Here is a 144,179-nt window from a genome sequence, read left to right on the forward strand (position 1 = left end):
CAGTGACCAAAAACCATAGATTTGAAATAGTTCTTGCTTTCTTCCGGATTGAGTTTATCCCACAATTCCATTCAAATGCCATTATACATATTCAGCTTGAGGAACTTAACTGGAATTTCTTAATAGATGTATGGTTGAGTTAACATATGGAAAATATAGAGAGTGCTGTGGAGTTCTGAAATTTTCTAGGTGACTCTGGGGTGTAATAACTGTTTAAAGGAGAGCAGGAAGCCCAAAACCTGTGTGCAATGGGATCCCAAAGGCAAATGGCAAGCTGTGGGGTCGGTGTGAAAAAAGGATAAGGAAAGTCAATACTGAAGAGAAGATAGTATATGAGAAATATATCTGCTCTTAAAACCTGTATAGTTTGGAGAAGACACAAGGTGGAATAAGTAGAAACAGTTGGGAAGGTTTGTCCCTCAGTGGCATTTAAGGAATCATTCTTGCACACTGCATACTTTTCATGTGCAGTGGTACCAGGAAAAATGCTTTCTTTTTTATATATTTTTATTTTTTATTGGTGTTCAATTTGCCAACATATAGAATAACACCCAGTGCTCATCCCATCAAGTGCCCCCCTCAGTGCCCATCACCCAGTCACCCCCACCCCCGCCCACCTCCCCTTCCACCCCCCCCCAGTTCATTTCCCAGAGTTACAAGTCTCTCATGTTCTGTCTCCCTTTCTGATATTTCCCACTCATTTTTAATCCTTTCCCCTTTATTCCCTTTCACTATCTTATATTCCCCAAATGAATGAGAACATATAATGTTTGTCCTTCTCCGATTGACTTATTTCACTCAGCATAATACCTTCCAGTTCCATCCATGTCAAAGCAAATGGTGGGTATTTGTCGTTTCTAAAGGCTGAGGAATATTCCATTGTATACATAGACCACATCTTCTTTATCCATTCATCTTTCGATGGACACCGAGGCTCCTTCCACAGTTTGGCTATTGTGGCCATTGCTGCTATAAACATCGGGGTGTAGGTGTCCCGGCGTTTCACTGGATCTGCATCTTTGGGGTAAATCCCCAGCAGTGCAATTGCTGGGTCGTAGGGCACATCTATTTTTAACTCTTTGAGGAACCTCCACACAGTTTTCCAGAGTGGCTGCACCAGTTCACATTCCCACCAAAAGTGCAAGAGGGTTCCCCTTTCTCCACATCCTCTCCAACACTTGTTTCCTGTCTTGTGAATTTTCACCATTCTCACTGGTGTGAGGTGGTATCTCATTGTGGTTTTGATTTGTATCTCCTTGATGGCAAGTGATGCAGAGTATTTCCTCATGTGCTTGGTGGCCATGTCTATGTCTTCCTCTGTGAGATTTCTGTTCATGTCTTTTGCCCATTTCATGATTGGATTGTCTGTTTCTTTGGTGTTGAGTTTAATAAGTTCTTTCTAGATCTTGGATACTAGTGCTTTATCTGATAGATCATTTGCAAATATCTTCTCCCACTCTGTAGGTTGTCCTTTAGTTATGTTGACTGTTTCTTTTGCTATGCAGAAGCTTTTTATCTTGATGAAGTCCCAATAGTTCCTTTTTGCTTTTGTTTCTCTTGCCTTCATGGATGTATCTCGCAAGAAGTTGCTGTGGCCAAGTTCAAAAAGGGTGTTGCCTGTGTTCTCCTCTAGGATTTTGATGGAATCTTGTCTCACATTTAGATCTTTCATCCATTTTGAGTTTATCTTTGTGTATGGTGAAAGAGAGTGGTCTAGTTTCATTCCTTTGCATGTGGATGTACAATTTTCCCAGCACCATTCATTGAAGAGACTTTTTTCCAGTGGATAGTCTTTCCTCCTTTGTCGAATATTAGTTGACCATAAAGTTCAGGGTCCACTTCTGGATTCTGTATTTTGTTCCATTATCTATGTGTCTGTTTTTGTGCCAGTACCACACTATCTTGATGACCACAGCTTTGTAGTACAACCTGAAATCTGGCATTGTGATGCCCGAGCTATGGTCTTCTTTTTTAAAATTCCCCTGGCTATTCGGGGTCTTTTCTGATTCCACACAAATCGTAAAATAATTTGTTCCAACTCTCTGAAGAAAGTCTATAGTATTTTTTTATTTATAAATTAATTTTTATTGGTGTTCAATTTACCAACATACAGAATAACACCCAGTGCTCATCCCGTCAAGTGTACCCCTCAGTGCCCGTCACCCATTCACCCCCACCCCCCACCCTCCTCCCCCTCCACCACCCCTAGTTCATTTCCCAGAGTTAGAAGTCTTTATGTTCTGTCTCCCTTTCTGATATTTCTCACACATTTCTTCTCCCTTCCCTTATATTCCCTTTCGCTATTATTCATATTCCCCAAATGAATGAGAACATACACTGTTTGTCCTTCTCCGGTTACTATGGCCAAGTTCAAAAAGGGTGTTGCCTGAGTTCTTCTCTGGGATTTTGATGGAATCTTGTCTCACATTTAGATCTTTCATCTATTTTGAGTTTATCTTTGTGTATGGTGCAAGAGAGTGGTCCAGTTTCATTCTTCTGCATGTGGAAGTCTATAGTATTTTGATAGGGATTTCTTTAAGCGTGTAAATTGCCCTGGGTAACATTGACATTTTCACAATATGAATTTTCCAATCCATGAGCATGGAATATTTTTCCATATTTGTGTCTTCCTCAATTTCTTTCAGAAGTGTTCTGTAGTTTTTAGGGTATAGATCCTTTACCTCTTTGGTTAGGTTTATTCCTAGGTATCTTATGCTTTTGGGTGCAATTGTAAATGGGATTGACTCCTTAATTTCTTTCTTCAGGCTCATTGTTAGTGTAGAGAAATGCCACTGATTTCTGGCCATTGATTTTGTATCCTGCCACACTGCCAAATTGCTGTATGAGTTCTAGCAATCTTGGGGTGGAGTCTTTTGGGTTTTCTGTGTACAGTATCACGTCATCTGCGAAGAGTGAGAGTGGGACTTCTTCTTTGCCAATTTGAATGCCTTTTATTTCTTTTTGTTGTCTGGTTGTTGAGGCTAGGACTTCTATATGTTGGCAAATTGAACACCAATAAAATATAAATTTAAAAAAGAAACAGTTCCACAAACTTTTTTACAACTTGATACTTTATATGCTAAATTAAGGTAAATAATGAATATTCATTGAACATCTTAATCATTCCCAAATAGGATAAATTTTGAAATACTAATTGATGAACAAAATTTTTATCTAATTTTGTCATTTTTAAAAAGATTGTGTTTATTTATTCCTAAGAGATACAGAGAGAGAGATAGAGAGAGAGAGAGAGAGGCAGAGACAGGGGCAGAGGAAGAAGCAGACCCCTGGGATGACGATCTGAGCTAAAGCCAGACACTCAACCACTGAGCCACCCAAGCATCCCTAATTTTGCCATTTTTAAAATACAGTTTAGGAACATATACTGGGCTTTTAATAAACATGACAAACTATACAATGAAAATGGATATAAATCTAGAAAATATGAAATGATTTATCCATAAGTTTGCTACAGATGATTTTATGTGACAGTTAAAAATTATTTACATCCTGGTTTTCTCTGGACACTAAACATGACAAATCATTATAAATTCTAATCAGTATATGTGAATGACAGTACTCTGATTTATAAGGTTAAAATAAAAACTTATATATGTAGGGACAAAAAGATGTGGTTTTATAAGTAAAGAAATGAAGGATGTGTTTCTGGTAGTGACAATATAAGGATAACTTTGATTTAAATTAGTGTGACTGTGTGTTCCAAATTGAGAAAAATAAATAGGAAGATGAAAACAATGGACATAAAAAAATCATAGAAGTTTTATGGAGAAAAGATTTTGAAAAAAGAATTTTGTCTTGTGTAGTCAAAGCTGGCTAAAATTGGATAGATTTATTTATAACAATTCAAATGTAGGGGAGACCAGTCTCCTTGAGAGAGGACAATATTACATTACTGTTAAAATATTTCCCAGCTTTTCTCAAAGGGGCATACAGCCTTTGATAGGAAATCTGTGCATTGGGGGAACTGATACAATCAGACCTTTTGGGGACTGCTTAGACACTCGCTCTGAACTGACATTGTTTCCAGGAGACAAAAAAATCATAATAACCTTATATTAAGAGGAAGTCCTTATGGAGGTCAGATGATGGATTTTAACTGAGTACTGTTTCACAGTTGGTCCAGAAGTTTCTTGAACCCATCCTGTGGTTATTTCCCATATGCAAAATGTATAGTTGGAATAGAAATATTTAACAGCTGTCAGAATCCCCTCCTTGGTTTCCTAAAGTGTCAAGTGAGGACTGTTATGGAGAAAAGGCCATAAGAAAGTCATTTGTACTGCCTCTGCCTGGTAAAATAGTAAATCAAAACTAATATTGAATTCCTAGAATTGCAGAATTTCATGCCACTATCAAGAACTTAAAAGATGAAGTACTGGTGATTCCCACACATCCCTCAAAACTCTTCTATTTGGCCTGGGCAGAGGCTAGATGGCTCTTGGAGAATAACAACAGGTTAGGGAAATTTGGACCAATGACGATGCTAATTGTAGTTGCTGTAACACTTGTATTATTGAACTTGTACAACTATCTGCATGTCTCTGGTAATCTTTCTCAGTGTCTATACAGCAACAGGCATGAACAGGCATGGGTTGTTTTGGTGATTTTTCTTTGAAGATTACCTCAAGTTTTGTAGCTTCAACTTTCAGGGAAAGAGAGCAGTTTTAGTTGTCAATGATCCCAAGCCAAGAGAATGGGAGAAAATTGGAAACAACTTGGCCTAGTTATTTACAAAAGCATAGCAAGAATAGTGATTAACCGTATAGTGTTAGTTTTTATTGTTGTTGTTTTTAGACTGCTTTACTGGAACATTCCATAAGGAATTTCAAATTTAACTTTTAACAGCCTTTTACAGCTAATAAGACAAGCCAAATACTTGTCATCAGACTTTGCCTGCAATACCTATAGATTTGAGTGAGGTCTTCTCGAGGGCCCCAAAATAATCTTGAGGTTTCTGCACCTGCCAGGAATTGACCTTCTTTACTCACTATACAAGGCTTCTGGGAACTCTGTAAGCAAAGTGCCAATTTTTCCAAGGGGCTTCATTGCCTCTGTAAAGGCAAACTTAATTCCTCAAATCTGATTGTCATACTTGAGTCTCTACCTAGCTCCCTCAAATATGACATTCCATTGATATATATAATCAATTTTTTCTATTGTATTCTGTCATAAGTCCAGATTCTTATTGAAATAATGCAAATAAATACATTGCTATGAAAACATAATAATCTTAAAGTTATCTGAGACTTGTACTTGTCATTAGAATGCAATTGACAAGGAAATTTGGTGACACGCACTTCAATAATTAAAATTATAAGTGATGACATTAGACAAGGACATATCAAAACCTTAGAAATGTTATATAGCAATTAACCATATAATAAGCTAAGAAGGTTTGTCATTTTTTTTAAAGATTTTATTTATTCTTGGGAGACACAGAGAGAGAGGCAGAGGAAGAAGCAGGCTCCCTGTGGGGACCCTGATGTGGGACTATATCCCAGGACCCCAGGATAATGACCTGAGCCAAAGGCAGATGCTCAACCACTGAGCCACTCAGTCATCCCAGGTTTATCATCATTTATTTGACAATACTTCCAAAATGATTTGACATACCAAATAAACAAGCCTAATTAGTCAAGAAGACTTCATTTAGAAGTTCTATTTTGTAACATTTGACATATCAGAAGGCTTTAAAGCACATGTTTAAATAATATTAAAGATTATTACAAAAATTATTATCTAGCCAAGGTGACAATTAGACATTCTAAAAGCAAATACAGAGGATTATACAATTAACGAAACTTAGCTCTTTTAATATTGAGAAGATTCAACTCTAAGTAATTAAAGACTTATTAAAGACAAAACATAGGATCCATGTTTTTCTAGGCAGATTAAAGATAAGGAAAAATCTTTATTTACAATTTAAACCAATAATATGAGAAAACTGTTGTTATAATGAAGAAAACACAAATTCCAATCTTAAGCAAGTGTACTCCTGATATTAAAACCCCTTCATTCCAACAAGATAATTTTTTTATGTAGTCCCCCTTTTCCCTTCCTGTTATCTCTCATGTTGATATATACTTACTGAAAGGAGCACCGGGCATTATATGGAAGTGTGGAATCACTAATATTACACTGTATGTTAACTAACTGTAATTTAAATAAAAACTTTTTAAAAAACACTGCGTCAAGGGGATGCCTGGGTGGCTCAGTGGTTGAGCATCTGCCTTTGGCTCAGGGCATGATCCCAGGATCTGGGATCAAGTCCCATGTTGGGGTCCCGTCAGGGAGCCTGCTTCTCCCTCTGCCTGTGTTTCTGCTTCTTTCTATGTCTCTGATTAATAAATAAATAAATCTTAAAAATATATTGAATTAAGGATATCCAGGGCACTGCATGGATAGTAATTCCTATGGTGGATGACACAATGTGCTGATCATAATTTCCATCAGGAGTGAAAGACTCTCAGATGTAGGAATGCTACCAACAGTTCTCAGCTGTCAAATACCATCAGGGATTATCTTGATTGAACACAGCTGCTTTGCCACTGTCATGCCCTCTTCTCAGATGGTCCCATTGAGGGACCGTTGTAGAAGTCCAGCCATTTGCTTCAATTTAAAATGGTTCCAAAGGGTAATCCATTTTTGTATCTCTTCAGAGAATCAATTAAGGTTTCTGTTGATATTGTATCATTGATCAATTTCTGCCTAGTTTTCCTCTCTTATTCTCCCTTCTCCACCCCAGATGTTGATCACCCCCTAACTTTACACACTGATCTCCATACTTTTAGTCACAGCCATGTACAAAAATTCCTTTTCAAAGATTCCTTTCTTACAGGACTTCTACAACTTTCCTTTCAACATTCATTTAGATTTTTTCCTATATTTTTCCTCTTTATTTATTTTTTTTAGATTTATATATTCAAGAGACAGAGCACACAGTAGGAGGCAAGGATAGAGGGAGACAGAGAGAATCTCAAACAGTTTTCTTGCTGAGTACAGAGCTAACCTGGGGCTCAATCTCACAACTCTAACATTGCAACATGAACAGAAAGGAAGAGATGGACTCAATCGACTGCACTATCCAGTGAACCCATTTTCCTTTTTTAAATAACTGGTCTCAATTCCCTTGCATGCAGAGATGTTTCCCTTATAATTTACAGTAGTCTTAATTACAGTTATTAAAATTTAAATTTGAGGGGCACCTGGGTAGCTCAATCAGTTAAGCATCTGCCTTCAGCTCAGGTCTCAATCTCAGCTTCCTAGGATAGATCCCCACAGGATGAGCAAGGAGCTTGCTTTTCTCTTTCCTGCTCCCCCTCTTGTGTGCTCTCATTATCAAATAAATAATATATTTTTAAAAAATTAAAATAAAATAAAATTTAAATTTGTGTATTCTTAGATTACCATTAACACTTCATGAGGCCTTAGATAAAATTCTAATGTCTTTTTATTCTGATAAATTTTTGTTTAACTTTTCTTATTTGAGTTCATTTTGCGAACATATAGCATAACACCCAGTGCTCATCCCGCCAAGTGCCCTCCTCAGTACCCATCACCTAGTCACCCCAACCCCCCACCCACCTCCCCGTCGACTACCCCTGGTTGCTTCCCAGAGTTAGGTGTCCCCCATGTTTTGTCACCCTCACTGATATTTCCACTCATATTCTCTCCTTTCCCCTTTATTCCCTTTCACGAATTTTTATATTCCCCAAATGAATGAAACCATATAATTTTGTCCTTCTCTAATTGACTTATTTCACTCAGCATAATACTCACCAGCTTCATCCACATTGAAGCAAATGGTAGGTATTTGTCATTTCTAATGGCTGAGTAATATTCCATTGTATACATAGACCACATCTTCTTTATCCATTCATCTCTCTGTGGACACCGAGGCTCCTTCCACATTTCGGCTAATGTAGACATTGCTGCTATAAACATTGGTGTGTAGGTCTCCCAGCATTTCACTGCATCTGTATCTTTGGGGTAAATCCCCAGCAGTGCAATTGCTGGGTCGTAGGGCACATCTTTTTTTAACTCTTTGAAAGAACCTCCACACAGTTTTCCAGAAGGCTACATCAGTTCATATTGCCACCAACAATGCAAGAGGGTTCCCCTTTCTCCACATCCTCTCCAACATTTGTTGTTTCCTGCCTTGTGAATTTTCACCATTCTCAAATGGTGTGCGGTGGTATCTCATTGTGGTTTTGATTTGTATTTCCCTGATGGCCAGTGATGTGGAGCATTTTCTCATGTGCTTGTTGGCCATGTCTATGTCTTCCTCTGTGAGATTTCTGTTCATGTCTTTTGCCCATTTCATGATTGGATTTTTTGTTTCTTTGCTGTTGAGTTTATTAAGTTCCTTATAGATCTTGGATACTAGTGCTTTATCTGATAGGTCATTTGCAAATATCTTCTCCCATTCTGTTGGTTGTCTTTTGGTTTTCTTGACTGTTTCTTTTGATATACAGAAGCTTTTTATCTTGATAAAGACCCAATATTCATTTTTGCTTTTGATTACCTTGCCTTCATGGATGTATCTTGCAAGAAGTTGCAGTGACCAAGTTCAAAAAGGATTTTGCCTATGGTCTCCTCTAGGATTTTGATGGAATCTTGTCTCACATTAAGATCATTTATCCATTTTGAGTTTATCTATGTGTGTGGTGTAAGGGAATAATCTAGTTTCATTTTTCTGCATGTGGATGTCCAATTTTCCCAGCACCACTGATTGAAGAGACTGTCTTTTTTCCAGTAGATAGTCTTTCTGAGACTTTGATTTGTCGAATATTAGTTGACCATACTGGCACAAAAACAGACATATAGATCAATGGAACAGAATAGAGAATCCAGAAGTGGACCCTCAACTTTATGGTCAACTAATATTCAACAAAGCTGGAAAGACTATCCACTAGAAAAAGGCAGTCTAGTCTATTCAATAAATTTGTTCCAACTCTCTGAAGAAAGTCCATGGTATTTTGATAAGGATTGCATTAAATGTGTCAGTTGCCCTGGGTAACACTGACATTTTTCACAATATTAATTCTTCTAATCCATGAGCATGGGATATTTTTCCATCTCTTTGTGTCTTCCTCAAATTATTTCAGAAGTGTTCTGCAATTTTTAGGGTATAGGTCCTTTACCTCTTTGGTTAGGTTTATTCCTAGGTATCTGAAGCTATTGGGTGCAATTGTAAATGGGATGGACTCCTTAATATCTCTGTCTTCAGTCTCATTGTTAGTGTATAGAAATGCCACTGATTTCTGGGCACTGATTTTGTATCCTACCACACTGCCGAATTGCTATATGAGTTCTAGCAATCTTGGGGTGGAGTCTTTTGGGTTTTCTATGTACGGTATCATGTCATCTGCAAAGAGGGAGAGTTTGACTTCTTCTTTGCCAATTTTAATGCCTTTTATTTCTTTTTGTTGCCTGAATCCTGAAGCTATGACTTTTAGTACAATGTTGAATAGCGGTGGTGAGAGTGGACATTCCTGTCATGTTCCTGATTTTAGGGGAAGGCTTCTAGTGTTTCCCCATTGAGAATTATATTTGCTGTGGGCTTTTCATAGATGGCTTTTAAGATGCTGACGAAAGTTCCCTCTATCTCTATACCCTGAAAAGTTTTGATCAGGAATGGATGCTGTATTTTGCCAAATGCTTTCTCTGCACCTAATTAGAGGATCAAAGAGTTCTTGTTTTTCCTCTTGTTGATATGATCTATCATGTTGATTGCTTTATGAGTGTTGAACCAGACTTGAATTCTGGGGATAAATCCTGTTGGTCATGATGAATAATCTTCTTAATGTACTGTTGGATCCTATTGGCTAGTATCTTGTTGAGAATTTTTGCATCTGTGATATTGGTCTATAATTCTTTTTGGTGAGGTCTTTGTCTGGTTTTGGAATTAAGGTGATGCTGGCCTCATAGAACAAGTTTAGAAGCATTCTATCTCTTTCTATCTTTCAGAACAGCTTTAGTAGATAAGAATTGTTTCTTCTTTAAATGTTTGATAGAATTCCCCTGGGAAGCCATCTGGCCCTGGATTTTGTATCTTGGGAGATTTTTGATGACTTCTTCATTTCCTCCCTGGTTATCAGCCTGTTCAGGTTTTCTATTTCTTCTTGATCCAGTTTTGGTAGTTTGTGGTTTTCCAGAAATGCATCCATTTCTTTAGATGCCTAATTTATTATAAGCATATAGCTGCTCATAATAAGTTTTTAAAATTGTCTGTATTTCCTTGGTATTTTTGGTGATCTCTCCTTTTGTATTCATGATTTTATTAATTTGAGTCTTTTCTCTCTTCTTTTTAATAAGGCTGGCTAATGGTTTTTCTATCTTATTAATTCTTTCAAAGAACCAACTCCTGGTTTTGTTGATCTGTCCCACAGTTCCTCTGATCTCTATTTCATTGAGTTCTGCTTGAATCTTTTTTAACTCTCTTCTTCTGCTGGGTGAAGGTTTTATTTGCTTTTCCTTCTCCAGCTCCTTTACGTGCATGGTTAGCTTGTGTATTTGAGTTATTCCAGTTTTTTTATGGATGCTTGTATTGTGGTGTATTTCCCCCTCAGGTCTGCTTTTGCTGTATCCCAAAGAATTTGAACAGTTGTGCCTCCATTCTCATTAGTTTCCAGGAATCTCTTTAATTCTTCTCTGATTTCCTGGTTGACACTTCATCTTTTAGCAGGATGGTCTTTAACCTCCATGTGTTTGAGATCCTTACAAATTTCTTCTTGTGACTGAGTTCTAGTTTCAAAGTGTTCTGGTCTGAAAATATGCAGGGGACAACCCCAATTTTGGTATCAGTTAAGACCTGATTTGTGACCCAATATGTGGTCTATTCTGGAGAAAGTACCATGTACACTTAAGAAGAATGTGTATTCAATTGCGTTTGGATGTAAAGTTCTGTAAATATCTGTGAAATCCATCTGGTCCAGTATCATTTAAAGCTCTTGTGTCTTTGGAGATGTTGTGCTTTGAATATCTATCAGTTGCAGAAAGCGCCATGTTCAGGAAACAACAAATGTTGGAGAGGATGCGGGGAAAAGGGAATCCTCTTACACTGTTGGTGGGAATGTGAACTGGTGCAGCCACTCTGGAAAATCTGTGGAGGTTCCTCAAAGAGTTTTTATTTTTTTTTCCATCTTCCTACCTTGATAAAAGCACTAACTCTTCTCACTGTAGCCTTCTAGCTGTTCTCTCTTTAAATCTCAGGCCAGGGGATCCCTGGGTGGCGCAGCGGTTTAGCGCCTGCATTTGGCCCAGGGCGCGATCCTGGAGACCCAGGATCGAGTCCCACGTCGGGCTCCCGGTGCATGGGGCCTGCTTCTCCCTCTGCCTGTGTCTCTGCCTCTCTCTCTCTCTCTGTGTGACTATCATAAATAAATTTAAAAAAATTAAATCTCAGGCCAAATTTGTAGGTTTTCAAGATGATTTGAAAGTTATCTTGGTAAGTTGGTGGGGACAGGTGACTTGGGGACCCTACTCTTCCACCATCTTGCCCTGCCTACTCTATTCTGACAAATTTTACAATAAGCACAACATGAACTTTTTGCCTTTTGGTAAACACAGGCAGAATAAAAATTTTCCAATTAATGCTGATAATTCTAAAGACATGTCTACTTAATTAAAACAATCTTAAATTAGCTTTAATATTGAATATTTTCTAAGATCACATAAACTTGTAAAATATTTGGATTTCTATTTGAGTCTCAGAGTGCCCAGTTCTTATAAGACCTTACCTTTAAACCAACTAAATAGAACTCTTTTATAAGTCAATTTTAGCCATACCATCTGGAGTTGGAGAAAATATATATACATTTACAGCTTACATGGACACACATTCAAATACACAAAAAAGATGCAAATAAAATCTTAAAGACTCAATTTCCAAATATCTCCATTTCACAAAACAAATCTAATTGCAAGATGGTATTATAATTATTGATTAATTGGTCAGATTTCGCAGGAGTCTAATGAATTTTCTGTAGTTTTGCAGATAAAGATTGCCCACCCAAAGTCCTGCATGCAGAGATAAATTGTCATTTCTGATTTTCAGTTATAACACTGCTAGTTTTATTCAGGTATACCAAACGCTACAACAATAAATAAACTAAATGAATGCCAGAGGACATCTGTGAGCATTGGTTTCTCCCCAAAAGTTGAGGCTTCATCAACTGAAACAAATGGCTTCCTGGTAAGCCTTTTCTTAAGCAAGAAAAAAGAACCAAAGCCCCTTATTTAGACAACCAAATGTGAGGAAGAAATCTAAGAGTTAAACCAAATGAGAGAAAAATATAAGCTCCTCTGCCATCACACATGAAATACTGAGACATCTGTCTAAACTGAAACAAAAAAATTTATTTGCTGTATGAGTTAAGCAGCAAAGACCAGAAACGCATTCAACTATGAAAAAATAAAACCTTTTTATTCTAAAACATGATGAAAATGAAATATTGCCCTTTGCAACATGTGGATAGAGGTAGAGAGTATATGCTAAGCGAAATAAGTCAGTCAGAAAAAGACAAATTTCATTCATACGTGGAATTTAAGAAACAGAACAAGGGAAACCTGACTGGCTCAGTCAGTTAAGCATTTGACTTCAGATCTTAATCTGAAGGAGTCCTGGGATCGAACCCCAAGTGGAGCTCCATGTTTAGCGGAGAGTCTGCTTGTTCCTCTCGCTTTGCCCCTCCCCAATTCTCTCTCTCTCTTCTCTCAAATAAATAAATAACATTTTTTAAAAAGAAAAAAAAACAAACAGGTATGGGGGGGGGTAAGGAGAGAGGCAAACCAAGAAACAGATTCTTAACCGTAGAGAACTGATGGCTACCAGAGGGGAGGTGGATGAGTGGATGGGTTAAGTAGGTGATGAGGATGAAGGAATGTAATTGTTGTGATGAGCAGCACCTGGTGTTGTATATAAGTGTTGAATCACTAAACTGTACACCTGAAAGTAATATTACACTGTTATCTAACAGGAACTTAAGTTTTTAAAAAATGATAATCTAATCTTTATCAGGACAATATGAAATCTTTAGCTAGGCAGACAAGAGCTGGGATGGTAGATGGACCATGCCAACAAGGAGCGAGTCTCCTTCTAGGTTCCATTTTCTCCAAACTTAATGTGTAGCCCTTCATCCTCATGTTGTTGTTTCATTGGTAGTAAGTTGGATCTGATTTTCATGCTGTCAGGGATAAATACAATGTATGAAGAGGATAAAGCAAATGACATCTTATTCAGCTTTGCCATTTTCTATGAAAAAACTTCCTACGTAATGTCTGCTTTCTTTTTCACATTTACACTACTGGAATGTATTCTTCATTTATGAAGGGACTGGGTATTTTCTGAGCACATCATTCAGGGAAATAAACTTTATTTCACTTTTTTCAATTATGCTTTTCTGTGAGAAACAACACCTATCTGATTTATCTTAACAGGGAGTGGACTCAGTCACACGCAACAAGCAATCCTAGGAGAAACAGGAAAGGACTGAAAAGATGGCTCAGCAATACTATCAAGGACACATTCTATTTTTAGATTATATTCCTTCAGTCTCAATGTCTAGTTCCTCATCCTTGTCCTTCTATAGTCACATTGTAAGATGGTAGTGGTAAATAGAGACCTTTGTTCTCTTGTAGTCTGGAATAAAATGACAGTGTGAAGAACAAACATCAAAAACTTTCTCTCTATGCAATTTTGCCTTCTTCTGGAAGGAAAACCCTCCTAAGAGACTTCCACCTATTTCCAACATCTCATTGGAACAATTGTCTTACTGTTGTCTTATTGTACTCCTGCCCACCAGGGAGGTGGTATTACTAGCATTTTCCTTTCCTAACACTATCTTTGGACTAAGGCTTCCCATAGGTCAACTAACTTCTTCTGCAAAGAGAGGCAGGCAATGCCTTAACTCCAGTGCTGCTTTAGTTGTAGTTATATTATAGCCATTGTTGAAACTATGGAGGTAAATACACCCAATTAGTTCATTCTATAATCTTCCTGGCCCACACTTACTAGACCTAAGAATTTGGGGTACCTCTTTAACTCCATCTCACTACTGATGCTTCATTTCCTCATCTGTTGCATGTCAATAATAAAAATGATCACTTCATTGAATCTTTTGGGAATCAAATATATTAAGAAATCTAAAACATGAACATTTTCTGGAGCATTATATAGTAAGAACACTATGGAAATAGTTGCTTTGGGATGCCTGGGTGGCTCAACAGTTGAGCATCTGCCTTAGTCTCAGGTCAGGATCCCAGGGTCCAGGGATTGAGTCCCCCATTGGTCTCCCAGAGAGGATCCTGCTTCTCCTTCTGCCTATGTCTCTGCCTCTTTCTCTGTGTCTTTCATGAATAAATAAATAAAATCTTTTCAAAAAAGAAAATATTTGCCTTTACAAATGTACTCTCTCTGTATTACTCTTTGCATCATCTTCCTGTCCTATAGCAATTTATCCTTTGGAACACAACATTGAAGCAATTCACATAACTATTGGCCCCACCTGAATATACCCTGCTCCAATACAGCCATAAGACAAGACGAGGCATAGCAAAAGACAAATTCTATATTTGAAGAATTCCCATCTAGTCACTGAGATGCCAGTGGAAAGGAAAATATGAGCACCAGGTTTTCCAAAGCCAAAGATGTAAAATGTTGGTATTACAGTCTTTTGGTGGGAAGGGGGGGGCACCTGGGTGGCTCAGTGGTTGAGATTCTGCCTTTGGCTCAGGTCATGATCTCAGGGTCCTGGGATCAAATCTCTCATTGGTCTCCCCGCAGGGAGCCTCCTTTTCCCTCTGCCTCTCTGTGTGTCTCTCATGAATAAATAAATAAAATCTTTAAAAAATATTTTTCTCATATAAGACTTCAATAATTAATTATGATGGTCATAATAATAATGAATTCAACTATAAATTGTTTATGTTCAATTCTACTTACATGGAAGCTAAGTACATAATAAACGCACACAGAATACACGAGTTCTTTCTAGGTATATCCTTAGCAGAACAGCACCATAACCATGTAAATTGACCTAGGTAACATTGACATTTTCACAATATTAATTCTTCCAATCCATGAGCATGGGAATATTTTTCCATCTCTTTGTGTCTTCCTCATTTTCTTTCAGAAGTGTTCTGTAGTTTTTAGGGTATAGATCCTTTACCTCTTTGGTTAGGTTTATTCCTAGGTATCTTATACTTTTGGGTGGAATTCTAAATGGGATTGACTCCTTAATATCTCTTTCTCCAGTCTCATTGTTAGTGTATAGAAATGCCACTGACTTCTGGGCATTGATTTTGTATACTGCCACACTGCCAAATTGCTGTATGAGTTGTAGCAATCTTGGACAGAAATCTCACAGAGGAAGACATAGACATGGCTAACAAGCACATGAGAAAATGCTCTGCATCAATTGCCATCAGGGAAATACAAATCAAAACTACAATGAGATACCACCTCACACCAGTGAGAATGAGGAAAATTATCAAGGCAGGAAACCACAAATGTTGGAGAGAATGTGGAGAAAGGGGAACCCTCCTGCACTGTTGGTGGGAATGTGAACTGGTGCAGCCACTCTGGAAAATCTGTGGAGGTTCCTCAAAGAGTTAAAAATAGATGTGCCCTACGACCCAGCAATTGCACTCCTGGGGATTTACCCCAAAGATACAGATGCAATGAAATGCCAGGACACCTGCACCCTGATGTTTATAGCAGCAATGTCCACAATAGCTGAAATGTGGAAGGAGCTTCGGTGTCCATCGAAAGATGAATGGATAAAGAGGATGTGGTTTGTGTATACAATGGAATATTACTCAGGCATTAGAAATGACAAATACCCACCATTTGCTTCAACGAGGATGGAACTGGAGGGTATTATGCTGAGTGAAGTAAGTCAATCGGAGAAGGACAAACATATGGTCTCATTCATTTGGGAAATATAAAAAATAGTGACAGGGAATAAAGGGGAAAGGAGAAAAAATGAGTGGGAAATATCAGAAAGGGAGACAGAACATGAGAGACTCGTAACTCTGGGAAACAAACTAGGGGTGGTGGAAGAGGAGGTGGGCGGGGGTGGGGGTGACTGGGTGACAGGCACTGAGTGGGGCACTTGAAGGGGTGAGCACTGGGTGTTATTCTCTATGTTGGCAAATTGAACACCAATAAAAAATAAATTAAAAAAGAAAAGAGCCATAACCTATGTTGGAAAAGGGAAAACCAGACAGAGCATGAAATCACCAGCTGGTCTGATGAGAGAATGCGTGTGCTCGCAATGAAGCAGTTGGTACCTGAAGTGTGGTGCCTATGGGCAAAACATTTTAAAGTGACCCATAATTAATCACACCTTTATGCAATTTCATCCCCTTGAGTGTGGGTGGAACCTGCCAACGGAATATGGTAAGGGATATCACTACTGTGATTATGTTATGTTAGAGGACAAAAGCGAAGAACTACTGCAGACATAATCATAATTTGATCATGTTCCCTTATATTAGGGAACATGATCAAAAAAGACATGACCACTGATTGACCTATGATTTGCACCCACTCAGTCTCCTCCCCATCACCCTCCTCCATCATTGAATGTGATTTCCACTTGCCTTTCACACTCCCAGTGGTTTCTCCAAGACATAGTGTTAAGATTGATGTGATGTTGAATTATCTGCACATTTTATGTGATTGAGACTAGATAAGGCCTCTTTAAAAACTTTTAAGATTTGGTGAGTCAGTGCAGGGATCCATTCATCTTGCTGTCACCTAAGAAAAGCCTTATATGTAGGTTTCCTTTGAGATTATTAAAATTTTCATTTACCAGTGTGCTCCTGGATGGCTCAGTCAGTTAAGTGTCGGCTTTGGCTCAGGTCATAATCCCAGGGTCCTGGGATGGAGCCCCACATTGGGGTCCCTGCTCAGCGGAGAGTCTTCTTCTTCTTTTCCCTCTCCCTCTGTCTCTCCCCCGCTTGTGTGCTCTCTATCATTCTTTTTCAGATAAGTGAATAAAATCTTTAAAAATAAAATAATAAAATAAAATAAATTTGCTACTTACCAACCTAGAGTGACCTGCCTCTTTCTTCAGTCTCACTGCCCTCTGTATGGGGTCCAGTTTTAGATTAGACCAGAAATGCTCCTGAGGGACTTGTGAGCCTATAATTGCTGAGCCCATAGAAATAGGAGACCAAAGAAATAGGCCTTGGGAATGAGGTATCCATGGGAGAAATCTGAGTTGGCCATAGATCTCTGTTTGGGAAGAAGAGGCCCCTATGTCAGATGCTTGAAGACTGCTGCATAAGTACAGGGACACCTGGGCAATGTGAGACAGTCTAATGTGCTAGTTGGAGGAACTGTAAATTGCACACTGCAGCAAAGAAGGAAAACATGGTATTGCAGTGGGCTGGCCACTACCAAGGGCAGTTCAGCTGACCACCAATATCAGGCTGGAGGTTGAAGCTCATGTCTAGATGTTAAAAAATGAGCTAATGTTAGAAAAAGGACATGAGAGTGCCCACTAGCCTGATGCTTAGGGGCTGGCAGACAAGATAGCAGAGTAGGATAAAAATTTAAAGATCCTAGTGTGCTATTTTGCAAAGCTAGGAAGGCACAAGATGCCATGCATTAAGATCTGGCCAGTTGTTGGCCATGTGTAGTTCTTCTTTGGTGAAATTTCTGTTCATGTCTTTTGCCCATTTTATGATTCGATTGTTTCTGTGCTGTTGCATTTAATAAGTCCTTTATAGATCTTGGATACAAGCCCTTTATCTGATACGTCATTTGCAAATATATTCTCCCATTCTGTAGGTTGTCTTTTAGTTTTCTTCACTATTTCTTTTGATGTTCAGAAGCTTATAGTCTTGATTAATTCCCAATAGTTCATTTTTTCTTCTGTTTCCCTTGCATAGATATATCTTACAAGAAGTTGCTGTGGCCAAGTTCAAAAAAGAGTGTTGCCTGTGTTCTCCTCTAGGATTTTGATGGAATCTTGTCTCACATTTAGATCTTTCATCCATTTTGAGTTTATCTTTGTATATGGTGAAGAGAGTGGTCTAGTTTCATTCTTTTGCATGTGGATGTCCAATTTTCCCAGCACCATTTGTTGAAGAGACTGTCCTTTTCCAGTGGATAGTCTTTCCTCCTTTGTCGAATATTAGTTGACCATAGAGTTGAGGGTCCACTTCTGGATTCTCTATTCTGTTCCATTGATCTATGTGTCTGTTTTTGTGCCAGTACCACAGTGTCTTGATGATCACAGTTTTCTAGTACAACTTGAAACCAGGCATTGTGATGTGCCCAGCTCTGGTTTTCTTTTTCAATACTCCCCTGGCTATTCGGGGTCTTTTCTGATTCCACACAAATCTTAAGGAGATTTGTTCCAACTCTCTGAAGAAAGTCCATGGTATTTTGATAGGGATTGCATTAAACGTGTAAATTGCCCTGGGTAGCATAGACATTTTCACAACATTAATTCTTCCAGTCCATGAGCATGGAATATTTTTCCTTCTCTTTGTGTCTTCTTCGATTTCTTTCAGAAGTGTTCTGTAGTTTTTAGGGTATAGATCCTTTACCTCTTTGGTTAGGTTTATTCCTAGGTATCCTATGCTTTTGGGTGGAATTCTAAATGGGATTGACTCCTTAATTTCTCTGTCTTCAGTCTCATTGTTAGTGTAGAGAAATGCCACTGATTTCTGGGCATTGATTTTGTATCCTGCCACACTGCCAAATTGCTATATGAGTTCTAGCAATCTTGGGGTGGAGACTTTTTGATATTCTATGTACAGTATCATGTCATATGTAAAGAGAGAGAGTTTTACTTCTTCTTTGTCAATTAGAAAGTTTTTTTATTTCTTTTTTGTTGCCTGATTGCTGAGGCTAGGACTTCTAGTACAATGTTGAATAGCAGTGGTGAGAGTGGACATCCCTGTCATGTTCCTGATCTTAGGGTAAAGGCTCCCAGTGTTTCCCCATTGAGAATGATATTTGCTGTGGGCTTTTTGTAGGTGGCTTTTAAGATGCTGAGAATGTTCCCTCTATTCCTACAATGAGATACCACATGACACCAGTGAGAATGGTGAAAATTAACAAGACAGGAAACAACAAATGTTGGAGAAGATGTGAAGAAAAGGGAACCCTCTTGCACTGGTTGGTGGAAATGTGAACTGGTACTGCCACTCCAGAAAACTGTGTAGAGGTTCCTCAAAGATTTTAAAATAGAGCTATCCTACGACCCAGCAATTGCACTGCTGGGGATTTACCCCAAAGATACAGATGCACTGAAAAGCCGAGACATCTGCACCCCAATGTTTATAAGCCACAATGTCCATAATAGCCAAACTGTGGAAGGAGTCTCGGTGTCCATTGAAATATGAATGGATAAAGAAGATGTGGTCTATATATACAATGGGATTTTACTCAACCATTAGAAACGACGAATACTCATCCTTTGCTTCAACGTGGATAGAACTGGAGGGTATTATGCTGAGAGAAGTAAGTCAATCTGAGAAGGACAAACATTATATGGTATCATTCATATGGGGAATATAAAAAAATAGTGAAAGGGATTATAGGGGAAAGGAGAGAAAATGAGTGGGAATAATCAGAGAGGGTGACAGAACATGAGAGACTCCTAACTCTGGGAAACTAACAAGGGGTAGTGGAAGGGGAGGGGGTGGATGGGGTGACTGGGTGACGGGCACTAGGGGGGCACTTGATGGCATGAGCACTGGGTGATATAGTATATGGTGGCAAATTGAACTCCAATAAAAAAATATACCAAAAAATGTTCAATCTAGGGTTGCCTGGGTGGCTCAGTGGTTGAGAGTCTGCCTTTGGCTCAGGTTGTGATCCTGGGGTCCTGGGATCAAGTTCTGCATCAGGCTCTGCTTATGTGTTTGCCTCTCTCTGTTTCTCATGAATAAATAAATAAGATCTTAGAAAAATAGTTCTATCTAGAAATTCCTTATGAAAAGATCCAGCAATGTTTAAAGAGGCTATGTAGAGTCAGTATTCTCTCTCTGCTTATTTAAATAATCAGGTCAAGTTATTTATTTTTTTGAAATCATACCTATTTTATAAAAGAAATTAGAATTATGTTGGCTATCTTTGGTAAAAATTAGGGTGATTATAGAGAGAAAATATGTTTCAGTAACATATTTTTAGATATTAGATTTTAACACTATTCATTATAAACTGGACTAGTTCCTAGGTTCTTTTAATGTTCTCCAATACCTGGCTACAAATGTCCAGTCTAACATTTTGATTTTGTTCCCACCTTTCTGACTTGAAATCATTTGAGAATTTAAACTGCCCTTATTCCTGAAGCCTTGCAAATTAAATACAAATGACTTTCTGTAAAGAAATTGCTATAATAGCTCATGCATAGACAATCTTTGAACCTTTTCTATGGTCCACTCAAAAGATCATCAGAGACATTTGAGAACACTTGGCAAAAAAAAAAAAAAAAAAAAAAACAGGAAAATCTGTCAGATTCCCATTACTTGCCATCATACTATCTGAAGATGCTACAAGACTGACATCCTTAAGTCTTTGTAACCAGCAGCATTAGGACCCAGAAACTGGCTTAACATTTGACCCAATCATTAACCACCAGTTTTTTTTTGTTCGTTTGTTTCCATAGAAATTCCTCCTTAATACCTGATTTCTTTTTTTTTATTAAATTAATTTTTATTGGTGTTCAATTTACCAACATACAGAATAACACCCAGTGCTCATTCAGTCAAGTGTCCCCCTCCGTGCCCGTCACCCATTCACCCCCACCCCCCGCCCTCCTCCCCTTCCACCACCCCTAGTTCATTTCCCAGAGTTAGGAGTCTTTATGTTCTGTCTCCCTTTCTGATATTTCTTACCCATTTCTTCTCCCTTCCCTTATATTCCCCTTCACTATTATTCATATTCCCCAAATGAATGAGAACATACACTGTTTGTCCTCCGATTGACTTACTTCACTCAGCATAATACCCTCCAGTTCCATCCACGTTGAAGCAAATGGTGGGTAGTTGTCGTTTCTAATGGCTGAGTAATATTCCATTGTATACACAAACCACATCTTCTTTATCCATTCATCTTTCGATGGGCACCGAGGCTCCTTCCAGAGTTTGGCTATTGTGGACATGGCTGCTAGAAACATCGGGGTGCAGGTGTCCCGGCGTTTCATTGCATCTGAATCTTTGGGGTAAATCCCTAACAGTGCAATTGCTGGGTCGTAGGGCAGGTCTATTTTTAACTCTTTGAGGAACCTCCACACAGTTTTCCAGAGTGGCTGCACCAGTTCACATTCCCACCAACAGTGTAAGAGGGTTCCCTTTTCTCCGCATCCTCTCCAACATTTGTGGTTTCCTGCCTTGTTAATTTTCCCCATTCTCACTGGTGTGAGGTGGTATCTCATTGTGGTTTTGATTTGTATTTCCCTGATGGCAAGTGATGCAGAGCATTTTCTCATGTGTATGTTGGCCATGTCTATGTCTTCCTCTGTGAGATTTCTCTTCATGTCTTTTGCCCATTTCATGATTGGATTGTTTGTTTCTTTGCTGTTGAGTTTAATAAGTTCTTTATAGATCTTGGAAACTAGCCCTTTATCTGATATGTTATTTGCAAATAATCTCTTACACCATACACAAAGATAAACTCAAAATGGATGAAAGATTTAAATGTGAGACAAGACTCCATCAAAATCCTAGAGGAGAACACAGGCAACACCCTTTTTGAACTTGGCCACAGTAACTTCTTGCAAGATACATCCATGAAAGCAAAAGAAACAAAAGCAAAAATGAACTATTGGGACTTCATCAAGATAAGAAGCTTTTGCACAGCAAAGGATACAGTCAACAAAACTCAAAGACAACCTACAGAATGGGAGAAGATATTTGCAAATACCTGATTTCTTGAATCACAGGCCTGACTTTGGAAATATGCCTACATCACTGCCTCCTGAAGTGACTTCGACTAAACTGATCTATTGTATTGTCAGGACTAAGAAACTGGATTGATGAGATAAAAGAACCTACCAGCTCATCTACTAATATGTGAAATTCTCAAAGAAGTTTCCGGCAGTGAAACTGAAGGGGGATCAGGATAGGACCCTTCCCCAGAATGTGTCTCTTTGGCATGTGGATTATCTTGAACTGAAGGCACTTGAGATCCTGTGGGCTCAAGAGAAACTTTTGTCTCTCCCTTAATCACACCGTGGAATCTAAACTGAGGGTCTTTCCCAGAATAGGGTTCTTAACAGATAAATTTTATCTGAATGACCCATCTGTATGTTAGAGCAAACATATGATTACCAAAACATCTGTTCCATAATGCATTCCTTTCCTCTGAAATACCAGACCCCAACTCTCATCTCCTTAGGTCAGAAAGACATATATACATCAGTTTGCCTGACTGTCTTTGGAATTTCCATGTCTATGTGGATTCTCCATATGCCTCTTAAATTTTATTTTCTCCTCTTAATCTATCTCCTATAAATTTGATTCTTAGTCCAGTCCCTTGAAAGGAGAGAAATTTCTTGCTCTCTAACAAGGACGTATATGGGACTGGGGATCAGAGAAGCAAGCCATCTTTGAAAAGGCAAAAATACTAGTGAAGCAGATGAAAGGTCTGGATATCTCACAAGTATCTAACAATTTAGTTAATTTAGTTAAAGAGGTCTTTGACTAAAAATTATGAATAGGCACTATAGCAGAAACAGCAGAAGAATGCCCTTAGCATTCTAGTCCCAGTTCTGAAAGGGGACAGATTTTGTCCCCTTAGAGCAACAGCTCCTAGCAGTGGACACAACTCTCCTCCAGGTAGGGCCTCTCACATGTCAGATAATGCAGCAGCCAATGAGCTGAGCTCAGAGCAGTCTGTCTGGTGATTACTCATGAGCACTTTGCAATCACAGTCATGCTCCAAAGGGATTAATCTTACAGCTCAGACAATAGAAGGCCAAGGGGTGGATGATTATGAATAAGCCCATGTGAGGTCAAGACATGTAGAGAGACATTTGGGTCCATATGCAAGAGTCTATGGCAGCCCTCACTGTTTTCCATGTCACAGCTAACAAGGGACTATCACCACCTGTCTATGAGGAAACTGATGCCTTAGCTTGGGTAAAAGCCTTAGCTACTGACCCATCAGTAGATAGAGCAGATTGAGTACAGAGAAAGAATGGCTATCGAAACACCCTGGTGAGGGGATCCCTGGGTGGCGCAGCGGTTTAGCGCCTGCCTTTGGCCCAGGGCCCGATCCTGGAGACCCGGGATCAAATCCCACATCGGGCTCCCGGTGCATGGAGCCTGCTTCTCCCTCTGCCTGTGTCTCTGCCTCTCTCTCTGTCTCTCTCTCTGTGTGATTATCATAAATAAATAAAAATTAAAAAAAGAAAGAAATACCCTGGTGAAGTGACATATTGCCAAGGATGTCAGATTTCCTTTAAAATACAGTGACTTAGTGCAGTAATAGCCTGTCATGTCTGTTCTAAAAAAAGACCTACAGCAACTGCCAAAAGAATTTGGGGCCATTCATCAGACTTCTCAACCAGTGAGGAATTAGAAAATTTATTATATTGGCCCCCTCCCCTGAGAGATGGTTCTAAATATGCTTTGGTTTGTATGGGAACCATATCTAGCCTAACACAAGCTTTCCCCTGCTGTCATGCAAACCAGGCTGCCACCATTAGGGGATTGGAGAAATTTAAGTACTATGAATGGATACTCCCATTGAATAGATAGTAATTGGGGTGGTCACATTTCAAAGGTCAATCTCTGTAATACCGAGAAAAAAACAAACACAGAAACTTGATATTAAATAGAGGATTCATCTTCCCTATAACCTACAAGTGACAAGGTTAATAAAAATAAAAATAAAATGATAAAACAGCAGAACAGATTGTTCACAGATAAAACCACTTTGGTCACAGGGGAGAAGTTAAGATGGCAGAAGAGTAGGGGGACAAACTCCAAGTTTGTTTCATCCCTTGAATACAACTAGATAACTATCAAATAATTCTGAACACCTGAGAAATCAATCAGAGAACTGAGAAAACCAAAGCTGCAAGCCTACAAGTAGAGAAGCATGACCGTTTGGAAGGTTGAAGGTGTGGAGACTTGAAACCAGTGTGATATAGCTGAGGATATGGTGGAGAAAAGGGAGCCTTCTTAAGGAGGTTTCTGCAAAGTATTACAAACAGAGGAGTGCAAAATCAGAACTTTGGAAGTTGGCTACAGTGGGGGACATCCCTAGCTTATAAGTAGGTGCTCAGGTGCTGAAGCAGGGTGGAAATGCCAGCTATGACAGTGTGGTCTCAGGATCCTTGGGGTAACAAGAAGAACCACTGGTGCCTGAGTATGGCAGAATTCCTAGGCATAGCAGCAGTGAAGCCAGCTGAAAACAGGGAGTCTAGGTGCTAGCTTTCTGTTCTGCGTTGCCATAAACTGCAAACCACTGCACAGTTGGGTGACCACTTTCCTGGGAGGGGTCTGGAAAAAGCAGAAGTGTGGCAAGACCTCCCCTTCACCCCAAAGCAGAACAGCATAGGTCTGTGCCACAGGAGTCCATAAAATTTGGAGTTTTGGAACTCAGTAATGTGCCTGAAATAAAAACACTCAGTCACAGGGTGGGTGAACACAGAGTTTGTATGGAAACCAGGGAGACGAGTGATTGATTGCTTTTCTGTGATGGCTCACTAAAGAGTGGGGGACACGAATTCTCAGCTCCAGGGATAGAGAGTCGGGTATAGTCATATTCACCCCACTCATCAGTGTTGAAAGCCTTCAAGGAGCAAAACGGAGCCACATAGTGGAATCCAGAGCCCCTTATTCTGAGCCTTGTCTCTGGGCATGAAAGGCACATTTATACTAGGGCAAGTGTACCTGAGGATCAGTGCAAGAGGCTCCTCCCCCAGAGGACCAGCACAAACAACTCACTGGACCAAGTTTACTGATCATAGAGAGCTGCAAAATTTCAGCTCTTGGGGAAAACAGTATATAGCATTCATTGTATTTTTATTCTTTATTCTTTTTGTATTATTTTTTGTTTTCTTTCTTATTTTTTACTTCTTTTTAATTGTTTTTTAATTTTAATTTTGTTATATATATTATTTTGTTTCCTTTCATTGTATTTTACTTTCTTAGTATTTTATTTAAATTCAATTTAATTAACATATAACATATTATTAGTTTCAGAGGTAGAATCTAGTGATCCCTCAGTTGCATCATTACATCAAATATGTTCCTTAATGCCCATCACCTAGTTATCCCATCGCCCCACCAGCAACTCTGTTTATTTCCTGTAGTTAAGACACTTTATTCTATTTTTATACATATAAGTTTTCCTTTCTAATTTTGTGATCTAACTTCCTTTAACAAGCAGACCAAAACACACCCAGGATATATATAGATTTTTGTTGGGTTTTTATTTTCTGTTGTCATTGTTTATTCTCTTTTTTTCTTCTTTTCTCTTCTGGACAAAATGACAAGACAAAGAAGTTCAAACCAAAAGAAGGAACAGGAGGTAGTACTAATTGCCAGGGATTTAATTAATACAGTTATAAGTAAGATGTCTGAACTAGAATTTAAAAAACAATGATTATAAATATACTAGCTAGGTTTGCAAAATCATAGAAGACACTAGAGAAGCCCTTACTGTAGAGCTAAAAGAACTAAAATCTAGTCATACCAAAATTTAAAAAGCTATCTGTTATGCAGTCCCAGGTGGAGGCCATAAAATGAAAATGAACATGAACAAAGTAGAAATGTGAATCAGTAACATGAAAGATGATGGAAAATAAGGAAGATGAAAAGAAGAGAGAATGAAAACTATTAGATCATGAAGGAAGATTTAGATAAATTAGCAATTCCATAAAGCAAAATAATATCTGTATTATAGGGATCCTAGAATATGAGGAGTGGGATATAGAGGCAGAATGTTTATTTGAACAAATTATAGCTGAGAACTTCCCTGATCTGGGGAAGGAAACAGGCATTCAAGTCCAAGAGGAACAGAGAACCTCCCTAAAAACCAATGAAAACAGGTCACCTCAACATATTATAGCAAAACTTGCAAATTTCCAAGATAAAGAGAAAATCCTGAAAGTAGCTTGGGACAAGAAGTCCTTAACTTATAAGGGTAGGCATAAGGCTATCAGCAGACCTATCCACAGAAATGGAACATCCACCTTGAGAGAAGAGAGAAGTTGGGGGTTCTGCTCTGGTATATCCCATCCCTATTTCATCTTCTCATGTTTGATAATGCTTCTTCCCCTGGCCAATATGTATGGCATTTATAACCAAGGCAAGTTCCTAAAGCTGCCTACCTCCCTCTCCTCACAGCCATTTAGACATTGTTTTTCACAGGTATGATCATTTGGTCACTGCCTTTGTTCCCCCCATAGGCCAAGAAGATGTTGTAGCACAAACAGGATACCTTACTAAATTCACCCAGCAAGCCCTGCATGATAACCAACAAAGCCTGGTCCTACTCAACCCTGAAATGACTCTTATGTCCTCCTAAGTAGGATGGTATTAGACATTATTATGCATCACAAGAAGGCACCTGTACTATTATCCATACAGAATGATGTATGCTCATACCTGATGAGTCTGTTAATATAGCATCTTTATTAAATGACAGGAGGACACAAGTAAATGTCCTGAGTGACCCAAAACCCACAGCAAGATTTAAAAAGTTAATGGTTGGATCCTATCTCTTGGTAGAAAAAGTTTTCACTAATTTTAAAAATCATTGTTTTGGGGCACCTGGGTTACTCAGTGGGTTGGGTGTCAGCCTTCAGCTCAGGTCATGATTCCGAGGTGTTGGGATCAAGCCCTAAGACAGGATCCCTGCTTGGCAGGGAACCTGCTTCTCCCTCTCTCTCTGCTCCTCCCCTGCTTGTGCTCTCTCCCTCTCTCTGTGTCAAATAAATAAATAATTTAAAAGAATATATTGCCTTAATTTGAATTTTCTCTTGCATGTGCCTATATTACTGTTGTGACATCTGTCTCTAATGTGGCCAGATAGCCAACACAAGAGCCACCTCCATGCTATGAAACCCTTTGCTGACCACTCAGGCCCATTGCAGAAAAGAGGGGCATATGATATTGTAAGAGCCAGTCACAAAGGGTGGAATGTTGGGGAATGTGATCAAAAAAGATATGACAACTGATTGTCCCATAAGCTGGACCCACTAATCTCCCCCTGGGTGCAGGTTCCACTTGCCCTTTTTGCTCCAAGGACATGAGCCTTGAGTTGATGCTATAATACTGAAAATGTCTTCATCTTAACAGTGACTGACCCCAAACACATGCAAAAGATGCTCAACATCACTCGTCATCAGGGAAATACAAATCAAAACCATACGTCATTTGCAAATATCTTCTCCCATTCTGTAGGTTGCCTATTAGTTTTGTTGACTGTATCTTTTGCTGTGCAAAAGCTTCTTATCTTGATGAAGTCCCAATAGTTCGTTTTTGCTTTTGTTTCTCTTGCCTTCATGGATGTATCTTCCAAGAAGTTACTGTGGCCAAGTTCAAAAAGGGTGTTGCCTGTGTTCTCCTCTAGGATTTTGATGGATTCTTGTCTCACATTTAGATCTTTCATCCATTTTGAGTTTAGCTTTGTGCATGGTGAAAGAGAGTGGTCTAGTTTCATTCTTTTGCATGTGGATGTCCAATCTTCCCAGCACCATTTATTGAAGAGACTGTCTTTTTTTCCAGTGGATAGTCTTTCCTCCTTTGTCAAATTTTAGTTGACCATAAAGTTGAGGGTCCACTTCTGGGTTCTCATTTCTGTTCCATGATCGATGTGTCTGTTTTTGTGCCAGTACCACACTGTCTTGATGACCACAGCTTTGTAGTACAACCTGAAATCTGGCATTGTGATGCCCCCAGCTATGGTTTTCTTTTTTAAAATTCCCCTGGCTATTCGGGGTCTTTTCTGATTCCACACAAATCTTAAAAAAATTTGTTCCAAGTCTGAAGAAAGTCCATGGTATTTTGATAGGGATTGCATTGAATGTGTAAATTGCCCTGGGTAACATTGACATTTTCACTATATTAATTCTTCCGATCCATGAGCATGGAATATTTTTCCATCTCTTTGTGTCTTCCTCAATTTATTTCAGAAGTGCCCTGTAGTTTTTAGGATATAGATCCTTTACCTCTTTGGTTAGGTTTATTCCTAGGTATCTTATGCTTTTGGGTGCAATTGTAAATGGGATTGACTCCTTCATTTCTCTTTCTTCAGTCTCATTCTTAGTGTATAGAAATGCCATTGACTTCTGGGCATTGATTTTGTATCCTGCCACACTGGCAAATTTCTGTATGAGTTCTAGCAATCTTGGGGTGGAGTCTTTTGGGTTTTCTATGTAGAGTATCATGTCATAGGCGAAGAGGGAAAGTTTGACTTCTTCTTTGCCAATTTGAATGCCTTTTATTTCTTTTTTATCAGATAAAGGGCTAGTATCCAAGATCTATAAAGAACTTATTAAACTCAACAGCAAAGAAACAATCCAATCATGAAATGGGCAAAAACATGAACAGAAATCTCACAGAGGAAGACATAGACATGGCTAACATGCACATGAGAAAATGCTCTGCATCACTTGCCATCAGGGAAATACAAATCAAAACCACAATGAGATACCACCTCACACCAGTGAGAATGGGGAAAATTAACAAGGCAGGAAACCACAAATGTTGGAGAGGATGTAGAGAAAGGGGACCCCTCCTGCACTGTTGGTGGGAATGTGAACTGATGCAGCCACCCTGGAAAACTGTGTGGAGGTTCCACAAAGAGAAAAATAGATCTGCCCTACCACCCAGCAATTGCACTCCTGGGGATTTACCCCAAAGATACAGATGCAATGAAACGCCAGGACACCTGCACCCCGATGTTTCTAGCAGCAATGTCCACTATAGCCAAACTGTGGAAGGAGCCTCAGTGTCCATCGAAAGATGAATGGATAAAGAAGATGTGGTCTATGTATACAATGGGATTTTACTCAGCCATTAGAAACGACAAATACCCACCATTTGCTTCGACGTGGATGGAACTGGAGCGTATTATGCTGAGTGAAATAAGTCAATCAGAGAAGGACAAACATTATATGGTCTCATTCATTTGGGGAATATAAAAAATAGTGACAGTGAATAAAGGGGAAAGGAGAAAAAATGAGTGGGAAATATCAGAAAGGGAGACAGAATATGACAGACTCGTAACTCTGAAAAACAAACTGGGGGGGGTGAAATGGGAGGTGGACGGGGGGTGGGGGTGACTGGGTGATGGGCACCAAGGGGCGCACTTGATGGGATGAGCACTGGGTGTTATTCTATATGTTTGCAAATTGAACACCAATAAAAAATAAATTTATATTTAAAAAAACAAATCAAAACCATGATGAGATAATACCTCACACCTGACAGAATGGCTAAATTTAGTGACACAAGAAACAATAGGTGCTAGTGAGGATGCAGAGAAGGGAAAACACTCCTATGGTGTTGGTGGGAATGCAAACTGGTGAAGCCATGCTAGGAAACAGATTAGAGGTTCCTCAAAAAAGTTAAAAATAGAACTACCCTATGATCCAGCAATTGCACTACTAGATATTTACCCAAAGGATACAAAAATATTGATTCAAAGGGGTACATGCATCCTGATGTTTATAGCACTATTGTCACAGGCAGAGGGAGAAGCAGGCTCCATACAGGGAGCCCGATATGGGACTCGATCCCAGAACTCCAGGATCAGGCCCTGGCCCGAAAGTAGGCACTAAACCGCTGAGCTATCCAGGGATCCCAGTACTAGGTTTTATATGTAGGTAATAAATCACTGAATTCTACTCCAGAAACCAATATTGCACTCCATATAAACTAACTAAAATTTAAATTTAGGGATGCCTGGGTGGCTCAGTGGTTGAGCATCTGCTTTTGACTCAGGGCATGATCTCGGGATCTGGGATTGAGTCCCATAGTGGGATCCCTGTGGAGAGCCTGCTTCTCCCTCTGCCTATATCTCTGCCTCTCTCTGTGTGTCTCTCATGAATAAATAAATAAATCTTTTAAAAAATAACTAAAATGTATTATTTATTTATTTTAACAATAAATCTATTTTTATTGGTGTTCAATTTGCCAACATACAGAATAACACCCAGTGCTCGTCCCGTCAAATGCCCCACTCAGTGCCCGTCACCTATTCACCCCCACCCCCCACCCTCCTCCTCTTCCACCACCCCTAGTTTGTTTCCCAGAGTTAGGAGTCTTCATGTTCTGTCTCCCTAAAATTTAAATTTAAAAAAAAAGTGTCTGAGCCTAGTTAGGGCCTTTTTGTAAACTTTTAAGATTTGATGAGTCAATGTGATTATAACAACAATATCATCATTACTATTAATAAAATTACCATCTACCAAAAAATAATAAAACAATTAAAATAAAATAAAATAACCACCTACCAACCTGTATTGGCTTGTCTCTTTCTTCAGTCTCTTCCTGCCCTATGCCAATCACAGATTATTCCAGAAAGGCTTCTGAGAGGGTCACGAATCTACACTTCATTATTGACTTTTAATTAATTAAAATGTAGACTATCTTTTGTGAGATTCATCTATCAGATGAATCCTTTTTTTAAAGATTTTATTTATTTATTCATGAAAGACAGAGAGAGAGAGAGAGAGAGAGAGAGAGAGAGAGAGAGAGGCAGAGACACAGGCAGAGGGAGAAGCAGGCTCCATGCAGGAAGCCCAATGTGGGACCTGATCCTGGGACTCCAGGATCATGCCCTGGGCCTAAGGCAGGTGCTAAACCACTGAGCCACCCAGGGATCCCCCTAGATGAACCCCTTAAAACAGATAGTAGGCCATCTCTGAAATTACTGCATGTTTGGAAGGGGAGTCTAAGGTGGTTATAGCAAGGAGGGAAAATATAACACCTGATTGGTTTGAATTAATAATATCAGTGCAATTACCACGGATTCAAGATTTATCATGTTGTCTTCTTCAGCTTGTGATGGCTTGAATAGTTTTGCTTTTGTGAGAACTTAACTGCCACAGTCATGGTGTATGATTTACCATAAAGTGAGGATATACTAGTAATCAGAATGTTTTACCACACAGAGATCTATGATAGTAGCTAACTGATCAGAGGGTACCTAGAACTAGATGGGAAGCCTACTGGAGTATTATTTGAGCTATAAAAGAGGAAAAGCCAAAAATGCAACAGATTTCCACCTAGCTTCCAAACTTAAGTCAATTCACAGACTTGGAGTGGCATTAAATACACCATGAACAGAACACTTTAACAGTATAAAGCTGAAATAAAGAGGCAATCACCTTATTTGATCTTAGCTGGGAACATACTCTCAAAGAATGACTTAAAGTTTTTGTCAATATTCACTTGTCTGCAAATGACCCTGAAAGCACCACAAACACTGATTTTGCTGTTACAAATAAATTTTAGCAAGTGGATTTGCAAATATTGAATCCACAAGTAATCAGGATCAACTCATATCTTAAAATACCATGAGATATGAACACTGGTCTCTGGAGTAAAATGAGTGACTTCATTCTTAAAGGGTGAATACAGATTTCAAGTGCACAGAACATAGAAAGAAAAGGACATACCAGCAGAAAAGAAAATTTGCCAGTGTAAGGAGGCAAGAAGAAGCATGGCGCAACACTGACAAATTACAAAAACTCAGAATCACCTATTCATAGAGTTGTAAAATGGAGGTTTGGAGAAAGAGATGAGATAGGACAGGGAGAGGACTTGATGTCATTTTTATCTCTATGTAATTAGAAGAAACTGAGAAATTGTAATGTGGTAAAGGGTTTAATAATATATTTGGACTTAGAAGTGGTACTATTTAAATACTAAATTGTGTTTAATTTGGGGAAGAGTAGATGAGTATAAGGAAACTGCTGCATGTATGCAAATTTTGAGTGGCAATCACATGGCACCTACTTTACCTGTAGTGGATGAGCAGATAAATGAAAAAACAGCTTTCCTTTTGTATTTAACATCAATGGAGTGGAATTCAGATGAATTAATAGGCAATTAAATTGTGTATAGTGAGAGGGCTCAGGAGAGTACCCCAAAATATGGTACCTTGGCATATTATTTTAAGCTGAAGGAATTTGAGAAACAAGTTACTGAAAGGACTTGCTAACCTTCTTCGTGAAGCAAGTGCTAAGACAGTCCTGTGAGATCTGCTCTCCCTATACCTGGAGGAAGGACCATTCTTGTCTCCTAAGACAGAGGGAGACACCAAAAGGAATCTGAATGAAAATAGGCCTTGTTAAATTTCCTCTAGTTTATTATACTTAGCCCTTAACCTTTTGTCCTATCATATTTTTATAGGACTTTCAACTCTTATCAAACCTTGTATAAAAACATTCAGGTTTAAAGTTCCTCTGGGTCCTCTCATTTCATTATGAAGGCTCTCATATCATGTAAAACTTAATGTGTAAACTTTTGTTATTCTAACTTTTTGTTACAGTCTCAGTGGAGAATCTAGAATGATACAAAGAAAAACTTTTTTTCCCTCTCCTTTAGTAGAAAAGCTGTGATTTGGATTGTGCACAGTACTGGAGGATTTCAGAGGATATATGAGCCTGTAGTTTAGATTTAAGTGGTCAGGGAAGACTCCCTGAAGGAAGCAAATAATGACTGATACATAAAAGGTAAATAGTAGAAACTAAAGGAAAAAAAATTAGGGAAGATAAAAATAGGATTTCTGTTTCAGGTAGAAAATAGGGTATGAACAAAAGACAAAATATTTGAGACACCACAAATAGAAAATATTTTATCTACCTGAAACAAGTGGAATATACTTGTAGGAGCTAAATTTTGAAAATGTTTAATGACACTTCAATTACCTGATTGTATGTTGTTCTTAAATTCATTAGCTACATTTGACATCTCAACAGGAATATTGCTATTTGTCTATATTGAAAATTTTGTTTTCTTATTTTCTGAAAACTTACTAATTCAAACCCTTGGTTTTAGAGAGAGTTTGTGCAGGAAAAAGGATAAAGGGTTTGTCAGAGAGAGAAAAATAATCCTGAAGTCCAAGGTAGAGACACTGGGAATAATAGTTTGTAACTCACAGCATTCTCTACATCCACTTATTCTTCCCTGTGAGAGATCTCAAATCAGTCCGTGAATATTCCATGCACAAGTTATTTGCATGCCTTTATTGCTCATGTTCGGGAATAGAAACTTCATTTCATTTATAGGACTCAAGATTGCAGTGCCATCTGGCATCAAGAAAATGAGAGGCCAAAGTCAATCTCATTGAAAAGCTCACAGCAGCTGCTGAGGAAAATGCAGAATTGTGTTGGGAGGGGTCAAGTCTCACTAGGCTGGAAAGAGAAAAAGTCTTAACAAGGAAAAGATGGGTCCAAGAGCCAAAAATAACTACATTCATTTGAGTAGGAATCTGTTTTTAAATCCTTATTTCTAAACTGAAACATAATACTATGTTTTGCTTCCACGGAAACAACACAACTCAGTTATTTACAGTAAAAACACAGGGAAGCCTGGCTACATATCTATTTTGTAATGTCACTTCCTATAGTTAACTATTGTTCAGGTTGGTGTGAAACCCTGTTAGACTGATGGGTTTCATTTACAAACATGGGCTACAACAGGGTGTTTCTTTGGACACACATGCATAATTCATATTTTCTTATAAAATTAAATGTTCATGGTTGTGCTTGTCTTGTGTCAAATTCATCCTTCTATAAATATGTGTCATTTTCCTCACCAATTGCAAGGTGGTTCCTAAGATAAATGTAATTTCACAGCCTAAATCATTGGTAGGTTGCTTTTAAAAAGTATTCCAATATGATTGAGGAAAAAAAAATAAATCACTTTATATTCACCTTGTTGGAATTTCTCTAAGTGAATCATAGTGTTGCTTTTCTCGATTTGCTAATTTTTCATTTGAAGAAGTCCAGTTACTAATTTTGAATTTTTCTATCCTTCTAACAACTAAAGTTCTGTTAGCATTTGTTTCCACCTACCTAGTGTCTTTACTTAAGCCATTTTTTTTCTACAGTTCTTCGAATTCGTTGGGATATAGTCAAAATTATATAATGATACAATTGTTAACTTACAGAGCATTTGAAGTTTTAAAACAAGACAAACCTGTCTTGAAATCTGTGGTTTCCTGACAACATATTAGTACCTACTGAATTTTGGTTTATAATGCTTTTATGGAAGATTGAATTTTATGTTATGTCAATTTTAGATTTTCTGCAATGATCTGAAAATCTTACTTCTGGACCATCGGCAGGGTAGCAGGAAACCAGAAACAATGCAGCCATTGTCCCAAAGCCTAGAAGCCAGGAGTTTGTCACTCCAGGTTCTATCAGGGCACCAGAACTGGCACTACCACCAGTGGAAAGCGCACAATCCTTCCACCCTGCTGGATCTCTCCAGGCACACCAGGGAAGGTCATGTGAATGGCAGGAGGACAGTGACCCCCATGGGATGATCCGGGGAGCATCTGCACGGCATGGAGATGTGGTGCCCTATATGACTTCCTTCTGGCTCCTAGACTCTGTCTTCCTGGCTTCTGTAAGATTCCTCCTTTAGGGGAATTTCCATCATAAGTTAGCTCCACAGAGGAAAAGACCACCTATGAAGGTGGGGGAAAGATGCGGAATAATCTTGTGTTTTGGTATTAGTATTTATGCATGTAGAGTAATTAGCATTGAATCAGAAAAATAACGTGATGGTTTTATGTCCATAGACATTTTGTTTTATAATTATTGTCTGTAAAATATTGCATAAGCATTTATTTTTATTTCTCTTTAATTTAATTGGTTTCGATTTTCAAATAATTTTATTTTTTTATTCTTTTAATAAATTAATTTTTATTGGTGTTCCATTTACCAACATACAGAATAACACCCAGTGCTCATCCCGTCAAGTGTCCCCATCAGTGCCCGTCACCCATTCACCCCCACCCCCGCCCTCCTCCCCTTCCACCACCCCTAGTTCGTTTCCCAGAGTTAGGAGTCTTTATGTTCTGTCTCCCTTTCTAATATTTCCCATACATTTCTTCTCCCTTCCCTTATATTCCCTTTCACTATTATTCATATTCCCCAAATGAATGAGAACATTCACTGTTTGTCCTTCTCCGATTGACTTACTTCACTCAGCATAATACCCTCCAGTTCCATCCTCGTTGAAGCAAATGGTGGGTATTTGTCATTTTCTAATGGCTGAGTAATATTCCATTGTATACATAAACCACATCTTCTTTATCCATTCATCTTTCGATGGACAACGAGGCTCCTTCCAAAGTTTGGCTACTGTGGACATGGCTGCTAGAAACATCGGGGTGCAGGTGTCCCGGCGTTTCATTCCATCTGAATCTTTGGGGTAAATCCCTAACATGTGCAATTGCTAGGTTGTAGGACAGGTCTATTTTTAACTCTTTGAGGAACATCCACACAGTTTTCCAGAGTGGCTGCACCAGTTCACATTCCCACCAACAGTGTAAGAGGGTTCCCTTTTCTCCGCATCCTCTCCAACATTTGTGGTTTCCTGCCTTGTTAATTATCCCCATTCTCACTGGTGTGAGGTGGTATCTCATTGTGGTTTTGATTTGTATTTCCCTGATGGCAAGTGATGCAGAGCATTTTCTCATGTGCATGTTGGCCATGTCTATGACTTCCTCTGTGAGATTTCTCTTCATGTCTTTTGCCCATTTCATGATTGGATTGTTTGTTTCTTTGGTGTTGAGTTTCATAAGTTCTTTATAGATCTTGGAAACTAGCCCTTTATCTGATACGTCATTTGCAAATATCTTCTCCCATTCTATAGGTGGTCTTTTAGTTTTGTTGGCTGTATCCTTTGCTGTGCAAAAGCTTCTTATCTTGATGAAGTCCCAATAGTTAATTTTTGCTTTTGTTTCTTTTGCTTTGTTTCTCTTGCTTCATGGATGTATCTTCCAAGAAGTTACTGTGGCCGAGTTCAAAAAGGGTGTTGCCTGTGTTCTCCTCTAGGATTTTGATGGAATCTTGTCTCACATTTAGATCTTTCATCCATTTTGAGTTTATCTTTGTGTATGGTGCAAGAGAGTGGTCTAGTTTCATTCTTCTGCATGTGGATGTCCAATTTTCCCAACACTGTTTATTGAAGAGACTGTCTTTCTTCCAGTGGATAGTCTTTCCTCCTTTATCGAATATTAGTTGACCGTAAAGTTCAGGGTCCACTTCTGGGTTCTCTATTCTGTTCCATTGATCTATGTGTCTGTTTTTGTGCCAGTACCACACTGTCTTGATGACCACAGCTTTGTAGTACAACCTGAAATCTGGCATTGTGATGCCCCCAGATATGGTTTTCTTTATTACAATTCCCCTGGCTATTCAGGGTCTTTTCTGATTCCACACAATCTTAAAATAATTTGTTCTAACTCTCTGAAGAAAGTCCATGGTATTTTGATAGGGATTGCATTGAATTTGTAAATTGCCCTGGGTAACATTGACATTTTCACAATATTAATTCTGCCAATCCATGAGCATGGAATATTTTTCCATCTATTTGTGTCTTCCTCAATTTCTTTCAGAAGTGTTCTATAGTTTTTAGGGTATAGATCCTTTACCTCTTTGGTTAGGTTTATTCCTAGGTATCTTATGCTTTTGGGTGCAATTGTAAATGGGATTGACTCCTTCATTTCTCTTTCTTCAGTCTCATTCTTAGTGTATAGAAATGCCATTGATTTCTGGGCATTAATTTTGTATCCTGCCACGCTAACAAATTGCTATATGAGTTCTAGCAATCTTGGGGTGGAGGCTTTTGGGTTTTCTATGTAGAGTATCATGTCATCGGCGAAGAGGGAGAGTTTGACTTCTTCTTTCCCAATTCGAATGCCTTTAATGTCTTTTTGTTGTCGGATTGCTGAGGCTAGGAATTCCAGTACTATGTTGAATAGCAGTGGTGAGAGTGGACATCCCTGTCTTGTTCCTGATCTTAGGGGAAAGGCTCCCAGTGCTTCCCCATTGAGAATGATATTTGCTGTGGACTTTTCGTAGATGGCTTTTAAGATGTCGAGGAAAGTTCCCTCTATCCCTACACTCTGAAGAGTTTTGATCAGGAATGGATGCTGTATTTTGTCAAATGCTTTCTCTGCATCTAATGAGAGGATCATATGGTTCTTGGTTTTTCTCTTGCTGATATGATGAATCACACTGAGTGTTTTACGAGTGTTGAACCAGCCTTGTGTCCCAGGGATAAATCCTACTTGTCATGGTGAATAATTTTCTTAATGTGTTGTTGGATCCTATTGGCTAGTATCCTGTTGAGAATTTTTGCATCCATGTTCATCAGGGATATTGGTCTGTAATTCTCCTTTTTGGTGGGGTCTTTGGTTTTGGAATTAAGGTGATGCTGGCCTCATAGAATGAATTTGGAAGTACTCCATCTCTTTCTATCTTTCCAAACAGCTTTAGTAGAATAGGTATGATTTCTTCTTTAAACGTTTGATAGAATTCCCCTGGGAAGCCATCTGGCCCTGGACTCTTGTGTCTTGGGAGGTTTTTGACGACTGCTTCAATTTCCTCCCTGGTTATTGGCCTGTTCAGGTTTTCTATTTCTTCCAGTTCCAGTTTTGGTAGTTTGTGGCTTTCCAGGAATGCGTCCATTTCTTCTAGATTGCCTGATTTATTGGCGTAGAGCTGTTCATAATATGTTTTTAAAATCGTTTGTATTTCCTTGGTGTTGGTAGTGATCTCTCCTTTCTCATTCATGATTTTATTAATTTGAGTCTTCTCTCTCTTCTTTTTAATAAGGTTGGCTAATGGTTTATCTATCTTATTAATTCTTTCAAAGAACCAACTCCTGGTTCTATTGATCTGTTCCACAGTTCTTCTGGTCTCAATTTCATTGAGTTCTGCTCGAATTTTAATTAACTCTCTTCTTCTGCTGGGCATTGGGTCTATTTGCTGTTTTTTCTCTAGCTCCTTTAGGTGTAAGGTTAGCTTTTGTATTTGAGTTCTTTCCAGTTTTTGAATGGATGCTTGTATTGTGATGTATTTCCCCATCAGGACTGCTTTTGCTGCATCCCAAAGATTTTGAACGGTTGTATCTTCATTCTCATTAGTTTCCATGAATCTTTTTAGTTCTTCCTTAATTTCCTGGTTGACCCTTTCCTCTTTTAGCAGGAGGGGCCTTAACCTCCACATGTTTAAAGTCCTTCCAAACTTCTTGTTGTGATTTAGTTCTAATTTCAAGGCGTTATGGTCTGAGAATATGCAGGGGACGATCCCAATCTTTTGGTATCGGTTCAGACCCGATTTGTGACCCAGTATGTGGTCTATTCTGGAGAAAGTTCCATGTGCACTTGAGAAGAATGTGTATTCAGTTGAGTGTGGATGTAAAGTTCTGTAGATATCTGTGAAATCCATCTGGTCCAGTGTATCATTTAAAGCTCTCGTTTCTTTGGAGATGTTGTGTTTAGAAGACCTATCGAGTATAGAAAGCGCTAGATTGAACTCACCAAGTATAAGTGTATTATTATCTAAGTATTTCTTCACTTTGGTTAATAATTCGTTTAAGTATTTGGCAGCTCCCACATTCGGGGCATATATATTGAGGATTGTTAAGTCCTCTTGTTGGATAGATCCTTTAAGTATGATATAGTGTCCCTCTTCGTCTCTCACTACAGTCTTCGGGGTGAATTTTAGTTTATCTGAAATAAGGATGGCTACCCTTGCTTTCTTTTGAGAACCATTTGAATGGTAAATGGTTCTCCAACCTTTTATTTTCAGGCTTTAGGTGTCCTTATGTCTAAAATGAGTCTCTTGTAGACAGCAAATAGATGGGTCCTGCTTTTTTATCCAGTCTGAAACCCTGCGCCTTTTGATGGGGTCATCGAGCCCGTTCACGTTCAGAGTTACTATTGACAGATATGAGTTTAGTGTCATCATGATATCTATTTAGTCCTTGTTTTTGTGGATTGTTCCACTGAACTTCTTCTTAAAGGGGAATTTTAAGAGTCCCCCTTAAAATTTCTTGCAGAGCTGGTTTGGAGGTCACATATTCTTTCAGTTCCTGCCTGTCTTGGAAGCTCTTTATCTCTCCTTCCTTTTTGAATGAGAGCCTTGCTGGATAAAGTATTCTTGGTTGCATGTTCTTCTCATTTAGGACCCTGCATATATCCTGTGAGCCCTTTCTGGCCTGCCAGGTCTCTGTGGAGAGGTCTGCTGTTACTCTAATACTCCTCCCCATGAAAGTCAGGGACTTCTTGTCTCTTGCTGCTTTAAGGATCTTCTCTTTATGTTTGGAATTTGCAAGCTTCACTATTAAATGTTGAGGTGTTGAACGGTTTTTATAGATTTTAGGGGGGGATCTCTCTATCTCCTGGATCTGAATGCCTGTTTCCCTTCCCAGATTGGGAAAGTTTTCAGCTAGGATTTCTTCAAATACATATTCTGGCCCTCTGGCCCTTTCAGCGCCCTCGGGAACCCCAATTAAACGTAGGTTTCTTCTTTAGGCTGTCATTTATTTCCCTTAATCTGTCTTCATGGTCTTTTAATTGTCTGTCTCTTTTTTCCTCAGTTTCCCTCTTTGCCATTAACTTGTCTTCTATGTCACTCACTCGTTCTTCCACCTCGTTAACCTTCGTCGTTAGGACTTCTAGTTTGGATTGCATCTCATTCAATTGATTTTTAATTTCTGCCTGATTGGATCTAAATTCTGCAGTCATGAATCTCGTGAGTCCTTAATGCTTTTTTCTAGAGCCACCAGTAGCTGTATAATAGTGCTTCTGAATTGACTTTCTGACATTGAATTGTAATCCAGATTTTGTAATTCTGTGGGAGAGAGGACTGTTTTTTATTCTTTCTTTTGAGGTGAGGTTTTCCTTCTAGTCATTTTGCTCAGTGCAGCGTGGCCAAAAACAAGTTGTACTGGGAAAAGGAGAAAAAGAGAGAGAAGGAAAGAAAAGAGAAAAAGAAAAAAGAAAAAAAAGGAAAAAAGAAGACAAAGAGAAAGAAAAAGAAAGGTGAAAAAAAGGGGGAGGTGGGGGAAGCAATCAGAAATCAAAAATTAAAAAAAAAGAAAAAAAACAAAAAACACGGGGGAGTATCTTCTGATTCTGTGTACTTTAAGTCCCTTGACTTCCCCTGGTACTGGTCCATCTAGTTGGTCTTCTGGGGGAGGCGCCTGCTGTGCTGATTTTCAGGTGTTAGCACTTGGGGGAGCTGCTCTGCCCCTGCCTGGTGCAGGGCTCAGTGAGGCCCCAGGAGGAACAGCCCCAGTGGCTATGGCAGCTCTGGAAACCTGGATTCAGCCCCCGCAGGAACTATGGGGTTCTCCGTCTGCAGGGCCTGGAGGCTCCGGGGCGGGGCCGCTGATCTGCTCAACTCTGGGCAGGAGCGTCCTTGCTGTCCTGGGCCCTCCCGGCCTCTGCCTGTCCCTGGGGAGGCCGGATCCTGGGCTGTGTCCCGGCGCCCTGTGCTCCGGGGCCTGCGCTGTGGGATTCGCTCTCCCGCCCCGCAGCCCCCTCCGCGGAGCCGCCGCCCGAGCCCCTCCGATCTGCTCCGGCCCCGCCGTGCGCGCTGCAGCCCTTAGGGAGCTCCGCGCGCTCTCCCCGGGGCGCAGGTGTCTGTTAGTGTCCCAGCGAGTCCGAGGGCGTCCCCGCCCTCCTGGGTCCTGCCCTAACTCCCTGCGAGCCCCTTTCCGCCCGGGACGGTTGGTGCAGCTCCTGCTCCTCCCGGACGGGGCTCTCCTGTCCTGGGGACACTCGCCCCAGCCTCAGCCCGGCTCCTCGCGGGGTCCCTCCCCCTTGGAGGCCTTTTGTTTCTTTATTTCTTTTCTCCCCGTCTTCTTACCTTGATAGAAGCACGAACTCTTCTCACTGTAGCATTCCAGCTGTTCTCTCTTTAAATATCAGGCCGAATTCGTAGATTTTCAGGATGATTTGAAGGTTATCTAGGTAATTTGGTGGGGACAGGTGATTTGGGGACCCTACTCTTCCGCCATCTTGCCCCTCCTCTCAAATACTTTTAAAATTACATTGAAGCTATTAAGTTTCATTTGTTTATTTAAATGGGAATGCTATTTTAATATAATGAAATTTTAGGTTTTGTCTTGCATTCTTTGGGACTTACCTTAAAAATAAAATCATCGAATTAACTGAAGAACATTTGCTTGACTGAGACAAAATTTCCCGAGTTTCAAGAATTATGTTAAAAATAATAAAATTTTGAGTTTAAAAAATATTCTTAGTTTGACAATTTTGGTGCATTCTGCAGAATTTTGAAATAAATAACTCTCAAAATTATATTCAAAGTAGCTACTGATCTTTGTTTACTTTCACCCCTACTCAATGCTCCACTGCTCCCTTTCTTTCCTCTCATCAGCTTGCACTGGAACTCACTGTCTGCCTCAACTTTATTGTCCAGTGGATGCATTTCCTCAGTGCTGGTCCCCACTTTCTGATTTCAATGTGTATTACAAAGATATAGAACAAACTTATATCTGTTGCATTCCTCAATTACTCCAAACTATTCCACAATATAGGATTTCTTATTTCCTTTATTCTTAATTATTTGGAAGTTGACTTGTAATTTTTAAATTCTATTAATTATTTATTTTATTATGTAGTTTTTAATGTAATGATATAAAATATTAAGACTATAGAAAATCTAAGAGGAGGCAGAGAATAATTCCAACATGATAAAAACTCCTAGTACCACATTTAGGAATGATCCTCAACTATGTCCAGTCTTTTTAAAAAAAATAATCAATTTTAAATAAATAAATATTTATAAAATAACATATATTTAGGTATTTTTCACCATTTTTACTTTTTTTTTTAAGAAGGAACATGTGCTAACATAATTAAAAGAACAATTCAGGAATTAGGAAACTAAAGTTTACCTCAGCCTCTAATTGAATGGTTACACAATGTTGCATTTTGGTTTCTTTCTGTTTAGATATCCACTTAAGAAATACCATCATTGCGTGCTTCTATGTGTTTCATTGTATACATGCATATGTATTATACAGATCACGTTAATATTAAATTTAGCCAGTACCAGCATGTATTTGTACAGTACGTACTGCATTCCGAGTTTGAAATTTTAATTAAGAACGCATTTCTGAAGGTCACAAATTTCAGAAAAATGGGAAAGAACGAAATAAAGGGAAACTTCCTTTGAAATGATATGGTGTCTTTTTTTTTTTTGTCAATGATTCAATTCCTGTGAATCAAACACTTTTTTTTGTTTTTTTTTTTTTTTTTTTAGGATTTTATTTATTTATTCATAGACACACAGAGAGAGGCAGAGGCACAGGCAGAGGGAGAAGCAGGCTCCATGCAGGGAGCCCGATGTGGGACTCGATCCCGGGTCTCCAGGATCACACCCCAGGCTGCAGGCGGCGCCAAACCGCTGCGCCACCAGGGCTGCCCTCAAACACTTTTTGGGATATATGTTTTATCATGGTGTTATGGTGTCCTAATGAGTTAGGGACAATGGGGCTAGGCAGGGCTAGGTGGGGGGCCACTCAGAAACAGGCTCACAAAAATCCCAAAAATGCTGAGGTGTAAGGAAACCAGAGATAAGGAAACAAGCCAGACAATCCGCCCTAGGTGTGGACAAGGCGGGGTGTCTTTTTTATGACAGTCATCTGTGACCAACAAAGAATAATCAGACCCAGAAGAATAAGTAAGCCGTTAAAGATGTTATCACTAGTACTTACTCAATGGTGATGTCAATAGATAATGTTAAAAGGATTTAGGTTTCCTGGTTGGCTTTCAATAAAAGGCCAAGTCTATAAGCCCTCAGTGGCAACCCAGTCGGGACCCGTCTCACTTCTGAGAGCTCTCTCTCCCCACTTAAAACTTCTATCCCTTTACTCACTCTCCTTTGTCCACAACATTCATTCTTCGACTCCATGAGACAAGAACCACTCCCATATCACTAATTACTTAAAACTTATTTTTGGAGCATCCTGAAGGAATGAACTTAATTAGTAATTTTGAAGGTTTTTTTTTTTTTTTTCAGGCTAATGGAGCCTATCCTGAAAATGAAAATCATTTAAAAACTATAATTATTATTAAAATTATTTTATTATAAGAAGTTTCTCTTGAGGTTCCATGCCTGCTAAGCCCTTGCTCCATGGGTTGGTTTCAGCAAACCATCCGTGGACCACATCCTGGAGGAAGTGAGCCAGGACCAGCATATCTCCGCCCCCATTCCTAGGCACGGTGGTAGGGAGACCTTGCTGACCAAGGCCGCCAGGGGTCAATTCTGCTGCTTCTGAGCTCTTCCTCTGTTTTCCTTTTCCAGGCCCCAGGAAACCTACCTGTTTCATATTTGAGTTTTTCAGTGCTTTCGTTATTATGTTTAGGATTTAGGTTTCTAAAACATGAATTATTTTATGGGATGCCTGGGTGGCTACCGGTTAAGTGCCTGCCTTCAGCCCAGGGCATGAGACATTTGCCTATGTCTCTGCCTTTCTCTGTCTCTCATGAATAAATAAATAATTAAAAGTATTTAAAATAAATAAATAAATAAATAAATAAATAAATAAATAAATAAATAAATAAATAAGAATTTGCAGCTACAGCCTTAGAAATGTGCCCTATATGATACACACTTTAAATGATTGAATTTTCCCCATTTATCTTTTACCTTCTTCCTTTAGTTCTGACTTTACAAATGTGCCCTGAAGAGAGCTTTGAATTTCACAGAAAACAACATGAAAACATTTTTTTGCATTAATTCTATGGCTACAGAAATCATCTGGGCACAAATTTGCATATGTGCCTTCCTTTCAAACCAATTATTTTGTGTTGTTTTTAACATTTGTTAAACACTTGAGATACTTTTCATTAAGTAATGGTAATTTTGTTTTTTTTTTAATAAGACTCGTATTATTAAAAAACTCAATTTTCTTTTATTTTTTTTAATTTTTTTTATTTACTTATGATAGTCACAGAGAGAGAGGCAGAGACACAGGCAGAGGGAGAAGCAGGCTCCATGCACCGGAAGCCCATTGTGGGGTTCAATCCCGGGTCTCCAGGATCACGCCCTGGGCCAAAGGCAGGTGCCAAACCACTGCACCACCCAGGGATCCCTCAATTTTCTTTTAATTCCATCACTCTATCCCTTATCTATGAAGCCTGTCTGCTCACATAGAGCTGATACAAGGGCTTCTTGGAGCAAATTTGCCACAGTGCCACTTATTTTATCTTAAAAAATTATGTGGGTTTTATGCAACATATCAGTATATAGTTATTTCAGGTTCTTGCATGTGTGCATGTCTGCAGGAAATCAAGTGTGTAGTTGTTTGTTGTTGTTTTAATAATTTCTACAGTTGGGATGCCTGGGTGGCTCAGCAGTTTAGTGCCTGCATTTGGCCCAGGGCGTGATCCTGGAGTTACGGGATGGAGTCCCACATCCGACTCCGGGCATGGAGCCTGCTTCTCCCTCTGCCTGTGTCTCTCATGAATAACTAAATAAAATCTTTAAAAATAATAATAATAATCTCTACACTCAACATGAGGTTTAATTTCACAGCCCCAAGACCAAAAGTTACACACTTTTGGGACGCCTGGGTGGTGCAGTGGTTGAGCATCTGCCTTTGGCTCAGGGCGTGATCCCAGAGTCTCGGGGTCAAGTCCCACATCAGGATCCCTGCAAGGAGTCTGCTTCTCCCTCTGCCTGTGTTTCTCATGAATGAATAAATAAAATCTTTAAGAAAAAAATTAAAAAGAACCATTTATCAGGGTACCAAGTTGGCACACTCAGTTAAGGGGCTGACTCTTGGTTTTGGCTCAGGTTGTGATCTCAGGGCCATGAGTTAGATGCCCACTTGGGGCTCTGTGCTCACCATTGAGTCTGTTTCTCTCTCCTTCTCCCTCTGACCCTCCTACTCATGTGCGTGCACTCTCTCTCTCGCTTGCTCTAAAATAAATCTTTAAAAAAATAAACATTTTTCATATCAATAAAGCAATGAACATTTCAATTATAATATTGTGCAGTTATAAATATAATTTTTGGATATTTTATTTTCTCCAGTGGTTCTGCTTGATTGTTATAGCCTTCTGGCAAATGTATCAGCATAATCTGAAGACTTATCACCGCAGAATGAAACCCCTCTGCCCCCCTGCACCTCAGGTTTCTAACTCACTAGGTCTGGTTTGGGGCCTAATAATTTGTTTTTAACAAATGCCAGGGTTGATCTAAGGATCACACTCTGAGAGATCACAGTAGCACAACCAGTGAGTGAGACTGGGGTTCACTAATTGGGATAGAGAAAATTACTGATGTGCCAAGTCTGAGAGTGCAGAACTGATGCTTGATTTAATATGTAAATGAATGCTTGACATACTCAAACCTCATCAAGGCAGAAGTGGGAGGAGGGTTAGTCATAAACTCAACTCTGGACGGAAATGTTCAAGATCACACAGAAGTTCAGTTAAAATTAGGATTCTATCTATATATGTCTCCCTGACAAGGACAACCTTAAGCAGGATGCTTAATCTTTGTTACTCTAAGTGAGGTTTGTGAACAAGCACCATTGGCATCAGCTGGAGTCTTCCGAGAAAAGCAAATCTCAGCTCTCATCCAGACCTACTGAATCAGAATCCATAAAGTCTCCGGTGATTTCAAAGTTCCTTATAGTTTGAAAAGCACTGGACTTAGGCTCTCCTCCAAATCTCGAATCCCTGAAGCAGAGCTCTCAGCTCACTGAGCATTTAGATAGCTAATGTTTTGTGATTATGTTGTAAGCTACTTTTCAGATTTGTCTGGGAGTGTTACCCAGGTGTGGCATCCTTCCAAGTAGGGATTTAATGAGCATGATCTAAAGGTACATTATCTTCTCTTTCTATCTCAGAACAGCTTCTGACAGAGCAGAGATATCTCCAAATTGCCTGGTGGGGACACTCACAAATTCTGGGATTGGCATAGATCCAAAGACAGTTACAATATTCCAACTGTATTGCTCTTCTTTTTCTCCTTTTTAAACATGTATTTATTTATTTATTTTTAAATGTATTTATTAAATTCAATTTGCCAGCATATAGTATAATACCCTGTGCTCTACACATGGCCAATAGGCACATGAAAATATGCTGTACATCATTTGTCATTAGGGAAATACAAATCAAAATCACAATGAGAAACCACTTTACACCAGTGAGAAAAGCTAAAATTAACATGATAGGAAACAACAAATGTCGACAAGGATGCAGAGCAAGAGGAACCATCTTACACTGTTGGTGGGAATGCCAGCAGGTGCAGCCGCTCTGGAAAACATTATGGAGGTTCCTCAAAAAGTTAAAAATAGAGCTACCCTATGACCCAGCAATTGTACTACCAGGTATTTACCCCAATGATACAGATGTAATGCTCTTCTGACAGGATTGCCTTAGTGCAAGACTGGGTGTGACCCAGTCAGTGGAACTGGAACTATAAGTTCAGCTTTGTGAAGATTTCTGATGCAGCCGTGTTTAAGAAGATTGACATTAGCAGGTGAACAGAGTTTGCCCTGAGGATTATTTGGGGGAATTAACAGGGAAGCAGGTGGATGCTTTTATATGCTTGAAAAACACGGATCCTGGAAGAGTTGTAGTCGCTCCCAGAACGTATTGCTGAGAATCATGCCTATTTGCACTCAAGAATGAGTCTTTCTTCTATTAGTCTAAGGAGATCCCAACTAATTTTCCAGGTAAGGGAGTGGGAATAACACTGATGTAGAATCTTAAAGCATGGGGTTTATTGCAACAGGGAACATATAGGGTCAGTTTTTCCAAATCATCCTGTGGTTACAGAGTTCCAGCTAGAGATAGATGAACTGAATGCCATTGTAAATGAACAGCCTTGGACTCGGTAAAAGACCTTATGTTTTGCCTTGAGCCTGTGAACATTTCAGAATGAGGTTTCAAGACCTGCTTCCTGCTTTTGCATCTCCAAGTCAAGTGGCCATTTCAAAAGGGCACAGTCATTTCAATGAATTTACCATGGTCCTCCTTGGTCTGTTAAAACAATTGTGCTTTTGAACAGAACCTCAGATTGTTGGGGTTGAATATAATAGACGATGTGAATGTAACCACTATCAGCAAGCATCTAGTGAATACTTGCTCTGTATTGGCCATTGTTCTTGCTTTCCATGGAATATTCCATCTTAAAAGTAAAAAATATCATACAGGGGCAGCCGGTGGCTCAGTTGGTTAAATATCCCACTCTTGATTTCAGCTGGGGTCCTGATCTCAGGGTCTTGAGATTGAGCCCCACTTTGGGCTCTAGGCAGGGAGTAGAGCGTGCTTGGGATTCTTTCTCTCCCTCTCCACCCCTCCCCCACTTGCACTCCCAATCTCTCTCTCTGTCTCTCTCAAAAATCATCATCATCATCACCCAAAGAGGCTTATTCAGGCTCACACCCAAGTGAAGGAAGATCCCTGGACCTCTCACAACTATTGAGTATTCCTTCTCAATCTTTTGGTTTTTGCAGGGTGGGGAAGAGCAGTTTACAGCATTTATTGAAGATCTTCATATACTATTAAACAGAAAAAAAAACAATAAAATAAATGTAAAGTAAGACTTTTCAGCAAAAATTCTCTGATATTTCTTATTTGGAGAACAGAAATTTTCAAGCCTACTTAGAATTAACAAGCCTACTTAAAGAATTAACAACTGTGATACAGGAAGGTAAATTTTTCCCCACAAAAAGTTTTATCACTTTCTTTCTCCATCCCTTCCCAATCTTGATGTTCTCTTTTAATGGAGATGAATCTTCCATGTAGTCTTTAGAGTTTTATCCATTAAGATTACATATTTTAAGCTATACAGTTTATAGAGTTTACTTGCTCTTACCTGCATATTTTTTTGTTTCCCCCCACTTACAACAGGCATATTTCATTTTATTGTGCTTCACAGACATTATATTTTTTATGTTTATGTTGTTTTTAGTAATTTCTGTACCAAACTGAACCCACAATATCTCCAAAGTATGACTGTTATGTTTTCAATATTTATCTATTTATCTATGTTATGTGTAGCTCCAGCTATTAATTCTCCTCTCTAGACAGTTATCATTATCAAGATCTATCACCACTATAAATCTAATACCAACAATTATGCATATATGTATATAATATATACCATTTTATATAATATCTAAACAATTCCCAAGGCAGATGGGGCCCTTCTGTATCTGATAATTGCTTGGGTCCTGTGTAGTGTACAGTATCAACAACACTGCTGCCATGAATTCAGTATGTTTATCCTTAGACCATTATACTTAAAAGTAAGACTAGACCAGACCCTTACACTCAGTAGTGTGAAAACGGATAAATGACTATTGTCAATAGATGCAATACATGCATCTCTAGCAGGAGGCTTGGGTACAGATTGAGGGAACACAACCTCTGGTTTAGCTGTAGTTATTTTCTTACTATTTAAATTCAAGCTTCATTAACTAGTTCTAATTCCTTATTAGTCTGTGAACACAAGCCTTAGCTAAAATCCACATGATTATATTTTTGTTGACTTAAATAGAATTATATATGAAGGCTTGCATTGAAGTTATTCAGGAGTGAGGCAGGTAAAGTTAAAATTTCAGGCTTTTTTTTTTTTTTTTTTTGTCCTATGCCACTCAGCGTTATTATTAAGTTTATAAAGTGCTCCTGTGGGATGCCTGAGTGGCTCAGTGGTTAAGCATCTGCCTTAGGCTCATGGCATGATCCTAGAGTCCCAGGATTGAGTCCTACATCAGGCTCCCTGCATGGAGCCTGCTTCTCCCTCTGCCTACGTCTCTGCCTCTCTCTCTATGTCTCTCTCTCTATGTCTCTCATGAATAAATAAATAAAATCCGTTTAAAAAAATAAAAAATAAAGTGCTCCTAGGAGAGAGGACATTTCCATTGTTTTATGTCATTCATGGGTAAAGCATCTATATATCTACTAATTCTGTGATTCTTTGATTCTCAAAATTAGGATTGCAGGGCTTCCTTATGCATCCCACCCCCCCTACCTCAATACGCCCCTTCCTCTGCTATCATTTCTGCCAGTGTTCTACTCTACAAAGTTCTCAATATTGTCCTCTTGGAGTCTTCCTTTGGGTATTTCTTTAAGTTTTTTTTTTTAATTTTTTATTTATTTATGATAGTCAGAGAGAGAGAGAGAGAGAGAGAGAGAGAGAGAGGCAGAGACATAGAGGGAGAAGCAGGCTCCATGCACCTGGAGCCCGACGTGGGATTCAATCCCGGGTCTCCAGGATCGCGCCCTGGGCCAAAAGCAGGCGCTAAACTGCTGCGCCACCCAGGGGTCCCTTCCTTTGGGTATTAATTTTGCCAAATTATTTAGAAGGAGGGCTGAGAGAGGGAGGGCTAGAAACTGCAATCCAAGTGAAAGTGATGGTGGCTCAAAACATGACAAACCAAACGTAGCAAAATATTTAAAATTGGTGAGTCTAGGTAAAAGGTAAATGTGAATTCTTTTCAATATTTTTGTAATTTCTATAAATGTAAGTTTACTTCAAAATAAAGTTAAAATACCGTGGATATACTCATTTCTTTATAAAAAAAAACAGAATTTACGTATGTATTTACTTATATGCATAAAATTCCTCCAGAAGTATACACTGATAACATAGGTGACTATGTCTTGGAGTGACAGCATGCTGAATGAAGAGGGTTCCAAGTAGACTGATAATTTATCATCCAAAATAGCATACTTCTGAGAGAAAGAAGGGGTTATTCATTATTATGCCAGGATAATGATTGTAAAATGAGTCTTCACTAGGAAAATGGGGATATATGGTCATTGGGCATGGAAGGCAGATTTTACATGGTATGCTATTTTGTACATTTTTATTTCTCAACATGTGACTATATTAGCCATTCAAATTCATAAATAAAAAAATAGACATCAGGAAAGTTGTTTATGAAAATAAGGTCTCAGCACTACTAATAATGCTTTTAGGTCATTTCAGATAAAGATATGTAGATATAGCTAGGTACATAGCTATAGTTATAGTTATATATACATATATACATATATATATATAAGAGAGGAGAGAGTTCTAATAAGTATGATAGTCCCCAATTTACAATGGTTTGACCTATGATTTTTCAGCTTTACAATGGTGTGAATGCAATACTCAGTAGAAATCATACTTAAATTTTTTTAGAGTATAATCTCCATTTTATTGATTTTTTTTCACCCCAGTTTTTCTTCAGTGATTAAGGATTTAGCCCCTTACATGGCCTTTGGTGGAGGTGGTGGGACAGCACCCATGGATTAAATCAGAGTGAGGTGTTTAGTCCTTCTGTGCTTCACCAGCACAATTCCTGGCCACCTTTCTGTGAATGGCACAGTCCACATAGTAATGGACTTTCACACACAGCTTGGGAAGCATATAGACATCAAAGACACTTGCTTTGGAAATGTTCCTGCTGGCGGTGTTCCCATTAAGAACTTCTCAATTGTGCTGTCCTCAGACACACAATGATTGCAGATGGTGCAGTGAATGGGCTGCATGTGGCCCTTTTTGGCACACCATCATTCCTTCTTGTCTTGGTCATTTTGGAAGCCAGAATATGAGAGAGCAATATTTCAAATTTTAATTTTTACTATTTTCTCAGGATGATGATACATCATGATATTGATCATGTATGCGTGATATTCTCCCATGATGCTGGACAGAGAGCCACAGCTACCAGGTAGCCATGCAGTCTGTACCCATGCAACCATTCTGTTTCACACTTTCCATAAATTACATGGGATATTCAACACTTTATTATAAAATAGTCATCTACTGCATTTTGTCCAACTATAGGCTAATGTAAGTGTTCTAAACATGTCTAAGGTAGGCTAGATTAAGCTATGATGTTTGGTAGGTTATGTGCATTAAACATTTTTTATTACAATATTTTCAACTCAGTTTTATCAGGACATAACCCCAAAATAAGTTGGTGAAGATCTGTGTACAGATATATAGATATTTAAAACTGTGTGTGCATGTATCTTTTCCATGTATTTATAATGATACTTTCAATCCCAATCTGGTTACACAGTTTTGGTTTGCCTTCCTCCATTCCCTATCTGCATGATATGCTTCCACACTGAGAATACTCTTTCCCTGAGTCTTCCCTGTTTTGTCTTCTCTCCTCCTTTCTTTTCTCCTCCCTTTTCATCTTCTGTTCTCCTTCTTTCCCATTGGTTGACAAACCAGAGGAGCACAATGCAGGTATCATAGGTTTAATGTCAAATTTTTTTTAAATTTATTTATGATAGGCACACAGTGAGAGAGAGAGAGGCAGAGACACAGGCAGAGGGAGAAGCAGGCTCCATGCACCGGGAGCCCGACGTAGGATTCGATCCCGGGTCTCCAGGATCGCACCCTGGGCCAAAGGCAGGCGCCAAACCGCTGCGTCACCCAGGGATCCCTAATGTCAAATTTTTAAAAATGTCACAGAAAATGTAAGCAGTTTTCTGGAAAGTGAAAGGGGTTTGGCCTAGGGGGATGAGGAATACTTACAAGTACCCAGGGCCTGAGGTTACCTTGGCTCAGAGAAGCTGCAGGGACCCTGTCAGGTGGGTGTCCTCTCATGAAGTTAGCAGCTTGTCTGCCTGAACCTTGGGTAACAAAAGCCCAGGGCCCTGGCCAAGGCCCAGACAACCTTCCATGGTGCTGCCCCACAGTTTCCTATAAAAGGCATATGTGCATTTTTTCCCAAGCTGGCTCCAACAATTCTTTTCCTGTGGAATAGTGAACAGGAGGTCAGGGTACATGTGATACTCTTCATGTCAGCAACCAGTCTCTGCAACAGGAGAAAAATAAATATTTTTTCAAGTGAATTGAATAAAGGAGGTAATAAATTGTATTGTTATTGTTTTATTTAAGAGAGGAAAGGATATTTTATGCATAGATATTTTTTTCATTCATTCTGCCTGGTCCTTAGTTTAAACTCTCAGAAGATAGACCACCATCTCCAGAAGTTTCTGAATGTGTTTCCTGTTGCATCTATACATTATCAGAAATGAATTTTTTTTAATTATTTGAAAGAGCGTAATCACAAGCAGGAGGGGCAGAGAGAGAAGGATAGAGAATCCCAAGTAGATTCTATGCTGCATGTAACCAACTCTGGCACCCACCCAGATGCCCCAGAAATTAAGTACAGTTTCTTTCAGGTTTAAATTCTAGTTAAAACAGTATAATATTAGTTTTAGTTCTATATATAGTGATTCAATGCTTCCATACAACTCCTGATGTTCATTAAAAGTGTATTCCTTAATCCTTATCACCTTTTTAACCCATCTCTCCAGCCACCTCCTGTCTGCTAACCATCAGTCCCTTCTCTATAATTAAGGGTCCATTATTTGCTTTCTCTCTCTCTCTCTCATCTCATGTTTTCGCGTTGCTTGCTTGTTTTGTTTCTAAATTCCACATAGGGGTAAAATATGGTATTTGTCTTTCTTTGATTTGTTTCACCTAGCATTATATTCTCTAGTTCCATCCATCTCTTTGCAAATGACAAGATTTTATTCTTTTTATGGCTTAGTAATACTCCATTGTATGTATTTGTAAGTGTTGTGTGTGTGTATATATGTGTGTGTGTGTGAGTGTATACACATATATATATCACACTTTTACTCATTCATCCATCGATAGACACTTGAGCTGTTCCCATAGTTTGGCGATTGTAGATAATGCCACTATAAACGTTGAGATTGATGCATCCCCTTGAATTAGTATTTTTGTATCCTTTGGATAAATACCTAGTAATGCAATTGCTGAGTCAAAGCGTAGTTCTATTTTTAGCTTTTTGAGGAAACTCTATACTATTTTCCAGAGTGGTTGTTCCAGTTTGCATTCCCAGGAACAAACAGTGCAAGAGAGTTCTCCTCTCTCTACATCCTTGCCAATACCTGTTGTGTCTTGTGTTTTTATTTTAGCCATTCCAGTAGATATCTCTTTGTAGTTTTGATGTGCGTTTTCCTCATGATGAGTGATGTTAAGTATCTTTTCATCTATTGGATATACATATATACACATACTATGTAGCATAGTATATTATACTATTTTACTATAGTATATATATAGTATTATAGTATATATATAGTATTATATATTATTATATAGTATTTATTATTATAATTCCTAAATATAAAAGAGTTAAGCACTAAGTGGAACCTAAAGGCATTAAAAACTATTGAAACTTAATGGAAAATATTACATTAGCAACATCATAAATAATTTTCCAAAGAATATTGCATGAAGTAACGTACATTAAATATTTTATATTAAGTCTAGAATTTTTTTTTAGTCTAGAATATTTTTAATTGCCTACTTGTCCATATAGTTTAAAACTCTAAAGCAGTAACTGAATGAGAGAGGACCATTTTAAAATAATTTAAAATAAGGGCACCTGAGTGGCTCAGTTAGTTAAGAGTCTGCCTTGGGCTCAGGTCATGATCCTGGGGTCCTGGGATTGAGTACTAAATCAGGCTCCCTGCTCAATGGGGAATCTGGTTCTCCTCTCCCTCTGTCCCTCCCTGTTTGTGCTTCCTCCTTTGCAATCTCTCAAATAAATAAAATCTTTTAAAAGTTAATAGATTGTGTCATATGGCTTTTTATTTTAAGGTTTTATTTTTATGTAATGTATATACCTAACATGGCAATTGGACTTAAAACCCACATATCAAAAGTCGCACACGTTCTACTGAGCTAGCCAGGTACCCCTTTGGCACATTCATTTTAATGACAAAGGGAAGATGGAGTATGTGCTTTGATTTGCAAATAATGTTCTTTATCCAAGTAGTCCTCAGTGTTTTTTTTTAATAAATTAATTTTTTATTGGTGTTCAATTTACCAACATACAGAATAACACCCAGTGCTCATCCCGTCAAGTGCCCCCCCTCAGTGCCCGTCACCCATTCACCCCCACCCCCCGCCCTCCTCCACTTCCACCACCCCTAGTTCCTTTCTCAGAGTTAGGAGTCTTTGTTCTGTCTCACTTTCTGATATGTCCCACACATTTCTTCTCCCTTCCCTTATATTCCCTTTCACTATTATTCATATTCCCCAAATGAATGAGACCATATAATGTTTGTCCTTCTCCGATTGACTTACTTCACTCAGCATAATACCCTCCAGTTCCATCCACGTTGAAGCAAATGGTGGGTATTTGTCATTTCTAATGCCTGAGTAATATTCCATTGTATACATAAACCAAACCTTCTTTATCCATTCATCTTTTGATGGACACCGAGGCTCCTTCCACAGTTTGGCTATTGTGGACATTGCTGCTAGAAACATCGGGGTGCAGGTGTCCCGGCATTTCATTGCATCTGAATCTTTTGGGTAAATCCCCAACAGTGCGATTGCTGGGTCGTAGGGCAGGTCTATTTTTAACTCTTTGAGGAACCTCCACACAGTTTTCCAGAGTGGCTGCACCAGTTCACATTCCCACCAACAGTGTAAGAGGGTTCCCTTTTCTCCGCATCCTCTCCAACATTTGTGGTTTCCTGCCTTGTTAATTATCCCCATTCTCACTGGTGTGAGGTGGTATCTCATTGTGGTTTTGATTTGTATTTCCCTGATGGCAAGTAATGCAGAGCATTTTCTCATGTGTTTGTTAGCCATGTCTATGTCTTCCTCTGTGAGATTTCTCTTCATGTCTTTTGCCCATTTCATGATTGGATTGTTTGTTTCTTTGCTGTTGAGTTTAATAAGTTCTTTATAGATCTTGGAAACTAGCCCTTTATCTGATATGTTATTTGCAAATATCTTCTCCCATTCTGTAGGTTGTCTTTTAGTTTTGTTGACTGTATCCTTTGCTGTGCAAAAGCTTCTTATCTTAATGAAGTCCCAATAGTTCATTTTTGCTTTTGTTTCTTTTGCTTTCGTGGATGTATCTTGCAAGAAGTTACTGTGGCCAAGTTCAAAAAGGGTGTTGCCTGTGTTCTCCTCTAGGATTTTGATGGAATCTTGTCTCACATTTAGATCTTTCATCCATTTTGAGTTTATCTTTGTGTATGGTGCAAGAGAGTGGTCTAGTTTCATTCTTCTGCATGTGGATGTCCAATTTTCTCAGCACCATTTATTGAAGAGACTGTCTTTCTTCCAGTGGATAGTCTTTCCTCCTTTATCGAATATTAGTTGACCGTAAAGTTCAGGGTCCACTTCTGGGTTCTCTATTCTGTTCCATTGATCTATGTGTCTGTTTTTGTGCCAGTACCACACTGTCTTGATGACCACAGCTTTGTAGTACAACCTGAAATCTGGCATTGTGATGCCCCCAGATATGGTTTTCTTTATTACAATTCCCCTGGCTATTCGGGGTCTTTTCTGATTCCACACAAATCTTAAAATAATTTGTTCCAACTCTCTGAAGAAAGTCCATAGTATTTTGATAGGGATTTCTTTAAGTGTGTAAATTGCCCTGGGTAACATTGACATTTTCATAATATTAATTCTGCCAATCCATGAGCATGGAATATTTTTCCATCTCTTTGTGTCTTCCTCAATTTCTTTCAGAAGTGTTCTATAGTTTTTAGGGTATAGATCCTTTACCTCTTTGGTTAGGTTTATTCCTAGGTATCTTATGCTTTGGGGTGCCATTGTAAATGGGATTGACTCCTTAATTTCTCTTTCTTCAGTCTCATTGTTAGTGTATAGAAATGCCATTGACTTCTGGGCATTGATTTTGTATCCTGCCACGCTACCAAATTGCTGTATGAGTTCTAGCAATCTTGGGGTGGAGGCTTTGGGTTTTCTACGTAGAGTATCATGTCATTGGCGAAGAGGGAGAGTGCCATGCAGTTGATTTTTTTTCTTAATTGTTTATTTTTTTAGTAATCTCTACACCCACCGTGGGGACTCAAGCCCATGATCCCAATATCAAAAGCTGCAGACCCGGGGGATCCCTGGGTGGTTCAGAGGTTTAGCGCCTGCCTTTGGCCCAGGGCGCGATCCTGGAGTCCTGGATTGAGTTTTACGTCAGGCTCCCGGCATGGAGCCTGTTTCTCCCTCCTCCTGTGTCTCTGCCTCTCTCTCTCTCTATGTCTACCATAAATAAATAAGTAAAATCTTTAAAAAAAAAAAAAAAGCTGCACACCCTTCCAGTTGAGCCAACCAGGCACCCCTATGCAGTTGATCCTTGACTTTCTTTTTTCTTTTTAACATCTCTTTCACGTAGGGGAAAATGGTCTTCTAGATACCTAAGTAATCAAGAGTGTCTCCTATTCTTTTAATAATTTTTTTAAAGTAGGCTCCACACCAAACATGGAGGTTGAACTCGTGATCCTAAAATTAAGAGTCACATACTCTACTAAGCCAGCCAGAATCTCCTCTTTTAAATATTTTTATTTTCAGCTTATTGAAAGTTTTCAATTCAGGAAATGTCGCTATGTGATACTTCCATTCATTGTGTATATTTCATTAAGTGATTGCAGTATATGCTGCTGTTTATCCAACCCTTTAATTCTCTTTCCAAGTCTTAACTATTCATTCTTTGACTAAATGCAGTACCATTTCCAGATCATATCTCAATTTTTGGAACTCTTCCTTATGTTACCAGAACATCTCCATTCAGTAGAACTATGTCAGGAGTCTGTCATTAACTGAGTTCAGTGGTTAGATATTTCACCTATATAACTAAAAATGATCATTGAGGCTTTCAATCAGTTACTCTCTCTATAAACGATTAATAATTTGTTCTAACATTACTTCCTATCATTCCATGTTCTTTCATATTCTTTGTTTTTTTAAGTGATCTCTACACCCAACCTGAGGCTTGAACTCACAACCCCAAGATAAAGAGTCATGTGCTTCACTAACTGAGCCAGCCAAACACTGCTCTTCACATTCCTTAATAAGTTCTTCTTAAATATCTTAACATCTTTCACATCTGTAGCACTGTCTGGATCTAAATCTTGCCAATTCACTGGCATGTGTATGTGATTTTCTTAGCCTTATGATGGTAATAGAAAAAAAAGGTGTGGGAACTTGGGCAAGTCACTTAAGTTACCAGTGTATCAGTTTCTTTACTCTTTCCAGAGAATGTACTAGAAAAAGAAGTTCAGACAAAGAAACATGTTTGGAGTACTTGAAGGGAAGCCCACAGGTTAACCAGTTCTTTCAGTTCCCCTACTCTTTGTCTTTCTCTCCTATCCAGTAGTGTTCTGGAGCTGGTGTTGGTGTGGGAGCTAGAGAACAGTGATATTTATGCTGGCTGAATCATGGGTGTTATGGTTTCTTCACTCAATTCCAAGGTGTGGAGGACTTTCCCCCACATCATCAAGGGACTCTTGGACACCAGTTGGGTGACCTGTAATTCAACTCCATTCTAACACCATCTACCCAAAGATAGCATCAGATTCCACAGGCCAAGGATTCAGACTCACAAGACTGTCCTCCAATTCATATGCCAATTGTTAACTCCAGATTGTTATCTGTGCTTCTGACTAACTGGCTATACATCAAAGATCTCTATGACCTCCTCCTGGGTTGGATTAATTTGCTAGATTGATTCACAGGACTCAAGAAACCAGTTTATTCACTAGACTGCCAGCTTATTACCAAGAATATAAAGAATAGGAATCAGCAGCCAGATGAAAAAATATGTAGGGTGAGGTTCCAAACAAAGGAACTTGTTTACCCTTGGGGTTTGTGCCCAGCACAATGGCACACAGAAACATTGTTTCAACAACCTGTAAACTCTCCTAACCCTATCCTTATGGGATTTTATGGAGGCTTTATTACATAGGAGCAATTGATTAAATATTGACCACTGGAAATTGATTCTATCTTCAGCCTGTCTCCCCTCCCCAATATTAGGGAGATGGGATTGAAAATTCCAACCTCCTAATCACATGGTCCTCCTGGCAACCAAACCAGACCCCATCTGGTCTGGCCTTCCAATGTATCTCATTAGTATAGCAAAAGGTACTTTATCAACCTCATCACAGGAAATTCCAAAAATTCAGAAGCTCTATGCCAGAAAGGGGGATGAAGACCAAATATATATTTCTTATTCTAAATCACAATATCACAGGCAGCCAGTTCCCCAGAGGTAAGGCTCTCACCTTTGGGGCTGGAGCTCTATATTCTGTGAGCCTGGAGCCAGCCCTGCTAGCAAGTTTCTTTCTTTCTTTTTTTTTTAAAAAGATTTTATTTATTCATTCATGAGAGACACAGAGAGAGAGAGGCAGAGACACAGGCAGAGGGAGAAGCAGGCTCCATGCAGGAAGCCCCACGTGGGACTCGATCCCAGGATTTCAGGACCACACCCTGGGCTGAAGGCAGGCGCTAAACTGCTGAGCCACCCAGGGATCCCCAGAGCCACCCAGGGATCCCCCTGCTAGCAAGTTTCAATCATTATAGCACTCTCCCCAGCCCATCTGTTAGCACGACAGAGCCACTGCTTCTATTACTTAGTTTTGCCTAGTGACACCCCTCTCCTAGACATACTATGCTTAGTCCCTGTCTTATAGCAAAGATGTCACATATATCAAATGATTTCTAGTTTATTTCAGTTTTATTCTTTTTTTAAAAATATATTTCCCAACAGTGAGAGTCATTGATTCTATAGTGGTAATTGAAAATTCACTTTTTGCCAGCTCATTTGTGGAATTGTTGGTAAAATATCGATGGCTCTTGTTAGGAGCTTATTTGGAAAAGAAGGAAAGTAAGCAGACAACCTGCTGTCCATGACAAGACAATGAGCAAAGTACAGTGTTTGGTACCCTGATGGTAGTCGGGTAGGGATTCTTAAGGAAGACAATGATTGGGTTAGGACCCTAGGGTATGGAAAGGTTTGGGTTTAATGGAAGTTCACAAATCAGGAAACTAAACATTTGGAGATACTGCCAAAAAGGGGAATGATCTGCCTCACAAACATAGAGATAGAAGGGAGAGGCAGGATATGGGGTTTAATGGTTTTAGAGGCCCCAAAGAATGGAGGGCACATGGCATATACTGAAAGATTTTTCACTGGGATAGTCCTCTGGTAAGATATGGAGAAGTCTGTAGGAAAACTGTAAAAATAAATAATGGAATCCTAGACACACATCTGGAACTGACTTAAAGTGTATCAATTTATACCATTGGCCAGTAAACTACAATCTATGGCCAAATCTAGACTGTTACCTGTATCTATATGGCATGTAGCTAAAAGTGATTTTTATGTTTCCAAGTAGTTGGGAAAAAATCTTTAAAAATATGACTTAAGGGCATTTGAGTGGCTCAGTTGGTGGAGTATCTGCCTTCAATTTAGGTCATAATCCCGGGGTCCTGGGATTGAGCCTCCTGTCAGGCTCCTTGCTCAGTGGGGAGACTGTTTCTCCCTCTTCCTCTGCACCTCCCCCTGCTTGTGCTCTCTTGTTCACTCTCAACTGAATAAATAAAATCTCTTAATAAATATGATTTCTTCAAATTTCAGTGTCCATAAGTAGAATTTTATTGGAGTACAATTAAATCCATTTATTTACACACTGTCTATGGCTCTTTTGCACTATATAGCAGCAAAGTGGTTGCAACAGAGACCTATGTCTCTTAATGCCTAAAATATTTACTCTCTCTTTACAGAAAAGAGTTTCTGACCTCTGATTTATACAATTAAGCTCTTATTGAATGCTCATGTGGGGGGCAGGCATTCAGTTACTTGTGTGTATGTTTAGGGGATCACCAGTTAGGAGGATAAGACCCCTTTTCAAGATTACATTCTAGTGGAAGATAGATTTTGTTTAATTGGTGAGTTTTATTTGAAATCCAGGTAGAAGTACTGGCATAGGGAATGTGCTTTGTGTTAAGATGTCTCTACTCCAATAGCTTCCTTAGAAGCTTCCTTAAGTTTGTAACTATCCAAACTGAAACAAGGATGGAAAGAAAGAGGTTCTAGGCTAGAAGCAAGAGTCTGGCCTGAGATTTAGATGAAACAGAACCATGGAGGAATGGGGAGTGCTATGAGGACTGTACTGGAAAGAGAGGAATCATAAAAGGTTTCAAGGGGAGTGACACATGCCAAGTCATTTGGATTGGAGATTGTGTTGCTCTAAATATGTCATCTCTAGCACATGTTGCCTGTTTGGAACAAATGCAATCAAGGGAAATTTCTAACAAGAGATCTCTCAAACCATTGGAATCTGGAAAGTTGCCCTCAAATAAGCTTAAGTATAAGAAGGTCCTTCTTACTTTTGGGAAAAGTGAACTATAGGTCAGTTCATTCTTTGCATTATTTATATTATTTCTCCATTTTTGCACCCTTCCTGCTCTATGTGTATCCTGTAGATTGTTATGTAGGAAAAGATGTTAGAGTCCAAAACCAATGGCCAAGAAAGAATTCTTGAGACATCTTTGGTGCAAAAAGGTGGTTTTATTTAAGCATAGGGACAGGACCTATGGGCAGAAATAGCTGCACTGTGGTTGTAAGGAGTGGCCCATTATATAGTTTCAAGTTGGGAGTGGTTTCGGCATAGTGTAAGTCTCTAAGGAATTTGGAAGCAAGGTTCCCAGGACTTTGAGGAGGCTAGCTATTGTTGGGAAAAGGTCATTTATAACTGTCTAATAAAACCTTAGTCATGAGATCCTTTAGGTCATATGCTTGGGGCATGATTGCCAACACATATCTTGGGGAGTAGAGATAAAGGAATTTGGTAGAGAAATGTTTATATGTTAAGGTAGACTTACAGGGTCCTGGGGATCAGGCTAAGATTGTCTGTTGACCTAAACAAAGTATTAACATTAGGGCAGTTGAGTCCCTAGAGAAATGTCACTCTGCCTGTTTCTTTCTTTCTTTTTTTTTTTCTTTTCATTTTATTTACTTATTCATGTGAGAGACAGAGAGGCAGAAACATAGGCAGAGGGAGAAGCAGGCTCCCTGAGGGGAGCCCAATGTGGAACTTGATTTCAGGACCCCGGGATCATGACCTAAGCCAAAGGTAGATGCTCAATTGCTGCTGAGCCACTCAGGCATCCCACTCTGCCTATTTCAAGGACTTGTCAATGGACTGTAGGTGGTGAGGAAATTTAGTAATCTTTCATCTGCCTTTGTTTCCCACATCAAATTAATAATGAATGTAACAATGAGTCTCCTGCTAAAAAGTATACTTACCTATATTCCTTGATTTTTTTTTCTTAAAATTTGTCTCTAAGAATCAAGGTTGCTTGACATACCCTTTGTCATCAAGAGTTGGGAGACCGGGGTGCCTGAGTGGTTCAGTTGATTAGGTGTCCAACTCTTGATTTCAGCTCAGGTCATGATCTCAGAGTTGTAAGATCAAGCTCCATATTGGGTGTGGAGACTGCTTAAGATTCTCTTTCTCCATGTGCTTGGGTGACTCAGTCGGTTAAATGTCTGCCTTCGGCCCATGTCGTGATCCTGGGGTCCTGGGATCGAGTCCCACCTTAGACTTCCCGCAGGGAGTCTGCTTCTCCTTCTGCCTATGTCTCTGCCTCTCTCTCTCTGTCTCTCATGAATGAATGAATGAATGAATGAATGAATAAACAAACAAACTAACTCTTTAAAGAAAAGAGTTGAGAGGCCAAGTTTGATGCCATATTTTCAGGGAGCCCAGATTCCTGAAATTATCAGATTCCTGATAGTAGGAATGGTGAGGAGGAGAATCTCAGTGGGAGGAGACTCAGATCTAGGCATAGCATAGGTATGGATCAATGGACTAGTGATGGTTGAGGCCAGGGGAGTGGGAACCAAAAAAAAAAAAAACACTTATTTTGAATAACATAATTAGTTGATAAAAAATAAATGTTTTACCAGTACCTTTTAATAAAGTAATTAGTGAAAACCAAAACCATTTCCCTGGAAATGTATAATATACTGACATTTTTTAGTACTTTAAAATTTGCATCTGGACTTGATTTTCATGAATCTAATAATTTGCTCCTTTGTCATAAGGCTTTGCATTATCTTTGTGTGTGTGTGGTCAAATGCATATTACATAAAATTTATCATCTTAACCATTTTTAAGTGTAAACTCAGTGGCATTTGGTGTGTCACATTGCTCTCCTATCATCGACCATGCATCTCCAGAACTCTTCTCATCTTGCCAAACTGAAACTCTGTAAGTAACAATTCCCATTCTTCTCTATCCTCAGCTCTTGGCAATGAGTATTCTATTTTCTGTCTCTATGAATTTGACTAGTCGAGATACTTCCTTAAGTGGAATCCTATAGCATTTGTTCTTTGCTCTTTGGCATATTTCACTGGCATAATATCTTCAAAGTTCATCCATGTTACAGCAGGTGTCAGACTTTTCTTCCTTTCTAAAACTGAATAATATTCTGTTGCTTGTATATACAACATATACATGCCACATATGCTAATTATGGTTTTTTGTTTGTTTTTTGGAAACACTGTTTCCTGTAGCAGATGTACCATTTTACATTTCTAAGGGCAAAGCACAAGGGTTCTAGTTTCCCTATATCCTTGGCGATACTTGTTATTCTGTTTTTGTTGTTGCTGTTTAATAGCCACTATAATGGGTGTAAAGTGGTAACTCGTTGAATTCTGATTTTTACTGAATGGTTTCTCTTTTTTGGAGAAATTCTTATTCCAGTCCTTTGCACATTTTCTTCCTTCCTTCCTTTCTTTCTCTTTATTTCATTCTTTCCTTTTTTAAGATTTTATTTATTTGAGAGAGAGAAAGTGCGTGCACAAGTAGGGGGAGTAGTAGGCAGTAGGAAAAGCAAACTCCCTGCTGAGCAGGGAGCCCAACACAGAACTCAATCCCAGGACCCAGGGATCATGACCTGAACTGAAGATAGAGGCTTAACCAACTGAGCAACCCATGCATCCCTGCCCATTTCTTAATCAGGTTGTTTTGTTGTTGAGTTATAGGAATTCTTATATATTGTGGATATTAACCACTTATCAGATATGATTTACAAAGATTTTCTCCCATTCTGCAGATTGCTTTCATCACACTGCTATTACACAGAAGTTTTAAATCTTGGTATACTCCATTTGATCTATTTTTTGTTTATTTCCTCTGCTTTTGGTGTCATATCAAAGAAATCATTGCCAAATCTAATGTCTTGAAGCATTTATGAGATTTTTAAAAAAGATTTTATTTATATACTTCAGAGAGAGAGGGAGGGAGAGAGAAAGAGAGTATAGCTGGGGCAGAGGGAAAGGGAGAAGCAGGCTCCCCATGGAGCAGGGAGCCCATTGCAGGACAGGATCCCAGGACCCTGGGATCATGACCTGAGCTGAAGGCAGACACCTAACTGACTGAGTCACCTAGATGTCCCTCTCTATGAGATTTGTAATTTTAGCTCTCAGGTTTAGGTCTTTGATCCAAATCCATTGTTTTGCCTGTGGATATTCAATTTTTCCAGTACTGTGTATTGAACAGACTGTCCTATCCCCAGATGAATGGTCTTTGTACTCTTATTAAAATCATTTTACTACAAGCAAAAGTTTATTTCTGGACTCTTCCGTTGGTCTATGTGTTTTGCATGTTTTAAAAGAATATTTCTTAGGCTTTACATTTCAAAATTAGGGTACCAGGGTGGCTCAGTTGCTTAAGCATCTGCCTTCAGCTCAGGTCATGATCCCAGGGTCCTAGAATCAAGCCCCACATTGGGCTCCCTGCTGAGCAGGGAGCCAGCTTTTCCTTCTCCCTCTGCCTCCACCCCCTGCTTGTGTTCTCTCATGCTCTCTCTGAAATTAATAATAAAATATTTTAAAAAAATCAAAATTAGCATTTCTAGTAGAGCTTGTAAGAATAAATACAACGAGGAGGATTTTATTCTTTTTTTATATTTTTTCTCTCTATTTTTTTTATTGAAGTTTGATTTGCCAACATATAGTATAACTCCCATTGCTAATCCCATCAAGTGCCCTCCCCAGTGCCCATCGCACTATTCTGATTAGGAGTCCCTGACAACTTTTGTGATGTAGGCCATGTGACCAGGATACAGATCAGCAAAACCTTTTCTCTAAAGGGCCAGTTTAATAGGGACAGAGAGATTTATTTTAATAAATGGACTCATGTGATTATGAAGGCTGGCAGGCCCAAAATTTACAAAGTAGGCTAGGAGGTTGGAGATCCGGTAAAGGGTGGATGTTGAAGCTTGAGTCCAAAGTCAGTCATACCCACTTGGGACCCCTGTTTGTTTTCTCTTAAGACCTTCAGTTGAAAAAAAAAAAAAAAGACCTTCAGTTGAGGGGCACCTGGGTGGCTCAGTCAGTGAGGTGTCTGACTCTTGATTTCAGCCCAGGTCATGATCTCAGGATCATGGGACTGAGACCCATGTTGGCATTAGTTTGATATTCTCTCTATCCCTCTCTTTCTCTTTTTCTGCCTCTCCCCATGCTGGCACACATTCTTCTCTCTCTCTCTCTCAAAAAAAAAAAAAAAAAAAAAAAAAAGGACCTTCAATTGAATAAGGATCACCTACATTATGTAATCTGTTTTATTCTAAGTCTACATATTTAAATATCTTTTTAAAAGATTTTATTTATTTATTCATGAGAGACACAGAGAGAGGGAGAGAGGCAGAGACACAGACAGAGGGAGAACCAGGTTCCATGCAGGGAGCCCAACATGGGACTCCATCCAAGGTCTCCAGGATCATGCCCTGGGCTGAAGGTGGCAGTAAACTGCTGAGCCATCCAGGCTGCCCTAAATCTACATATTTAAATATTAATCCTATCTAAAAGTATATTCACAAAAATATACAGGTTGACATTTGACCAAATATCTAGGTATAATGGCTTACTCAATTTGACATATAATATTACCATTACAGTCATTTAGTAAATATTTTTGTTTTGTGTACCCTCTGGTTTCCACCGGGTAGGGGAGGAAAAGTTTCCTCAAGTGTCTTAGGGCCTCTGTCTGGGTCTGAAAATTAATATAAGCTTATTTTATTTTATTAATTTTATCTATCTATCTATCTATCTATCATCTATCATATATCTATCTAATGTAAGTTTTGTGTGACCCAGAAGCCTTCATTTTTAAGGAAATGAAGACCCAAAGAAACAGATGATATTTTTTTGCCATATCTGATGAAAGGTGGGGGAGTCATGGAAGAATATGATAGGTCAGAGAACATGAGGTTAGTGTGGGGGGAAATTGAGCAAGATCTGTTTGTTTATTTATTTTTATTTATTTTTATTTTTTGATCTGTTTGTTTAGATTCTTGGCATTCCTTTCTCTTTGGAAATAAAGATATACCTTCACTCTAGGTATAGAGAGGGCCCCGTTCACTTGAGGATTTTATGTCCTATTTCAGAGGAGAAGGGTTGGGGAGGAGATTAAAGTGAATTTTTTTTTCTGAGAGAGAAAGGATGTGAGTTGAAGAGGGAGATGAGAGAAATCTTAAACAGGTTACCTGCCCAGTGCAGAACTCAATGCAGGGCTACATCTCACAACCCTGAGATCATGACCTGAACCGAAATCAAGAGGGGCACTTAACCAACTAAGCTATCCAGGTGCCCCCAAAGTGAACATTTTTTCTTCTGCAATTTCCTCAAACTCTGTCAGCTTAAAATATTCAATATGCCAAGGTACCATATTCATGGGTAGTATGGCCTGACCCCCATGAGTTATAAATATTCAATTGTGAAGTTGTAGCCACAGATAAATATATAAACAAATGGATATGACTGTGTGAGATAATAGAAAAAAAATACATCAAGTATACTTCAACAAAAGAAATATACACGATACACACATTCATGGCACAGAGTTCCTAAAACCCTTGTAATTTTTTTTTTTGATTGATAAGGACGCTAAGGGCAACTCTTTTTTTGGTATTTGGTCTTTGACCCCATCCCTGACACAGAGCTCCTAAAACCCTTGCAAATTCCTGACTGATAAGAATCCTAGCAACATTTTTTTGTTCTAATGAGGCAATTCTGGGTGGGCTTCTGGATGGCTCCTGGATAGGAGCTGACCACCAGAAAGATGAAGTCATGATTGGGAGCTTAGAATTTTTTTAGCCCCAACCCCTACTTCTGTAGAGAGGAGGAGAGGGGCTAGAAATGGAGCTAATCATTGATCATGTCTCCCTAATGAAGTCTCCACAAAAATTCCCAATGGATAGTACTCACCTTCCAGGTTGGTGAAAACATCCATGTGCCTAGAAGATGATACACCCCAGCTCTTAGACAAATGGACAAATGTTCCTTCTCTTAGAAACCTCCTAGACTTAGGACTATGTATCTCCTCATATGGTTGTTCATGTGTATCCTTTTATCATATCCTTAATTAAACTGGTCAACGTAAGTACAATTGAGCTTTGAACAATGTGGGGATTAGGGGGCCCAGTTGAAAATTTATGCATAATTTTGACTCCACCCCCAAATTAACTACTAATAGCCTACTATTGACCAGAAGCCTTACTGATAACAAATAGTTGATTATCACCTATTTTATATGTCATGTATTATATACTATATTTTTACAACAATACTTTTTCTTATTTTTTTCAGTATTTCTGGGCTATGTGATGTACCTGAAAGATTTTTCAGATTGTCACAAATCTCTAAAAATGTTTCTAATTTATTTACTGAAAAAGACCCATATATAAAGTATACCCATGCAGTTCCAACTTGTGTTGTTCAAGGGGGAACTGTAAACGTTTTCCTGAGTTTTGTGAGTCACTCTAGCACATTAATTAAACTAAAAGGCCCAGAAGGTCATGGGAACCTCTGATTTGTAGCCACACCAGACAGAAGTTGCAGGTGACCTCTGGACCCACTACTTGTAATTGGCATCTGAAGTAGGTGGGAGCAATATTCTGTAGGATCTGTCAGTCTCCACATAAGACAGTATCAGAGTTGAGTTCAATTGTACAACACCCTGCTGGTGTCATAGAGAATCATTTGATGTGGAGAAAACCCCACAAATTCAGTGACAGAAGTATCAGTAGTGAAGTATTCTATGTGAATGTGATAATAGTGTGAGAGTAAGGGAGAAACACATAAAGTGGAGAACTGAATTTTTCCCAATCAGGAAGGAAAGACTGGGTTTTTCTATACACCTGTGTTCTAATTATATTTCATTTATGGATACTGAAATTTGAACTTTATATGATTATCATGTGCCACAAAATTGCCCTTCTTTTGTTTGATTCCCTCCCAACTACTTACAAAATGGACAGGCAGTAGGTAAGATTTGGTGTCCTTTGGTGACCAAGTAGTGTGTTCTTGCCCAAAGCCTGGATACCATGAGGATGTGTGCAAGAGCTGCGGCTGGAAGAGTATCTTTTTTTGTTGTTGTTACTTGTGACCTGCTGGAGTATTATCAAGGGGAGTAGGTACTTCCTTTCCCTGCTCAGCCTCTTCTGGAGCTGATTTTGGGATTTTCAAGAATGCTGTTCCTCAGATTGGGGGAAGGGAGCCTACAACAAAAATATATCCTGGTCAGTTTCCTGTGAATAGATTGTGCCTGTAGGGAAAGGCTGCCACCCAGTGCCTTGAGCAAAGAACTTGTAGGGGTTGTCTTGGGCTTTTGTGTTGAAAGTGTGTGTTCTGTTTTGTCTTCCACCCAGCTTTCTGCTTGGGCTTTAACTTTGTGGAATAAAAATTATAATGAGAGTCACTGCCTATAATACTCACTGTAGCATAGAATAGTGGCTAAGAGCAGAGGCAAAGTAAGCAGAGTGCTAGGCTTGAATCTGAGTTCAACTACTTGTGAACTGTGTGACTTTGAGTGTGGTTCTGGACATTTTTGGGCCTCAGTCCTAATGTGCAAAAGGGATGGAAATAGGAAACAATTCATATGGTTGTTATTTGGGTTAGGTAAAGTACCTGCAAAATTACTAGATAACATAGTAAGTAATTACTAGATAACAATTTGTAAAATAAATGAATAATGAAAAATAGCTGCTCACATAGAATGCAGATTTTAAACCATTGTAGTCTTTATAGTTTTATTGCCTTGAATTTCTGCTTCTGAATTTTAAATTTTATTATAAAAAGGACTTTAGTCTCTCTGCAGTATCATTTCAAATATTGTCCATATTCCGCAAATGTTTAAGATACGAAGTCGTTTTACCTGTATCTCAAATTGTTTGCATCTCATTTTTTTAATTTTAACTTTTGTAATTGTTTTAGTTCTGATACATTGGAATAAAAATTTCAAAAAAGTTGTTTTAGTGGGTATGACTTTTATTTTCATCCAGCAAAAATGTATTTAAATAAAAAAGACAAAAATCATATTTTAAATATTCCTCCATAAAAGGAGAAGGAATTCCTCTCCTTCTAATGGCAGAAAAGATAGACTAGAGATTGTCTAGTGGTCCCACAAACAAAATTTCATAATATCTTGTTTTATCCTTAAAGATTTTATACCTTGTTCTGTAATATAGTTCTGTTTATTTTATTTTAAAGTATATTTTTACCCCCTACAAAGGGCTTTTATCGAAGTAGCAGGACATCTTATTTTCAAGCCTGGGTAGGATTTTTATACTTGCCTCAAATTCAGGAAGTACAAAACAGTTTATATGAGTCAAAATCATCACAATCTATCACTCACTTGTCTATAACAATTTATTAATGTGTTAATATACATTTTCAACATATAATTGCACAATATTACAAACTCAACATAGAAATCTACTTTCAAAACAAACTTTTTCTTTGCTCCTTCCTGTCCTCAAATTTTTCCCCTATGATTGACTGAGTTACTTCAAAAACATCAAGTTTGTATATTTGAACTTATCACTGTTTATTTGGACTATTTCAAAAAGCAAGAAAATTCAAAATAATGCTGTTGGGATTTACCCATTCATTAATTGATAGACATTTGAGTTATTTTCTCTATTATAGTAAAACTGCTATGAAAGTTCAGATTCAAATTTTTGCATAGATGTGTATTTTCATTTCTTTTGTGTTATATACTTAAGAGTAGAGTTGTGGGTCATAGGAAAAATTTATGGTTAAATTTTTAGGTATTCTTAAACTTTTTTCTAAAGGGGCTTCACTAATTTACATTCCTTTCAGCAAAATATGAAGGTTCTCCATACACTTGTTATTGTCTTTTAGATTATAGCCCTCCTACTGAGTGTGAAGTGGCACCTCATTGAGTTAATCTTTTGCATTTCCCTAATGACTAATAATGGTGAACATTTTTTTCATGTGCAGATTGGCCATTTGTTTATTGTTTTGGGGTGAATTATTTATTCAAATCTTTTGAACTTAAATTTTTTATTCTTTTATTGTTGAGTAGTAAGACTTCCTTTATATGATATTTGCAAATATTTTCTAACATTCTGCTGGTTGTCATTTTATTTTCTTAATAGTGTCTTTCTAAAAACAAATTTTTATGTAATTGTGATGAAGTCCACTTTATTTTTTTGGTTGCTTATGCATTAGGTATCCTATCAAAGAAAACATTGCTTACTTAAGTCAAGGTCACACAGATTTACACTTGTGTTTTCATCTAAGAGTTTTATATTTTTAAGTCTTACATTGTCTTTAATCCATTTTGATTTAATTTTTGTATATGATGTAGGAGTTCTGATCACTTTTGCAGATTCCTTAGCTTCATTGTATAGAGAATCTTTTTTTTTTTTTTCTTTTGAGAATAGTTTTATTCCAGATTTGTTGTTCCTTAAGCTCATACATTTGAGTGTATGACTGGGGGATAGGTCTAGACTTTGGAAAAAAATGGAATTTTTGGGAGATGTATGACTTGGGGATAGGTCTAGACTTTGGAAAAAGAAACTGAATTTTTGGGAGATGTATCTGAGTCTAGCCACATAGTCCTTATAGCAAAGCTTATTGGTAAAGTATCTCTCTCTCTCTCTGTTACTCTTTGTATATTTACTTCCAAATTGCAGAGCATGCTCAATCAGGTTTATAAAGTGATATAAATTAAACTCTTTAAATACATGAGTGATCCAATATGGCAGCTCTCTTTGGATTGTGTGTAAGGCTCAGGGAGCTTATACCTTCTTTGGCATGTAGAACTAGATTCTTAGGGTGGTAGAACATCTAGAAAATTATGAGAGTGGATAGAGTTATCAGAAAGAGCAGACTGGAAAGGATTTGGAAGATGGATCGATAAACTAGGCAATCAAGTACATCAGAGTTGAGAAGTATAATTTTGTTATGTCTTTTAATTCTAAAAGTAATTAATGATCACTATAAAAAGTGTAAACAGTAAAAACATAAAAAACCCCAAATATCCACATTTTTATAGCCAGCAGGACATGACTACTGAACATGTGTTACCACAATAAGAAAATGACATTATGAAACATCTGAGGTGGGGCAGCCAGGGTGGCTCAGCGGTTTAGTGCTGCCTTCAGCCCTCAGGTGGAGACCTGGGATTGAGTCCCACGTCAGACTCCCTGCATGGAATGGAGCCGGGTTCTCCCTCCGCCTGTGTCTGTGCCTCTCTCCCCCCCCCCCCCCCCCCCCGCCCCGTGTCTCTCATGAATAAATAAATAAAATCTTAAAAAAATCTGAGGAAATATGAATAAGGTACAGATTTTAATTAACAATTACATATATGTGTATATATATGTGTGCATATATATACACATATATATGCAATAAATAAATATGTGTATATATTACATATATTACACACTCAGTAGGAGGGCTATAATCTAAAAGACATATATTACATACATACACACACACACACACACACACACACACACCCAATTTTCATTTCCTAGTGAAAGTTACCACTATAATATTTGGGGCAATTTGAAGAGCTAATAACACTTTCACAGAGTTTTAGTCTGAACCAAGCCCTGTTCTATATATACATGTTAACTTATTTAGCTGTCAAATCCTTGTATAAGTACAATTCCTCCATATTTTACAAATTAAAAAAAGGCTCAGAAAGATAAATTGCCTAAAGTAACATTGCTGTCAAGTTTCAAAAGTATAATTTGAATCAAACAAATCTGAGTCCAAGGTGGTTTTCATCACTAACTGTAGTGGTGTGTGTTCTTCATACATTTTTTCAATATGCATGTAAACATATTTACATAAAATATCCACATAGCATTAATTTTATATAATATATTCCTTTTTTTGCTCTTCTGATCAGAGTTGACTTTCTATGGGTAGGGGAGTAAATAGTGAATAGTCAACACTACTTTTGGGGAAGTATGTTATGAACTCCTTATGTTACTTCACAAGAATGTGTAAAAAATGAACTGTTAGTCAATTTTGTAAATCAAAATCTGCTTATTTTTATTTTTTTTATTTAAACAAATTTTTTAAAAAGATTTTATTTATTCATGAGAGACACAGAGAGAGACAGAGACACAGGCAGAAGGAGAAGCAGGCTCCCTGCCAGGAGCCCAATGCAGGACTCCATCCCATAACCAGGATCACACCTTGAGCCAAAGGCGTATGCTCAACTGTTGAGCCACCCAGGCATCTCTCAAAATCTGTTTAATATTGATAGTTTCAAGTGATTCATTCTTTATATGAGCCATATTTATATATATATCAGCCTATTATTTATATGTAAACATTTATTTTTATATATCTATAAAATAGATGCATCTTTCATGAGGCACATTAGTTTCCAATATTTTATTATGATAGATGTCTGCATTAATATGTCTCTTCACACTTGTTTGTATAGTATGACTCGGAACAAAGCACTAGCTTAGGAGGATGGGGAGGGGATTTTAGCCATTTAGTCATCATTAGCCCACCCTCACCCTGAGTTCTTTGACATGGAGAATTGTGAAAACAACAATGCTATGTAAAATTCTATGCAACTTAGCTCCAGGATTACTTCCTTAGCTTTTACTTCCTAGCATTTTCTTTTTCCATGTTACACATAGGTAACGATTTGGGAGTTACTAAAGTGTCCCTTAAACCTGTAGCTGCTGTTATATGAAAAAACCAAAATCATTGTATCTACTTATTCATCCCTGTTGTATGAAACTGCCATTTCCCCCACTCTAGTTATCACTGATTATAAGTAAAAATTTCAACGTACCGATGTAAAAGGTTTTATGTAGGAATCCAAGTTCATTTTTCGTTTTATATGAAATGAGTAACCAACTTTCCTAATTACTTACCCATTCTGTATTGGAGAGTTTAATTGTATCATAACTGTTTTGTCATCTTTTTTCACAATTTGCAAAAAAAAAAATTTTTAGAAAGCAGAAAAAGGGGAAAAGAAACCCAACAAAATTCAAACAATGTATATTTTAAAAGAGATTTTCTTCTAGACTGGGCTTTGATTATCTGGCAATATTGCATTGACTGTGCTTTTGCATCAATTTAACTTTTCCAAATCAGCATTTCTGACATGGTCTACAGGAAGACACCAAGGTGATTGTTATCAGGATTGTTTGGCTCACGGTGCCTGCAAAGGTTTATCTCAACATTTTACACACATTAAAAAGGGGAGAGAGAGACTTTGTCATTAACCCCAAGGTGGTGGTGCAGTCCCTGAGGTCTCATTCTCCAGGTGCTAACTCTCTGGCTATTCAGAATCCATCTACTCCTGCTGGCAGGGGTACTACTGGCCTGCCCGCACTGCGGCAGGACCTCAGCACTGCGGCAAACTGTTGCGCTTGCGCAGTCTGCAGGAGGGGCGTCTTGCTGCGCATGCGCAGGTAGAGCTGGCGTGACTGGTTGGCTTTGGCGCAGTGACTTGGGCGCAGAGTGGAGTGGTCGCCGGAGATGCGTGACTGTCTGTTCTGAGGAGCGGCTAACAGCGCGATGGAGCGGGCCAGGTCAGCTGTGTGTCCATCTGCCCTTACAGACAACCTGGGGAATAGTCGCTTTGTTCGTTCAGTGTTCCACGTTCGCGGAACTTACCGCGTTGTATATACTCGGAACCCGGGCTCTGAAGTCTTTGTTCCGGAGAACAAGGGGGCACCTTGCGGGTCTGAGGGTCCGTTGTACCTCCCTGGACGGTGCCCTCTCCGTCTCCTGTGAGAGATCTGTCCTCTCACATCAGATCCTTTCTGCACTGGCCTTTTGTCCTTGAGAGATCTGAGGCCATGACCATGGCTGCGGTGGGTGCAAATGGCAGGGAGATGGGGGGGGGGGTCGGTGGGGTTCCGAAGTGCAAAAGACGGGGTGACTGTGCTGTCTGGGAGGTAGCAGAGCGGCCACAGTGGCGAGAAGGAGGGGTCCTCAGGGTGAAGTGTCCCCTGCGGTATGGCCGCCATGGTAGGGGGGGTAGGAAGTCGGCTGTTCATGGTGGTGGTAAGGGGTTGGCCAGGGCGGCAGTATTGGAGGTTTGGGGGTCCACCAGGTGATGCCTGTGGCAGTCATAGGGAAGTGATGGCCGGGTGATCAGCAGCGAAGTGGCCGTCACGGTGGGGTAGGGAGGGGCAGTTCTAGGAGGAGCGGCGGAGTGGCTGACAGGGCAGTGTTGGGGGGGGGGCGGCGGCAGGGAGACCACCATGAGGGCCGTAGAGAGGCTGGCGTGGTGGACCAGTGACCCTCTTGGATGTGGTGTGTGCGGGGGGCAGGGAGGCGGCCGCGATGGTGGTGATGGGAGGGGCGGCCAGGGGTGGTGGTGATGGTGATGGCGATGGCGGTGTGCGGGCGGGTTCCAGGGGCGGCGATGGTGGTGGTCTGTGCCGGATCCCTGGAAGAGCGGTCACCGTGGTGGTGGTAATGGTGACGTGTGGTGTGATAATGGTGGGTGTGTGGGATCTGGAGGCGGTGGGAGGTGGCGGTGGTGGTGGTGATGGTGTGATGTACATCAGATATCCCTGGAAGAGCGGTCACTATGGCAGTGATGGGAGGATCGGTGGGGGTGATGGTGATGATGATGGCGTGGTGTTGGGATCCCTGGAAGAGCGGTTCTCACCGCAGGGCAGACGGAGCGTGGTAACGGGGTGCAGGCAGTGCACAGTCTGGTGAAGGGCAGACCGTGGGGACAGCAGGTGGTCCACAGCGCTGAGCAGAAGAGGGGCGAACGTCCAGTTCTCTGACCCGAGGCCGTCTTAAGAGTTGGTATCAGGGCGAACCAGTGGTCCATTGCTCACCGGAAGCGGTAGCTGAAGAGATGTTTGTCTTTGGATATTTTACTCGTTTGTAATTGCTCACTTTTGTGGTTCTGGCGTAAGATTCAGGCAATGGTATGCAGAGCTTACGCGCGGCGTGTCGAGTTCCAGGATGTAGTGCCGGAGAGGTGGGGTCTTCCCTGCATTCCGTGTACGGTCTGCAGGGCTCTGGTGGTGCCGCGTCACAGCCATTGTGAGGCTCGCCAAGATGGCTGCCACTGCAGAGCTGTGGATGTGCGCAGGCGTGAGGGGGGGCGCATGGCGGGAGGTGGGGAGAGGGGATGGAGGGGTGGCAACCGGCCCCGTGCCCCTGCCGCAGTAGGGGAGGGCGGCCTCCGCAGCTCTCCCGACGCGGCCGGGTCTGCAGCGTCTTCAGAGCGCAGGGCTGAGGAGAGGAGGCTGCCTGGCGGGCGGCGAGCCCCTCCCCAGAGTGCCGCAGTGGGGGAGGCTGTGGGCTCTGGATGCGCGGGCGCAGCTGGGATGGGCGGGCCCCCGGGAGGTGTGTGTGCATTGTCTGCGGGGCGTGGTGGGCAGCTACCCCGTCACCTGTCTGTTCCGACGGCTGCAGTGGGTGCAGGGAGAGAAGACGTGGGTTTGCTGAGCGTGTACCGTGGCTGCCCTTCCCTGTGAGGCCACACTGCGTTGCAGAGGGCGAGAAGGCAGTGCGTTCGTGTCTCTGTTGCCCGTGTGCACCAGCCGCAGTGCTGCTTCCCTGCCTCTCCGCTTCAAGGTGGAAGAGAAAGGGCCTGCAGGCAGGGTGGAAGGGCGAGGTCATCCCTGCATCCGGAGTGCCACCTCAGGCGGCCTCCATTCCTGGTGAAGATTTTAAATGTTTTCAGAGAGGTCCCCCCTTTCATTGTCGTAGATTTCCCAGGTTGTATTATCAACAGTCTAGTTCTTGATATTCAGAGGGGATCCAGTCACCTTTGAAACAACGCCCTTTTACAACATTTTACTTTCGTGTTCCAGATTGGGTAATCCCACAGCTGCAGCACCTTCAAGAGTCAATTTCTTAGTCTCTGGATATTCTTTTTGTGATGCTGCCTTTATGTTCAGTTTCCTTAAACCGGGGGGTCAGGGCTCCTGCAGGGTTCGTAGAAGCTGAGAGCTATAGGCTGTTTGCTGAAGGGGAGCAGAACAGAGACTCAGAAGATTAGAACGCTTCACGGCTGTAAGTATGTGCGCTGGATCAGGGAAACCTTGCCTGGGTCAGATTCTTAGTGATGCTATTGAAGCATCGTTTTTGAAGTTTGAGCTACTGTGAAAAATTGGGTGAGAATGAATAATTAACAAGTTAACTATCCGGTATTCTGTATTCCACCTTTGCGTATAGGTGGGCATTTTCAAGAACTTCATTTTTCCCCCCACAATGTTGATAGGCTGGCCTTTTTTCCTCTATCAAACAGGATGTCTGCTTGTGCTGTGTTGGAATGTAATTAAGGAAAACCTAAACCCAGAAACCTTGGAAAGTTCTGTTATGGATTGTTCCTTTGAGTAGTTTTAAAAAACAGGCTGGAAGTCTGTTATACTTACTATTTGTTTATTTTCCGCACTTGTATACACATACTGCTTCAAATAATTTCATTTTGCTTTGACATCTGATCCCTTTGGCTCCTCGCAGGTCCAGCATGTACTGCGCTGGTCAGGGCGGCCATTTTGTGGTTGGTGGTGCAGGCTCAGGGTCTCAACATGGCAGGCACTGTGGTCAGACCTGGGCATGTGGTCAGGGCGGCCATTTTGTGGTCCGTGGCGGAGGCTCTCAACATAGCGGGCCCTGTGAGCAGACCTGGGTATGTGTTAGGGGTCAGTGCGGCCATTTTGTGGTCCGTGGCGCAGGCTCAAGGTGTCAACATGGCGGGCCCTGTGGGCAGACCTGGGTAGGTGGTCAGGGTCAGTGCGGCCATTTTGTGGTCCGTGGCACAGGCCCAAGGTCTCAACATGGCGGACCCTGTGGGCAGACCAGGGTAGGTGGTCAGGGTCAGCACGGCCATTTTGTGGTCAGTGGCGCAGGCTCAGGGTCTAAACATGGCGGGCCCTGTGGGCAGACCTGGGTATGTGGTCAGGGTTAGTGATACCTGAGAATGACTGGGCAGTGGGAACCCTGTCTGTAGTTAGTGCTCAGAAACAATCAGGGACTGTGGTATGGCTAAAGCAAGGGACTATCTGGCTGGGGCTTCTTCAGTTTATTTTGTGTTATCTTGGTTTGCCCAGTGCATCTGTCTAGTGCTCCATTGCTCATACTTTCCTCTATCTGGTGATGCTGGATTTTTATTCCTCCCTTTTCTCTCAATATGCTCAGATTTGTTGCTGAAAAATTCCACATTTAAGATGTCAGAGCCTCAAAGTTAATTTTTTGGGGGTGGGTGGGTGGGGAGTTTAGTTGACACACAATGCTTCATTAGTTTCAGGTGTACAAGGTCGTGATTCAACAGCTCCATGTTGTGCAATGTTCACAAGTGCAGTTACTATGTCATTATGCAGTGCTGTGAACAGTACACATCATTGACTACACTTTCTCCTCCTGTAGCTGGAAGCCTGTACCTCCCACTCCCTTCTCCATGGTAACCAGCAGTTTTCATCTTGGTATTTTTGGGTATCTCTTTGTGTTTGTTTTAGTCCCCCCCCTTTTTTTTTATTCCACAGGTAAGTGAAATAATAAGATATTTGGCATTTTCTGACTTATCTCACTTACATCCTTTGGGTCCATTCATCCTGTTAAAAATGGCAACATTTTCTTTGTGGCTGAGTAATAGTCATTGTGTATATATATATATGTATTTATATACTGCAGCTTCTTTTTCGATTCATCTATTGATAAACATGATTGTTTTAGTGACTTGGCTATATAAGTATTGGTACAGTCAACTAGGGTACATGTATCTTTATGAATTAGTGCTTTTGTTTTCTTTGGGTACATACTTAGGTGAAATTACTGTATCATGTAATATTTCTGTTTTTAATATTTTGAGTAACCTATATACTGTTTTCTACAGTGATTGTACCGGTTTTCTTTCCCACCAGGAGTGCATGAGTTTTCATTTTTCCACCTCTTCCCCAACAGTTACTTCTTGTCTTTTTTGATACTCACTATTCTGATTGGTTTGAGATGATGCCTCGATATGGTATTGATTTGCATTTTCCTGAGGCTTAGTGATGTTGAGCATCTTTTTATGTATCTGTTAGCCTGCTATCTTTGAAAAACAATGTTCAGTTCCTCTGCCTATTTTTTAATGAGTTTTTTTTCATTTCTGTGTGTGTGCACATGTTGGATTTTTAAATTTTATATATTTTGGATATTAACCCTTTATCACATTTATCATTTGCAAATACCAGTTCCCATTCAGGTGGCCTGTTCATTTTGTTGATATTGTCCATTGCTGTTCAAAAGCTTTTTATCTTTTTCCCTTGCCAGAGGAGACCTAAGGAGGAAAATGTTGCTAAAGCCAACGTCCAAGAAATTACTGCTTATATTTTCTTTGAGTTTTATGATTTTAGGTTTCACATTTAGATCTATAATCCATTTGTAGTTTCATCACTTACTTCGGCAGTGCACTCTGCTGCTTAGTTATATTTAGGAAGAATCCTTGAAGTAAGCAGGGTATGAGTATTGTCTCAACATGACAGGAACAACGAGGTTTTTGATCTTAAGTGTACCTTAACGAATTTAATACTGGTCTCCTTTCACTTTTGTGGCCCAGAGCCAGAAAGCTTGAGTAAGAGTTGGTGGTGGCTAAGATTGTCTCTTTCAGTAACAAATTTTGTGTAGGCCAGTTACTTCTTTTGCCTTCTAGTTCCTGAGTGTTGGCTGGATTAGAATTTCCTATTTGGTGGTTCCACAAATTTTGGTTGGGAGGCTCTGATTTTCTTTATGGGAAGATATGTAGACTGATATTAATTACCTCACACGTTATGTTTTCTTCTTATTTTTCATTTTGAGATCTTAGTAGTTGAATTTTTATTAGTTTTTTTTGGCAGGATATAAGGCATTAAATATTTGATAATGTTAGGCTATTTGGAAAAACATTGTATAGTGTCATCACTTGTTGCTTCTCTGTGTTATTTCCAAATCAGTATTATTATTTTTTAAATAATAAATTTATTTTTTATTGGTGTTCAATTTACCAACATACAGAATAACACCCAGTGCTCATCCCATCAAGTGCCCCCTTCAGTGCCCGTCACCCGCTCACCCCCACCCCCTGCCCTCCTCCCCTTCCACCACCCCTAGTTCGTTTCCCAGAGTTAGGAGTCTTTATGTTCTGTCTCCCTTTCTGATATGTCCCACACATTTCTTCTCCCTTCCCTTATATTCCCTTTCACTATTATTTATATTCTTCAAATGAATGAGAACATGCACTGTTTGTCCTTCTCCAATTGACGTACTTCACTCAGCATAATACCCTCCAGTTCCATCCACGTTGAAGCAAATGGTGGGTATTTGTCATTTCTAATGCCTGAGTAATATTCCATTGTATACATAAACCACATCTTCTTTATCCATTCATCTTTCGATGGGCACCGAGGCTCCTTCCACAGTTTGGCTATTGTGGACATTGCTGCTATAAACATCGGGGTGCAGGTGTCCTGGCATTTCATTGCATCTGAATCTTTGGAGTAAATCCCCAACAGTGCAATTGCTGGGTCCTAGGGCAGGTCTATTTTTAACTCTTTGAGGAACCTCCACAAAGTTTTCCAGAGTGGCTGCACCAGTTCACATTCCCACCAACAATGCAAGAGGGTTCCCTTTTCTCCGCACCCTCTCCCAACATTTGTGGTTTCCTGCCTTGTTAATGTTCCCCATTCTCCCTGGTATGAGGTGGTATCTCATTGTGGTTTTGATTTGTATTTCCCTGATGGCAAGTGATGCAGAGCATTTTCTCATGTGCTTGTTGGCCATGTCTATGTCTTCCTCTGTGAGATTTCTCTTCATGTCTTTTGCCCATTTCATGATTGGATTGTTTGTTTCTTTGCTGTTGAGTTTAAGAAGTTCTTTATAGATCTTGGAAACTAAGCCCTTTATCTGATACATCATTTGCAAATATCTTCTCTCATTCATTTTTTTAAATGAAAGTAATTTTGGAGCAAAAAAACTAACTGTGCACATACATTTCCCTGGTATTTGTATTCATTTTTTTAGTATTATTTTCTTTTTAAGATTTTATTTATTTATTTGTGAGAGACGCAGAGAGAGAGAGAGAGACAGAAGGAGAAGCAGGCTCCATGCAGGGAGCCTGATGTGGGACTCCACCCAGGTCTCCAGGATCACACTCTGGGCTGAAAGTGGTGGTAATCCACTGAGCAACCCAGGCTGCCCTGTATTCATTTTTGAAGTAAGTTCTTTACCCAGTGTGGGGCTTGAGCTCACAACTCTGAAATCAAGAGTCACATGCTCTACTAACTGAGCCAATCAGGCACCCCATCTTTTATTTTCCTTTATTATTTACTTATTTAAGATTTTACTTTTAGGTAATATCTACACCCAATGAGGGGCTAGAATCCTCAATCTACAGATGAAGAGTTAAATGCTTTACCTGAGTCAGCCAGGCCTCCCCTCTTTTTTTCCCTTTAAATGCTTATTTTCTGAAAGCTGATTTTTAGGTTGAGAATACAGGAGAATTATAATGTATAAATGTACATATATTTGTTTATTTAAAATTATTTTTTAATAATACATTTATTTTTTATTGGTGTTAAATTTGACAACATACAGAATAACACCCAGTGCTCATCCCGTCAAGTGCCCCCCCCTTAGAACAAAGTTCTAGATTATCAAAACAAAGCTGTTCCTTGATTATCTTACATGTAACATTAAAATGGATTTAGAAAATTTAATACTTTTATGTGCTGGTTCCTTTCTTCAATGAACTCAGACGTTTTCATACTGAGCAACTGCTATGAAAGGGATAAAGGAACTGAAATTTTTAGTTTTTTAAAGGTTTTTTTGGTAATGAGTTATTTTTAATAAACTATTAATCATAATTGATGGTCTTACAATGTAGTGGTCCATGATAGTTCTTTATTATATAATTTTAATGTTTTAATGAATATATTTGTGAAACTCTTTCATCTATAAATACTTCATTCCTCTTCAGGACTGAATGACAGACATTCCATTGTACTGAATATACAATACCACACCATATTTTATCTATTTTTTAGTGGTTCTATTTTGGGTTGTTTCCACTCTTTGGCACTTTGATTAATGCTGCTAGGAACCTTCACACTCAAGTTTATGTTTTTATTTTACTCCCTCTAGGATTGAAATTACGATGTCAAATGCAAACTACCTGGTTCACATTAGGAAGTGCCAGAGGCTCCACCATTTCATATTCCCACTACCAGTTTCTCCACCTCCTCCTCCACTCCTGAGGTGTGAAGTAGTGTGTTTGTAGTTTTGATTTGCATTTCCCTAGTGGCTATAGTGATATTAAGTATCTTTTCTTGTGCTGATACAAATTTGTAAGTCTTTGGAAATCAATCTGTTCCAGTTTTTCACCTATTTTTAAATGGAGTTTTTTCATTTTATTACTGAGTTCTAAGAGTATTTAAAATATTCTGCATACTGGGCTTTAATCAGCTACGTGAATTGAAGATATTTTCTCCCATTTGGCCAGTTGTATTTTCACTTTCTTAATAGTATATTTTGAAGCAAATCCTTTTTATTTTTTTAATTTTTATTTTTTACTTTTGATGAAATCCAATTTATGGATTCCTTTGTCTGGTACTTTAGGTATCTAAGAAACCATTGCCTGATCAAAGGTCAAGGAGATGAGCAAATTCTATACTTTTATTATTTAAAAATCTCATGTACATTTTTAAATGATTTCTATTGCTTGATTGGAAAAATGTAGTTTTTGAAGCAATAAAACAACTTGGGCTTATTGAAAAGCTATTTGATTGGTTACCTTGCACAATATAGCATGAATTTTAAAATAGCAAGGGTTCAAAGAATTAGTTTTGGGGATGCTTCATTTGAATTCTGTTGAAATATATGCATGACTTTCATAAAATGATTTTTCTTCTTTCCTTTCTGATAAGCATTGTTAAATTGCAGTTTTAAGAGTCGTTCTTGTAGTTTCTAACATGGATGACCCAGGTGGGAGATTTCATATTCAGATCCCTTGAGCAGCCATTTTGTGAGTTCTGCAGTCATAAGATGGTGGTAGCTGTGTTGGTTTTATGTATTTATTTTTTGCTTAAGCAACCTTTTATTTTTTGTTTTGCAAACCCTAGGAAAATAACATTTCAACAAGAGGTTGCTTGTAGAAATTGTATAATTTAAACTTTATGCTTTATTCCATTATACTAAAACATTGTCCTAATAAAATATTTTCCAACATTACTATTTTTTCATGGTATGTAGGTATGGGTAGTATGTCAGTGTATATAAATATGTTTCTGCAAATGTATAGTTTTATATCTGTATATGAAAAAGTAAGTGGAAATGAATATTTTCTTTTTGCCTAATTCTCTGATATCTCCATCACTCCCAGTTTTCTGATGTCAGGAGCATTTTTTTTTTAAGATTTATTTATTTGAGAGAAAGAAACAGAAGGTGCTTGCAGGTAGGGAATGGGGCAGAGGGAGAGACTCTGAAGCAAACTAGCCACTGTGCCCCATATGGGACTTGATGTCACCACCCTGAGATCATGACCTTGCCATTCTGAGATCACCAACTAAGTCAAAACCAAGAGTCAGATCCTCACTTGAGCCACCCAGGCACCCCTGATGTTAATGGACTACTAATGGGAGAAAGAGGCTTTAGGATAGATCCTGACTATTGCAGGATTTTCTCATTTAAATTTTGCCTCATTTCCTTTCCCCCATTTTTATTGAGATATAGTTTACATACATTACTACCTTGTTTTAATTAGATTACAAGTACTTTAAGTACTCTATTATATAAAAATAGTTCTAAGTACAGCCTTTAAATAAGTGGTTATTTTAAGGTTGATGATGGATGTCCCCTACTTCAGGGACCGCTTACACCTGAGACGGACTACGGAACAGCACGTCCCAGAGGTGGAAGTCCAAGTCAAACGTAGAAGGACAGCCTCACTGAGCAACCAAGAGTGAGTATAGTGTGGCTTGAGAACCAATTTAGTTTAGAATTCTTGTTCATATTGGGATGGAATATCCTGCAATGAAGGGTACTGAAATTAATTTAATGAAAGAAACCTATGCTTATAATATAGAATATAGAACAAAACAGTGGAATCAACCTTAACCATGTAGTACTAACTTTTGTAAAAATTTTAGTAAAAGGCATTTTTTCCCAAATGTGTAGGTGGATTTTATCTTAATAAAATTCTTCATCCTTAACCTTTAATATTTGTTATTTCTGTTTTATTCATATTGTTACTAAATCACTTCTTTGTTTGCCAAATTTTTTATGAATTGATGGAATGCTAATTTATATATTCATACTTAATGTTGCACTATCCAGATTTTTATTTCGGGTAAAAAATACATTTATCCAATTAAAAACTTGAAATGAATGTAGTTGTTCCTTTCCTTACATAGGATATTTATGCATGGATACACTTTTATTTTTAAAAATTTTTTTAAAGACTTATTTATTTATTTTAGAAAGAGTGCAAGAGTGAGCAGGGGAGGGGCAGAGGGAGAGAGAGAGTTGCCACCAGACTCCCCACCAAGCAGAGAGCCTGATAGGGGAGACTATCCTACAACTCCAAGATCATGTACCGACCTGAAATCAAGAGTCAGACACTTAACCAACTGAGCTACCTAGGCACCCCTACATACTTTTAAATTTAGCTTTCCAGAAGGATTACTTTAATGCAAAATATACCAACATTTTAATGACCTGACACATACTGGTATTTATTGGATCTTGTATTTTGTTATTATCATGTATCTTGACAGAATCAATGGGTAACATTTTTCTTCCTTTGCCAAAGCTGTTTTATTTATTTTCCAAAATTACAAGTATTAAAAATACATGAATATTATATATTCATGTACATGTATATTGTATGTATGTTATAAAACATAACTTTGAGATAAAAAGTATCTACGTCAAATTACCAGCAGTCCATTCCCTCCATTGTCCTTCCCTGCCTAGAGATCATCTACAGGTATGTAGATGTCTGTACTTTAAGACCTTTCCTATTCATTCATGTGTATGCACACATGGAAGGAAGAAGGGAGAGAGGCATACTTTTGATCTGCTTACATCTATGAGATTTATTGTTCTGCAGCAATATGTCTTGGAGATCTATGTCATTGCATGTAAATACCTTATTATATAAATTGTAGAGTATAGGTAGCATAAATAATTTCATTTATCATTAGCTTAAAGTTGGTTAACGGGTTTGCATTAGCTATTAACAAAGATACAGAAGTCAATTTGAAAATTAATATTTGTTATTAATATTACTTACATTTTATTTTACTTAAATATAAGGCTTTACAAAGCTATTATAAGATGGGGGTAGAATTTTGTTTTCTATTTTTGTTACTCATTTTTGTGGGAAAGTTGCAAGACGTTCATTTACACATTAAATTACTGATGAGGCTAATGATATCCCCATTTTCTCTGTTTATTTTATTCTTTTGAGCTCATAATTCTTTTATTACATTTTTATTTGAGGAATTACTTTTATTCCCTTTTTTTGGTATATTTTTTATTGCAGTTCGATTTGCCAACATATAGTATAACACCCAGTGCTCATTCCATCAAGTGCCCTCCTCAGGGCCTATCACCCAGTCACCCCATCCCCTGCCCACCTCCCCTTCCACTACCCCTTGTTCATTTCCCAGAATTAGGAGTCTCTTCTGTTCTGTCACCCTCTCTGATTTTTCCCACTCATTTTCTCCCCTTTCCCCTTTAATCCCTTTCACTATTTTTTATATTCCCCGTATGAGTGAAAAGAGATGATGTTTGTCCTTTGATTGACTTATTTCACACAGCATGATACCCTCCAGTTCCATCCACAGCAAAGCAAATGGTGGGTATTCATCATTTCTGATGGCTGAGTAATATTCCTGTGAGTATATATATTATATATATATAACTACTACATCTTCTTTATCCATTCATCTGTCGATGGACACCGAGGCTCCTCCCACAGTTTGGCTATAACTGCTATAAACATTGGGGTGCAGATGTCTCGGTCTTTCACTGCATCTATATCTTTGGGGTTAAATCCCCAGTAGTGCAATTGCTAGGTGGTAGGGTAGCTCTAGTTTTAACTCTTTGAGGAACCTCCACACAGTTTTCCAAAGTGGCTGCACCAGTCCACATTCCCACCAACAGTGCAAGAGGGTTCCCCTTTCTCCACATCCTCTCCAACATCTGTTGTTTCTTGTCTTGTTAATTTTCACTCGTCTCACTGGTATAAAAAAGATTTTATTTATTTGAGAGACAGAGAGAGAGAGAAAACGTGCATGCAAAAAGCAGGTGGAGGGGGCAGAGAGGAGAGGAGAAGCTGACGTGACTCTCCCTACCACTAACCACCACTGATGAGGGAGCCTGATGGACTCAGTCCCAGGATCCTGAGATCATGACCTGAGCTAAAGGCAGACACTTAACTAACTGACTGAGCCACCTGGGTGCCCCCTTTCCTGTTTTTTGATGTATTATAAATTTGAGAGAATTTGGAGGTTGGGGTTGGAGAGTCTATTTTATGCAAACTTTTAGATGTTCTAAATTATATTCTGCATTTTATGAAATGAATGTTATGTGTACTGTATTCGATGTTCCCAGTTTTAGTTTGCAGTTGGGTTTCAGGTTAAACACAAGAGGAACACTCCAGTAGCTTTTTAAAAACTAAAAATTTTTTTTATCTGAAACATTTTTTAGAACTGATTAAGTCAGATTTTCAGTTACCCTTTGGTAATAAAGGATTGGACTAAGAATGCCTAAATAAAAGTGGGCTATTTTTGAAAGCATGAGCAGTGTAATTCAGACTCTTAATGGAGTTAGTGCAGATTTGACACATTAAGGGTACAGTGCCTCCATAAGATTACCTTCATCAGATACCATCCAGCTGCAAAACCCCAGATTTTCTAGGCCCCCTGCACTTCTCAACAGCTGGATATAGATTCAAGATTTCCACTATTTCCTCAGGTTCCATAACTTGCTAGAATGATTCACAGCACTCAAGAAAAACACTGTGCTTACTATTAAGTTTACTATAGGGGATACAAATCAGGATAAGCCAAATGAAGAGATTCATAGGACAAGATCTGTAACTTGATGTCCTTCGGATAATACTCTCAGCACATTAGTGTATATATATCACCAACTGGGAAACTGACTAGACCTTTGGGTGCCTTCTAAAGTTTTACTAGAGTTTCATTACTAAAAATGATTGAATCATTGATCATGTGATCAGGAACTCTATCTCCCTTGATGCTGTCCTTTCCCAAGAGGTCAAGTCCAAGGCCCCACACTCTAATCACATGGTTGGTCTTTTTGGCTTTGCCAGCCCCTATCCTGAATCTTCTTGTTAGCTTTAGCTCCAGTATGATCCAAGGGGCTCACCAAGAATAATGAAGATACTTCTATCACTTGGTAAATTCAAGGATTTAGAGGTTATTTCCCAGGAGTCCTGGACAAAGTCTAACCTAATTCTTTATTATATAACAATACTAAAAATTTCATTTAAAAACTGTATAAAGGGATCCCTGGGTGGCGCAGCGGTTTGGCGCCTGCCTTTGGCCCAGGGCGCGATCCTGGAGACCCGGGATCGAATCCCACGTCGGGCTCCTGGTGCATGGAGCCTGCTTCTCCCTCTGCCTGTGTCTCTGCCTCTCTCTCTCTCTCTCTCTCTCTCTCTCTCTCTGTGTGTGTGACTATCATAAATAAATTAAAAAAAAAATAAAAAAAAAAATAAAAAAAAATAAAAACTGTATAAAAATAATGCAATAAACCTTTTTTTCAGGCTCATTTCCAAATCTAACTGCTGTGTAGATCTATATTTATATACATATACACATGTATATATATACACATACACATTTAACAAGGGCAGAATTGGTGGTGATTTTTTTTCATGCTTGTCTTTGTTATCTAGTAACACTTCCTACATCATCATTCTCAGAATTAGATTCACAGCCAGATTACTGATCCAAAGAGATACGTTGAGGACTTTTCATCTGGAATTCCCTTCTAATAGGTAGTCAGTTTATATAGTTTGAGATCCGAAAAACTTGGGCTCTGGTAGTTCCTTGTTTTAGGTGGTAACTCATCAGAGTATCATTATGGATAACAACAGCCTTAATTGCTGGAATTGACTTAGCAAATACCTCCTTGCTAGGGGCTAAAGAATTATTTCCATATAGGGTTAGAAAGTGAGTAATGGATATGGTTCTAATGGTTTTTCCACAGGGCTTTTTAAAACAAAACTTTTTAAGTTTCTTGGGTGCTATCCCCCCAATAGTTCCTCTGTTCCTTGCACATTCCTGTGTAGATTGGAGACTCCTGTTTCTTATAGTCTCTTCATAAGGTAATAGCAAGTTCTGATCTTAATTCAGGCTCTCTTTAAATGTAAGAGTCTCCACATTTTCTTTTATATTATTATCCATATAGGCAATACACTTTTAACTTATATTTGTTTTTTATGTATTGTATTCTTGTCATAGGTGTCAGCTGTACCCAAGGCGATCTCAGCAGCAGCAAGTCCCTGTGGTGGATTTCCAGGCGGAACTGAGACAGGCATTCTTGGCTGAGACACCAAGAGGTGGTTAAAGCAGTATTGGAACATCCAGGTAGCTAATAGCCAAGTGAAAAACCAGGTTAGAACTGATACAGTCATGGTTAGGAATAAATAAATGGTGTGTTTGGAGGTCAATTATTTGGGATACATTAAAATAAATCTTTTAAAAATATTTCACATTGTTTTCTTAAAACAGTCACACCCGCAGAAAGTTTAAAAAAGTAAAAGCAAGCAATAGAACCTTGATCTTTTTAACGTGGCACTTTCTCAGTCATTTGTAGTGTATGCTTTTTAGGTAGTTTTATTACTACCTAATTTCCATTGATTTTTCTAATTAACATTGTATAAAAATACTGCATTATATAAATGACTGCTTTAATATTGAATGTTTTGTAGTTAACTTTTGTGAGAAACTTCATCTTTTTCTGGTAGTTTCAATAAAACTTTAGTCAACTGCTGAGAATAACAGATTAGGATCATTTCCTCAGGTACGCAGATATGAAAATAAACTGAATTAGAAATATAAGCTTAGGTACATTTTCTAAATTGTTTTACAAAATATTAGTCTGTGTTGCCTTGAGAAAATGGAATGCTAGTCACAATACGCTTTTACCTGTATTGGTTGTTTTAATTATATATCATTTATGCCTACTGAATGATAAATACACATCACATTCATAATCAAATAAGCTAAATATTTTCCCATGCATGTTTACTAATTTTCCTTTTTTGTTCTGTCTTTTTTTCATTTTTCATTTCCAACAATGTATTTGGATCAGCTGACACTGTATCAATGTGTTTGATTCAGCTGACAGTGTAATAAAAATATTATCCAGGATTTTTTCAATGTGATGTAGATTTATTTAGTGTGTCTTTTTATGTTTTATGTGAATTTTTAAAAATTTTAAGATTTGAATGACTGTAATCCAAAGGGTTTAATATACTTTTTAGAAACTAGGAGAGGACAGGGGCTTATAGATGAGTTTCCTTCTAGATTTTCTTTATTTCTGCTTTGGTGTATTAAACCTCAACTCACAATAATTAGGATTGTTTATAGCCACTATTTTGAGTTTTAAAGTAACGGATGAAAAACAGATTCTCTGAGAAAAATTCTCCTGCTGAATCCTTTACTCAGCATTCTCCACTAATTACCTGGAGTTGATTACAGGGCATTGGAATTGATTTAAGCAGTGGAATCTTATCTTTGTCCCCAGCTGTTCCCCAGAGAAAGGCCATTTTTAAATATGTTAGAATAGTTGACTATTTTTTTTAACCAGGAATTTTTTGGCTCTTCTGTGCAGTTCATATCCTCTTGTAAGTTCTAAGTACAATTTTATTTATTTACTTACTTACTTACACGAGACTCAGACTTAATGACCCTGAGATCAAGAGTCACATGCATTACCAACTGAACCAGCCAAGGATCCCTATATATTATGATCTGTAAGTAGAATCCTCTGATTTTCTGATACCATGATTTATTCTAGTTTCAAGTGCTAGTTAACAGCACTAGTTTCTAGGATTATTTTAGAACAGGTTAGTAAGGTAACTCACTGTTTTTGTAAAGGAAATTGTATTGGCACACAGCCATGTAACTTTATGTATGGTCTGTAGCTGTATTTGTAACTACAGGAGAAGACTGGAGTGGTTGTGACAGATTGAATGGCAGGCAAAGCCTGAAATACTATCTTCTCCATTTTAAAGCAAGTTCTCTCTTTCTTAGAGAACCACATTTAAAGATGAAAACACCAGGTTGGGACAGTTGGGGAATGGTGAAACTATAGAAGATAATGATGAGAAACGGTTATAGGAAGGAAGGTATATGAAAGTAAACATTAGAGAGTAGGGAACCAGATGAATTTCTAGAAAAAGGTCCAGTCTAAGAATTGGGTTAAAGAATCTGGTCTTTTTTTTAAGATTTTATTTATTTATTCATGAGTGACACACACACACACACAGAGAGGCAGAGAAACAGGCAGAGGGAGAAGCAGGCTCCATGCAGGGAGCCCGACGTGGGACCCGATCCCTGGACTCCAGGACCACGCCCTGGGCTGAAGGCAGGCACCAAACCACTGAGCCATCCAGGGATTCCCTAAAGAATCAGGTCTAAAGAATATATGTAGATGGATAGTTTTAAAAGACATTTTAACAATTGACAGAAAAAACAACAACATAGGTTTCTTTTTTACTATAGAAATCTAAAGCATCCAAGCGCTATCCAAGAAAAATGGGGAAGTAACCCAAAGATTTTAAAATCCATGTTTCAATCACAGTGCAAGATTGAATTTTCTTTCATTTTGCCCATTTGCTTTTTTTAGTTGGAATCGTGCCTTTAAATGATTTTATTTTGTGTTTATTCCACTTAAATGTATATCATTAATGCTTCCTCATTTAATTGCAATGAATAAATGACAGTTTATTCATGATTTGCTTTTCCCTTGTACTTGTTTTTTTCTAGTTTGCTATGCTTTTATAAATATTAGTTATATATTTTAAAGATATATTTGGTATCTTAAATTTATTAGGATAAAGATCCAATTGTGGAATGTAGGGTATACATATTAGTATGACTCTTAAATGTTCTTTTATTTTGCTTTCTGACAGCATCATAAGCACTGTCAATTGCCATCCAGAATAATTACTTATTAGCACAGTTTCTCAGTACCATCTTTGGTGTCTTTTTTTTTCCTTTGATAAATAGTTCCAAAAATGGAAAATTGGTGTGTGTGTGTGTGGGGGTTTAATTGGCATTGTTTTGTGGATGAATATTTTCTGTTTATTTGTGTTTTCTTTTACTTGTTAAAGGTTTTTGTACATTTTCTGTTAAGGATGTGATATTTTACCAGATTTAAATGAGCACTAATAGATTCCCATTATTACATGATTTCTTATTTGTTCTATTATGTATCTTGGCCAAGTTTGACCACTTTATCTTTTCACTTAGGTTTTTATAAAGATTAAACATTTTAAAGTCCAGACTTTCTAGAAGTTAGAACTTTTGTGAGGAATCTTAGGAAGTTTGAGTTCGGGACTTGGAGCCGTTTGTTTGCTTATATGCTTTTTAATGTGAGGAGATTTATCATAACCATATAATCAGTGCAGTGTTATGTTCCTGCTCTTGTGCTCTTCTTCTTGAAGCATTTTGTCTTTCGCTATGGAGGTAAATTTGATCAATCTGCAAAGTGATAGTCTTTTCTCTTACAAGGGTTCATGATTATGGTGTACTAAATTAGGGATAAGAGATAAACTGTTTCTAAATTTTAGGTGCTATTCTTTAAGGGAAATTTTTTTTAGCCATCCCAGTTAACCCCTATTCTGATTTGCACATAAAATGTATGTCTTAGTTTATCAAATATTTTACATTAACTACATAACTACACCTAATTTTTTATAAATTTACTGACTTTTGAAACCATTGCCAGGTAATTTGGGGACTCTATATTACCAAAGTACGATCCCTCGTGCTCCTTTACATACATTCCCTGTTTCCACCACCAACTTCAGATTACCATTTAATTTGTGTTTCTATGTATTTTTTTTATTTCCGTAGAGAATCTACTTTGTTACAATAGATTGATTTTATATTTTATTTTTTTTTATTTTTATTTTTTTAAAGGAAATTCCTCATATGGAGCTTCCTTTTTTTTTTTTTAAATTTATTTATTTATGATAGTCACAGAGAGAGAGAGAGGCAGAGACATAGGCAGAGGGAGAAGCAGGCTCCATGCATGGAGCCTGACATGGGACTCGATCCTGGGTTTCCAGGATCGCGCCCTGGGCCAAAGGCAGGCGCCGAACCGCTGCGCCACCCAGGGATCCCAAGATTTTATATTTTAATAGATATAATATAAAAATGAAAATTGCTAATCTAAAAAATATACAAGTATATTATACAAGGATTTAGACTCTGTTTTATAGATTATCCTTTCAGGACTCAGAACATCCATATTATAGGCCTTAAACTAGTCATGTGAGCATGGGTTAGAAACTACATTTTTATAGGGAGGGTATGAATAGATCTTTAGAGATCATCACATGTCAGTTTTATGCAAAACATAAATTTGTGTACAAATTTTGGATGCTACAAAAGGAGGTCTCCTTGATGTCATTGTATGTTTGAAGACATAAATTGGGTAGATGGGAGAAGCAGCAAGTGAATAGATACTATAGACAGTTAAGATAAATGTTAGAGAAGTATGGACAGTGTTGAGGATGTATATAGGTAAGTTGTCATTCAGAAAAAAATGTACAAAACGTACATGGCAGTTTGCATTTGGAGAACAAAATTTAAGAGGTACTCTGGGTAATGGTGAGGAATTTATTTTTTAGACATTCTGATACGCCCAGTTCTCATACATTGTATTTAACTGCCATCAGATTTTTGTAATTATAAGGAAACCTCTACATCTTACACTCTTAAGTGAATAATTTCTTTCATGCTATTATGTTCTTTTCTGATGTAGTATTCTATAGTTCCACATGGAAAACTATCCTCAACACATCCTTTACCTTGTTTCGATGTTACACTTCACAACCACAGCTTAAATGATTTTATTTTCACATCTTGAAATAGATAACTCATAATTTATTTAACGAGTGTATTTTGCTGGTTGAAAGGTGTTTCTACTGAAAATAGAAGAAAGATTTTACTGGAAATAACTATTGTTAAAAGTAAAATTACATCAGATTTTGCTTATGATATGGGGCTACTTTTATGCATAAAGCCAAATTCTCTTTAAAGTCTTATTTGTCTGTTTACTTTTCAAATAAGTATAATTGGTAGTTTGAGACCCTTTTCCAGTTTTGACAATTTGTTTGCCATCAAGCATTTTCATTCATATAATGGGAAGAACAACACTTTTGTAATATTGCATATTCTTTAGATTACTAAGAAAGTTCCCCATATATCCACATAAGGTATTCAGTTGTTTTGTGTTCTAGTTTAATGTACAAAGTCAAAAGCAGGTATACATGATGGTGTATAACGTAGTATTATTTTGAAGAGGTTTCGGCTGGGGCAAGGGAGGGAGTCAGGGGGTCATTGAAATTGAAAATATTTAGGTGCTTTAGCTAAGAAGCAAAAGTTTTAACCTAACTCCTAACTGAGCGGTGTAATTCAGACGTGTAAAACGTATGTAAAATGTTGACATTGAGATGACATGGGACCAGAGAAAAAAGAGCTACACCTAAAATAAGAATGGAAAGAAAAAAGATTATATTTTTGGAATGGGAAATGAAAGTGATTTTGAGGCCTATAAAATTTCTGTATAAAACAAAAATTATTTATAAACTTTGTCGATTTTAGGTGCACAAACATGGAGATTAAGGTGAGAGAATAATGAAATTTTGTATACACTGAGTGGGTATAAGAAAATGGGAAGTGAAAAAAAAATGAGAAGTGTTTTTGAACATGTCTGTTATAATGATTTTCATGAAAAGTTGTCTACCTGTTTTTAAACATGGTAGATTGCAGTGCAGCTAGATCATGCTTTCCTCTACAGGCTCCATCTACTGTTTGAAGCTTCTGCCCCAAGCTTGCATTGTTTGTAGGAGAACCTGCATCATACCTTTATCTGTAGCCTTCCCTTAGGTCTTAAGGATCCTGAAACCTAACTGTGGACATTGGATTTGGTGGAACAGCAACCATGGTAAGATGTATATTAAGACAAAAGAGTGAAAAACTACTAGAAGGGCTTAATATAATGATTTGCCATAGTGTGTAGGGTATCTTTGGGTTTTTAATGTTAGAAATAAGGAATCAGTTTTATTTGATATTTTATGTCTTGTCCTGTTGTAGTGATAAAATGGTTGAAAACATCTTAAGAGGAATCTTACATGTGAGAAAATACAGAACAGAGTTTTGGTTATGATTTACAATAGTAAGGGACTATCCTGTGGATGGAGGATTCTTATGTTAAAATAGACATGGAGTCTATTTAGAAAATGGAGGGCAGTCTGTAGAGAGATAGAACATCCTAATCAGTTTTGTGGTTCTGTTAAACTTCAGATAACTTACAGCATGTATTAACAAGATGGATATACCAAGGCAGCAAAAAAACCTAATTTTGAGAGGTGGAAGGAATATTAGATTTTATAATAGCTTGCGGTCTTTCTAAGGACTATAGTAAATGAATAGAGGTATGGTATGGTATTATCAGCATATTAAAATTTCAGCGGAGTTAGTGACATAGGATAAAAGTATTTTTAAAAGGTGACGTAGTAGGATAAATGAAACAAATATTTGAGAAACACTGATCCACATTCTGAATGGGAAGGGATGTGGGGTGTGATGTAACTATGATAAAGGTCTTGGGGAACTAAATAGTACTTTGTAATTGCATTGGGTTGATGGGGATTGGAAAGTTTTTGATGGATGTAGGAATTTTCCACTGCTTGTCTGGGGGCCTGGGGGAAAGAAATAGTCCATAGGATCAAGTGTTCTGAAAGAGGGTGGTGTTTGGGATTAAAATTGGGAAAGGCAAGGAATTAGAATGATACAATACTAACGGGAAACTAGATTTGTGAATCTGTGGGAAGAAATATAGTTAGGATGATGGGAAACTGCATAGGGTGACATTTTGAGAAGTAGAGGGTTCTGCAAAGGAATATAGATGTCCTGGTCCTAAATTTGATCCAGTATCTTGAGACTGTGAAAGGGATTTTTAGAGAAAACATGGGAGGGAGGCTATGGTAAGGAAACTCAAACTTGGCTTGATAAAAGAGTAGGGAAGACATGATGTGGAGATTTCTAACACAATTGCAGGCAAGCTAATGACTGACAACTTTTCTTATTCCTTTCAGACTGTTGGAAAGAGCAGCAAGATGCTGCAGCACATTGACTATAGAATGAGATGTATCTTGCAAGATGGCCGAATCTTCATTGGCACCTTTAAGGCTTTTGACAAGCATATGAACTTGATCCTCTGCGATTGTGATGAATTCAGGAAGATCAAGTAAGACCACTCTAGATTTGGTTAGTGGGAGACTGAGGAAGAGGGTCATAGGACTGAGGGATTATAGGCGGTAATTGTGAAGGGAAGGAAGGAAACTATGGAAGGACTAGCTTATTGCCTAACCCTCCTTGAACCATCTCTGAATTGGATCAGAAACTCTCAGTCTTAGAGTCACTGTATTTATACTACTTTTCTAATTTTGCAAACATAATCATGAACTTAATTTAGAATAGAACTGCTCAGCATGAGCAGAGTACCAGAATATGTTTATTTAAAAAGTTAAGAAATGTTGTCAATAGGTTAAGTTCTAAAAAAAAAAAAAAAGAAAAAAAAAACAGATTGGGTTCTGTAGCATTCCTTCAGGCTGAAGGAATCTTTAGAAGAATAATTTGCTCTTAATGGTTGAGGAGTTTGGGATATGATTAGCATACTCCAGGCTAGGAGTATACTAACATTTGTTCTCCTAGCTTCTTTGCATGCTCCCTTGTTTTGTCTAAATAATCATGTACAGTGCTGATTTGATGTCCGTTCTTAACCCACTTCACTTATTTTGTGATTTGCTCATTTCTTTTGTTCAGGAATAACCTCTGTATTTGTGCCTTACACCATTAGTCTACCCTCTTTATACCTGTGACCAGGGAGTTTCCTTTTACAGGCTACTCAATGACCATTTGCAACAAGATCACAGAAATTGGTGGATATTAGTGTGGCATCCTACTTCCTTCCACTCTGTTGACTTTTCCAGAGCATTTGAGTTGGTGATTGTAGTATCTCTGGACATCCGAGATCTTGGGTTGATTTACTTTATTTCCACAGTCAATGATGTTCTGTCCAGAAGTTTAATTTGCCTACTTCACCTAGGTTTGTTAAATGTGAAGAAAAAGGTGATGCTCAGCATCAGTTGTCTGCTGTACTCTTTAAGACTTCACTTGTCAGGCAAATTTGAAGAGAATTCTAAATCTATTCCTCCTCTTTCCTTTTCATGTATTCTAAGTGTCCTCCCAATATACCAAGTAGGATTATTTCAGAAATTCTAGGATGGTGAATATTTGTGTTTTGTTTTAAATAATTCAAAATTTTCCTGAAAATAGAACAAACCCAATGATGTTGAAAATTGTGAAGATACTTCATGAGAGTTTTAGGCATATGGATTTCTTTGTTTCACTATTCTCACTAAGTTATAGTGATAATTTCACATGCATAATGCTTTAAACTGTGCATTATTCTCTGGTAATATATAGAGAGGGTTGTTAAATGGCATTATCAATTGATTTTATCTGTCTTATGTATAAACCTCATGAATGTATGATTTTTGCTGCTGATAGTTGTTATTGTATGCAAGGTTTCTCTTTTTTAAATTTGTTTTTAATTCCATGTGGTTATATAGTAGGTGGTAAAGCCAAGAATACAGATGCATCTCTATTACTCAGAACCTTTTTTTCTTTATCATTTGGTATGACCTCATTGCCTGTTCTTGTTACTGTTTTAGTTGCCTGTCATCCAGATTTACTTAAGAATGATGTACAAAACTTACTTCCTTTTTTTTTCTTTTTTTTCTTTTTTTTTTCAAAACTTACTTCCATTGGCTACATTTACATCTGTGTTTCATGAAGAAATTACTCTTGCTCTGTAGTCTAACATTGAGGGAACATTCTGGAATAATTTGTAGGAAAAGGACTTCACCATTTACCCTGATGTCAGTGAGTCTAGAGTTACTGTATTTGTTTTTGTTTTGTCATAACTTAGTAATAGCAAGGATATCTTGGCATCAGTTATTGTTTTGATAGCTAATGAACTGTAAATCTTCTATTGAGTGATCTCTAAACTTACCTTACCAAAGTTTACTTTTGATTTGTAGGCCAAAGAATGCGAAGCAGCCAGAGCGCGAAGAAAAGCGTGTTTTGGGTCTCGTGTTACTACGTGGAGAGAACTTGGTTTCCATGACTGTGGAAGGACCACCCCCCAAAGATGTAAGGAACATGTAGGACAGGACAGAATGTGAATGTGGAAGGCTATACCACATTTTAAATGTTTGCTCAATCAGGGTACAATGAAGCATAATAGTTATACATTTGTCAAGTAAAATGTGCTCAGCCCTTAATGTTAGTATTTTTCTATACTTGTTGATTAAGGACTTTCTGATGAATTAGTTTGTGTGCTAGGTACTACCTAGACATGGGTGGAGTGGCTGATTCATATATATGTACTCAAAATTTGACATGTACATTGAACCTGTAGAATTCCTTTATGGCATACCTGTCTGTTACTTTGATCTTCATAACTATTACAAGGCAAGTGGTATGGAAAAATAGTAGGAAGGAGTAATCTTTTAGGAATAAGATTATTAACATTAGTAAATCATTTGATTTCAAACTAATTTTTCTTGTTTCAGACTGGCATTGCTCGAGTACCACTTGCTGGAGCTGCAGGAGGTCCTGGGGTTGGCAGGGCAGCTGGCAGAGGAGTTCCAGCTGGTGTTCCAATTCCCCAGGCTCCTGCTGGATTAGCAGGCCCTGTCCGAGGGGTTGGGGGACCATCCCAACAGGTGAGGAACTAGGAGAGAAGGTTTTATATTATTGAGTGAAATTGCCTAGAGGCTGAATAGATTTAAAAGCCTGAGTGCACATCCTATTCTATGTAAGCAGCATATGCTATCAAGGGTGCTGAAGGACAAATACATATTAGGAGGGGAAAAGTTTAAAGTCACCTTGATAAGAAACTTATCACTATTGATGAGTAAAGAGAAATATGGATGGGTAAACTAGAATTGAGAAAATGAAAGGACTTAATAGATTAAAATAGGGCATGTTGGGTGTTAGGAGGATATATTAGTATGCCAAGATTTTTAAAAAGAAAATAATGGGAGAAGTACAAAATTGCTATAATTATTTCATATTTAATAGACCCTGGTATCCACCACTTATTTTGTGTTTGAATAATGTGAGAATGTACCTTTACATATCTAACCCTGCCTTCTCAGGTAATGACTCCACAGGGAAGAGGAACTGTAGCAGCTGCTGCAGTTGCTGCTACTGCCAGCATTGCTGGGGCCCCAACTCAATACCCACCAGGACGGGGGACCCCACCCACTCCTGTAGGGCGAGCAACACCACCTCCAGGTAAGAAATTGAAAAAAGAAGTAAGAATTTGGTTCTTAAGGATATATGTGGGTGGGGGAATTCCTTGAAAAGACTGTAATATCTTCAGGAAGTGATGGCTAAAAATACTCTAAGAAGATACTGAACTAAGGAACAACCTAAGTACCACCAGTTGCTTAAAGTATGTTTCCCATTTTTAAACAGTAGTTTTTTAGTGAAATGCTGTGGATTGTTGAGTTGGGGATGGCTTACATGGTAATGATCCAGGAGAAATTGTTCAACCCTCTACTTAGTATCTGTACCCATTTCTTTAAATATTATCTTGTATTTTATTCTGTCAGCTGAGCTTATTTCCACCATTTTTCTTCTCTAGGCATTATGGCTCCTCCACCTGGTATGAGACCACCTATGGGCCCACCAATTGGGCTTCCGCCTGCTCGAGGGACGCCTATAGGCATGCCCCCTCCAGGAATGAGACCCCCTCCACCAGGAATTAGAGGTGAATGGATACACTTTTATGCAGTGGTGCAGGCAGGGGCCCTGAATATTTATGTGCTGTTTTTCTAATGGTCCCATGGAATTTTGCTTTTTTTTCTCCAGGTCCACCTCCCCCAGGAATGCGTCCACCAAGACCCTAGGATACTGTTGATTCTTCTTAAGTCCATTTTTTCCCTGCTATGTGTCTTGTGAAACTGTGTGATTGTTTGTGAGCTTTTGTTCCCTCCTTGATGCATTAATATTAGCTAATAAATGCACAAAGCAATTAAACTGCAAGGTACTGTTGTATGTTGTACATTTATTTGACTGTTGATTTTGTTGAGATCAAAGAGAAGACTGGGTTTGTTTTGGTCTTGAAGTTATATGGATGAGATGAATTCTATTAAGCAGTTCATTAAATTACTTTTCTCTTAAATCTTTAAGATAAAATGATTGTGATACCTGATTAAACTTCCTAACATTCACTTTGTGCATTGACTAGTATTCAGTCAGTAACCTTGACACCAAAGAAAACTGTTAACCAGGGGTTTAAGTGGCTAGGTTAAGACTCACATGCGACATCCTCCACTTTGTTATGTCATAAATACCTGAAGGGAAGAAGAAATGTATAGGGAAAGGCCTTGTAAGGCTACCTATGGAAGGAAACTATGGTAATGAATCAGACTTTGTTCATTTAAATCAAACCATTTGGAATTGGAGATTTTCTTTTTCTTGGAGGTTTACCTCAGTTTGAGCTTTTTTAGTAGTTCCCTTGTGCCTGTGTGAGCAGAGTAGAAGATATGATCCTGGAATAATCATCACTACATGCCAGTAAGTATTTACTTATAAATTTTTAAATGAATGGAAGAGCCTGGGTATTGGGAGGAAGGGGGATTTCATATTTGGAGTAAATTGTGTTACTTAAATATAACTTAACCCTAAAATGTAGTTGATGTTCTTGAGTACAAATTATATCCAGCTGTATCACTTAGTAATACACTGGAAGTATTTAGAGGAGTGGACAGTCTCTTCCACTTAAATAGCTAAGGGATGCCCAAGTATCTAGGTTCAGTTTGAGTTGATTTTTCAATAGTGATGAACTCCCTTTTAAAAAGAAGAGGGAAGAGGTTTTTAGATTTTACTGCTAAGCTTTCAACTAGACAATAAATCAATCCTTATTGATTATAGGTAACACTCGTTGAAGATTCTTTATTTCCTTACCTTAGTAACCTAAGACTAGTAGATTGTGCCTTCTCCTTTCATTTTACCAACAAGGTTGTATGTATATCACCATTTCATCTTTTTTTATTTTTTATTTTTTTTTCATCTTTTATTTTATATTTTAAATGGTTTAAAGATTTTATTTTTAAATAATCTCAGTACCCAAAGTGGGGTCCCTGCTCACAATCCTGAGACCAGTGGTTATATGCTCTACTGATTGAGCCTGCCAGGTGCCCCTTCATTTCCACCACCTTTCATCATGGCCTTTTAACTAACAGTCTCCTAAGGAAAAGGGACCCTCAAAATTACTGCAATTGTCACCAAACTTATATGGTGTTTCCTAAGGTAGTTTCTAGTATTGATAGCCCCTATCAGAAAAGGAACATAAAGTTGCCAGATTCTCCTTAGTTTAGTTAATTATATTAGACACATATGATACTTATTTTAGAGATTGTGAATGTTACTGTGGAGCTTCTTGGTTACCAGAGCCCCAGGCAAAGTACTTTTCTGGATCTCCAGAGTCAAAGCAGTTCTGTTAAGATAAAATTGACTGATGCATATACGTATAACTTTTTGCTCTAAAAATTGTATGGGTTATATGCAAAGATCTTTGTTTTCTATGCAGTTGGTTTTCTGGACTAACGTCAATAATCTATATTACTTTTTCCTGTTTTAGAAGGAAAACTCCTTCTTACATAGACCTGACATCCATGGTCCTTAAAATTTTGCATGAGTGATCGTGCATCATACTCAAAGAAAACCTGTTCTCTGGTATTTCCTTAAGTAAAGATGATGACCTCTTTTGCAAGATAGAGGTGAGTGACAAGAACTCTAGATTTTGCAAGATGCTTACTTCTAATGGCTATTTTGATTTGGTGGTAATATTCTCTGTTTTCAGAACTACTTTGAAATCTCAATTGTGGAACATATATTGAAAAAAAACATTTGGTGAAGACACTCCTATAATGGCATGAGGAATGTAAGATGACTGGATCTTTTGTTATGGAGTACTAGATGTAACCTTCTACAGAGGTCCATTATGAACATGTAATAACATAAGAATTTTCAAACATTCATGGCAATAAATACATGTCCTTGGGATTTTTTCCTCCATCTGCATTCAAATGAGTTCCATACTATATCTAAAACACGGTTGGGCAACAACTTTTTGATTTCCTGGTCACGTTTATTAGCAGTAACCTCATGAATATGTACACATTGTATATCAATATAGGTTTTCATTGTGGTTGAATAGTTTCAAATAGAATTCTGGAATTTAATATTTAAATCTTTATGGTTTTGAGTTATTTGTGTTATTCTGTATTTTATGATCTGATAGGTAAACTGGACTTATTATAAAAATGTATAAAAAGTAATATAGCTTCCTGCCTTCATAAACTCATTACTCTTAAATCCTGTGAGATTTTAGAAGTCCTATAATTTTTTAGCTTTATCAATATATAATTGATAAGTAATATTGTATAATTTTAAGATGTGCTGCATGATTCGTTATACACCTATACTGTGAAAAGGTTACAACAAAGTTTAGTAATACAGCCATCACCTTACATAGTTAACCTTTTTTTTGTGGTGAGAACTTTTAAGATCTACTGTTGGCATGTTTCAAATATTATAATACAATACTGTTAAGTATAGTCACCATGCTGCATATTGTATCTTTAGGACTTTTTTTTCATCTTTTAATTAAAAGTCTGTACTCTTTGATCAGCATCTCCCCATTTGACACACCCCTCAGCCCCTGATAGCACCATTACACTGTGTTTCTAGGAGTTTAACTTTTTCAGATTTCATATGCAGGTGACATGTCAGAAATCTTGTAATTTTTGTAAACCTAACTGGTACTTCATTACTTGTAAGTCTTAACTTGTGGTAGAGTAAAATCAGGTAACTTACAGAATTATGTGACAGTATTAATACTTGTCTAGAATTTTCATAATCTGATTTCAAGATTAGGAAAAATTATTTATTTATTTTCAAATAAAACTTTGATTTTAGCAAGTCATCCATGAGAGTCTCCATTTGATTTATGACGTTTATAAATAGATATTATCCAGGTGATCATACATTGCCAGATTCTTACTCATCTTTGTGTTTTAGTTCCCTTGGGACTGACCATTCATATAATAAAGCTCAATATTTGAATTATAGTAAATGAGTAAAGGAGAGTATATTAGGGTTTTTGGTATTACAGTTTTTTTAAAAAATCTTATGAAGTGCTTTTTTGCTCACATAGTTGATGACTCTGAAAGAAGAAGAGAATATGACCCCTCAGTTTTCTGACCTGTCACTGGATTCTTACCTATAGTATCATCCCAAGGAAGCTGAACATGATGTTAGCTGCGTTTAGGACAAACGTAAACCACTCCAGGTAAAATAACCTTGTAAAGAAAAGTAATAGTGTATTACAGAGGCCTTGGCTAGGTTCATGATGACATAGGACCTTGTCTGAACATAATGATTCAAAATTTGAGCTTAAATGACACTCTGAAATCCAGTCAATGTGCCTCAGTAGAATTTTCAGAGAACATTATTTTCAAAAGAAAATTTGGCTTACCATGAAAGCTTTGAATACATAGAAATGGCAAGTGTAGCAGTACACACTGCCAATTCCTCATACAGCTTTTTAAAAATCTTCATACATATTCAGAGCTCATTATTTTTTTCCTTTTTTATTAAACATATATGCTGTTGAAAGCAAATAAGGAAACTCATCCTTAGATCCCAGAAGGCATGCACATATGCTGAGTTGGAAGCAAGGACGTGTAAAGGGAAACTACCATCTCTTGGATCAAAATTAAATGACAGAGTTGGCGGAATCCTTAAGTGATTTCCAGGAATGAGAGAGGAACTTATATTTATGGAATATATGTTATGAAATGCAGTGAGTATGGGTAAGTGTCTTCACATGGACACCATTGATGTTTGTGGACAATTTATTTTGGTTTTTATGTAGTTGTCTGCAGTGATCAATGAGTATAGAGCCTATCATATAGTAGATGTATAAGAAATGTGTCAGAATTACTAATTTTTTAAAATGTTGGGGTGCATTTTTAGATTTATTATAGTTACTTCCATATAGTGGAATGTCTGTGATTAGACTCTGTATCTGTCTAATATTCAGCTTCATACTCTTAACACAGAAGGAGTCTGCTTTTCCTAAGTAGTAGCCAATCCAAAACCATTTGGTGTCTATTTTGACTTGTTTTAGTAAGCTAGGTACTTTGTCATTGAAGTTTACACTGTGTTTGTAGGAATACCTTTTAGTTATTTTTGGTCAAAAAGTGGAAATAAGAAAGTTCTGTTTAATTTTACAGGGGTGAGAGTATCTCTTGCTTATGTGAGATGAAGGCCCAATAAGAAACCAGTATTTGAAATCCAGTTCCAAGGATATGTTTGTTCTAGTATGAATGATGATTAGTGACTTCAGGTGTTAATGCAGCAAGTCCATCTCCACCAAAAGTGAGTAGACCGTGAAGGGAAGCAACTGGGTGTTGGCTAGAGTATATACTTCATTTAACTTTAAAAATGATACATGAAGAAACCTCAAGGGACTTTCCTTATACTAAAAGGGATGTGTCCTTTTATCCTTCATATCCTCTGGTGGCAGGGATGCAGACTGGAAGAAACAGATCCACTAGTTTCTTCTGCATTCAGTATCACCTCAGTTTGACTCTGGAATCCATGTTGTTAATATAATGGGGTTTTTTGGCCTATAATTTAGGTAGGTCTAATGTGGAATAGAAATGATTAGAAGACTTGACTGGGTTAATTTTCTTTGGTTAGCAATATTAATCTTAAAAGTAGTTGAGATAGCCAAGATTCAATAAAAAGGCTCACAGAACAACCAGATGTTTAATGATATTGAGTTATTTGTATTAGATTTATAGTTGAGGATAACAGTGATGTAGAGAGGTTATATATTTGTACACCTGAAATCTCTGGGCTATTTCTGTATTTTTGTATTTAAATTCAATTAGCCAACATATAGCGCATCATTAATTTCAGATGAAGAATTCAGTAATTCTTCAATTGTGTACAAGACCCAGTGCTCATGGCATCATAGGGCCTCCTTAATGCCCATTACCCAATTACAACATCCCCCCGTCTGCCTCCTGTCCAGCACCCCTTAGTTTGTTTCCTATAATTAAGACTCTCTTCAAAATTTTTCTCCCTATCTGATGACTTCCCATTCAGGTTTACCTCCCTTCACCTATGATCATCTATGATGTTTCTTATGTTCTGCATATTATTGGTACATTTTACGATAATTGTCTTTCTTTGATTCACCTATTTCACTCCGTAAAATACCTTCCAGTTCCATCAACGTCAATGTAAATGATAATACCTATTCCCATATTATATAAAATTTATTTTTACCCCATGTAGATAGGTTCTTTTTTTCTCCTTTTAAAAAAGTTTTTATTTAATTTACAGTTGGTTTAACATATAATGTAATGTTAGATTCCAGTGACTAATATTGTGATCCTCAAGCACCGGACCCTTAAACATCAGGTGTGCTGATGTTTCATAATTCCCCTCTCCCCTTATTTGTGCTATTATAGCAGGAATAAAGTTAAAATTACAGTTGCTGGGGCACCTAGGTGTCTCAGTGGTTGAGCATCTGCCTTTGGCTCAGGGCCTGATTCCAGGATCAGGCTTCACATAGGGAGCTTGCTTATCCTTCTGCCTAGGTCTCTGCCACTCTGTGTGTCTCTCATTAATTAATAAATAAAACCTTTAAGAAAATGTAGTTCCTGATAGCCATAATTTATTTTCTGTTGGAAAACCTATATTAGAAAAAGTAGTAAGTGCTCTATTCTTTCCCTGATAATGTGGGTTATATTACCATATCACTTAGGTTCTTTGTGACAGAGATGTTAGACCAACCTCAGAGCCCTCAACACTTTGTGTCAGTAGGCTTCTTGTTGGACTTTGTGTTTTACCTATTTGATATGCCTTAATTTTATTTGACCATGTATGTTGATTCTAATTATTTTGTTAGATATTTTTATTTTTTTTTAATTTCCTTAAAGATTTTATTTATTCATGAGACACACACACACACACACACACATACAGAGAGAGAGAGAGAGAAAAAAAAAAGAGGCAGAGAAACAGGCAGAGGGAGAAGCAGGCTCTCCGCAGGGTACCGGTCATGGGACTCGAACCCTGGTCTCCAGGATGATGCCCCAGGCGGAAAGTGGCGCTAAACTGCTGAGCCACCCGGGTTGCCCTGGTAGATGTTTTTAATTTAATCTAAATCCTTAAGATATTTGAATATTTTATTTTTCAATTTGTTGGATGATTTGCTTGTAGAAGTAGATTATAAGCTATTCTATTTAGTTCTAAAACACCAAAGATCCTAATGTTGTTCTGGCACATTGCTAGGGTTTTGTTGTCTTTAATTTTTTCCCATATTTTCACCTTATTTCTGTGTCAGCTGAGTGATAGTGCTGCCATTTAACTTACATTGTTACATAAAGATGATCCAAGCTAAAAGACTTCAGGTTAGTCGAGATAAACTATCCAGAAGTATTAAACTCTTTAGAGAGTTGTAGTTGGTAAACTTGATTGAGTTTATGATGATATGATGAGGTGTACTGAGCATGATGAAGTGTAGCTCAATGTGAGTACTCTAAAGTCCAGCCTAAGTGTCAATTCAAGTACTTGGGACATACATATTCTGAGTGTAAGTTCTTAGGTTGCAAATTTCATAAGGTATTTTGAGCAATATTGTGCGGAATAGGGAGAATAGAAGTGTAGATTTTTCCAATGAGACAAAGGGAAGTGGATTCTAATTTACACTACTGTGTTTTCTTTTTGTAGAGTATCTTCTATGTTTGTGGCATTTGTATATCTTTTTCATTATGAATTTCAAGTGATAATTTCAAGAGTAAAGAATTAGTAGCTATTATGTTGTGTGTGTTTTTAAAAATATATTATTTATTTGACAGAGAGCACAAGCAGGGGGAGCAGCAGAGGGAAAGGGAAAAGCAGAATCCCTGCTGAGCAAGGGAGCCTGATGATTCAGGACCCCCAGATCATGACTTGAGCCAAAGCAGTCACTTAACTGACTGAGCCACCCAGGTGACTCATGGTTTTGTTTTTGTTTCTTATATATATAATATAGAAATATATTACTATATGAAATGTGTAAGTATTACTATGTCATTCAGCTCCAGTCCTTATACTTGTTTCCCAAGAGCGTGTCTGGAAACTATGAGGAAGTGCCAATTACCACAGAACACAGAACATAAAGACTTCTAACTCTGGGAAATGAACTAGGGGTGGTGGAAGGGGAGGAGGGCGGGGGGTGGGGGTGAATGGGTGACGGGCACGGAGGGGGACACTTGACAGGATGAGCACTGGGTGTTATTCTGTATGTTGGTAAATTGAACACCAATAAAAATTAATTTATTAAAAAAAAAAAAGAAATTGCTCGTTTGTTGTTGACACTGCTTTGGTCTGAAATGCGAATTTACACCTTAGGCAGAATGCTTAAAGATACATCAGATGAGTTACTCTAATTCTCTTAGGAAGTTACCACTTTCTGTATATTGGTGAGTCCTAGATGGAAATTTAGAAGCTTTGACTCATTTAGATTCAAGGGGATGAAACTGGCAATTTGCATTTAATATGGAGCCCTGGAGAGGAACTTATTTACTAATAAATACCATGCATTTATTTTGAATCAAGGCTTTAATCTGCTAGTATTCTTCATTATTTATCTTGTATGAGTAATGGACCTTTTGTTATATATAATTGGCATTCTGTGATTAGGTCTTTGTGATTTGCTTTATTATAGTTACGAGGGTATTTAGTGGTAATTAGATAATTTTGGAAAACTATAAAGTACCATAGAAAAATTGAATATACCAGGATTTTATCCTTAGATTCCTTAATTTGATAAGGAAAGGTAGAGTATGTATGTTTGTGTGTATGTATGTATGTATAAATAACATGGGTGTTGATACTATGACAAGTAGTAGTTTATAGGAAAAGCTTTTGGGATTCAGAAAAATCACATTTTTTTAAAGGAGCAAGTTGGATAAGTCTTTTCACAGGTCTTTCCCTTATCAACTCCCTGTTCCTCCCTGCCAGAAATTTTATAATATTTATAACCTCATATTTGTTTGGCTTTTTTCCGTGTTCCTGATTCTGCCCAAGTAGGGATATGCTAGATGAATTCAGTTACTATAACTGAATTATATTAGAAACATACTTTTGAATGAGGGAGAAAGGAAATACTCCTTGCAGTCTGTGCGGGAGTAGTGTTAATTTAAGGTCATTTAATCTGGGATGTTTGGTACAGCCTAAGGTGGTCAGTTAATACAGCGAGAAAGCACGCAGTGGTATTTGCTATCTCAACTCTGTCCAAATAATGCCATTTAAAAAACTTTAATTAATTAATTTGAGAAAGAGCAGGAGGGAGAGGGAGAGAGAATCTGAAGCTGACTACATGCTGAGTGCAGAGCCCAATGCAGGGCTCAATCCCAGAACCATGAGATTAAGATGAAAAGCTGAGCATTAACCAGGAGTCGGCCACTTAAACAACTGTGCCACCTAGATGCCCCCAGATAACCCATTTCTTGGGGTGCTGCATCTAAAGAAAATCCTCTATAATAGGAATCTCTAGATAATGATCAGTTTTTGTCCTTTTTTGGAAGGGGGAATTGGCTCTGATGATTAGACTCCTTGTTTATTGAACCTAATGACAACGTTCATTCCTACAAAGAGAATCCGGGGTTTAGCCAAGCTAATTTATGATAGGAACACATTGGTGAGAGTTTTTAGAAGGAACAAATTAGCAATAGATGGTAAGAGCATAGGTGTATATGATAAAATAAGGTGAGAAGGAAAAAAGACAAGGTTTAAGTGATTATAGCATCTGCTTAATGTTGTAGAAGTGTGATGGAAACCTGTAAATTGAGAGCAGTGTTAGGATTCTTTAAATTGTTAGAAATAGGAAAGCTCCCCTGTTTAAATATTGGACAAGTCCATGTAGGCTAGGAGTCAGAATTACAGCCATTTATCGGCTTCTTTGTTGTTAACTTCAATGTATGGGTCTCAGCCAGCTTTGTAATGTTAGACCCTGTGTGTCTCTTTTCTGGAGATGGCTTGGCAGTATTATGTCTACTGTTGAAATTACTCTGATCAAGAATATGTGTTGATCAACTCTTTGTTCCTTATACAATTACAGGAAAGGATAGAGTTGTATATTTCTAGACAACTTAGATTGCATCAAACTTTCTCAACTTTAGTATACTTTAAGGGTCATCTGGAGGCCTTAGGCAGTTTGGGAGTTTCTGGCTCAGATCTGAGAAGTCAGTAAATGATTGCAGCAGGACATGTAGAAAATGCCTTGGTTTTTATACAGAGAAAAAAATTACCAATACACATTTAAATTATGTACTTCAAATTGAGGAAGTAAAATTCTTTTTGATAATGAATCGAGTATACAAATTTTCACCAAGTTCACATTGAATAAAATGACCAAAAAAATTTACAAGTATCCATGAATTTTTTTGAAAAATGGATGTGATCTCAGTGAATAGTGTGTTGATTTCCAGGACATGGTAATTTCTGCCTAAAACTTCTACTTGGGTGCAAAGTTTATCTTGTTTGTGTTCTGTTAGTCACAGAACAACATAATTTGAAGTACTTTGGGGTTTTTTTGAGAATTTTATTTTTAAGTAATCTCTACAACCTAGTGTGGAGCTAAAACTCATGATGCTATGATCAAGAGTTGCATGCTCTATCGATTGAGACAGCCAGGTGCCCCTGTTTTATTTTAAGCATCTGCTTCTTGATATTTTAAGTAGGACAGAAACTGGCAATACCAATGCAGTGGATTTCTTGGTGTACTGAGTTTGAGGTGGAGTCTGTTCCCTGGGGAAATTTCAACTACTATATTATAGCTTGGCTGTGAATACTCTGGTGGCTGTATTTGGTTATTGGAATCTAGTGCTGTTTTCTAATGATGCTGCTTTATGGGAATAGTTTTACAATGGACTAATTTTCTCCAAGATTGGAAGTGCTGAAGAATATATATATAGGTCAAATCAGAGTCACTTCCACATGCTATAGCAAATAAGGAACCCAGAATTGAAATGAGGGGACTTCTTTCTGTTGATTGGAGTGAGTAAAAGAAATTAGAGGATTTTATAATATTGTAACTTATGATTTCTGAAAATAAGTTCTTGCAGTGAAACCGGTTTTCTAATTTTGAAGGACGCCAGAAGATCTGAGGCATTGTATTTTTCTTATTTACATTTTGTGTAATGTATAAATTTCCCTAGTGAAGTTGTCTGGAAAATGGACTTGTATTTAGACAGATGGGATGCCTTCTCAACTGAGGGAATCCTGGCCCTAAATTATGTCAAAGTAACAATAGAAACATTGATTCTTCTACGATTTGTTGAAGTCCCAATGAGAAAACAATGTGTGAAAGCCCTGACTTAAAAAAAAAAAAGAAAGAAAGCCCTGAATTAACCAAATAATATTTGTGTATATCTAAGATTATAACATGGAAGATTCATAAAAATAGTACCAAGAAGCATAGACTTATTCTAACCTTATAGGGAGAAGAAAACATTAATGGTATCAAGTAAGAGTTTGGATACTTAGTAATTTCTGTTGTATTGATACATTTTTTTAATAATAAATTTATTTTTATTGGTGTTCAATTTGCCAACATACAGAATAACACCCAGTGCTCATCCCATCAAGTACCCCCCTCAGTGCCCGTCACCCATTCACCCCCACCCCCCGCCATGCTCCCCTTCCACCACCACTAGTTCGATTCCCAGAGTTAGGAGTCTTTATGTTCTGTCTCCCTTTATGATATTTCCTACCCATTCCTTCTCCCTTCTATTCCCTTTCACTATTATTTATATTCCCCAAATGAATGAGAACATATAATCTTTGTCCTTATCCAATTGACGTATTTCACTCAGCATAATACCATCCAGTTCCATCCACGTCAAAGCAAATGGTGGGTATTTGTCATTTCTAATGGCTGAGTAATATTCCATTGTACACATAAACCATATCTTCTTTATCCATCTTTCGATGGACACGGAGGCTCCTTCCACAGTTTGGCTATAGTGGACATTGCTGCTATAAACATCGGGGTGCAGGTGTCCCGGCGTTTCATTGCATCTGTATCTTTGGAGTAAATCCCCAACAGTGCAACTGCTGGGTCTTAGGGTAGGTCTATTTTTAACTCTTTGAGGAACCTCCAGTTCCAGAGTGGCTGCACCAGTTTTCCAGAGTGGCTGCACCAGTTCACATTCCCACCAACAGTGTAAGAGGGTTCCCTTTTCTCCGCATCCTCTGCAACATTTGTGGTTTCCTGCCTTGTTAATTTTCCCCCATTCTCACTGGTGTGAGGTGGTATCTCATTGTGGTTCTGATTTGTATTTCCCTGATGGCAAGTGATGCAGAGCATTTTCTCATGTGCTTGTTGGCTATGTCTATGTCTTCCTCTGTGAGATTTCTCTTCATGTCTTTTGCCCATTTCATGATTGGATTGTTTGTTTCTTTGCTGTTGAGTTTAATAAGTTCTTTATAGATTTTGGAAACTAGCCCTTTATCTGATATGTTATTTGCAAATATCTTCTCCCATTCTGTAGGTTGTCTTTTAGTTCTGTTGACTGTATCCTTTGCTGTGCAAAAGCTTATCTTTTTTTTAATATATTTTTTTACATTTTTATTTATTTATGATAGTCACAGAGAGAGAGAAAGAGAGAGAGAGAGAGAGAGAGAGGCAGAGACATAGGCAGAGGGAGAAGCAGGCTCCATGCACCGGGAGACCGACATGGGATTCGATCCCAGGTCTCCAGGATCGTGCCCTGGGCCAAAGGCAGGCACTAAACCACTGTGCCACCCAGGGATCCCAAAAAGCTTCTTATCTTGATGAAGTCCCAGTAGTTCATTTTTGCTTTTGTTTTTTTGCCTTCCTGGATGTATCTTGCAAGAAGTTACTGTGGCCGTGTTCAAAAAGAGTGTTGCCTGTGTTCTCCTCTAGGATTTTGATGGAATCTTGTCTCACATTTAGATCTTTCATCCATTTTGAGTTTATCTTTGTGTATGGTGCAAGGGAGTGGTCTACTTTCATTCTTCTGCATGTGGATGTCCATTTTTCCCAGCACCATTTATTGAAGAGACTGTCTTTCTTCCAGTGGATCGTCTTTCCTCCTTTATCGAATATTAGTTGACAATAAAGTTGAGGGTCCACTTCTGGATTCTCTATTCTGTTCCATTGATCTATGTGTCTGTTTTTGTGCCAGTACCACACTGTCTTGATGACCACAGCTTTGTAGTACACCCTGAAATCTGGCATTCCGATACCCCCAGCTATGGTTTTCTTTATTACAATTCCCCTGGCTATTCGGGGTCTTTTCTGATTCCACACAAATCTTAAAATAATTTGTTCTAACTCTCTGAAGAAAGTCCATGGTATTTTGATAGGGATTGCATTAAACGTGTAAATTGCCCTGGGTAACATTGACATTTTCACAATATTAATTCTGCCAATCCATGAGCATGGAATATTTTTCCATCTCTTTGTGTCTTCCTCAATTTCTTTCAGAAGTGTTCTATAGTTTTTAGGGTATAGATCCTTTACCTTTTTGGTTAGGTTTATTCCTAGGTGTCTTATGCTTTTTGGTGCAATTGTAAATGGGATTGACTCCTTCATTTCTCTTCCTTCAGTCTCATTCTTAGTGTATAGAAATGCCACTGACGTCTGGGCATTGATTTTTGTATCCTGCAACGCTGCCAAATTGCTGTATGAATTCAAGCAATCTTGGGGTGGAGGCTTTTGGGTTTTCTATATAGAGTATCATGTCATCCGTGAAGAGGGACAGTTTGACTTCTTCTTTGCCAATTTGAATGCCTTTAGTGTCTTTTTGTTGTCTGATTGCTGAGGCTAGAATTCCACTACTATGTTGAATAGCAGTGGTGAGACTGGACATCCCTGTCTTGTTCCTGATCTTAGGGGAAAGGCTCCCAGTGCTTCCCCATTGAGAATGATATTTGCTGTGGGCTTTAAGATGTTGAGGAATGTTCCCTCTATCCCTACACTCTGAAGAGTTTTGATCAGGAATGGATGCTGTATTTTGTCAAATGCTTTCTCTGCATCTAATGAGAGGATCATATGGTTCTTGGTTTTTCTCTTGCTGATATGATGAATCACATTGATTGTTTTAAGAGTGTCGAACCAGCCTTGTGTCCCGGAAATAAATCCTACTTGGTCATTGTGAATAATTTTCTTAATGTGTTGTTGGATCCTATTGGCTAGTATCTTGCTGAGAATTTTTGCGTCCATGGTCATGAGGGATATTGGTCTGTAATTCTCCTTTTTGGTGGGGTCTTTGTCTGGTTTTGGAATTAAGGGGATGCTGGCCTCATAGAATGAATTTGGAAGTACTCCATCTCTTTCTATCTTTCCAAACAGCTTTAGTAGAATAGGTATGGTTTCTTCTTTAAACGTTTGATAGAATTCTCCAGGGAAGCCATCTGGCCCTGGACTTTTGTGTCTTGGGAGGTTTTTGATGACTGCTTGAATTTCCTCCCTGGTTATTGGCCTGTTCAGGTTTTCTATTTCTTCCTGTTCCAGTTTTGGTAGTTTGTAGCTTTCCAGAATTACGTCCATTTCTTCTAGATTGCCTAATTTATTGGCGTATAGCTGTTCATAGTATGTTTTTAAAATCGTTTGTATTTCCTTGGTGTTGGTAGTGATCTGTCCTTTCGCATTCATGATTTTATTAATTTGAGTCTTCTCTCTCTTCTTTTTAATATGGCTGCCTAATGGTTTATGTATCTTATTAATTCTTTCAAAGAACCAACTCCTGGTTTTGTTGATCTGTTCCACAGTTCTTCTGGTCTCTATTTCATTGAGTTCTGCTCGAATCTTTAATAACTCTCTTCTTCTGCTGGGTGTAGAATCTCTTTGCTGTTTATTCTCTAGCTGCTTTATGTGTAAGGTTAGCTTTTGTATTTGAGTTCTTTCCAGTTTTTGAATGGATGCTTGTATTGCGATGTATTTACCCCTTAGGACTGCTTTTGCTGCATCCCAAAGATTTTGAACGGTTGTATCTTCATTCTCATTAGTTTCCATGAATCTTTTTAATTCTTCCTTAATTTCCTGGTTGACCCTTTCATCTTTTCGCAGGATAGTCCTTAACGTCCACGTGTTTGAAGTCCTTCCAAACTTCTTGTTGTGATTTAGTTCTAATTTCAAGGCATTGTGCTCTGAGAATATGCAGGGGATGATCCCAATCTTTTGGTATCGGTTCAGACCCGATTTGTGACCCAGTATGTCATCTATTCTGGAGAAAATTCTATGTGCACTTGAGATGAATGTGTATTCAGTTGAGTTTGCATGTAAAGTTCTGTAGAGATGTGTGAAATCCATCTTGTCCAGTGTATCATTTAAAGCTCTCGTTTCTTTGGAGATGTTGTGTTCAGAAGAACTATAGAGTGTAGAAAGTGCTAGATAGAAGTCATCAAGTATAAGTGTATTATTATCTAAGTATGTCTTAACTTTGGTTATTAATTGATTGATATATTTGGCAGCTCCCACATTCGGGGCATATATATTGAGGATTGTTAAGTCCTGTTGTTGGATAGATCCTTTAAGTATGATATAGTGTCCCTCTTCGTCTCTCACTACAGTCTTCGGGGTAAATTTTAGTTTATCTGATATAAGGATGGCTACCCCTGCTTTCTTTTGAGAACCATTTGAATGGTAAATGTTTCTCCAACGTTTTATTTTCAGGCTGTAGGTGTTCTTATGTCTAAAATGAGTCTCTTGTAGACAGCAAATAGATGGGTCCTGCTTTTTTAACCAGTCTGACACCCTGTGCTTTTTGATGGGGTCATTAAGCCCGTTCACATTCAGAGTTACTATTGAAAGATATGAGTTTAGTGTCATCATGAAATCTATTCAGTCCTTTTTTTTTGTGGATTGTTCCACTGGACGACTTCTTAAAGGGGAATTTTAAGAGTCCCCCTTAAAATTTCTTGCAGAGCTGGTTTGGAGGTCACATATTCTTTCAGTTCCTGCCTGTCTTGGAAACTCTTTCTCTCTCCTTCCATTCTGAATGAGAGCCTTGCTGGATAAAGAATTCTTGGTTGCATGTTTTTCTCATTTAGGACCCTGAATATATCCTGACAGCCCTTTTTGGCCTGCCAGGTCTCTGTGGAGAGGTCTGCTGTTACCTAATACTCCTCCCCATAAAATTCAGGGATTTCTTTTCTCTTGCTGCTTTAATGATCTTCTCTTTATCTTTGGAATCTGCAAGCTTAACTATCATACGTCGAGGTGTTGAACGGTTTGTATTGTTTTTAGGGGGGGATCTCTCTATTTCTTGGATCTGAATGCCTGTTTCCCTTCCCAGATCAGGAAAGTTTTCATCTAGGATTTCTTCAAATACATATTCTGGACCTCTGTCCCTTTCCGTGCCCTCGGAAACCCCAATTAAACGTAGGTTTTTCTTCCTCAGGCTGTCGTTTATTTCCCTTAATCTATTCTCAGGGTCTTTTAATTGTTTGTCTTTTTTTTCCTCAGTTTCCCTCTTTGCTATCAACTTGTCTTCTCTGTCACTCACTCGTTCTTCCACCTCGTTAACCCTCGTCATTAGGACTTCTAGTTTGGATTGCATCTCATTCAATTGATGTTTAATTTCTGCCTGATTGGATCTAAATTCTGCAGTCATGAAGTCTCTTGAGTCCTTTATGCTTTTTTCTAGAGCCACCAGTAGCTGTATGAAAGTGCTTCTGAATTGGCTTTCTGACATTGAATTGTAATCCAGATTTTGTAAGTCTGTGGGAGAGAGGACTGTTTCTGATTCTTTCTATTGAGGTGAGGTTTTCCTTCTAGTCATTTTGCTCAGCACAGAGTGGCCAAAATAAGTTGTATTGGGAAAAGGAGAAAAAGAGAGGAGAGAAAGTAGGAAAGAAAAGAGAAAAAGAAAAAAGGAAGAACAAAAAAGAGAAGGAAAAGAAAAAAAGGGTGGGGGTGGCAGAAGCAAACAGAAATAAAAAAGCAAAAAAAAAAAAAAAAAAACCACCACACGGGGGAGTATCTTCAGATTCTGTATACTTTAAGTCCCTTGACTTCCCCTGGAACTTGTCCCTCTAGCTGGTCTCCTGGGGGAGGGGCCTGTTTTGCTGATTTTCAGGTGTTAGCACTTGGGGGAGCTGCTCTGCCCCCTGCCTGGTGCAGGGCTCAGTGGGGGTTGTTTACCCCCTGAGGCCCCAGGAGGAACAAGCACAGTGGCGGCGGCCAGCTCTGGAGCCCTGGAGTCAGCTCCCACAGTAACTACAGAGCTCTCAGTCTGCAGGGGCCTGGATGCTCCTGGGGCGGGGCCGCTGATCTGCTCAGCTTGGGACAGGAGTGTCCTTGCTGTCCTGTGCCCTTCTGGCCTCTGCCTGTCCCAGGGAGAGGTTGGATCCTGGGCTGTGTCCTCCGCACCGTGTGCTCCTGGGCCTTTGCTCCCGGGCCTGCGCTGTTGGATTCGTGCTCGCGGCCAGGCAGTACCCTCTCCGTGGAGCCGCCCTACCCCGAGACCTCCCCGCCCAGCTGCTCCGGGGTCCAGCCATGCGCGCTGCAGCCCTTTAGGGAGCTCGGCGCACTCCCTGGGGCGCAGGTGTCTGTTAGTGTCCCAGCTAGTCTGAAGGCATCCTCACCTCTCCTGGGATCCTGCTCCAACTCCTAGGATGATTGGTGAAGCTCCTGTTTCTCTGGGATGGAGCTTTCCTGTCCTGGGGGGCCCTCCCCTTTGGATGCCTTTTGTTTCTTTATTTCTTTTTTCCCCCGTCTTCCTACCTTGATAGAAGCATCAACTCTTCTCACTGTAGCATTCCAGCTGTTCTCTCTTCAAATTTCAGGCCGAATTCGTAGATTCAGGATGTTTTGAAGGTTATCTAGTTAATCTGGTGGGGACTGGGTACTTGGGGACCCTACTCTTCCACCATCTTGCCCCTCCCCTTATTGATACATTGTTATAGTTGCTGGTGGAATCAAGACATAAACGAATAAAAGGCACAGGAAATTTTCTTTATGGTATAGGCAAGGCTTGCTTCAGAATCAAGTTCCAATTCCTCTTTCTTTTTAATGTTTTTAGTCACAAAACATGGGAATTTTATTGTGCCACATTGCTGACGGTACAAAATTGGTTGGTATTATCTTAAAGTCAGCTTGCCTTTTCTGTCCGTTAGAGTGCCAAATTTTTATTTGGGGCCTTGGTGGAAAGGGAAGAGGGTTTTCTTAAGGTTGTGTACTCTTATTCGATACTTACACCTGTTTCAGTATAGCTCACAGGAAAATAAATCTTCCATGTTTCAATTTTTAGAAAAGCACATGTTCAGTTGAATTCAACCCTTTGTGCACCTTTCTTACAAATCAAGAGAGCACTGTTGACAATATATCATAGTTTATTGACATACGTAATAGAGTACTTGGCTACATAAAGATATGAAAATGTGTCATTATTTGGGTTGGAAAAATATATTGGTTATTCTCTTGGTTTTTGTAATGCACATAAACATCTGTACAACTCTTCTCAAAAGACTCGGAGCAAATTGTAATCAAAATGACAAAAACATGTATTGATAATTCAAAGAAGAAAATACTGGCAAGTAAAATGAAATGCCTACAAATCACTCATAAACATCCTTTAAAAGTCATTGTATGTTTGTCAGTTTTACACACCTGTAAAAAGGCAATGCTGTCTAGGTGAGGAAGTGGCTGTCATTCATGGACATGAATGGAGCCTAAGAAACATGGACAAATATTTCATCCAGAAACTTAGAAAATTTATTGGACAGCAGATACTGTGCAAAACTCTATTAGGTCATGTTTTGGAGATGTCTTTCTAGATTAGTTTCGTGTAAATTATTGCTGTATTTTAACTGTATTAAAATTTCTAACTGCTCCCCTTACTTCCAGCTTCAGATTCTCTAATTCATCTGTCTGCCAGAACAGTCTTTGGGAAAGATATGACAAACCACGTCACCGTGCTTCAAAAATCTGCAGTTGACATTGAGATGTTTCAAGAGTGTTAGAAATAAGCAATAATCAGTGAAGAGGACAAAGATTATATAAACTGATATTAAGAGCTTTTTTTGCCACTGTCAAAACTGGAAGTTTTTCCACTTTGAGTCACTGAACATTTGTATTCATAAATATTGTGACCTTCTTTCACTTTTATCCCCTGAATAAGAAATTTGTGAAGCAAAAAACAATGTGATTAAAATTTAGGATGATTTAGGATAATGTACAGACCTTTTCTCCATTAACATGAACAGGAGAGAATAGTCTGAATATCTGCATTGATAAAATTGTAATTTTCAAATTCTTTTGGAGTATCATGTGCAATTTTACTTACAGGGACTGCTATGAAAGTTTAAACCTCATGCTGATTTAAGGGTTCTTTGACCAGGACCCTGTAGAGACACTCTGTACATCATCTACTCTATTTCATGGTACACATGATCATCATAGCATCTCATTCCAAATTATTCCCCAAAATGGAAGTGTGTGAACGTATTTCTACTGAATTGAAAATGATTTTCAAATGGATGGCACTTGTTGTATTGGTCTAGTGTGGACAATCTCAAGTAAATACAAGCCAGCCTTCTAGGAATATGTGGAGAGAAACCACACGTCCTGAATTGAGCTAGAAGCGTTTACAACTACAAAAATCACAGACAAAATAAATTAGACGTATACTATCCTGAAATTCATCTTTCTTTTCAAATATTTATATTTCATTGTCAGTTTTTGGATTTGGAAAAAATATCTCAGTATTTTTCATTCTATGGAGTATCAACTTGCCATCAAAATATTGACCGGTAATTGTCCTGCATTAGACATTTATTGCATATGTGATGAACACAAATATTAGTAGTTTTTTTCCTTCCCCTACCTGCCATTTTAAAACAGCTAGGAACCTAATCTGTTAACTAATTTATTAGACATATATAGCTTAAAAATTTATTTAAATGCTTAAGAAAATTATGATTAGGAAATGGTATTGAAATGGAAATGTGAAATACTTAGTAAATGATGAGTATGTATGAACTATTCATTGGATATTAGGAGGTGAAGAGAATGTAATTCAACATGTATTAGTTTTTTATTGTATTTTCTTTCTTTGCTTAATCTTTTTTGGAATCTAATGCTCAAGCACAGAGACCTACATTTATAAACCAATCTTTATTGTTTATAGATACTTTTTTAAGTGGTTGCTGAGATAATAGAGTTGGTTTCCTAAGGAAGTTTCTAAAAACATGTTTGGTAAGACTTCTTTCTGAAAAAGACTTTAGAAAGAAGTGAAGCAATTTTGTAAAGATCTACACAATTCTGTATTCATTGTTTGAATGCTTATGGGTAGCAAAGAGGAAATGGACATGGGTAGTCCTTACTAATCAGGAAAAAATGTAAGGTACTATTTAATTCTGTGCATTTTGAGAATATTTAAATGAAATAACCAAATGTAATTGCTTTGTGACTTTAAGGTATTATGATTGCTAAGAAAGAGTTTGCTAACATATGTATAGGAAATATTTTCAATACACGGTTATAGAAACAGACCTGTTAGGATACCTCTGGGCGATGGACATTTTAAAACCTGATTGGATTATTGCTGTGGCATTTTGTGGGGGATGGGGATTGTTCTGTATGCAGTTGTCACATAGTAATATTGTTAAGGCTGCTCTGTGTGGTTGTAGATGTTATGCTGTAAATAGTCTTTTATGTTACTACTTGTATTAGATTTAATACTGAAGATGGAATTGTTGCATAAGAGGCCTGCCTCTATGCATGTTTGATGGGCTTTTTTATTTCCCTGTATATAATTGGAAAAAAAAGTGTGTTAAAACATCCTGTTAAGCAGGAGATGGCTGATATTTGAGGCATTTTAATTGTTAGAATATAGAGGAATTTTTATATTAGAATGTTTATATTAGAAAAACAAAAGCAGAAGTTAGAAGTTAGAGAACAGGGAATTATGGAGGGCTATATGTGTATGCATACATTCAGAGATAGTTCTTTAACAGCCAGGTTTTACTCCATGCTCAGATGTTGGGAACCTGCATATGTGTTCTTAATACTGTAATGTTAATACAGGTGTGGGCATTTGTTAATGTTTTAAGGGTGGAATTGTTAAATTGCCTCTCAACATTAATTCCTATTCAGTGGATATTGTTACATCTTTTGTTAAAATATAATGTAATTGTTTAACATCTAATCTTGGTATGTAGGCATTGCTAAAAATATGTATCATCTTATTAGGATAGGCATTTTTGTTTCTCAAAAGTGATATTATATCTAGTCTCAGGTGTTCATCAGATCATTAGGTTATGGTAAATATGTAGTGTGTAATATAATATTTAATATCTCATTGTTTTAGATAAGAATCCTCATGTTAGAAATGTCATAAGTGTTGATTTGCCTTTGTTCATGGTTTTCAGATGTTTGTATACAAACAGAATAGGGTTACCAGGTAAATCCTACAAGTGGTTAAACATAACAGGTTATAAAAGTTCTCATAGGTCAGTGGAATTTAACATTTAATGATAACTGGATTGTTGTTATTTTAAAATACTCCTATAATTGTATAGGTGATTATAAGTTCCTATGGGGGATGTTTGCAATTGTCTTGTCAAACCTATGGTCATTAAATATGGCCTGAACAAAGAAATGTTTATAAAATGTATATATAATAGGCACAGTTACTGTTTTCCTAATGTATAGCAACTATTATATCAGCATGTTTTGTATAAATACATGAATTATATATCGTGTGAAAATTTACCCATAAGAGTTTTCAGATTATCTCTTAGTAAATATTTGGGCAGCTGAAGTCCAGGGTGTATATTCTTAGATTTTTTTGTGTATAACAGCTAGGATATATAATAGTTTCTGCTTTAAACTTTTAATACTCGATTTTAGGGGTTGGTTTCATACACACATGTATATATACGTATTGGCCAAATAATTATCGCTCAGCTTTAGTCTGCTCTTTGTGTTGTTTGGTGATGTATGATTATAGGGAGTTTTAGCTTATGAGCTTTAGCTGCTGGAAGGTATTGATAGCTACCTGAATTATAGACTGATAGACCTTAGTTTTTGTTTTAGAACATCTGCATAAAATTTGCTGATAGGCACATATTTTGAAATACCAATCTGAGAGACAATTAAAACATTTTATTTTGGCAAATTGATTTACTGTACCATGCCTATTTGGGATGTATTTGGTTCTGGAGATTGTAGTAGTATTCGTGTATGTATAGGTCAGTGTCATTTTATAAAATGTTAGATAAATAATTTCTGTCAATAATTTCAGAAATATATTTTCATTGAAATGTTAAAAGTGAAAATATTGCTATAATTGATATAGGTAGCTATAGTAGATTGAGCATCCTCATTAGTTAGGATTGATTTTGATGTTTATTTTTGTGGGTTTTTATTTAAGTTGTTATTTAAATTCTAGTTAGTTTAGCCTTCAGTATAATAATAGTTTCAGGTGTACAATATAGTGATTCAGCACTTCCATACAACACTCAGTGCTCATCACAAGTGCATTCTTTAATATCCATCACTTAATTAACCCATGCCCTCCACCTCCCCTCTGGTGTAACCCTCAGTTCTCTATAGTTGAAAGTCTCTTTGTTATTGAGATTTTTTAAGACACTGTTTTAAATATAGAAATTATTTACATTCATATTTTTAAATATGAGATTTGAATAATTTCAAATTTCAGTACAAATTTTGGATGTTAAATGTTGAACAGAGCAGGGAAGCATTTCAGCGCTGCATATATATAATGGACAAGCTTTCCTAAGAGTATAGAAATAACCCTATCCACAAACACACAAATACACAGCATGCATACATACACACACAGTAAATCTATTAATGTTGAACAACTATGGCCAAAACTATATTACCAATAGAAGTATTATAAAACCACCCCTATGTGTTTTCACTTGGTGTGTGGCAAGTTATTAAATAGTATGCAAAGGTGAACAGATCTTTGTTTTTATACTATATATAACTATTGATGGACAGACATTTCTGTCATATTTTTGAATATATTGCACCTAAAGTTAGAGCACATAAAAAACTTTTTCTCATGCTTGTAGACATGAAATGGTAAAATAAGCCTGTATTGTTAAGTATGATTTCTAGATTGATGTGTATTTAGTTATCTAAAACACTTGTTATTTCCAGATATACAGACATTACTGACAAACCTACTTTTAAATACCATACTTTAAAAAAGTCAATATAGTAATTAACTTTTCTGCACGATCAGTGGTTTGTTGTGACATATATATGGGCAGGACAGTGGATGTTTTCCAGTCGCATCTATAATGTAGGATTCATTTGCTTCCTATCCTTTTTGGTTTAAAGAGATTCTGAACATCATGTATATGTTGCAGTCATGCTATTGATAAACCATAAGTTTGAAATGTTTAACATTTGCAAATTATTCTAAGAATTGTACTTGGGTGGCTTTTTATGGTTTGTTGGTAAACACTGGTATTTATAGTATATAAATGTCAACTTAGGAAGTCTGTAGAATTGTTGATGAACAAAATAGAGGGTAGAAACGTTTTTTTAAAATATTCAACCTTGAATAGGATAACATGGATTGATGACATAATTAAAAACAAATGACTTAAATTGAGGTAAAAGATTCTTAGCTATATTTTTGTTAACACACACACACACACACACACATATAGTCAGGGAGAAGAGGGGGTGAAAAGTTTTTTTCCTTGCAGTTTCATTTAGAAGAAAATTGTACCTGTTTATATTTCTGCCGATTTAAGGGACATGTAAGTCTATCTTACTTTCCCAGATGTACTGAAGTTCTTGATGAAAGTGATTTTTCTGAAGAACATTTTATAGAATCTAAATCACAAAATTTCTATGTTCATTGTTAGTGGTAGTAAGACAACTTTGTAAATAATTGGCAAATGAATTTTAAACCTCTAATATTTTTAGATGTATTGAATCATAGTATAATTTTGTAAATATTTTCATTGTAAATGTTTTAGGATTATTGTCTTTTAAAATCAGTATTGCAAAGCATTGATCATTGATAAATAGGCTCTTGGAATGATACAACATTTAACATTAATTTGGTTGTTAAGAGGAAAAAAGATTATGCATTATAGCATTCTCGTAATAGAATAGGGTGCCATTATATAAATATAAATTGCATATTAAAAAACTTAAATCATGTAAATTCATTTGGTGTTTCTGGATTTATCTTAATGCATTTCATTAGTAGCATCCTGATATATGTATCTTGATTATTTTTACATTAAGACTATTTTTTAACAGTAGATTTAGGTTCATAGCAAAATTGAGGGCAAGGTACCAAGATTTGCAATATAGGCCATGCCCCACGATTGCATAATTCCCACTACTATCTACTTGGCACCCCCATTATCAATCTCCCTTACCATACTGGTACATTTGTTCCTACTGAATTTACATGACATATCATGAATTAACCAAAGTCCATGGTTTGTTATGGTTATCTCTTGGTGTACATTTTGTTGGTTTGGACAAATGTATAATGGCCTGTATCCATCATGGTATTATACAGACTCTTAGTTGTCCTAAAATTCCTCTGTGCTCCACCTATACATCCCTCCCCCACATTTATTTTTATTGTTGTTTTTTACATTGGAGATATAAATGACTTTGTTAAAGAGACTTTATACTACCTCTTGGAACTATACACAGTTCTGTATGTGTTCCTTTGGTTGCATGACAATATTCAAGACAACTTTGTAAATAATAGGCAGGCACAAGCTTTTAATTTTTAACATCTAGTCTTTCTAGATGTGTAGAGTCTCACAAAGTATAATTTTGTAAATAATTCATTGTAAAATTTCATATTTTCATTGTTCTCAAATGTAATAGCAATGCAAGTGTAATAGCACTTGCACTTACAAATTGCAACAATTTTAGGTTTCTAGAGCTATACATATTTTGGTATCTGAGTTAGAAGAAGGAGAAAGTTAAGAGTGTACTTCTACTCTTGCATTCTCTAATAGAAAATTTTACATTTTAATCACTGTTTAGTCCTTGTATTTATTATGCATTAAAATCCTAAGTTGTAATTTTATAGTTGTATTGCTGATAGGGTGTTATATATTATAATCATAGGAAATATGTAAGAAATTGTATTCTCCTTCAAGCCATTCAGTTTTATATTTAACTTGATAACATGACAGCATTCAAGACAACTTTATAAATTACAAATGAATAAATTATTTATAAATACCTAGTTTATCCAGAAGCATGGAATTTCATGACCTGTAAATTTGTAAATACTTCGTTGTCAGATACCACAGGTTGTTTTTTAAATGGTTTGGAAGTATAGTAAGTGACTAATAATTTGTTCTGTTAGATATATGTAACATTTTGGTGTTAGGTGGATCGTCTTCCTTTTTCTTAAGATTATTATGTTTTCATGTAGAAGAAAGTATTAGATTTTATATTCCAAAACAAAGAAAAATACCCAGGATGTATTTTATCCTTAGAATGAATACATGAGAAGTGAATTGTTGTTTAATATCAGATAAATTCATAGAAGACATTTCGTATTCTGATTGTTATTTTACTCGTTGCAAATTTATATGTCTATATCGATATATACATATATAATATAAATGTTAAGTACATGTATACATGTAAAATTAGTTTTAGGAATATAAATCTGATAATGTTCTTTTTCTTATTTGTAGGTTACTGCTTTGTATTTTATTTTTCTGAAAATTGTAGAAATAGTATTTCGATTCCAAACTTAAACATTTCTAAAATTGACTCTATGTTCTATCTAAATATGTTATTTCTAATATGAAATGTTTGAGTAGCTATCCATGTTTGTCTTCTGATCTGTTACCATGTGTATATATATCCAAATGAAAATAGAATTTCTGTGATTATTTTGTTATTCTAAAAGGTTTTTTTTGAAAATTTCCAGTGTATAGTTATATTTGTATGTTATGTGATAAACAAATGTCAAAAATGTTCCATCTCAGTAGCCTGTAATAAATTATGAAAATTTCTCAGAAAAGTATAAACAAACATCTAAGTCAGTGTAGTTTTTGAGCAGAAGTTTGGCAATAATAATTGAAATTCAAGTGTGAAAATATTTGAAGTAATATAACTTACTGCTGGGATTTTGTCTATTTTACATCTCAGATTTACAAAGAAGAAAGTGTTACATTGAGTATAACATTGGAGCATCTGAAATAAATACCCATAAAAAATCGTAATGGTTATAGCTTATTCATTATACTAATATAATTTAAACACTGGAACATTTTCTGATACGAAAGTATGTTTTAAAGGTACATTTAAAATTATTTCACTTTTTGAACATCAACTAATAGTGTGTTTACAGAGGTATGTCCATATATGTCTGTTGTTCTAATGGAAATGTTAATGCTTACTATTCCTGAGGAATGTAATTATTCTGACATTGTTAAAGAGTTAAGTAATGAGTACTCATCAGTTTTATCATATTGCTGATTATTTTAGCACTCTCAAAATTTTGTGTATGTGTAAGTTAAGTGGTAATACATTGTTAATTATTTGTATTATTACTACTTGACGGTCTGAAATGAATATATGAATTGTTGAAATTTCCCTAGAAGATCATATGGCAAAAATTTATCATTACTGTGTGGGGAGATGGGAATGGAGGACTGTTCTGCTTTCTGCATTTGAAATTTTAAAGATTTCAAAAGGAACATTTAAACAACAAAAGGGTTTTTTTTAAAGTACTACCAATCTGTGCCTCTCTGCTTCGCTGCCTATTATCTTTGGAGTATTGGGCTGTTAAATCCAATTTTGTATTGCCAGTGGCCATTATGAATAATTTGTGAGTGATCTGGAGACTCCAATACAGCAGGGAGTTTACACACTGAAACTGTATTATGGAACCTATGAAAAGAAATGAGAGAAGATGGGATTCGAGGTAGGTGCTAAACAATTATATTTGGGTTTATAAACACTTGAATAATTTAAAGAAATCATTGAAACTCTATAAGGGGAAAATTTTCATAATACACTGCCATATTTGTGATTACTGACTAGATCAAATTGTTTGAAGGAGTGTTTATTGGTATATTTTGGAAATGACTTTTAATGGGCATGATTGAGAATGGATTCTTTCATGGTAGAGTCTGTCAGCAGGATTTCAGCAAGCTGTTGGTTTTATATTATTTAGTAAGTTGTGCAGTAATATTAGCTGCTTGTTTAATTATCTGCATTCAATAATCATTATAATTCTAAAGTTATCCTAATCTGTGTGTCCTGGTGTCTCATTTGTAACTGATTGGCTATATTGTGTACTTACTTATCAGATGTACATTATGAAAAGAAGAGATGTATAGATAACCCAAGGACAGCTGATATCAGGAACATTCATTCCTCATCCTATGGACTTTCTTAATTTCAAAGTCTTCACTGGGAACTACAGGTAAGAAGGTTTTGGATCAAGTAGTGTTGTTTTAGGACAAGGGTTATACTACTAAGCTCAGGAAAATATCACTAATGGCTGACTTTGGAATATTCAACCAAGTCTGAGAATTTGTGAGAAAGGTAATTATTTCCAAAGATAATTTTATGAAAATAGAAATGAATAGTATATGCAGAATGTAGATTATTTGTCTTCTTTCAGTTATTTACCTCATTTATAATCAATTATGATGTAATTAATGTTATAAAGGAAATGATCAGTTCATGAATTGGAAAAAACTTTGAAATAGGATCTTTGCAAATATATTTTATATTTTATATATATTTTATAGTTTATATTTTATATATTTTATAGTTCATAGAAACTGAAAATAAAGGGGAACCTTTGATGGGAATGCAAACTGGTGCAGCCACTGTGGAATAAAAAAAGGTAGGTTACTTAAAAAGTTAAAAATATAAGCCAGCAATTAATTGAACAAGACAATTATGCAAAGAATACAAAAATACTAATTGAAAGGCATACATGCACCCCAGTGTTCATAACAGCATTATTTACAATGGCTAAATTATGGAAATAGCCCAAGGGTCCATCATTTGTTGGATAAGAGAGAACTGATAAATAAACACAATGGGTTACTCAGCCATAAAACAAGAATGAGACATTGCCAGTTAGAATAAAGTAGATAGAGCTAGAGAGTACAGTGCTAAGTTAAATAAAGCAGTTAAAGAAAGATAAATGCCATATGATTTCACTAATATGTGGAAGTGAAGAAACAAAGTAGCAAAGGGAAGAGTCGGAGGCAAAACAAGAAACATAATTATAGAGAAGAAACTAATGATTACCAGCAGGGAGGTAGGTAGAGGAAATGGGTGAAACAGGCAATGGGGATTAAAGAGTGCACTTGTGATGAAGAAGGGGTGTTGTATGGAAGTGTTGAATCACTAAATTGTACGTCTGAAACTGGTATTACACTCTTTGTTAACTAACTGGAATTTAAATAAAAGTTTGAAAAGTATTTATAAACTAAGTGCTGATGGAGAGTTGTATCATATATGGGATTGATTAATGAGGAATTGTGTGTAAGCATTAAAAGAAATTTGTAAGAAAGTTCATGATGAGCCTCCACTTACCTGCTGCTTTAGCTATTCTATGAGAATGGTATATATCTTACTTTACAATGTTTCTTCTTTTTTTTCCTGTTAGGAGATGATAGTTCCATGAAAACACAATTCTGCCATCTTTCTTTGTAATTGCAAGATTTGGTATCACCAGACCTCCATTGGCAGTATTACTCATTCAAGTGTTCTTCACTTCCCATCTCTGGTTCCAGGAATACCCCTTGGTGAAACGATTGTAAGGACGAATAAGTGTTCATTTGATCTAGAGAGGGACAATTTGGTTAGACAAGAGTTAATATGCTTTTTTTTTAAGATTAATGTTTTTTTGGTGGCAGCAAGTGGGGAATGAGATCTGTTCAGGTTAATATTGCTGAGTAATAAATAATCCTGAAAGTTGTTGGCATAATGCATCTCTTGAGTTATAATTTCATGATTTCTGTGTGTGAAGATTTCTGACAGTGCCAGAATGTAGGCTAAGCCCAGGAGAACCCGTGTTTAACAGTTATTCAAACAGCTTAAGGCTGGAGTTACCTGGTCCACCCCATTTCATACATGTTTTTACATTTGGTTTGGGATGACTTGGAAGGCTGCGTTTAGGTTAAAGCGCCTTCACACAATGAGTTTACCCCAAAGGAAGCATCATAAAAATGAGTATTAGCTTTGTGTAAGTGCTTGTGGCCTTTATGATCCAACTTTAGAAGTCATGTAGTATCACTTTGCCATATTTTGTTGGCTAGCGTTGTTATATGACCACCCACTTTCTAGTAGAGATTCCATCTTAATGGGAGTAGTGCCAGGATAACAGCTGACCTGATGTTACAGTTAAGAATAGATGAAAGAAGGCACCTTGTTAAGACCTACAACTATGGAATTTCAGAAGTTTTTTTTTTTAATTTTGGGATCCATTCACAATTTTCCAATCAAATCACACATCTTTATGAGCTCAATCCCAAAATTGATTTTCATAATTTCACTTCTCACATTATGTATTTCTTGCAGATATTTTTCAAAAAGCATTTTACTTATTGCCTGCCACAGAATACAATTTTACTGAACTCTCTTGTGACTTTGAAATTAAATTATGTAAAAGATAAGAAATTAGAGAAATAAGAAAAAGTGATTATTTTAAATTAAGTGAGTTTCAGGAATGCAAAAGAGGCTAGAGCCCACTTGCACTAAGCTAATGATATGCAATCTTAGAAGTAACTAAAATGAATTATAAAAATAGAGGGAGCAGTTTTTAATGAAACCATTGATGTTATAGCAAATAGTGAATTCCAGATCCTGATGGACCTAGGAGTTTTAGGATTCTCATTTTTCTTTTATTACCCACTCTGCCCCTTTGGAAGATTAATTGATGAGATGTGAGGTCAAGATAGAAAGCTGCCAGATTCCTTAGATATTCTTTTTCAGAGAGACTTATTGCCTACCTGTTAATCCCAGAATAACCTTAAATGTGTGAAAGCTTTAATCATAAAGTATTTTTTCACATGATTACTAATTAGAAGGTTAAGGACTTCTTTGGGGTAGTGCCTATTGAACAATTTTGGTAGCCAGTTGGAATAATGGATTAGGATCTAAATCTATTCCTGAATTCCATTGTAGTGTCTGTATCATTAGTATAGTTACCATTTTTCGCACCAAATGCACTGATGTCCTTTTGATATTTTCATTGGAATTTTTGGTACTGTTGTCATGTTTTGTGTACAGAAATGCATAGAGATTATGTGAAATAATTCTGTATGTAAATGAGCAATTTAGAAATACAATCAAGAATTCAAATACATAGTTGGAAAGATAACATAAAATGAGAATGTTGGAATCAGTCCATTTATCAAGGTATAAGAAGAAAGAATACCAATAACTGGCTTTGGAAAAACTTGACCTACAATTTTATGTTAGATTCAGGTATATAGATAATGAACAGTGATGGTGAATTGATAATTCTATGTGTTATGCAGTGGTCAACACAATAAATGTAGTTATGTCTAGCCTTATTAAAAAATTCCAAAAGTAATTCTCATCCATCTATTATTTCTTCACAATAAAATGGCTGTTGCATTTGATGGTACATAATTTTTTACCCATTTCCTAATGTGTGATGTCTAAACCGGAAACTGATGCTATTTCTGCCACCATCTTCAAATCCAAAAGACAATCTCCATAATGTATGGAGACTTCTCGTTCTTGTGTTGGGGTGGATACTTCTCAGATCAGAAAAACTGGACTGAGAAAAATCATGTTTGAAAGTTATCTAAAGATGAGTGTCATTGGAGGGAATTGTAACAAGGCATGTTGTTTTCATTATTGACATTTGACTAAATCTCAGGAGCTTGAATGGTGTAGATGTTAATACACAGAAAAGCTCAGGATGGTATGATTGTAAGGCGTCATTTCAGTGTTCTCATAAATACATAGTGCACATATTTATACATTTCACTTTTCACAGGGTAAATTTAAAATTGATTGATAAAAAAAATCTTCTTCCAGATTCCAAAGGTCACAGAAACATTATCTACTGTTAATGGAGTTTTGTGTATTTCCTTTTGGGGTATATTGCTGAACAAATTGTTAGGCTAGTAGTCTTTTGCACCCATACATAGCTACAGATTTTCTAGGCATATAACATGCTTATATATAAATTATTTTTAATTCCTCCAGCTAATTTGTTGAAATAGTCCTAGTATTTGCACTTTATTGAATTAATGCTACCCAAAATTTATATTCTGAGTCTACAGTAGAAATTTTCACCAAATTACATTGTCTTCATCAATCTTGCCTCAGCATTTAAGATACCTGTTTTCTGAAACCGTACAAACGTTAGATTTCAGTGTTTTAATCTTTGATAACATGGTATTACAAGGGAATTGTTCTGTTGCTGTTCAGTTTAGTCATCTTCATATGTCTTTAAACCTGCTAATCACTTATTTTTTTCATTTACCTTAGAATATTAGTGCATTTGTTACTGGTTTCTAAGAGATTATTTATGACTAAGGATGTTAACCATTTGCCATGCAATGCAAATGAAATACTGTGTGTTTCTCATTACCATTTTACTGTGATCTTTTACTTTTGGTTGTACAGAAGTTGTGTATTGAAATATAATGTTATAATTCATGCCTTTTGAGTTTTGTGTTTTTATTGTAAAACATGGGCATTACCATCATGCATTCTTCGTCTGTATTTTCTTCTATTTTTTTCTCAATTGTTCTGTCATTTTTTTTTCATTAATCATTAACTGTGGTTTTAAAGCATTACATACTCAAGTTATTTACCCTGACTTAAGCAGTTACCACTCATTTTAAATTTTACCATAGTTCTTTAGAAATTCCCACATATAATCAGCTGCATTTCTATTTGTTTGCCTTACATTCTATTGATACTTTAAAATTATTGATGATTTTTAGTCTATTCCATTGAGTTCTATCTCATTTCTCTTCTTTCTTTTCAGAATATTCCCTGTCTATAGTCGCATTTTTTTTTCTCTGAATTGATGCTTAAAATTATTTTGCAAGTTGGAAAAAAAATGCAGTTTTAATTTCATTTGCACCAAATTTAATAGATTAATTAGGAGAGAATAGATCTCTTTAAAATTGAGTCATCCAACTGCAAGGTATGTCTTTCTATTTTTAATCAAATTGTTATGTTGGAAAATTGCTAGTGTAATTTTTTAAATCATTCCCAGTCATATCATAGTTTTGTTAATGGAGTGATGGGGATTGTATAATTAGTTTACTTTCCTAATAGTATTTCATTAAAGTTCCAAAATTGTGCTTTTCTTTCTTTTTTCATGGTTATTACAGAATATAGGAAAGCAGAAAGGGCTCTTGGTTATTTGACAGTGAATATTAAACCTGTTAGTTTAAGTATCACTTCATTATGGGACATTTTAGGTATCCTTCCTTTGTTGAGCATTTATTGCAAAATTTGTTGACAGGTTTAATAAAATGTTTTGTATTTGTCATGTATTATAGGTGATCATAATTGCTATTATAATCATTGATTAGGCTAAAAACTAACATTTCCCAAAAATGAACATTCTTGCATCTTCTCAATGAACGAACTACATTTGTGTGTGAATGTGCATGAAGGTGTGAGTGAATTCATATATATTTCCCTATTATAATTGTTACAGTTTTATTTGCAAATTCAAAACATACAATCCTAAATAAACAGCTTATATTGTTCTTTTTTGCCAGGTTTTTGTATTTGGTTTGCCTGCTCTACCAAAATGTTGGGAGCATTATTTTTTACAGGCTGGAAACAAAATGTATTAATATTAATAAATATTTATTTTGAAATAATTTTTGGCTTACAGAAATGTATATTGTTCTGTAACTTACATTAACATCTTTTTGTTTGCCTGATAATTATCTAAACCAGGAAGTTGATAAACTGCTTTTACCTGATCCTTTTATAATCCATGTTTGAAAGTAGAATCCCATGTTTCAATCCCGTGTTTCATATACTTCTCATACTTTCCTTAATGTCCCATCTGCTTGTGACCATTGACGAGTTTTGTTTGGTTTTCATGAATTTGATATTTTTGAAGGGTCTGTAAAATATCGCTTAATGTTCATCAGTATGAGTTTGTGCGATTTTTTGTCATTGAAATTGTGCATATTACTACAGAAATGGTGCTCCTTTCTCAATTCATCACTAGAGATCATATACTGTTGATATGCCTTGTCACTAGTGATGTTTCTTTGATTTCTTAGTGTTACATATTAAGTATCTGTAGGGGAAGATCCCACGAATTCTGTTATACTATATCTGCTAATTTTAGAATGTATTGGTGTTTGTTGCTTACAATAATTCATACATAGTGACAAATTTTTTTTTGACAAAACAGATTTTTTGGTTTCAGTTGTAGAGTTTAGGTATTCCTCAGTTCTGTATAACACCCAGTGCTTATTGTATCATGTGTCCTCCTTAATGCCCATCACCCAGTTACAGTTACCCCAATTCCCCACCTCAGCACACAGTATGTTTTCTATAGTTGTCTCTTAGTTTGTCTCCCTCTTTTTGTCTTTAATTTTCCCTCCTTTCCCCTGTGTTCTTTTTTATTTCTTAAATTACACATATGATCAAAAATAATATTTGTCTCTCTTTGATTTTTTTCACTTTAGCCCTAATACTTTCTAATTCCATCCACATTGTTGCAAATGGTAAGGTTTCATTTTTCTGATGGCTGAGTAATATTCCATTGTGTGTGTGGTGACTATGAGTGTGTGTGTGAGTGTACACACCACATCTTTATCCATTCCAATGTTGATGGACATCTGGGCTCTTTACATATTTTGGCTATTGTGGATACTGCTGCCATAACCATTCAGGTGCATGTGCCCCTTCAAATAACTATGTTTATATCCTTTGGGTAAGTACCTAGTAGTGCAATTGGCGGGTCATAACGTAGATCTGTTATTAACGTTTTGAGGAACCTCCAACTGGTTTACAGAGGTGGCTGGACCAGTTTACATTCCCACCAACAGTGTAAGAGGGTTCCTCTCTTCTCTGCATCCTCACCAACATCTGGTGTTTCCTGAGTTGTTAATTTTAGCCATTGTGACTGGTGTGAGGTATCTCTTGTGGTTTTGATCTGTATTTCCCTAATGCTGAGTGATGCTGAGCATTTTTTCATGTGTCTTTTGGCAATTTCAATGGCCATTTGGAGAATGTTTATTCATGTCTTCTGCCCTTTTCTTGACTGTATTTTTTTATTTTGGGGTGTTGAATTTGATAAATTCTTTATAGATTTTTGATAATAGCCCTTTATCTAGGAAGATAGTTGCTAATAGGATCCAACAGTACATTAAAATGATTCACAACAACCAAGTGGGATTTATTCCTGGGCTGCAAGGGTGGTGCAGTATCTGGAAATCAATGTGATACATCACATTAACAAAGGACAAGAAGCATATGATTATCTCAATAGATGCAGGAAAAGCATTTAAGGAAATACAGCATCCTTTCTTGATTAAAACTCTGCACTTGAGCTGTTTAGATATTTCCCTATCCTAAAAGCCTTATTGGAGAAACCCACAGCAAATACCATTTTCTGGAGAAATGCAGAGCTTTTCCCCTAAGGTGTGGAACATAACAAGAATGTCCATTCTCAACCACTGTTGTCCTAGCCTCAGCAATCAGACAACAAAAAGAAATACGTCCAGATAGGCAAAGAAATCAAACTTGCACTCTTTCACTAACTTCCAGATAACATATTCTGTGTTAACAACGTAAATTGTGATTTTTAAAAATTTGTCTATCTTACACTTTATTAATTAAAATTTGAATTTCGTACTATAAAAGTTATTCCTTTCCCCTCTCTCTACCCCCTTTTAATTTTGAGTGTCATTTCACTGTGGACTCATGGATATTTTACTTATATGGATTAAGATCATTGCTCTTTTTTAGATTTTATTTATTTATTTGACAGATTGTGTGCTATAAGTAGACAGACTAGCAGTCAGAGAGAGGGAAAGGGAGCAGCAGGCTCACCAGAGAGCAGAGAGCCCAATGTGGGGCTCAATCCAGGACTCTAGGATCATGACCTGAGCCAAAGGCATTCTCTTAACCTCCTGAGCTACCGAGGTGCCCCTCATTACTCTTCCTTAATCAGTTTGTCCCCCATTTGGCCATTCAGGTCTCTCAAGGTGGTCTCAGTCTTGTCTATGTGTTCATATATCCTTTCCTGAGGACCACTTACTCTCTGGCCACCTAACAGTATCCAGGTTTATTTTGCTCCAGTTGTGCAGCCAGCAACTCGTAGAGGATACCTAGTTCCTTACAGGGTATGGAATGGTACTTAGGAAGTAAGTTCTATATCAGAATTTCATATACTTTCTTTGCCTAGTAATATTCTGAGGCATATATTTGTCATGTTTTATTAGATTTTGAATACTTGGCTGTTTGTACTTTTTGATTTTGTGAATAGTGGCTTTGTGGTTGTCCACATTGTGAATAGTGGTGCTAAGAATTTGCATGCAAATGTCTTGACTCCCTGTTTTCATTTCCTTTGGGTATATATCTAAGGAAAATTGCTAGAAGTCATGATGTATTCATATTTTACTCTGAGGAATGATTTGTTTTCATATTCATAGATAATTGAGATCATCATAGCTTTGACATCTGAACAACTAATTATCAGTATACATATTTTGAAAATGACAAATCAATCTTTAATTTTTGTAGGCATATAGAGCACAATTTTAAGTAAGTACAGTATCCTATTTCTTATTAAGTAGAATCTCTTAGTGAGTTTTAAAATAGATTATCATGTAAATTTGTGAATTGGTCCAAAGAGATCATAAGAATTGGAACAAATCTGGATCAAAGCTGGGACCATGAATTTTTATTTAGGCCATTTTTATCTTGATTATTTTTAGTAATTTATTCTTAATATTAAATCATTTAATCTTTAAGTATAGGACTTTCTACGTGCTTTTTTGTTTCATATGTTTTAAATATTTTAGAAACATTTGCTCTTTTGCAATTCATTTCAATCAGGAGGAACTTAAGTTTATGGTTTCTCATATTCCTGTTGATTACACACTATTTCTAGTATTTTAAATGAATTTTGGTGAAGTAATGTGGTCGAGGTTATTTCTGCCTTGAGGTTTTCTCTTTCCTATATTCTCTCACATACCTATGTATCTATAACTATAAACATTTATATTTATACAATGTGTAAATACCTTTGTAAACTAATACATAAAAACCTATGTAGACATTTGTAAGTATGTGTAAAAAATGTTTACATAAAAACCTATGTAAATATAAATGTACATGTAGACCATAACAAAACTATGGCTCATATTTCTAAATATATGAAGGGTATTAGGAAAGAGGCATTGTTTCCAATGTACAGAGCATTCTAAGTAATTGTAACAGGCTTACTATTTTTATAGGTCTGTATCTCTATTAGGGACCATCTTAGTTGTACTAATATGACTTGATATTGATGTACCAATAGCAATTTTCTTTTGTTTCATTTCATGTTGAATATTTGACCATTTTGTCAATTTTTGATGAGTAATTCTTATAATATGTCCCAAATTGATTATGAATAAGTACTTATATTTTCCTATGTCTTATCCTAGAAATAATAACTAATTGCTTTATAGTTTTTCAGTGGACTTTGTTGTATCTCAAGATTTGGGGACTCCAGTACTTGTCAAGGATAATCATGGTCACCTGGGTGGCCCAGTGGTTGAGTGCCTGCCTTCCACCCAAGGTGTGATCCTGGGGTCATGGGATCGAGTCCCGCATCGGGATCCCTGCATGGAGCATGCTTCTCCCTATGTCTCTGTCTCTGTCTCTCTCTCTCTCTCTCCCCCCCCGTCTCTGTCTCTCATGAATAAATAAAATCGTTAAAAAAATAATCATAATGCCACCTACTGAAAAATATAAAATGTGATAATGTTTATAGTATGTCATTGTGTGATACCTAATGTAGTTTGAGGTATTGCTAGATAAAATTTATTTAGACTTCGGTGTTTTTAAAATAGTGACATACAGATCGGCACTTGAATGATCATGCGTTCCATTCCACTTGGTTTGTTAACCCATAGTTCCTTGAATCTACAACAGCCTTTATTTTTTAAAAACTTGCATTATTTCTATTTAAATTTGGAAGAAATTTGCCTTTTACAACTATTATGTTTCTATATTCTACAAGTAGTATATGCTATCCCTGTAGTAGTGTATAACATTTTCCTCCATTTTCCAAGATAGCTAGATTTAAATGGCACATCAGCTTGGTTTTGTTAATTCTTTAGTCATTTATTATAGGAATATTTCAAAGAATACTATAAATTTTTAAATTTTAATTCTGGTCTAGTTAACATACAGTGTTATATTAGTTTCTGGTGTACAATACCAAGCATCACCCACTTCACATCAGAAGTGCACTCAATTCCCATAATCTAGTTCACCTATCCCTCCCCACCCACCCAGTTTTGTGTTAGTCATCAGCTTTTTCTCTACAGTTAAGAGTTTTAGTTCCTCTCCCTCCCTCCACTTGGCTAGTTTGTTTCTTAATTCCCACACGAGTGAAATAATATATTTGTCTTTTTATAACTGACTTATTTCAAATAGCATAACACTCTCTAGCTCCATCTGTGTGGTTGCAGATGACAAGATTTCATTCTTTTTAATTTTTTTTTACATTTTATTTTTTATTTATGAGACACACAGGCAGAGACGTAGTCAGAGACAGAAGTAGGCTCCATGCAAGGAGCCTGATGTGGGACTCTTTCCCGTGACTCCAGGATCATGCACTGGGCTGATGGAAGATGCTCAACAGCTGAGCCACCCAGGCATCCCAGATTTCATTCTTTTTATAGCTGAGTAATACTCCATCATATATATGGCATATATTTCATAACATACATTAGATATATACCACACATTTATCCATTCATCACTCAGTGGTTACTTGGGCTGTTTCCATGATTTGACTATTGTAAATAATTCTGCAATAAACATAGAGTTGCTTGTATATCTTTGAATTAGTGCTTTTGTATTATTTGAGTAAATACCCAGTAGTGTGATTCCTAGATCATAAGAAGTACTATTTTTAAATTCTTGATGAACCCCCACCCCCACCCCCTGTACTGTTTTCCAGAGTGGCTGCACCGGTCTGCATTCCCACCAACAATATAAGAGGGTTCCTTTTTGTCCACGTTCTCCCCAAAACTTGCTATTCCTTGTGACGTTGATTTTAGCCATTCAGGTATAAGGTGATATCTCATTGTAGTTTTGATTTGTGTTTTGCTGATGATAAGAGCATCTTTTCATGTGTCTGTTGGTTATATGTATTTTTTTTTTGAGAAATAGGTGTTTTGTCTTCTGCCATTTCTTAACTGGATTGTTTTTAGGGTGTTGAGTTGTATAACTTTGGACAAGAATCCGTTACCAGATATGTCTTTTGCAAATATCTTTTCCCATTCGATAAGTTTCTTTTTAGTTTTGTTGAGTGTTTCTTTCACCAAGCAGAAGCTTTTTATTTTTATTATGTGTTTTTTTAGTTTTCTTAGAGACCTAGTGGGGGAAGGAGAGAAAAAGAATGGCTGCATCTTCAGCACAGATCTCATGACCCTGTGGTCATGACCTCAGCTGAAATCAAGAGTTGGAGGCTTAGAAAACTAAGCCTGCCAGGCACACTCAGAAGCTTTTTATTTCAATGTATTCCCAATAGTTTATTTTTGTTCTTGTTTACCTTGCCTCAGGAGACCTATCTAGATAGAAAAATGTTGTCCCTGCTGATTCAAAGGAGTTACTGCCCGTGTTCCCTTCAAGAATTTTTATTTTTTTGAGGTCTCACATTTAGGCATTTTAGTCATTTTGAGTTTATTTTTCTGTATGGTGTAAGAAAGTGGTCCAATTTCACTGTTTTGCATGATGCTGTCCAGTTTTCCCAACACCATTTATTGGAGAGAAAGTCTTTTTCCTAATGGATATACTTTCCTGCTATGTTGATTACGTGGATAATTAAGGGTTTATTTTCTATTTTGTTCTACTTTTCTGTGTGTCTGTTTTTGTGTCAACATCACACTGTTTTGATTACTTGATATTTGTAATAAATTCCATACTTGTGATTCCTCCAGGCTTGCTTTTCATTTTCAAAGTTGATATGTCTATCAGAGTCACTTGTTGCATGCAAATTTTAGGATTAATCTATTCCAGCCCTGAAAAATGCTGTTGGTATTTTGGTAGATATTGCATTATGTGAGTATTTTGTTTTGGATGCTATAAATATCTTGAGAATATTTGTTCTTCTAATTAATGAGCATTGAATGGTTTTCCATTTCTTCATGTCCTCTTCAATTTCTTTTATCAGTGTTTTATAGTTGTCAGAGTATAGGTCTGTTAGGTCTTTGGTTAGGTTTATTTCATTGTTTTTGGTGCAATTGTAATTGGGACTGGTTCCTTAATTTTTCTTTTTTCTGCTTCATTACTGGCAGAGGAATTCCCCTAAATTATTGTAAAAGTTTATATTTGTATCCTGTGATTTTATTGAGTTTGTGTACTAGTTCAAGCAGGTTTTGGGTGGAGTCTTTTGAGTTTTGTATACAGAATATCATGTTACCTGCAAATAGTGAAAATAATTACTTCCTTGCAAATTTGGTTTTCTTTTTGTTGTCTGATTGCTGTTGAAAGGACTTCCAGTACTACAGTAAATAACAGCTGTGAGAGTGCACATCCCTCTCTTGTTCCAGACTGCAGAAGGAAAGCTGTTTCCCCACTGATGATGATATTAGCTGTGAGTATATGGCCTTTATTATATTGAGGTATGTTTCCTCCAAACCTACTTTGTTTTTTTTTTTAATTTTTAAAAATTATTTATTTATTTTTTATTGGCGTTCAATTTGCCAACATACAGCATAACATCCAGTGCTCATCCCATCAAGTGCCCCCCTCAGTGCCCGTCACCCAGTTACCCCCCCGCCCCCTTCCCTTTCTACCACCCCTTGTTTCCCAGAATTAGGACTGTCCCTTGTTCTGTCTCCCTTTGTGATATTTCCCACTCATTTTTTCTCCTTTCCCCTTTATTCCCTTTCACAATTTTTTATATTCCCCAAATGAATGAGACCATATAATGCTTGTCCTCCGATAAAGAAGATGGGGTATATGTAGAATGGAATATTATTACTCAGCCATTAGAAATGACAAATGTCCACCATTTGCTTTGACGTGGATGGAACTGGAGGGTATTATGCTGAGTCTAAACCTACTTTGAAAAAAAATCTAGGTTGTTGATGGTTTGGGTTTTTGTTTTTGCCTTTTATTATGAATGAGTGTTGTACTTTGTCAAATCATTTTCCACATCTATTAAAATGATCCTATAGTTCTCATTCTTTCTGTGGTCAATGTTGATTTATCGTATTGATTGATTTTTGTAAAGATTTTATTTATTCATGAGGGACACAGGCAGAGATGGAGGCAGAGGAAGAAACAGGCTCCCTCTGGGGAGCCCAATGTGGGACTTGATCCCAGGACACTGGGATCATACCCCATGTGGAAGGCAGATGCTCAACCACTGAGCCACCAAGGTGCCCTCACATCGATTGATTTGAATTTTGGACCACCCTTGAAGCCCATGAATACATCCAAACATGATTGTGGTTGAATGATTCTTTTGATGTATTGTTGGATTTGTTTTCCTAGTGTTTTATTGAGAATTTTGCATCCATGTTCAGGGATATTGGCTTGTAGTTCTCTTTTTTTAGTGGAATCTTTGTTTGCTTTTGGTATCAGGGTAATGCTATCCTTATAGAATGAATCTGGCAGTTTTCTATTTTTTTGGAATAGTTTGAGAAGAATAAGTATTTTTCTTTAAGTGCTTCATAGAATTCCCCTGTGATGCCGTCTGCCCTTGACTTTTTTATGTTGGGAGATTTTTGATGACTGCTACAATTTCATTTCTGGTTATTAATCTTTCAAATGTTCCATTCATTCCTGTTTCAATTTCAATAGTATGTATTTTTCTAGGCCATTATCCATTTTTCCAGGTTGTCCAATTTGTTGGTATATATTTTTTCATTATATTCTCATAATTGTATTTCTTTGGTGGTCTTATTTCCCTTTCAAGTTGTGGGATTTTATTTATTTGGGTCCATTTTTTTCTAAGTCTAAGTAAAGCTTTATCAATTTTTATTAATTCTTCTCAATGAACCTGCTTTTGATTTCATTGATTGGTTTTCTTTTTTTATACAGTTTATTTCTCCTCTAATGTTTATTATTTCTGCTGGCTTTCAGCTTTGTTCTACTTTTTCTAGCTCTTTTTGGTGTAAATTTAGATTGTTAGAGATTTTTCTTCTTGAGGTGGGTTTGTATTACTATAAACGTTTTCCATAGAACAGCTTTTGCTGAATCCCATTGGTTTTGGATATTGTTTTCATTTTCATTCCATCCTATGCATATTTTGGTTTCTTCTGTAATTTCTTGTTTGGCCCATTTGCTGTTTTGTAACCTGTTTTTTGATCTCCATATATTTGTGGTCTTTCTGATTCTTTTTTTCTTGTGGTTGATTTCTAATTTCATAGTGTTGTGGTCAGAAAAGATATAACTTTGATCTTTTTGAGTTTGTTTAGGTATGTTTTGTGGCCTAATGTGTGATCTGTTTTGAAGAATGTTGCATGTGCTCTTGAAGATAATATGTATTGTCTTCTAGGATGGAATGTTTCAAATATATCTCTTAAATCCATCTGGCCCAGTGTATCTTTCAGAGCCACTATTTTCTTGTTTATTTGCTGTATGGATGATCTATACATCCGTATCAGTGGAGTATTCAAGTCTCCTACTTTTATTGTATTACTATCAATTAGTTCCTTTTTGTTTTTTGGTTAATTGTTTTATGTATCTGTATGCTCCCATAATGGGTGCTTAAATATTTACAATCATTGGATCTTCTTTTTAGAGTGCCCCCTTTATTATTATTTGGTATCATACTGTGTCTCATTTTATAGACTAAAGTTCATTTTTTTCCAGGATGAGTATTGCTATCATGGCTAAGCCCAATTGCATGATAAATATTTCTCCATTACCTCACTTAAAGTCTTTGAATTCTGGTCTGAAATGAAACTCTTGTAGGCAGCATATAGATGAGTCTTATTTTTTAATACTTTATAAATTTTTTTGTAGTGTCTTTGCCCAACACAGAACTTGAACACGGAACTTGAACTTGTGACCCCAAGAGTCAAATCCTCTGCCAACTGAGGGAGACAGGGACCCATGGGACATGATTTTTCATCTAATCTTACACTCTGTCTTTTGATTGGAGCATTTAGTCCCTCTTCATTCAAAGTAATTAATGATATACATGTACTTATTGCCATTTTGCTACTTTTTTTTGCAGTTCTCGGGTTTTTTGTTTTGTTTTACTTTTTTGTTGTTTTTTGATTATATATATATATATATATATATATATATATATATATATATACATATATATATATTAGATTTCGCAAATAAATTCCAGTTAACATTTGGTAAATGTTAGATTCACGTGTACAATATTGTGGTTTAACACTTCCATACAATACCTAGTGCTCATCACAAGTACACTCCCTAGATCTATCAATATTGTTGCAAGTGGCAAGATTTTGTTCTTCATGGTTGAGTAATATTTCATCGTGTATGTATGCCACATTTCCTTTATCCATCAGCTGATGGATATTTGGGCAGTTTCCATATTTTGGCTATTAATTGATTATGATGGTATAAACATTGGGGGGTATATGTATCCCTTTCAATTAGTATTTTTGTATTCTTGGTGAAATACTAAGTACAATCACTGGATTACAGTGTAGTTCTACTTTTTTTTTTTTTTTGACTCTTTGAGGAAACTTCATACTGTTTTCCAGGGTCTCTGCACCAGTTTGATTCCCACCAACAGTGTAAGGGTGTTTCCTTTTCTCCACATCCTCACCAACATCTGTTGTTTCTTTTGTTGTAATATTAGCTATTCTTTTTTTTCAGATTTTATTTATTTATTCACGAGAGACACAGAGAGAGGCAGAAAGAGAGGCAGTGACAGGCTCCAAGTGGGAACCCGATGTGGGACTGGGATCATGCCCTAAGTTGAAGGCAGACTTTCAACCACTGAGCCACCCAGGTGTCCCAATTTTAGATATTCTTACTGGTGAGAGGTGATCCTCAGTGTAGTTTTAATTTGTATTTATCTGGTTTTGACTGATGGTGAGCATCTTGTCATGTGTTTGTTGGCCATCTGTATATCTTCCTTAGAAAAATATCTATTAATGTCTTCTGCACGGTTTTAAGTTGTATTATTCAGTTTGGGGATGTTGAGTTTTATAAGTTCTTTACTTATTTCAGATTCTAGCCTATTATTTAGATATGTTATTTGCAAATATATTCTTCCATTACATGAGTTGCTTTTCAGTTATCTTGATTTTTATTTTTTTGCTTCACTATGAAGAAGCTTCTGTTAAAAAATATATTTTATTTATTTATTTGATAGAGAAGGAGAGCAGGAAAGCCCCAGTGGAGTGGGGAGAGGACAAGTGAGAAGCAGGCTCCCCTCTGGGTGGGGAGCCAGACACAGGTCTCAATCCCAAGACCCTGGGTTCATGTCCTGAGCCAAAGGCATTACTATGGTCAATGTCAGAGACGTTATTGCCTGTATTTTCTAGCATTTTAATAGTTTCTGTAGGTTTTTTCTGATCTTTCTCTAATGTTTTTTTTTGTTTTCTTAGGATAAATTTGGGTTCTTTATGATTTTTTTAAGATTTTATTTATTCACAAGACAGAGAGAGGCAGAGACACAGGCAGAGGGAGAAGCAGGCTCCATGCAGGGAGCCCGACGTGGTACTCGATCCCGGGGCTCCAGGATCAAGTCCTGAACCAAAGGCGGCGCTAAACTGCTGAGCCACCCAGGGATCCATCCCCCAGGTTCTTTATGTTTTTAATACCTAGATATGATAACCGTGGGTTCTTTATTTTTAATATCTACTAATGTGGGGATCCCTGGGTTGCTCAGTAGTTTAGCACCTGCCTTCGGCCCAGAGCATGATCCTGGATTCCCGGGATTGAGTCCCACATCAGGCTCCTTGCATGGAGCTTGCTTTAAAAATAATAATATCTACTAATGTAAGTTTTGTTTGTGGTTACCATTTCGTTTATATATTCCATCTTATGCATATAGCAGTCTACATTAAGCTGATAGTCACTTAATGTTGAACTCCTTGTTAGCTCCTCTTGTTTCTAGGTTGCATATATTTTGTATCATTTTTTAAAAGATTTTATTTATTCATGAGAGACAGAGAGAGAGAGAGAGAGAGAGAGAGAGGCAGAGACACAGGCAGAGGGAGAAGCAGGTTCCATGCAGGGAGCCCAACGTGGGACTCGATCCCAGGTCTCCAAGATCACACCCTGGGCTGAAGGCAGCACTAAACCACTGAGCCGCCTGGGCTGCCCCTGTATCCTATTTTATTTACATCTGTACCATAATTGATTTTTACAGAAAGTTGTTTTTACTGTTTTTGTGTTTTTTATGCTCTCACATATGGCCTTTCCTTTTTTTTAAAAAAAGATTTATTTATTTTATACACAGAGCATGTGCATGTGGGCAGAGGTCCATATGGAAGCTCCCAAGCACACCCCCAACTGAGTACAGAGCTTCCCATGGGGCTGGATCCCATGACCCCTGAGATCATGACCTGAGGTGAAACCCAGCATTGGTAACTCAAATCACTGAGACATCCAGGCCCCCAGTCTTTCCTTTTCACTCACAGTCCCCTTTAGTATTTCTGGTAGAGCTGGTTTAGTGATTATGAAATTTAGCTTTTGTTTGTCCAAGAAACTCTGTCTATCCTCCTACTCTGAATGATAGTCTTGTTTGATAGAATATTTTTGACTGAAGATTTTTTTTAAATATCTTTTCTATATATATTTCAGTGTTCTACAACATGTAAAATAAAGTCAAAGTGCACAATTAAAATATAGCTTTTGTTAGTAACACCTCATACTGTTGACTGAAGATAATCTGAAATTCATGTAATTCCATTCAATTAATCATTTTTGATGGATCTCTGGCCCTCAGAGTGTTCAGGCTCATCCCTTAGCTACATAATCTTAGAAGTTTTATTTATTTTTTAATAAATTTATTTTATATTGGTGTTCAATTTGCCAACATATAGAATAACACCCAGTGCTCATTCCATCAAGTGCCCCCCTCAGTGCCTGTCACCCAGTCACACCAGTCACACCAACCCCCGCCCACCTCCCTTTCTACCACCCTTAGTCCATTTTCCAGAGTTAGGAGTCTCTCATGTTCTGTCTCCCTTTCTGACTGCAGATTTTTAATTTTCGGCATTTTGAATGTATAATGCCACTTTCTTCTAGCCTGCCAGGTTTCTACTGAAAAATGAGCTGATATTTATGATGTTTTCTGTGTATGTAAATGTCGTTAGTTTTCATGCAACTTTAAAATCTTTTATCACTTCTTTTTGCCATTTTAAGTATTATGTGTCTCAATGTAGACCTTCTTGAATTGAATTTCATGGGGAATCTCTGTGCTTCCCAAGTTTGGATCTCTTTCCATGGATTCAGGGTTTTTTTTAGCTTTTCTTCAAGTACATTTTCTACCCCCCTTTCTCTCCTTGGATCCAAGAATATGAATGTTGGTATGCTTGATGGAGTGAGTGAGTTCTCAGAAGTCTATTCTCATAATGCAGGGTTTTGTTTTATTTTTACCCTCCTCTGTTCAGCTTTATTGCTTTCCATTACTTTGTCCTCTGGTCACTGATAACTTCCTTTTTTTCCTGTAGCCTACTGTTTATTTCATGTACTATATTTTAAATTTATTGAGTTCTTCATCTCTGTTATGTTTTTTCTCTCTTTGTTAAGGGTCTAACTGTTCTCTATTATTTTCTCAAGTCCAGTATGTATCTTTATTATTACATTAAATTCCCTATCATGCATATACTTCTTTCTCTTTCTCTTTGGTCTCCTGTCATTTTATCATGTTCTTTCTTTTACGACAGATTCTTCTGTCTCATCCTCATTTTGTCTATCCCTCTCTCTCTCTTTCTGTGTGTTCAGAATGTCAGCTACATCCTCTGCTCTTAAATGTATTGGCTTTATGGAGAAGAATTCTGTAGTTTGTCCCTGGTTCACCAGAACTTTGCATTTCAAGGGAGTCTTCCTATGTATGTTGTGTGCATTGTGCTATTGTATCTGAGTAGCTCTTTCTTTTAATCCAGATGTCTGCATAAATTCTCTGCCTGTTGTGGGTTGGTTGTTCTTTCTCTCTGTGGTCTCAACCTTTCTGGTGCAACTTCTTAACATTTAGTTGTATAGTTTAGTTATTGACATTGATGTTGGTGATGTAATACCTGAGTGTAAATGTTGGATGTGATAAGGTTATGTTCTTCCTACTCCACTATATCACTTCTAGAAAAACACTCCTTATTTGTATATTTTGTCTTTCTGTGGTTTCAAGAATCATATAGTGCTTAATTTTTCCATCTGTTTTCCACCTAAGAATCATAGCCTCTAGTTGTTTAATCAGTAGGTGCACTTTTGCTTTAGTTAATTAAAATTACTCTTAATGAAGTATTTAAGTAAGACTTTTTTAAATCAACTATTTTAAATTCTTAATTCAAAAGAAAATGGAAGATGTGTACTGGATCCTTTTCCCTTACTTATAAATTATATAGTAATGAATTTGATGTCCTGTCCGTCATCCAAGATGATTTGTAAATGTACTATAGCAAAACGTAAACTGCAAAACAACTTGAAAAGCTAAGTTATATTGCAAAGGTAATGACCGTTAAAATGAACAGTTATTGAAACCAATACACACATACATAGATACAGGAATAATAGGTAATACACAGTTTAATTTTTTTAATTTATTCAAATATGTATTCAATTTATGCAATTTATTTTTATAGCTTGTAGTTAGGATATATTTTTTCTCAACCTTTACACAATTCATTTTCGTTCCAAATATAAATGGAGAGATAGCACACGAGTGAGCTTTTGAAATATTTGCAAATGTGTTCCTTTTTACATTATTGTTTGAACGTTGAAAACAATATGTTCCATATTCCATTGTAAATATTGTAAGCATAAGCATAGAATTGTAACCATGAACAGTGAGTTTTTATTTGTTTTTTTTTAATTCTATTTCATTTACATATATTGTATTATTATTTTCAGTGGTAGAGTTCAGTGATCTATCATTTCTATATAACACCCATTGCACAATATGTCACATAACTTCCTTAATGCCCATGAAGCAGTTACTCCATACCTTCATGGCCTCCCTCCCAGGAACCAAATTTAAGTGATAGAATATCATTTTTATGTACCTTGTTCTATGCTTTGTAAGTCTCTTGTGAGATAGGTACTTTCCTTTTATTCCATCCGTAGATGTGTCTCAGTTTACTTGCCTATAAAGCAAGAAAAAATAATGTGTTTATGTCAAGGAGTTCTCAAGTATTTAGTTGATTATTATACAGAAATAACTAAGAAGAGGTCTTGGCTATCTCAATCCTCTTTTTCATGACTATTTAAACTCTTGTGTATAGGTTATTCAAGTAGGATATGATTTGTCTCATTTTAACTCCTTGGTCCATAACTTTAATACTGTAGTACCATAC

General features: G+C 37.4%; 2 protein-coding genes and 3 non-coding genes across 11 annotated transcripts; all 5 read left to right on the top strand.

Annotated features, from left to right (window-relative positions):
- The first annotated feature begins 72,535 nt into the window (after positions 1–72,535).
- Positions 72,536–92,286, top strand: SNURF (SNRPN upstream open reading frame). 7 transcript variants are annotated; one of them, XM_055326697.1, is made up of 5 exons: positions 72,550–72,668; positions 80,212–80,325; positions 81,932–82,027; positions 86,565–86,690; positions 92,218–92,286. In XM_055326697.1, the coding sequence occupies exons 1-4, from the start codon at positions 72,655–72,657 to the stop codon at positions 86,668–86,670; spliced, it is 330 nt and encodes a 109-aa protein (XP_055182672.1). In that variant the 5' UTR covers positions 72,550–72,654; the 3' UTR covers positions 86,671–86,690; positions 92,218–92,286. The 7 variants fall into 7 exon arrangements, with proteins under 7 accessions (XP_055182675.1, XP_055182672.1, XP_055182671.1 ...); XM_055326696.1 differs by having other exon boundaries at positions 86,565–86,717; positions 92,218–92,235; XM_055326695.1 differs by lacking the exon at positions 92,218–92,286 and adding an exon at positions 92,140–92,166 and having other exon boundaries at positions 86,565–86,717.
- On the top strand, positions 92,147–97,482 carry SNRPN (small nuclear ribonucleoprotein polypeptide N). Its single transcript, XM_055326693.1, has 7 exons — positions 92,147–92,286; positions 93,440–93,591; positions 95,450–95,561; positions 95,984–96,136; positions 96,572–96,710; positions 97,063–97,188; positions 97,290–97,482. Exons 1-7 carry the CDS (start codon positions 92,284–92,286, stop codon positions 97,325–97,327), a joined length of 723 nt encoding a protein of 240 aa, XP_055182668.1. The 5' UTR covers positions 92,147–92,283; the 3' UTR covers positions 97,328–97,482.
- A 3,346-nt stretch (positions 97,483–100,828) lies between these two features.
- On the top strand, positions 100,829–100,900 carry LOC129510660 (small nucleolar RNA SNORD107). The gene has a single exon (XR_008664637.1). It is a non-coding gene; the product is annotated as a small nucleolar RNA SNORD107 (small nucleolar RNA).
- A 3,091-nt stretch (positions 100,901–103,991) lies between these two features.
- Positions 103,992–104,052, top strand: LOC129510657 (small nucleolar RNA SNORD64). Its single transcript, XR_008664635.1, has one exon. It is a non-coding gene; the product is annotated as a small nucleolar RNA SNORD64 (small nucleolar RNA).
- Positions 104,053–106,084: 2,032 nt separating this feature from the next.
- LOC129510659 (small nucleolar RNA SNORD108) lies at positions 106,085–106,156 on the top strand. The gene has a single exon (XR_008664636.1). It is a non-coding gene; the product is annotated as a small nucleolar RNA SNORD108 (small nucleolar RNA).
- The last annotated feature ends 38,023 nt before the right edge of the window (positions 106,157–144,179 follow it).

The sequence above is a fragment of the Nyctereutes procyonoides genome, unplaced genomic scaffold (genome assembly GCF_905146905.1).
Source record: "Nyctereutes procyonoides isolate TBG_1078 unplaced genomic scaffold, NYPRO_anot_genome, whole genome shotgun sequence".
Taxonomy (NCBI): domain Eukaryota; kingdom Metazoa; phylum Chordata; class Mammalia; order Carnivora; family Canidae; genus Nyctereutes; species Nyctereutes procyonoides.

Excerpts from the sequence above, each read along its gene's own strand:
- SNURF (XM_055326697.1), top strand. Across the intron at positions 80,326-81,931 it reads CCTCCTCCTCCACTCCTGAG|GGACCGCTTACACCTGAGAC; the intron begins GTGTGAAGTAGT and ends CCCCTACTTCAG. Across the intron at positions 82,028-86,564 it reads GCCTCACTGAGCAACCAAGA|GTGTCAGCTGTACCCAAGGC; the intron begins GTGAGTATAGTG and ends TTCTTGTCATAG.
- SNRPN (XM_055326693.1), top strand. Across the intron at positions 93,592-95,449 it reads GATGAATTCAGGAAGATCAA|GCCAAAGAATGCGAAGCAGC; the intron begins GTAAGACCACTC and ends TTTGATTTGTAG. Across the intron at positions 95,562-95,983 it reads AAGGACCACCCCCCAAAGAT|ACTGGCATTGCTCGAGTACC; the intron begins GTAAGGAACATG and ends TTCTTGTTTCAG.